Source organism: Gobius niger (assembly GCF_951799975.1).
Source record: "Gobius niger genome assembly, chromosome: 1".
Classification (NCBI taxonomy): Eukaryota; Metazoa; Chordata; class Actinopteri; order Gobiiformes; family Gobiidae; genus Gobius; species Gobius niger.
In genome coordinates this window covers 72,615,316-72,759,494 of record NC_136852.1, presented here as the reverse complement: position 1 = coordinate 72,759,494, position 144,179 = coordinate 72,615,316, and the positions used below count along the sequence as shown (strand labels likewise).

At 42.1% G+C, this 144,179-nt stretch overlaps 2 protein-coding genes across 2 annotated transcripts; both read right to left on the bottom strand.

Moving 5' to 3' along the window:
• Positions 1-32,898: 32,898 nt before the first annotated feature.
• Positions 32,899-112,734, bottom strand: LOC306960671 (intermembrane lipid transfer protein VPS13A-like). The gene is made up of 75 exons (XM_079553144.1): positions 112,564-112,734; positions 110,389-110,432; positions 110,225-110,267; positions 110,064-110,159; positions 109,873-109,974; positions 108,042-108,151; positions 107,859-107,918; positions 107,716-107,775; positions 107,486-107,566; positions 106,466-106,523; positions 106,248-106,375; positions 106,065-106,171; positions 104,731-104,902; positions 104,564-104,626; positions 102,678-102,810; positions 100,171-100,265; positions 99,902-100,044; positions 95,808-96,009; positions 93,823-93,937; positions 93,508-93,644; positions 93,295-93,427; positions 91,223-91,340; positions 90,996-91,140; positions 89,020-89,131; positions 88,779-88,948; positions 87,766-87,922; positions 87,618-87,697; positions 84,689-84,748; positions 84,398-84,614; positions 84,206-84,322; positions 80,448-80,551; positions 80,204-80,371; positions 76,453-76,760; positions 76,202-76,349; positions 73,899-74,067; positions 73,612-73,736; positions 73,334-73,503; positions 71,648-71,901; positions 70,210-70,400; positions 69,939-70,082; positions 68,035-68,244; positions 65,884-66,027; positions 65,694-65,795; positions 65,464-65,616; positions 65,135-65,393; positions 63,574-63,734; positions 63,390-63,493; positions 61,807-62,125; positions 61,584-61,720; positions 59,587-59,881; positions 58,139-58,243; positions 57,891-58,037; positions 54,489-54,617; positions 54,275-54,408; positions 51,493-51,625; positions 50,655-50,712; positions 50,408-50,579; positions 48,813-48,969; positions 47,733-47,879; positions 46,340-46,421; positions 46,201-46,270; positions 46,016-46,130; positions 45,826-45,939; positions 45,603-45,748; positions 45,439-45,520; positions 43,811-43,924; positions 43,649-43,724; positions 43,335-43,498; positions 42,156-42,201; positions 41,797-41,920; positions 41,610-41,724; positions 37,418-37,503; positions 36,807-36,930; positions 35,306-35,380; positions 32,899-33,025 (listed from the first exon to the last, which is right to left on the bottom strand). Exons 1-75 carry the CDS (start codon positions 112,661-112,663, stop codon positions 32,975-32,977), a joined length of 9,789 nt encoding a protein of 3,262 aa, XP_079409270.1. The 5' UTR covers positions 112,664-112,734; the 3' UTR covers positions 32,899-32,974.
• A 3,680-nt stretch (positions 112,735-116,414) lies between these two features.
• LOC306977404 (C2 calcium-dependent domain-containing protein 4D) lies at positions 116,415-120,233 on the bottom strand (the record flags this gene model as incomplete). The annotated part of the gene is made up of 2 exons (XM_079575706.1): positions 119,754-120,233; positions 116,415-116,888 (listed from the first exon to the last, which is right to left on the bottom strand). The coding sequence occupies exons 1-2, from the start codon at positions 120,219-120,221 to the stop codon at positions 116,415-116,417; spliced, it is 942 nt and encodes a 313-aa protein (XP_079431832.1). The 5' UTR covers positions 120,222-120,233.
• Positions 120,234-144,179: the final 23,946 nt, after the last annotated feature.

Genomic DNA, 144,179 nt, shown 5'->3' with positions numbered 1-144,179 from the left:
TTGGCAAACACCACAATATTTCAACTTAAGCATTGTAAAGTTTTACAATGTAAATGATCACCTTTATCATAAACGCTTCAAATTAACATACACCAGTATCTTCCACTGATCAAAATTTAGGACTTCTCCTTTTACCTAAAATCGAAACCAACAACAAAATCCTGCAGAGTCAACAGCAAAGTCAATTTCTGTACAAAACTCACTCAATTTACTTAAATTGAATTCACAATATCTTTTATCAATTTCAGAAAGTTCAGAAAGAACACTTACACAAACAACAAATTGTTAAGCCTTAACCCTCCTTGGGTACTAACAACAAATTAATCCCTACCAGTAACCTGTGGATATTTATTTTTCAAAGTTATGTTCAGCTGTTACAGATCAAGGGAACTGTGCCCGATTACAGGCCTTAGCTTCACCTAAAGTCACCTCGTTTATTGTATTATTTTTACTTTATGTAAACCCTAAAATCTGTGTTAATTATTTATCACGTTGTAAATGTGTTATCTCTTAAAATATTCAATTATATGTATTTATATTTTAACTTGATTATTATAGCTGTTTAAGATGCAGACTCATTGACCAATTTGAGCATTCTATAGTCAAAAATATCAAAATGAGAAGAAAATAATAATAAATCGCGGCAAAAGAGGATCCCATGGGCCCCTGGCCCATCGGCAAAAACACCAAAAATTGCTAAAGATTAAATATAAAATAAGTATATAGCAAAAAACTTAAAAATGTAAGTTCAAGTGGTACAGAGAGCAAGGCATCATGAACACTAGTCCTCCTGCAGGCTGTTTAGGGCTTTCGAGGGGCAGCAACAGCAGTGGTTTTGTTGGCATGTTTTCAAGGGCAGTTTCTCAGCGAGGCAGCGGCAGAGCAGACTCTCAGTTCGGCAGACGGTCAGTTTGGCGGACTTTCATTTCAGGGTCTTGGAGCAATGCACTTGGACCAATGCCCACGTGAAGCATAACAAGCCCTTGCCTTTTTCCCATCACCACCAAAAATGGCAAAGTAAAATCTAAAATCTAAAACTTACAAAAATCAGCATGTCCTATTACGCAAAACATCACAAAACAAGGGCAAAAATTCTAAATGCTATCAAAAAGAAAACAAGATACGAGATTGGAGGAAAAGAGACACACGTAAATAATTCAAAGAAAAATTCCTCTGTTCATTATCAAAAAGGCCCATCCTCAAAGAGTCAATGCAGCCTGCTTGAAAGTAAGCATAGTGTTATTCGTTTCTCCTTTTATCTTTAATGTGTTTTATTTTAGTTGCCTTTAGGTTCTTAAAACCACATCACTAAGATTAAAACATCAAGAATTGAGATACTGTACTACAAGTTTGATTAAAGTCTCTTTAACTCTTTACATTGTATATGCGTATATTGATTAGTGATCAGTTTATGCATATATTTTACTATATTAAATTCAATTATCTATTCTAGACTTAAATTAAATTGGTCTCTAAAGGTAAATTTACACATTTCTGGTCAGGACCCCCAAAAAACCCTTGTTGGGAACTATTCGAGATATAAAGTGTTTAGCAATTTAGACAATGTCAAGCAAAACAACACTTAAACTCTTTTATATTATTCGCATAATTTTCTTTATTTGACCTCTATATTCAAATCAGTGCTGTTTGCAATTAGGAATTATTTAAAATTCATATTATCTCAGTGCTCGCTATCTCCTGGGGGATCCTAACCCCCCACTTTGGGAACAACTGTTCCGACAAATACTGGAATTTATATTAGACACTTAGTTTGCATTCTAAACCTCTGGTTGCCTTTGTCCCAAATATGTTTCTCCTAAACACAGTTTGGATACCAGTTGACCTTGTCAAGAACCTTCTTCTCGAGGCATTATTTAGAAGAGCAAAGGAAATGTTTTGACTACTCCAATCTAACCTTGGGCACAAACTTGAAGGATGTACGAAAATTAACAAAGCAAATACTTAAACTATCTTTAAAGGAACCAGGAAAAGCCAACCTGCCGTAACCTGGGCATCTCTCAATTTTCAAATCATTAATAAAGATTACCGATGTACAACTCCTGCACAACTGAGAGCCTACACAGACATTTAGAACCTAGAAAGATAGAATTAAGTTTCACTTTACCACAAGTCTAAACAGTAAAGGCAAAACATAATATTTTCCAGGTCCTGGTACTTTTAGAACCAGACCTACAAGCTCAGGTTTCTGAAGCAAATCACAGCAGAATAACATTCATCCATCTATTCTATTAGTGAACTAATAAACCAAAAATGCAAGACATTTCAATTTCTCGATTGTACACGTTTTACTTTACGCTTGACTGTTATCAACATTATTTGTTTTGATTGCTTGCTATGCACAAACCATACCTTTTATTAACATAATTGTAGTTATACATATTTTCCTTGTAGAATTTTTTCCTTGTGTGTTTTAAAACCCAGTTGTTATACTCACTAGTTGCAGCTAAAACAGATACATTGTGACACCGGAAATCGGTCCTCCTTCACAGTTCCTGTGGCCTGTAACAGATTATAGAGCAGCATCAATTCACAAAAACAACACATTTTCTCAATTCATCATCACCATACATCAATTGATTGTGATTCAAAATCCGGACATTGTTTACCCTACGGGGACTCTTAGTTTGTATCATTGCTTTACGAATGCATTACCATTATTCAAAAACATACCCCCTATTCTATGAAATAGTTATAGTAAACAATGTTGGCATTTTGTTTTGTTAAGCTGAGTCAGCAATCTTTCCGAGGCAAAAGTTTATCAGGAACGCTCTGCTCATGGACCTTCACAGACAGAGACAAATCAATAATAGAGGACAAAACAGCAGATGTGGACAGAGGAGAGAGGACAGAGACACAGAATGTAAAGATCACTGTCGCTGAATTATCGTTAGATTTTTTACTTTGAAATAAGTGGTCTAACATTATGTCATTGCATCTTGCTGAATATCAAAGAAACCGAACAGCATCAGGTCAACCATAACAACACATTCTGTCTTTTGTATAAAACTGACAGCTCCCTTACTTTGTTCATTCAGACCCTTGTTCTTCTTTGACACTGTGTCCCTGAAACTCTCCACTCTCCTAGTTTGTTATTTGTGAACGCGGTCGGTGTTATACAGCAAGACCTTTAATTATGAGTCCAGATATAGGTGAAATCTCTGGCAAATGACTTATGTGAGAGTAACATTACTTTGAAATAATATTTTACTCGCTCAAGTGCAGTGGTGGAAAGTAACAAAGTACAAGTACAAGCAAAAAGTACAAATTATGGGTATCTTACTTTTCTTTAGTAAATTTAAGATGAATACTCTCTCTTTTACTTCACTACAATTTAGAGCCTCTATCTGTACTTTCCACTCCACTACATTTCTCAATTGGGTTAAAAGTAAAGTATTTTATTTTCAAAGTGACCTCATTACGATGAACTGGTTAGACCCAATTTAGACTTGGCTTAGTGGTTTAGTCCTTTAAACCTTGTTTTAAACCCGGTTTAAACCTAGTCCAATGGTTTACTCCTTTAAACCTTGTTTTAGACCTTGTTTAAACCGGATTCAAATGATTTTAAAAATCCTGCGCATTAAACTCTTAAGTACTTTTACTTTTTGCTCATAAAGTACATTCCACAATGCATAACTTAATACTCTTACTTTTAAGTCAAAATCTTATCAGATACTTTTACTTCTACTTAAGTAAAAACAAACTTGTTTCTGTATCTGCATTTTTAAGTAAGAGTATCGAGTAATTCTTCCACCACTGGATTTTATTCGCTCAAGTGTACTCGAATGCTGTGAGTACTGAGTAACTGTGAGGATGGTGTTGCCTCTGTTTTACTTCGTTGGTGTCAATGTAATCCGATTACCAAAGAATGTGTATTTTTATTAAAATAAGCATGTTGATATCGCAAAATAACTCACTACGCTTTACATTCTCTGTGTGTCTATTATAGCCCTAAGTGAAAATTCAAACAAACAGCAAATAAACCAAGCAAATGAAGCAAACCAAGCAAGGAAGCACAGAATATGAAATATAAAAACATGGAAATAAAGATCTACTTGCTGCATCCAGAGCTATAGCCATGTTATAATTGTAAATTATAACGTTACATTTATCTCAATGTTCATCAGTTGATTCTGGAGTTTCACAGTTAGATTAGAAATGAATACAACGAGCTTCCATAGGTTGTATATGGAGCAGAAGTGTTATCCATGTGCACATCCCAAAAAAAAAAAATATCCTAGGTTCCTCTCCTACCCATAATCCCTTAACCACCAGTACAACTACTCTATTTCTTGTAACTAATCCATAGTCAGAAGAAAAATCAGCAGATGTATATTAAACCACAAGCTTTTATGACCACTAAAACAGATAGTTCTATTCAAGTTTTCACACCAGCCTGTGGTCACAGTCCTCTGACTGTGACGTATTTCTAACTCCAACTGTCTTAGTAATTCATTACATGGCCAATGTAATTATTACCGACTTAATATTCAGCACGCAGTTCAAAATTAAAAGTAACATGAAATAACAGCTTTACACAGTAGCCCACAGCTTTTGCTTTGACCCACACTTGCTATCCGTAAACCAGACGTAGAGACCAGTGACCTGGACCCAGACTCGTTTACAGCTTTCTGGAGCATTCTAGCTTCCTGGCTACGTCGGTGTGAGGCCTTATGTTTGACTAAAATTGACATTAAACAAAGCTTTACACTCAAAATAGACTACAATATGTGTTCCTCACTTTTGCCTATAACGGCTATGTGGATAAACAGTAGAGTCAACAAGTTTGAAACCTGATCTACTATAAACTGTGTGCATGGAGCACTCCTAGTAGTCAGGACCTAAATCCCTACTCTCGACCAGAACCAAACATCCAGAATTAACCAATTACATGAGATTATGTCATTTTTACTAGTTGTACGTTTCCCATTGCATTGTTCTTTTTTCTATCAAGCATGCATCTGGTAAGGCCATTCTCCCTCCCTTTTATCAAAGGATAAAAATGCACCTACCAGATCAGCTGTAGACATGTTCATTGACGCCAAATTGTTAGAGAAAAAACAATGGTGCTCGAGAGGATAGACAAAAAACAGGCAGCAGTCTGGATGTCTTATGCAGGAGAAGTTTATTTACCATCGGTGCGGGACCCGGAGACATGAACTTGAAACATTGCGCTAGTCCAACCATTCAAGTCTGTCTATGCTTCCACAGAAAAGGGATAAATACCCTCTCACAGCGTCATACTGATACGCAAGCATTCAGTGGTTGAGAGTGGGCGCCTGAGCCCCACAGTCAAGGCTATGACAGAGATAGTATGACTGTACAGCCTGACCCAGTATGATAAATGGCGATTTAATGTTATCCTCTAACAGTAGGCTTTCTTGTAATCAATCCAGGCAGTGCTCAGGTTAGTGTGTCGGGTTCTGCAGTCTCGACCAACGGTTCTGTCTACCAGGAGCTGGTGTTTGGCACCTCTGGTATCTTTACCGATTCCCTTCTGAGCTGTGCTCATGTATTGATCCATGCCGGACATGAGCTTCCACGTTGTGGAGAGGCAGGTTATTGGGCGATATTTGGATGGGACTGTACCCTTTGAGGGATCCTTCAGGATCAGGATTGTTTATTTTTATGGATCAGTGAGTCCACTGATCCATAAAAATATATACATACATACAGACCCTTTCCATAAAAGTAGAATATCATGGAAAAGTTGATTTATTTCTACAAGTCCATTCAAAACATAGAGAGGCCAGTGAGCAGCCGTTAACCTGCTGGAGACAAATGCATGGATCAGTCTCTCTAAGTCTGGTTTTGACACTATATCTCTGATCTTAGCCATGTTTTTCAGATGGTAAAAAGCTGCTGATGTTATTGCTTTGATGTGGCTGTTTAAGTTCAGGTCTGAGTCCATGATCACTCCTAGATTTTGAAACTGATTTTTTGGTTTTAGAGAGAGAGACTTCAGGTGACTGATAACACTTTGTCTTTGTGTCTGTGGGAGAAACACAATGATCTCAGTTTTGTCTAAGTTGGAGAAAGTTGTTTTGCCTCCACAAACTGATCTGTTGGATGCAGTGACAGAGAATATCTACAGGCCCATGTTCACCAGCCGCCAGTGACACGTAGATTGACACATTGTCCAATGACAAATAAAGCACTTACTTACTTTGCTTTTGGCTTTTTTTTGTTTTGTTATTTGCAACAACCAAATGTAACAAAATCAAGGCTTCCAGAGTTTGAGAACACAGTGATCTTCCTTTTAACTCACAAAAGATACTATGTACTAGTGTGTTTTTGTGAGTATACATATTGGTTCCTTCTGTTCATCAGTTCATTCTCCTCCAGACGTAAAGAGACTCTCACAATGTTTCTGAAGGTTTCCATGTTTGCTGTGGCTCTCTGCTCCGTCAGAGCTGAAGATCACGACAGCTCTGAACATCACGACAGCTCTGAACAACACGACAGCTCTGAACAACACGACAGCTCTGAACATCGCGACTGCTCAGGGCTGGTCCAACCTCGGGAAGACCAACACCCGGTACTGTATCAATCTACACCGGCCGATTGTCTTGTATTCAACTTACAATGGTTGTTTTAACTCTAGACTCTTGGGAGATCCATAATTCATGCTTCAGGCTCCAACAACCCTGTGATCATGGACCTGATTAAAAAAAGTGCTGGCGCCTGGATTGACATATCACCTGCCAAGGATGAGGAGGATAAGTATCATGTTATCGTGTCAGACAAATTGTTAGTGTTTGTTTATTTTGCATATTGAAATATTACACATGAAACGTTACAGATTTCCCTTGTTTTTAGGGGTGATGCGTGCGTCTTCAGAAAGGGTGAGGCGACTGTGTCGAGTGAAGGCATGAAAATGAAATGTAAGTACTACCAGCTCAGGTCTCAGTATAGTTCACTTTGACATTCATCTTCTCACACTGTTCTGTCCAGTGAAGAGTCACATTTCTGACTGCAAGCATGAAGGCGTCTTCCTGCACACTCACAATGACGATGTTGAGGTGTTTCTCGACCAAATCGACTGCAGACTTGGCAACAAACATTTAAAAGGCAAAAGCATCGCACTTTTCAGTAAGTCACATTTAAACTTACTTTTTGACTTTCAACCTCTTACCACCCGCCTTAATCAAGAGCATTTTCTCCAAACTTTTTTGACTGGAGCTATGTCACTTCATTTGAAAGCTAAGGCCTACTAAACTGATCTGAACCGTCTTGTTTTTGTTGCCATTTTGATGCTTTTCTTCAAGAAGCATCACGCAGTTAAGGCGGGTGGTAAGAGGTTCAACTACTTTGTCTGTATGAGGAGAAAGAAAAACCTTGTATGTTGTTCAACAGAAAGTAGCCCGGATGTGATTGTGTCCAGTGACTCCATGGAACTCTTCAGACGCCAGGCCAAATGTGAGGGCATCAAAGTCCGTGCCTACAGTCCTCTGTGACGACGAGCCCACCGAGTGACATTCATGTTACAGTCATGCACTGCTCTTTCTTGATCACATGCAGTCGATGTTATGACACATACATTAAATAAAACGAATCTGAAGCATCATTCTGTATTTTGCTATTTATTATTAATAGTTGGACTTATAAGAATGTGGAGACAGTCCTCACATTGTATCACTGTGAAATTCAAATGTTTATTATGTGGAATGTGAGGCGCTCATAAGCTCCCTGCTTCAGCCGAGCCGACTCTTTTAGAGCATCTGTGATAGTGGCTAGCTTTTCTAGCCTAAAGTTTTGTTCCATGAAATCAGAAATACAATTTCTTTGCATATTCTGAAACTATATAAAACCAAAGGGGTCAAACAAAGCTTCCACACGCAGAAAGACTGCAGTTTTTGAGAAATTTGAGTGTGAAATGGGAACTATTTTCTTCTGGCGCGTATGATTTTAGGGTCACCTGACCTGGTTCTGACCAATCGACCAATCCGAATGACATCCCAATGTCTGCACTGTATATCCGGGTGGTCTGGATCAGTGAGTCGATGTCTCGCTCATTCTTAGCGTACAGCTTGATGTCATCCATGTAGAGGAGGTGACTGATGGTGGCCCCGTTCCTGAGTCGGTATCCATAGCCAGTCTTGTTGATTATTTGGCTGAGGGGGTTCAGACCTATGCAGAACAGCAGTGGGGACAGGGCATCTCCTTGGAATATGCCACATTTGATGGAGACTTGTGCAAGTGTTTTGCCATTGGCTTCAAGGGTGATTTTCCACAACCTCATCGAGTTTGCAATGAAGGCTCTTAGAGTCCTGTTGATGTTGTAAAGCTCCAGGCATTCAATGATCCAAGTATGTGGCATTGAGTCGTAGGTGTTAGAGAAATAACAATGGTGTTCGAGAGGATAGACGAAAAACAGGCAGCAGTCTGGATGTCTTATGCAGGAGAAGTTTATTTACCATCGGTGCGGGACCCGGAGACATGAACTTGAAACATTGTGCTAGTCCTACAATTCAAGTCTGTCTATGCTTCCACAGAAAAGGGATAAATACCCTCTCACAGCGTCAGACTGATACGCAAGCATTCAGTGGCTGAGAGTGGGCGCCTGAGCCCCACAGTCAAGGCTATGACAGAGATAGTACGATGGTACAGCCTGACCCAGTACGATAAATGGCAATTTAATGTTATCCTCTAACAGTAGGCTTTCTTGTAATCAATCCAGGCAGTGCTCAGGTTAGTGTGTCGGGTTCTGCAGTCTCGAGCAACGGTTCTGTCTACCAGGAGCTGGTGTTTGGCACCTCTGGTATCTTTACCGATTCCCTTCTGAGCTGTGCTCATGTATTGATCCATGCCGGACATGAGCTTCCATGTTGTGGAGAGGCAGGTTATTGGCCGATAGTTGGATGGGACTGTACCCTTTGAGGGATCCTTCAGGATCAGGATTGTGCGCCCTTCAGTTAACCATTCAGGGTGATTCCCATCTCTCAGCAGCTGGTTCATTTGTGCTGCCAAGCGCTCATACACTGCGTTCCAAATTATTATGCAAATTGTACTTTTGTGTCAAAAAGGTAAAATCGCCATTGCGATTGACTGCGGAAATGCAGGAAGCGAATGCAGAAATTGCATAAACTCTTCAAATTGCATAAACTGGTAAAATGCATAAAATGTCATGTTGCATACAGTTATTATTATTTTTTTTAACCTTTTTGACACAAAAGTACAATTTGCATAATAATTTGGAACGCAGTGTATGAGCGCTTGGCAGCACAAATGAACCAGCTGCTGAGAAATGGGAATCACCCTGAATGGTTAACTGAAGGGCGCACAATCCTGATCCTGAAGGATCCCTCAAAGGGTACAGTCCAATCCAAATATCGGCCAATAACCTGCCTCTCCACAACATGGAAGCTCATGTCCGGCATGGATCAATACATGAGCACAGCTCAGAAGGGAATCGGTAAAGATACCAGAGGTGCCAAACACCAGCTCCTGGTAGACAGAACCGTTGCTCGAGACTGCAGAACCCGACACACTAACCTGAGCACTGCCTGGATGGATTACAAGAAAGCCTACTGTTAGAGGATAACATTAAATTGCCATTTATCGTACTGGGTCAGGCTGTACCGTCGTACTATCTCTGTCATAGCCTTGACTGTGGGGCTCAGGCGCCCACTCTCAGCCACTGAATGCTTGCGTATCAGTCTGACGCTGTGAGAGGGTATTTATCCCTTTTCTGTGGAAGCATAGACAGACTTGAATTGTAGGACTAGCACAATGTTTCAAGTTCATGTCTCCGGGTCCCGCACCGATGGTAAATAAACTTCTCCTGCATAAGACATCCAGACTGCTGCCTGTTTTTCGTCTATCCTCTCGAGCACCATTGTTATTTCTCTAACACCTACGACTCAATGCCACATACTTGGATCATTGAATGCCTGGAGCTATACAACATCAACAGGACTCTAAGAGCCTTCATTGCAAACTCGATGAGGTTGTGGAAAACCACCCTTGAAGCCAATGGCAAGCCATATTCCAAGGAGACGCCCTGTCCCCACTGCTGTTCTGCATAGGTCTGAACCCCCTCTGCCAAATACTCAACAAGACTGGCTATGGATACCGACTCAGGAACGGGGCCACCATCAGTCACCTCCTCTACATGGATGACATCAAGCTGTACGCTAAGAATGAGCGAGACATCGACTCACTGATCCAGACCACCCGGATATACAGTGCAGACATTGGGATGTCATTCGGACTAGAGAAGTGTGGTCGGATGATGACTCAGAGAGAGACGTGACTTCATCAGGAGACATGGAGACGTATAACTGCGACGTGCCAATTGGTCAGAACCAGGTCAGGTGACCCTAAAATCATACACGCCAGAAGAAAATAGTTCCCATTTCACACTTGAATTTCTCAAAAACTGCAGTCTTTCTGCGTGTGGAAGCTTTATTTGACTCCTTTGGTTTTATATAGTTTCAGAATATGCAAAGAAATTGTATTTCTGATTTCATGGAACAAAACTTTAGGCTAGAAAAGCTAGACACTATCACAGATGCTCTAAAAGAGTCGGCTCGGCTGAAGCAGGGAGCTTATGAGCACCTCACATTCCACATAATAAACATTTGAATTTCACAGTGATACAATGTGAGGACTGAATCCACATTCTTATAAGTCCAACTATTAATAATAAATAGCAAAATACAGAATGATGCTTCAGATTCGTTTTATTTAATGTATGTGTCATAACATCGACTGCATGTGATCAAGAAAGAGCTGTGCATGACTGTAACATGAATGTCACTCGGTGGGCTCGTCACAGAGGTCTGTAGGCAGCTCACGGACTTCGATGCCCTCACATTTGGCCTGGCGTCTGTAGAGTTCCATGGAGTCACTGGACACAATCACATCCGGGCTCTTTTCTGTTGAACAAAATGCAAGGTTTTTCTTTCTCCTCATACAGACAAAGTAGTTGAACCTCTTACCACCCGCCTTAACTGCGTGATGCTTCTTGAAGAAAAGCATCAAAATGACAACAAAAACAAGACGGTTCAGATCAGTTTAGTAGGCCTTAGCTTTCAAATGAAGTGACATAGCTCCAGTCAAAAAGTTTGGAGAAAATGCTCTTGGTGAAGGCGGGTGGTAAGAGGTTGAAAGTTAAAAAGTAAATTTAAATGTGACTTACTGAGAAGTGTGATGCTTTTGCCTTCGAAATGTTTGTCGCCAAGTCTGAGGTCGATTTGGTAGAGAAACACCCCAACATCGTCATTGAGAGTGTGCAGGAAGACGCCTTTATGCTTGGTGTCAAAAAGGTCACTCTCCACTGGACAGAACAGTGTGAGAAGATGAATGTCAAAGTGAACTATACTGAGACCTGAGCTGTTAGTACTTACATTTCATGCTCATGCCTTCCATCGACCCAGTCGCCTCACCCTTTCTGTAGACGCACGCATCACCCCTAAAAACAAGGGAAATCTGTAACGTTTCATGTGTAATATTTCAATATGCAAAATAAACAAACACTAACAATTTGTCTGCCGCGATAACATGATACTTATTCTTCTCATTGGCAAGTGATATGTCAATCCAGGAGCCAGCACCTTTCATAATCATGTCCATGATCACAGGGTTGTTGGAGCCTGAAGCATGAATTATGAATCTCCCAAGAGTCTAGAGTTAAAACAACCATTGTAAGTTGAATACAAGACAATCGGCCGGTGTAGATTGATACAGTACCGGGTGTTGGCCTTGCCGAAATAGGAGCAGCTCTGAGCAGTCAAGATCTTCAGAGCTGTCGGGAAATTGAGAGCCGTCGCAATCTTCAGCATTATATTGTTGTTCAGCTCTGACGGAGCAGAGAGCCAGAGCAAACATGGAAACCTTCAGAAACATGGTGAGAGTCTCTTTACTTCTGGAGGAGAATGAACTGATGAACAGAAGGAACCAATATTTATACTCACAAAAACACAATAGTACATGGTATCTTTTGTGAGTTAAAAGGAAGATCACTGTGTTCTCAAACTCTGATAGCCTTGATTTTGTTACATTTGGTTGTTGCAAATAACAAAAAAAAGCCAAAAGCAAAGTAAGTAAGTGCTTTATGTGTCAATCTACGTGTCACTGGCGGCTGGTGAACATGGGCCTGTAGATATTCTCTGTCACTGCATCCAACAGATCAGTTTGTGGAGGCAAAATAACTTTCTCCAACTAAATTCAGACAAAACTGAGATCATTGTGTTTCTCCCACAGACACAAAGACAAAGTGTTATCAGTCACCTCAAGTCTCTCTCTCTAAAACCAAAAAATCAGGTTCAAAATCTAGGAGTGATCATGGACTCAGACCTGAACTTAAACAGCCACATCAAAGCAATAACATCAGCAGCTTTTTAACATCTGAAAAACATGGCTAAGATCAGAGGAATAGTGTCAAAACCAGATTTAGAGAGACTGATCCATGCATTTGTCTCCAGCAGGTTAACGGCTGCTCACTGGCCTCTCTGTGTTTTGAATAGAATTATGGAAATAAATCAACTTTTCCATGATATTCTACTTTTATGGAAAGGGTCTGTATGTATGTATATATTTTTATGGATCAGTGAGTCCACTGATCCATAAATATATATACTTTATATGATACATGCCTACTGGCTTAAGAAACTCACGGCACTCCATGAGCGCTTGGCAGCACAAATGAACCAGCTACTGAGGGATGGGAATCACCCTGAATGGTTAACTGAAGGGCGCACAATTCTGATCCTGAAGGATCCCTCAAAGGGTACAGTCCCATCCAACTATTGGCCAATAACCTGCCTCTCCACAACGTGGAAGCTCATGTCCAGCACCACAGCGGCTAAGATAAGCGGGCACATGGATCAATACATGAGCACAGCTCAGAAGGGAATCGGTAAAGATATCAGAGGTGCCAAACACCAGCTCCTGGTAGACAGAACAGTCGCTCGAGATTGCAGAACCCGACACACTAATCTGAGCACTGCCTGGATTGATTGCAAGAAAGCCTATGACTCAGTGCCACATACTTGGATCATTGAATGCCTGGAGCTGTACAACATCAACAGGACTCTAAGAGCCTTCATTGCAAACTCGATGAGGTTGTGGAAAACCACCCTTGAAGCCAATGGCAAGTCACTTGCACAAGTCCAATCCAACTTTATTTCTATAGCACATTTCATAAACAAGAGTTTCCAAAGTGCTGCACAAGAAAATAAAAACAATAAGAATAAAACAATTAAAAACATCAATTTTTAATTTTAATTTTAAAATTTCAAAACTTTAAAATTTTGAAATTCAAAAATTCCAAAATAGATAAAACCACACAAATAAAAGACACCACACAACTCACATGGTGTTAAAAGCCAGAGAATAAAAGTGGGTTTTAAGACGGGATTTAAAACACTCCACGGTGGGGGCCGTTCGGACGTGAAGGGGCAGAACGTTCCACAGCTTAGGGCCGACAACGGAGAACGCTCTGTCCCCTCTAGTCTAACCCCCAGATTCCACATTCTCCGTGCTCGCCCCGCTCCGCTCCGTTCCACTCCGCCCCGACCTCCGCAGCAAATGCGTTGCTATGTTGAACGTTCAGAATCATTCCACATCGTCCACTCCGCTCCGAGGGGCCTACGTCGCCTCTCCGCCGCTCCGCCTCGCCACGATAAAAATACGGATCAACCCTATTTTCAGGTCCGTCTGCGCCGCGTGAGCTCCGGCCGGATCAAGCTCCACAGTTCAGACCGCACCAAACGGGAAAGAGAACGACTACAATATCCGTATTTTCAAAGTAAATACCCTCCGAGAGGACTTTATTTTAACGAAAATGTCACTATTTCTCACAAAGTCACCTCGATAATTCCCTCTGGGGAGTTTGTTATCACAAAAACAATCACACGACCCGATTAAGCTTCTGTTGCTTTCGTTCACGTAACTTTGTTTTCTGCCTCTCTCTCCCTCGCGCATGAGGGGGCACAGGCTTCATGCTTCAACGCGGTATAGCTCGCATGCTCATAAATAGTTGTTTATTATTTTATTGGGAGTTTTATTTCTCAAAGTCGTTGCTTTGTGCGCGTGCTCCTCGTGGAGCTGGAGCACTGGCGGAGAGGACCGGGGCGGACTGAAGCGGAGACAGTGGGCGTTGATGTCGCAGCCGTTCGGAGTCGGGGCGGAGCGGAGTGGAGCTGAGCGCACAGGCGGATGATGTGGAACGGCTCGTCCTGGGCACCACAAGCTGGAGCTGGCCTCGGACCTCAGAGCGCGCAACGGTGTGTAAATGTGGATGAGGTCCTTGATGTACTGAGGGGCCAGACCATTCAAAGCTTTAAAAACAAACAATAAAATCTTACAATCAATTCTAAAATTAACAGGAAGCCAGTGCAACAACGCAAGAATGGGGGAGATGTGCTCATACTTTTTGGTTCCTGTTAAAAGCCGTGCCGCAGAATTCTGGACTAACTGCAAGCGATAAAGAGCATTCTGATTTATGCCTGTGTAAAGTGCATTGCAGTAGTGTGCACGACTTGCTCGAAGTTTTTAAAAGATAAAAAAAGGTTTAGCTTTTGTTAAAAGACGAAGGTGAAAAAAGCTGGCTTTAACAACAGCATTGATTTGCTTGTGAAGTTTAAAATCAGAGTCAACAATGACGCCAAGGCTGGTGCCTGAAGAGCGAACTTGGTCTTTAAGATGGCCCAGGTCATTTGAAGGGTCCATGGAGCCAAACACAACAATTTCAGTCTTGTTTTCATTGAGACTTAAAAAGTTTTGAGCCAACCAGACCTTGACGTCACTCAAACACTGGAGTAGAGGTGTCAGGGGGGACCTACCATTTTCTTCAACGGCATATAGATTTGGCAGTCGTCTGCGTAAAAGTGGTAAGCGACGCCATGCTTTTGGAATATTTCATTTAGTGGGAGAATATAAAGTGCAAACAGTACAGGCGCAAGTATAGAACCCTGAGGAACTCCACAGTGAAGGGGAGCGGAGGAAGATGTGGAGTCTCCCAGCCTGACTGCAAAAGATCTCTCCAAGAGGTAGGACTTGAACCATTTTAAAGCAGTCCCCCTGACACCAACACAGTTTTCCAAGCGATTTAAAAGAATTGTGTGGTCAACTGTGTCAAAAGCAGCAGTCAGATCTAAAAGCACTAAAATTGCTGAATCACCAGAATCAGTCATTAAAACAGGTCATTAAAAACCTTTAAAAGTGCAGTCTCAGTGCTGTGCAATGCTTTATAGCCTGACTGGAAAACATCGAATGTGCTATGTGCATCAAGAAATGCTTGAAGTTGTACAAAAACACTTTTCTCTATAATCTTCAACAAGAAGGGAAGTTTAGAGATTGGCCGATAATTTGAAAGAAACAGATGAGTCAAGGCTGGGTTTTTTAAGTAACGGCTCAACCACAGCATGTTTACAAAACTTTGGCACAGTCCCTGAGGTGAGGCTACTATGTGGCATATTCCAAGGAGACGCCCTGTCCCCACTGCTGTTCTGCATAGGTCTGAACCCCCTCAGCCAAATAATCAACAAGACTGGCTATGGATACCGACTCAGGATGGTACTACACTGATACCATCAGTCACCTCCTCTACATGGATGACATCAAGCTGTACGCTAAGAATGAGCGAGACATCGACTCACTGATCCAGACCACCCGGATATACAGTGCAGACATTGGGATGTTGAAATCATATTTTTAACATTGCTATGTTCAAATATATTATAAATGAATAAGCATGCCAGTGTGTTGAGTTATGAGAGTGCAAAACGTATTCTGCCTACGCAAGTGGAAAGTAAGGTAACCTATAGTACAAGGAATGTGTTTTTCCATATTAAGGCCTCACATACATAGCATTCCTGTCACCATGACAGTGACGGATACGGGGCCTCACAGACGGACGGTCTGTCTCAACTAACCTCACCAAGAATAACTCAGAATACTTAGATGTTTTAGGATACGCCCTAAACATACCTCATTTGCATACTAGGATAAAAAAACAAACATGTCTATCGTTGTCCGGTGTGAATTTGTACTATACTCTTCACCCAGTAAATATTCGATCCACTCCATTGTCTTCAGTTGTTCTTCACACCTCATGATTTCAGATGTTATTCGGACTAGAGAAGTGTGGTCGGACGGTGACTAAGAGAGGGAAGGTAGTCCACACAGAAGGTCTCACTCCCAGAAGGAACAATAGCAGACATTGAGGACAGTTACAAGTACCTCAGAATCCCACAAGCAAATGGCAACCTCGAAGAGGTGACAAGGAAAGCGGCTACAGCCAAATACCTCCAACGAGTAAGGCAGGTCCTAAGAAGCAGCTCAATGGCAAGAACAAGTCCCGGGCAATAAACAGCTACGCTCTGCCAGTAATCAGATACCCTGCAGGAATAATAAGCTGCCAAAGCATGAGATACAGACCACAGATGTTAAGACGCGAAAGCTCCTAACCATGCACGGAAGGTTCATTGAGACTATACTAAATGAAAACCGGAGAGAAGTTGTCATGAATCAAGCGTGCAGGTTTATTTGACATATGCATTTGGAGAGACATTTTGTACAGGTTGTACAAAGATGCTCTGTCAGTCCAGAGCCAGGACATGGTATTTATACAAACAGAGTGTATAAGATCATATGATCAGAGTAGACCAATGGTGTAATGGTCAAAGTAGTCTTACACAGATACAGCAGATACATAAGGCACCATGGACAAGGGCATCTCTATAGAGTAGATGACTGGTTATCCAAAGAACATATGAAGTTATATAGAAGGAACAAATTAGGTAATGCTCACTGAATATAGGTCACTGTATGTAATGGTCAAATGTCCATAAAGCATATGTGACATGATGAGAGGAATAAACAGTTAATGGTTCAGATTTCTATAACACACCTCAAATCCAGCACTCTGAGACTGTACGCGAGCCGTAAGGAAGGAGGCCGAGGACTAGTGAGTGTGAGAACCACTATTCAGGATGAAACATCCAAGATCCATAAGTACATCAAGGACAAGGCTCCGACAGATGACGTGCTCAGTGAATGTCTCAGACAATGGGGAACAGAAGATGAGGTGCTGGAGGTCCCGGCATGGGAGGACAAGCCCCTACACGGGATGTACCACCCAAACATAACTGAAGTGGCGGATATTCAGAAATCCTACCAATGGCTAGACAGAGCAGGACTAAAGGACAGCACAGAGGCTCATCATGGCTGCACAGGAGCCTTGAGCACCAGAGCAATAGAGGCCCAGATCTACCACACCAGACAAGACCCCAGGTGTAGACTGTGCAAAGAGGCCAATGAGACAATCCAGCTTTACAGAACTGCAGGGTGTAAGAACATAACTGCAGGGTGTAAGATGCTGGCAGGGAAAGCTTACATGGAGCGCCATAACCAAGTGGCTGGTATAGTGTACAGGAACATCTGTGCAGAGTATGGGCTGGAAACCCCAAGGTCAAAGTGGGAAACACCTCCAAAGGTGGTCGAGAATGACCGAGCCAAGATCCTGTGGGACTTCCAGACACAGACGGACTGAATGGTAATGAACCAACCGGACATTGTGGTGGTGACAAAGAGCAGAGGAAAGCCGTCGTGGTCGACATAGCAATACCAAGCGACTTCAACATCAGGAAAAAGGAACAGGAGAAACTAGAGAAATACCAGGGGCTCAGAGAAGAGCTGGAGAAAACCTGGAGGGTGAAGGCATCAGTGGTGCCCGTGGTCGTTGGGGCACTCGGGGCAGTGACCCCCAAACTGGAGGAGTGGCTCCAGCAGATCCCAGGAAACACATCAGACATCTCGGTCCAGAAAAGTGCAGTTGTAGGAACAGCAAAGATACTGCGCAGAACCCTCAAGCTCCCAGGCCTCTGGTAGAGGACCCGAGCAGGAGGAGAAAGAGACCGCCCTCGGAGGTTTTTTTTAAAAATTTTAAATATTTTTTATATATATATATTTTCAAAAACAGCATTCACTCTAACTTTCAGCCTCTACCAGTTTTTTTGTTTTGTTTTTTTACATATGGCTTACTGACCAAAAACAGACACTCAAAAGAAAAAAGGTCAGATTAGTATCAGTATAGTTTTATGAAGTCAAACTAAAGACACAACCCACTTTTATTTCAAAATGTTATTGTTTGAGTGAAATATTAGAGAAATAAATGTGGGTCATAAATGATGAGTGTAACTCTTCAGAAAGGACACGAGGGCTACTTCATTGTGCAAAATGTTCAAAGAGAGTTCTTGATGTTCTCAGGTTTATAAGGTAAGCTTTGATTTGTTATATTTTGTATCATTATTTGTTTGTCAGTGTTTCCACTCGGTACAAGATGAAAGTGTGACATTTGAGTTTAGACATTATTCTTGGACCGAGACCTAGTGTTTGAGCGACATGACTCAGCAGAGGTTAAGGTCACTTCAGCTTTGCCTTATTTGTCATTATAATTATTATCATATAGTAATATTATAATATAGACCACTCTCAGCCAGATTTTTTTGGTTCCATTTTGGTTCCATCAGCTGTAGGGAAACAGCCCATGGAGCCGTCCAGGGGAATTATCCCTCCAGACTCCTGCAGAACTGGCCCTCATTATCAACTTTTAACATTAAATGAAAAAGGGTTGTCCTAGCCCTCGCTAATGCCCCGCGATGTCCTAGCCCTCGCTATAGGCCGTGCGATGTCCTAGCCCTCGCTAAAGGCCGTGCGATGTCCTAGCCCTCGCTAAAGGCTGCGCGATGTCCCAGCCCTTGCTAAAGGCTGCGCGTCGTCCTAGCCCTCGCTAAAGGCTGCGCGATGTCCTAGCCCTCGCTAAAGGCCACGCGATGTCCCAGCCCTCGCTAAAGGCTGCGCAATGTCCCAGCCCTTGCTAAAGGCTGCGCGATGTCATAGCCCTCGCTAAAGGCCGTGCGATGTCCTAGCCCTCGCTAAAGGCCGTGCGATGTCCCAGCCCTTGCTAAAGGCTGCGCGATGTCATAGCCCTCGCTAAAGGCTGCGTGATGACCTAGCCCTCGCTAAAGGCCGTGCGATGTCCTAGCCCTCGCTAAAGGCTGCGCGATGTCCTAGCCCTCGCTAAAGGCCGCGCGATGTCCTAGCCCTCGCTAAAGGCCGTGCGATGTCCCAGCCCTTGCTAAAGGCTGCGCGATGTCATAGCCCTCGCTAAAGGCTGCGTGATGTCCTAGCCCTCGCTAAAGGCCGTGCGATGTCCTAGCCCTCGCTAAAGGCCGTGCGATGTCCCAGCCCTTGCTAAAGGCTGCGTGATGTCCCAGCCCTCGCTAAAGGCCGTGCGATGTCCTAGCCCTCGCTAAAGGCTGCGCGATGTCATAGCCCTCGCTAAAGGCTGCGTGATGTCCTAGCCCTCGCTAAAGGCCGTGCGATGTCATAGCCCTCGCTAAAGGCTGCGCGATGTCCCAGCCCTTGCTAAAGGCTGCGTGATGTCCCAGCCCTCGCTAAAGGCCGTGCGATGTCCTAGCCCTCGCTAAAGGCTGCGCGATGTCATAGCCCATGCTAAAGGCTGCGCGATGTCCTAGCCCTCGCTAAAGGCCGCGCGATGTCCTAGCCCTCGCTAAAGGCCGTGCGATGTCCCAGCCCTTGCTAAAGGCTGCGCGATGTCATAGCCCTCGCTAAAGGCTGCGTGATGTCCTAGCCCTCGCTAAAGGCCGTGCGATGTCCTAGCCCTCGCTAAAGGCTGCGCGATGTCATAGCCCTCGCTAAAGGCTGCGCGATGTCCTAGCCCTCGCTAAAGGCCGCGCGATGTCCTAGCCCTCGCTAAAGGCCGTGCGATGTCCCAGCCCTTGCTAAAGGCTGCGCGATGTCATAGCCCTCGCTAAAGGCTGCGTGATGTCCTAGCCCTCGCTAAAGGCCGTGCGATGTCCTAGCCCTCGCTAAAGGCTGCGCAATGTCATAGCCCTCGCTAAAGGCTGCGCGATGTCCTAGCCCTCGCTAAAGGCCGCGCGATGTCCTAGCCCTCGCTAAAGGCCGTGCGATGTCCCAGCCCTTGCTAAAGGCTGCGCGATGTCATAGCCCTCGCTAAAGGCTGCGTGATGTCCTAGCCCTCGCTAAAGGCTGTGCGATGTCCTAGCCCTCGTTAAAGGCCGTGCGATGTCATAGCCCTCGCTAAAGGCTGCGCGATGTCCCAGCCCTTGCTAAAGGCTGCGTGATGTCCCAGCCCTCGCTAAAGGCCGTGCGATGTCCTAGCCCTCGCTAAAGGCCGTGCGATGTCCCAGCCCTTGCTAAAGGCTGCGCGATGTCATAGCCCTCGCTAAAGGCTGCGTGATGTCCTAGCCCTCGCTAAAGGCCGTGCCATGTCATAGCCCTCGCTAAAGGCCGTGCGATGTCCTAGCCCTCGCTAAAGGCTGCGCGATGTCATAGCCCTCGCTAAAGGCCGTGCGATGTCCTAGCCCTCGCTAAAGGCTGCGCGATGTCCCAGCCCTTGCTAAAGGCTGCGCGATGTCATAGCCCTCGCTAAAGGCTGCGCGATGTCATAGCCCTCGCTAAAGGCCGTGCGATGTCCTAGCCCTCGCTAAAGGCCGTGCGATGTCCTAGCCCTCGCTAAAGGCCGTGCGATCTCCTAGCCCTCGCTAAATGCGGCACGATGTCCTAGCCCTCGCTAAAGGCCGCGCCATGTCCTAGCCCTCGCTAAAGGCCGTGCGATGTCCTAGCCCTCGCTAAAGGCTGCGCGATGTCATAGCCCTCGCTAAAGGCTGCGCGATGTCCTAGCCCTCGCTAAAGGCCGCGCGATGTCCTAGCCCTCGCTAAAGGCCGTGCGATGTCCCAGCCCTTGCTAAAGGCCGCGCGATGTCATAGCCCTCGCTAAAGGCTGCGTGATGTCCTAGCCCTCGCTAAAGGCCGTGCGATGTCCTAGCCCTCGCTAAAGGCCGCGCGATGTCCTAGCCCTCGCTAAAGGCTGCGCGATGTCATAGCCCTCGCTAAAGGCTGCGCGATGTCCTAGCCCTCGCTAAAGGCCGCGCGATGTCCTAGCCCTCGCTAAAGGCCGTGCGATGTCCCAGCCCTTGCTAAAGGCTGCGCGATGTCATAGCCCTCGCTAAAGGCTGCGTGATGTCCTAGCCCTTGCTAAAGGCCGTGCGATGTCCTAGCCCTCGCTAAAGGCTGCGCGATGTCATAGCCCTCGCTAAAGGCTGCGCGATGTCCTAGCCCTCGCTAAAGGCCGCGCGATGTCCTAGCCCTCGCTAAAGGCCGTGCGATGTCCCAGCCCTTGCTAAAGGCTGCGCGATGTCATAGCCCTCGCTAAAGGCTGCGTGATGTCATAGCCCTCGCTAAAGGCCGTGCGATGTCCTAGCCCTCGCTAAAGGCTGCGCGATGTCATAGCCCTCGCTAAAGGCTGCGCGATGTCCTAGCCCTCGCTAAAGGCCGCGCAATGTCCTAGCCCTCGCTAAAGGCCGTGCGATGTCCCAGCCCTTGCTAAAGGCTGCGCGATGTCATAGCCCTCGCTAAAGGCTGCGTGATGTCCTAGCCCTCGCTAAAGGCTGTGCGATGTCCTAGCCCTCGCTAAAGGCCGTGCGATGTCATAGCCCTCGCTAAAGGCTGCGCGATGTCCCAGCCCTTGCTAAAGGCTGCGTGATGTCCCAGCCCTCGCTAAAGGCCGTGCGATGTCCTAGCCCTCGCTAAAGGCCGTGCGATGTCCCAGCCCTTGCTAAAGGCTGCGCGATGTCATAGCCCTCGCTAAAGGCTGCGTGATGTCCTAGCCCTCGCTAAAGGCCGTGCGATGTCCTAGCCCTCGCTAAAGGCCGTGCGATGTCATAGCCCTCGCTAAAGGCTGCGCGATGTCCCAGCCCTTGCTAAAGGCTGCGCGATGTCATAGCCCTCGCTAAAGGCTGCGCGATGTCCCAGCCCTTGCTAAAGGCTGCGCGATGTCATAGCCCTCGCTAAAGGCCGTGCGATGTCCTAGCCCTCGCTAAAGGCTGCGCGATGTCATAGCCCTCGCTAAAGGCTGCGCGATGTCATAGCCCTCGCTAAAGGCCGTGCGATGTCCTAGCCCTCGCTAAAGGCTGCGCGATGTCCCAGCCCTTGCTAAAGGCTGCGCGATGTCATAGCCCTCGCTAAAGGCTGCGCGATGTCATAGCCCTCGCTAAAGGCCGTGCGATGTCCTAGCCCTCGCTAAAGGCCGTGCGATGTCCTAGCCCTCGCTAAAGGCCGTGCGATCTCCTAGCCCTCGCTAAATGCGGCACGATGTCCTAGCCCTCGCTAAAGGCCGTGCGATGTCCTAGCCCTCGCTAAAGGCCGTGCGATCTCCTAGCCCTCGCTAAAGGCCCCGCGATCTCCTAGCCCTCGCTAAAGGCCGTGCGATGTCCTAGCCCTCGCTAAAGGCCGTGCGATGTCCTAGCCCTCGCTAAAGGCTGCGCGATGTCCTAGCCCTCGCTAAAGGCTGTGCGATGTCCTAGCCCTCGCTAAAGGCCGCGCGATGTCCTAGCCCTCGCTAAACGCTGCGCGATGTCCTAGCCCTCGCTAAAGGCTGCGCGATGTCCTAGCCCTCGCTAAACGCCGCGCGATGTCCTAGCCCTCGCTAAACGCCGCGCGATGTCCTAGCCCTCGCTAAAGGCTGTGCGATGTCCTAGCCCTCGCTAAAGGCCGTGCGATGTCATAGCCCTCGCTAAAGGCTGCGCGATGTCCCAGCCCTTGCTAAAGGCTGCGTGATGTCCTAGCCCTTGCTAAAGGCTGCGCAATGTCATAGCCCTCGCTAAAGGCTGCGTGATGTCCTAGCCCTCGCTAAAGGCCGTGCGATGTCCCAGCCCTCGCTAAAGGCCGTGCGATGTCCTAGCCCTCGCTAAAGGCCGTGCGATGTCCCAGCCCTTGCTAAAGGCTGCGCAATGTCATAGCCCTCGCTAAAGGCTGCGTGATGTCCTAGCCCTCGCTAAAGGCCGTGCGATGTCCTAGCCCTCGCTAAAGGCCGTGCGATGTCATAGCCCTCGCTAAAGGCCGTGCGATGTCCTAGCCCTTGCTAAAGGCTGCGCGATGTCCCAGCCCTTGCTAAAGGCTGCGCGATGTCCCAGCCCTTGCTAAAGGCCGTGCGATGTCCTAGCCCTTGCTAAAGGCTGCGCGATGTCCCAGCCCTCGCTAAAGGCTGCGCGATGTCCCAGCCCTTGCTAAAGGCTGCGCGATGTCATAGCCCTCGCTAAAGGCTGCGCGATGTCCCAGCCCTCGCTAAAGGCTGCGCGATGTCATAGCCCTCGCTAAAGGGTGCGCGATGTCCTAGCCCTCGCTAGAGGCTGCGCGATGTCATAGCCCTCGCTAAAGGCCGTGCGATGTCCTAGCCCTCGCTAAAGGCTGCGCGATGTCCTAGCCCTCGCTAAAGGCTGCGTGATGTCCCAGCCCTTGCTAAAGGCTGCGTGATGTCCCAGCCCTCGCTAAAGGCTGCGCGATGTCATAGCCCTCGCTAAAGGCTGCGCGATGTCATAGCCCTCGCTAAAGGCTGCGCGATGTCCTAGCCCTCGCTAAAGGCTGCGCGATGTCCCAGCCCTTGCTAAAGGCTGCGCGATGTCATAGCCCTCGCTAAAGGCTGCGCGATGTCATAGCCCTTGCTAAAGGCCGTGCGATGTCCTAGCCCTCGCTAAAGGCTGCGCGATGTCCCAGCCCTTGCTAAAGGCTGCGCGATGTCATAGCCCTCGCTAAAGGCTGCGCGATGTCATAGCCCTCGCTAAAGGCCGTGCGATGTCCTAGCCCTCGCTAAAGGCCGTGCGATGTCCTAGCCCTCGCTAAAGGCCGTGCGATGTCCTAGCCCTCGCTAAATGCGGCACGATGTCCTAGCCCTCGCTAAAGGCCGTGCGATGTCCTAGCCCTCGCTAAAGGCTGCGCGATGTCCCAGCCCTCGCTAAAGGCCGTGCGATGTCCTAGCCCTCGCTTAAGGCCGTGCGATGTCCTAGCCCTCGCTAAAGGCCGTGCGATGTCCTAGCCCTCGCTAAAGGCCGTGCGATCTCCTAGCCCTCGCTAAAGGCCGTGCGATGTCATAGCCCTCGCTAAAGGCTGCGCGATGTCCCAGCCCTTGCTAAAGGCTGCGCGATGTCATAGCCCTCGCTAAAGGCTGCGCGATGTCCCAGCCCTTGCTAAAGGCTGCGCGATGTCATAGCCCTCGCTAAAGGCCGTGCGATGTCCTAGCCCTCGCTAAAGGCTGCGCGATGTCCTAGCCCTCGCTAAAGGCCGTGCGATGTCATAGCCCTCGCTAAAGGCTGCGCGATGTCCCAGCCCTTGCTAAAGGCTGCGCGATGTCATAGCCCTCGCTAAAGGCCGTGCGATGTCCTAGCCCTCGCTAAAGGCTGCGCAATGTCATAGCCCTCGCTAAAGGCCGTGCGATGTCATAGCCCTCGCTAAAGGCTGCGCGATGTCCCAGCCCTTGCTAAAGGCTGCGCGATGTCATAGCCCTCGCTAAAGGCTGCGCGATGTCCTAGCCCTCGCTAAAGGCCGTGCGATGTCCTAGCCCTCGCTAAAGGCTGCGCGATGTCATAGCCCTCGCTAAAGGCTGCGCGATGTCATAGCCCTCGCTAAAGGCCGTGCGATGTCCTAGCCCTCGCTAAAGGCTGCGCGATGTCCTAGCCCTCGCTAAATGCGGCACGATGTCCTAGCCCTCGCTAAAGGCCGTGCGATGTCCTAGCCCTCGCTAAAGGCCGTGCGATGTCCTAGCCCTCGCTAAAGGCCGTGCGATGTCATAGCCCTCGCTAAAGGCCGTGCGATGTCCTAGCCCTCGCTAAAGGCTGCGCGATGTCCTAGCCCTTGCTAAAGGCTGCGCGATGTCATAGCCCTCGCTAAAGGCTGCGCGATGTCATAGCCCTCGCTAAAGGCCGTGCGATGTCCTAGCCCTCGCTAAAGGCTGCGCGATGTCCTAGCCCTCGCTAAATGCGGCACGATGTCCTAGCCCTCGCTAAAGGCCGTGCGATGTCCTAGCCCTCGCTAAAGGCCGTGCGATGTCCTAGCCCTCGCTAAAGGCCGTGCGATGTCCTAGCCCTCGCTAAAGGCGGCCCAATGTCCTAGCCCTCGCTAAAGGCTGCGCGATGTCCTAGCACATGTCCCATGTGCTACAATAAAATATTACATTAAATGCTAATAAAAATATGCATATTTTATCTAAATGATCTGGCGACCCCCCCAGGTTGAGAACCACTGGCTTATACAACCACGAAGCTGCTGCTGCTCAAATATAAGGTATTTTAAATGATTCTATGGACACAGACATTTATATGGTTAGTCTGGTGTTATAAGTGATTTGCCTCAGGTGCTCTGTGGAGCGGGTCACACTGTTTTTAATGCAGGCTAGCTGATACCATAGACATGCACTAGCCTAGCATTAGCCTAGCGCCACGAAACTCTTCAAACATAAGAACTGCATGAATTACAAAAAAAAATATCTCCAGAAATCAACAACACTCTGGATGACTAGGAAATGAGGCCCTATGTCAAACATCCTGAAACATCCCTTTAACCCTGCCCTAGCCCTAACCTTAAAGGGATATTTCAGGATTTTTGACATAGAGCCTCATTTCCTCCAGTGTTGCGGATTTCTGGAGATATATTTTTTTTGTAATTCAAACAGTTCTTTTATTTGAGTCCAGCCCTGTTACGGAGATAAAATGTCCCATTAGTTGTTTCCAAATATTAAGTAATAAATAACAAAACTCTGAAAGAATGCTGGACGCCATGTGATATCTCATAACCATAAAACACTTCAATCATGACACAAAACGTACATCATTTGGGTTTGTTGATTAGCTAATAACTATTGGCTAATAATGGCTAAATCAGCAGAAAACCCTCTTCACAAACTGTCCAGGTTTTACTGATAGTATTGCTGTCTGACGCGGGACAGTCGAGCTCCATAAGACTGAATACGCAGCTTCTTACATCAACATGAAAACATCTCAGCTGTGACCGTAAAGGGCAATTTTGCAGCATTTCCTTAGACACAAACAGTAACTATTTCTTTTCAAAGTGATAAAAGGGAAGGAACATCAGCGCCTGGACTTCACACAGCACTCGTTAGATGTGTCAGACTTTCTTTGACAGTTGTTAATGGACGGATCGAGTCTCTCCTTTATCAGGCTCTTGCTCTCTGTATTGCTGTGGAAAAGCTCATGTACCGTTAGAGAAGTCCTGACTGATTTGTTCTTTCGTTGCCACGAGAAGGTCAAGCTTTAGCCCTGAGTGATCGTGGCGTGTGACTCTGTGCGACTGCTATAAGAGGGCTGTACACTGCATTTAAAACAGAAGAAAATAACAAAACGCTACCAGGGCTGAGCACCGGTACTTTTGTTTGATACCGGTTCTTTAACGATACTTGGTTTTTAATGCCTGTGCTAGATTATTTGTCATGTAGAAATCAGAAAACAGAACAATAATGTTACAAAAGGGCAGAAGAACACTTATATATATATATATATATATATACTTTTTTCCCTCAATTTTTCCCCCAATAATTTTTTCAACCCAAAAATCTTTCCACTCATTTTTTCCTCAATTTTTCGATATTTTTTCCCAAATCTTTCAACATTTTTTGTTTAAATTTTTTTCTCAATTTCTCCCCAAATTTCCCATTTTTTCCACTTCTTTAACCAAAATTTAGTTTTGAAAAATTCCCAAGTTCTTTTGAAATTTCCCTCATTTTTTTTTCTGTCCCCCCCCCAACAAAAAAAAAACAATCCCAATTTTTCCCCCCAATTTTGCCTCAAATTTTCCCACTTTTAAAATTGTTTTTTGTCCAAATCTTTCCACTTATTTTTCCAATTTTTTTTCTGAATTTTTCAATATTTTTCCCCCAAATCTTTCAACATTAAAAAAACAAAAACTTTCCACTTTCCAAAAATGTTCCACTTTTTTTTTTTAACCAAAATTTTATTTTGAAAAATTCATTTTTTTTTTTTTTTACCATTTCCCCCCCCATTTTTTTCCATTTTATTTTCACATTTTTCCCCCAGTTTTTCCCCCCAAATTTACCCAGTTTTGTTTTCACTTTTTTCACAACATCAAAACTTGAATATGAAGCTTTCATGTTTCTTTTCGGTTCCTGCCTGGTTTAACGGTGCTCAGCCCTAAAGTCTAACATCACAGATTCCCCTGAGCAAATACGGGAGCGATTTCACAATAAAACTCATGTCTCTGCATCAAGTCAAACTTTACAAACAAGTAGAAAACTTTTTGGTTGGAAAATATCTTCTCGTAAACCATAGAAATCCACGCACGCCGTCACAAAGACACTGTGATAAAAACTTCCCTTTTCAACACGATGTGTTTAAATATCGAGGCGTTTATTCTTCTCCAACTCAGCGGAACTTTCACTCGAAACTCGAAGAGAAGTTAAATAGAAGAAGCATCAGAGCGGAAGAGCCGGCTGACAGGCTGCAGTTCAGCTGAGGATGGAGGAAGACTGGTGTACTTGTACTTGTACTTGTACTTGCACTTGCACAGGCAAAAGCACGAGCCACGGCACAAGTTTTGATGCTGTTGGACATCAATATTTAATAAGAGAAAAGAAAGTGATATAACAAGTTGAAAAAAAAATTGAAAAAAGTGGAAAAATTGGGAAAAACAAGAATAAAATGTTGTAAATTTGGAGAAAAAAATAACAAATTGGGAGAAAAATTGGATAATTTGGGGCAATAATGGGGAAAAAATGTGAAAAAAAAAATGGGAAAAAATTGTAAAAATGTGGGGGTAAATTTGGGAACATTTGGGGGATTGAAGATTTTGGGGGAAATGTGAAAAAAGGGAAAAAACAGAACATTTGGGAAAAAAATATGAAAAAAATAAGGAAAAAATAAGTGGATAAATTGGTTAGAAAAATTAAAATGTGAAAAATGGGGAAAACATGTAAAAAAAAATGGAAAAATTGGGAGAAATGTAGGGGAAAAAGTAAAAACAACACTTTTTGGGGGGAAAATGTGCAAAAACACTGAACATTTTGGGAAAAAATATGGAAAAAATTATGGAAAATGCTAACAGGCGCTAACTGCTCTGTGTGACAGAACCGCATGGAGGAGAGCAAGGCCCTGTTCAAAACCATCGTCAACTACCCCTGGTTCCAGAAGTCGTCCGTCATCCTCTTCCTCAACAAGACCGACGTCCTGGAGGAGAAGATCAAGTACTCGCACATCGCCACCTACTTCCCCGAGTTCACAGGTCAGTGACCACGGTCGGACCGGGCTCCGGAAGCCATACCAGGCTGGTACCGGAGCGAACGGTTTATCTTTAGGTCCAGGTTCTGATGCTGTTGGTTAAAGGAAGTGACTTGGTTGCTTCAGCTCAAATTAATTATTTTATTCCATTTTTTCCTCAACAATGTTTTTTTTTCTTCTAAAAACATTTTTTTTAAACCCATTTTTTCTTGATTTGACAATTTCCCCCCTTAGTTTTTTTGTGTGCTATTTTTCACTATAAATGTTTTCCCATTTCCCTCCATTTATCCTGAAGTTTTTTACCCAATTTTCCCTTATTTTTTCCACAAATCTCCCAATTATTTCCCATTTTTTACATCATTTCAGCTCATTTTTCATTACTCATGAAAATAATAATTGGAATAATTTCATTTGGGTAAAAATGGGAGAAATTGTGACCAAAAAAAGGAAAAAATATACATTTTTTACACGGGGGAGAAATAGGGAACAATGTGAGAAAAATAATGAAAAAAATGTGCAAAAATTATGCAAAAAAATTTGAATAATTTGAGAATAATTGGAAGAAGTTGTAGCAAAGTAATGAAAAATTGTGAAATGAAGAAACAATCTGAATCTGAAAAATGAGGTAAACATTGGGCAAAAAAAATAAATACACAAAATTATACACAATTTCTTTGTGTATAATAATTTCTTTGGGGACCAAAAATTCCTAAAAAATGTCATAATGAAGATGTAAAGTGTTTTTTTGGTCGACCCATTCCTGGATCTGTGAGACTTCTCTGGTGAAGCTCAGTGTCCTCCAGGAGAGAGAAACTAAATATAAATAACTCTGTGTTACTCACTTACTGTGAGGCCAGAGACACGAACTCTGAGACTGTAGCAAAGAAATACATGTGTCAGTCCTGAAGGTCAACCTTGAAAGGAACAAAAGCCTGATTAACCCCTTAACGCCCACCTGAACCGAGCACATTTTCTCCAGTTTGGCTTTACCCCAGTCCAAAAGCTTCTGGAAAAAAGCTGTGAAAATAGCAACAAAACTGAGACGGAAAAAGTTATGGAAATGTGACGAAAAAGTGACGAAAAACTGATGAAAAAGTGGCAAAAATGTCACAAAAATGTGACAAAAAATGACAAAAATGTGACAAAAAATGACAAAAATGTGACAAAAAATGACAAAAATGTGATAAAAAAAAGACAAAAATGTGATAAAAAAAAGACAAAAATGTGACAAAAAATGACAAAAATGTGATAAAAAAAATGACAAAAATGTGATAAAAAAAGGACAAAAATGTGATAAAAATGTGATAAAGATTTGACAAAAAATGGCAAAAATTTGATTAAAAATGACAAAAATGTGATAAAAAATATGACAAAAATTTGATAAAAATGACAAAAATGTGACAAAAATGTGATAAAGATTTGACAAAAAATGACAAAAATTTGATAAAAATGACAAAAATGTGACAAAAATGTGATGAAGATTTGACAAAAAATGACAAAAATTTGAAAAAAATGACAAAAATGTGATAAAAAAGGACAAAAATGTGATTAAAAATGACAAAAATGTGATTAAAAAATGACAAAAATGTGACAAAAAATGTCAAAAATTTGATAAAAAAATGACAAAAATGTGATAAAAAAATGACAAAAATGTGATAAAAAAGGACAAAAATGTGATAAAAAATGACAAAAATTTGATTAAAAAAATGACAAAAATGTGATAAAAAAATGACAAAAATGTGATAAAAAAGGACAAAAATGTGACAAAAAATGACAAAAATTTGATTAAAAAAATGACAAAAATGTGACAAAAAATGACAAAAATTTGATTGAAAAAATGACAAAAATGTGATAAAAAAATGACAAAAATGTGATAAAAAATGACAAAATGTGATAAAAAATGACAAAAATGTGATAAAAAAAAATGACAAAAATGTGATAAAAAAAGGACAAAAATGTGATAAAAATGTGATAAAGATTTGACAAAAAATGGCAAAAATTTAATTAAAAAATGACAAAAATGTGACAAAAATGTGATAAAAAATGACAAAAATGTGACAAAAATGTGATTAAGATTTGACAAAAAATGACAAAAATTTGATTAAAAAAATGACAAAAATTTGATAAAAAAGGACAAAAATGTGACAAAAAATGACAAAAAATGTGACAAAAAATGACAAAAATTTGATTTAAAAAATGTGATAAAAATGTGATAAAGATATGGCAAAAAATGGCAAAAATATGATTAAAAAATGACAAAAATGTGACAAAAATGTGATAAAAATATGACAAAAATGTGATAAAAATGACAAAAATGTGATAAAAAAAATGACAAAAATTTGATTAAAAAAATGACAAAAATGTGACAAAAATGTGATAAAGATTTGACAAAAAATGGCAAAAATTTGATTAAAAAATGACAAAAATGTGACAAAAATGTGATAAAGATTTGACAAAAAATGGCAAAAATTTGATTAAAAAATGACAAAAATGTGACAAAAAAATGACAAAAAATTGATTTAAAAAATTACAAAAATGTGACAAAAAATGACAAAAATGGGACAAAAAAATGACAAAGCTGAAGCTCAGAGACCCAGGACACTCAGATAAACACAGCATCATGAACATAAATGTTATTGCTTTTTTTTTTTCACCCAACAATAGTGTTACTGCTACAAAAGGGCGGAAAAAACCCTTCCCCCCAATTGTTGTTCCCAGCACCGCCGCTCTCCTGTAGTGACTGTGTCTTTCCCTGGGCAGGTCCGGATCCCAAATCAGCTCAGGAGTTCATCCTGAAGATGTACCAGGACCAGAACCCGGACAAAGAGAAGACTCTGTATCACCACTTCACCTGCGCCACCGACACCGAGAACATCCGCTTCGTGTTCGTGGCCGTCAAAGACACCATCCTCCGCCACAACCTCAAGGAGTTCAACCTGGTCTAAGCTCGGGTTCGGGGCCGCCGTCCCGCCGGGGGTCCAGGCCCAAACACAGTCTGGTTTACGGAGAGCAGAGGATTTCAGAAAAACTCAGATCCAAACCCACTCTGCACATTTATGTCTCTTAGCAACGCATGGAGTACTTGAACAAGCAGTAGATGTGCTTTTAAGAGATCAAAACAAGCCAATAAGTTTAATTTTAACAGACTCTGGTTTGATTCCATGCAGTTTCAGATGGAAAATATATATAAAAAAATAAAGGTTCCCAATACGCCCACTGAAAATGGTTCCACGACCCCCTTTTGGGTCCACTGGTAAAAAAAAATACTGCATTTATAGAGTACTTTAACAGGTATTTCATCTCTAATTTGCATAATAATATTTCTCAAAATCTTAGGGGCCAGAGGTTCTGTCCTGGGGGCCGGATTTTTGCCACACAGAGCCCGCACTGCTAAAAGTTATGAACTAGATCAGTATAAACATCTCGATTTGAGCACAATAATCCAAATTTTAGTTGTTTTGACTAGTTAAGAAGTTCTTGGGCATTTGTCCTAGATTATTTCACTTGCTCTGAGATGTTTCTGACTCGTTTCAATACATTTCGTTCTTATTTCAGGTCATTTTCTTTGCCAATGGGGAAAGAAAATTTGTCTTGTCTCATTGGCAATTTTACTTTCTTATTTCAAGCGAGATTTACCCTAGAACTGGTCTGAATTGTCCTCAAACAAGCAAAGTAAACTTGGTCCGATCAGGAAAAGTGTCTAAATGAGTGAAAACCGCTCAAAACAAGATACATTTCCTCAATTCAAGTCATTTAAGCCAATGCTTGATATTTACTTTTTGCAGTGCAGTGACAGCTTTACTTTGAGCAGGGGCGAAGCTGAGTATCCAGGGGCTTGGGCATTACAGGGGAACCACTGACAAAACAACTCTCAAAAATAATAACATTATTTTATATTTATCTTTCAGACGGCAGGAAAAGCAGCTCATGTTTAAAAGACTCTTGTTTCAGATTTTTTAGTTTAGTTTGCCTCCCGGGCCCCCCTGACTTAAAACACTGACTTGGACTTGACTCGAGAGTGACTTTAACTCCCACCTCTGGCCTCGGGATTTTCCACATGTAGTTCCTGTAGTGACCACTGCGTGTGCTGTTGTGTAGCATCTCCACCGTGTCTGTGTGTCGTTGTAAATACCTGCTGTCAGAAGATATTTAAATAATTTATACACATTTTCAATAAAATATATACAACTTTTTATCCGACTTGTCTGAGTGAAAAAGAAAACACAGCACTGCTCTTTATTTAAACAATTTATTTTTACTGAAATTGGGTCAAAGAAAAACCCGCAGCAGCTCGGTTCGGGGACAGTAATGGCAAAGTATTAAACCCAAATATTAGCATTCATTTATATATATATAACTTTATTTCACTTTTATACTTCTTTTTAAACAGTTGCGTTGCATATTCGTGGTATAAAAACAAACAATCAGTGACACAGACTACTGCATATATGATATTTACACACCTTTAACAAACAGCCTCGGTATAAAACATGCGTCTGAACCCAAACCCACAGCTTTACTTTGACACATAACTTACACGCGACGCCTTTAATGGTCGATTTGGAAAAAAAAAGGAAAGTCAAGCGGGTTCCAGTGGAGCTCAACTCTGAAGCTTCCCGTGTTGAGCTCCATTGGTTCAGATCAGCAAACTATCAATAATTTAATTCATTTTTAAAAAAAGGTGTTGTTTTTTTAGCAGCTTTCGGCAGTGAGTGTAAACCAGGACGATGACCAAAAGTAAAAGTAAAGTAGAGTAAATCCTGTTCCATAAAGCACTTGTTTGGACATGCACACACCGGCCCCCGTCTGTGTGTGTGGAGGAGCATGCAGGAGACAAAGGCACTGAACAGTAGGTGGCGCTCCTTCACTGCTTATAAAGGGAGTCAGCATTTAGGTAAATGGTCTCTGGCGTCCTCCAGTTTGGCAAGAACCCACTGCGGAGAGAGAGGAAAATAATCTGGTTACTTTCTGTCCAGAAGACCTCGAACTCAGCAGGTCTTTGCCAATGAATACAATAGAATGAGCAATAGAATGAACAATAGAATGAACAATAGAACTGGACAGGGCGACCAGATCACCATGACCAAAGATGACGAGGGAAATACTATCGTTTTTCAAAAGTTTGACAAAAATGTGACAAAAAAGTGAGGAAAAAGTGACGAAAAAAGTGACGAAAAAATGTAACAAAAAAGTGATAAAAAAGTGACAAAAATGTGAGAAAAAAATGACAAAAATGTACCAAAAAAGTGACGAAAAAGTGACTAAAAGGTGATGAAAAAATGACAAAAATAAAACAAAAAAGTGATTAAAAAGTGACAAAAATGTGAGAAAAAAGTGAGAAAAAAGTGACGAAAAAGTGACAAAAAAGTGAGAAAAAAGTGACGGAAAAGTGACAAAAAAGTGACGAAAAAATGACGAAAAAGTGAGAAAAAATGACAAAAATGTGAGAAAAAAGTGAGAAAAAAGTGATGAAAAAGTGACAAAAATGTGACAAAAATGTACCAAAAAAGTGACGAAAAAGTGACTAAAAGGTGATGAAAAAGTGAGAAAAATGTACCAAAAAAGTGACTAAAAGGTGATGAAAAAGTACGGAAAAAGTAGCAAAAAAGTGACGAAAAAGTGAGAAAAATGTACCAAAAAAGTGACTAAAAGGTGATGAAAAAGTACGGAAAAAGTAACAAAAATGTAACAAAAATGTGACAAAAAATTGACAAAAATGTACCAAAAAAGTGACGAAAAAGTGACTAAAAGGTGAGAAAGAAATGACAAAAATGTAACAAAAAAGTGATAAAAAACTGAGAAAAATGTGAGAAAAAGTGACAAAAAAGTGACAAAAAAGTGAGAAAAAAGTGACGAAAAAGAGACGAAAAAATGACAAAAAAGTGAGAAAAAATGACAAAAATGTAACAAAAAAGTGATAAAAAAGTGACAAAAATGTACCAAAAAAGTGACGAAAAAGTGACTAAAAGGTGATGAAAAAATGACAAAAACAAAACAAAAAAGTGATTAAAAAGTGACAAAAATGTGAGAAAAAAGTGAGAAAAAAGTGACGAAAAAGTGACAAAAAAGTGAGAAAAAAGTGACGAAAAAGTGACAAAAAAGTGAGAAAAAAGTGACGGAAAAGTGACAAAAAAGTGACGAAAAAATGACGAAAAAGTGAGAAAAAATGACAAAAATGTGAGAAAAAAGTGAGAAAAAAGTGATGAAAAAGTGACAAAAATGTGACAAAAATGTACCAAAAAAGTGACGAAAAAGTGACTAAAAGGTGATGAAAAAGTACGGAAAAAGTAACAAAAAAGTAACGAAAAAGTGACGAAAAAGTGAGAAAAAATGACAAAAATGTAACAAAAATGTGACAAAAAATTGACAAAAATGTACCAAAAAAGTGACGAAAAAGTGACTAAAAGGTGAGAAAAAAATGACAAAAATGTAACAAAAAAGTGATAAAAAAGTGACAAAAATGTGAGAAAAAAGTGACAAAAAAGTGACAAAAAAGTGAGAAAAAAGTGACGAAAAAGAGACGAAAAAATGACAAAAAAGTGAGAAAAAATGACAAAAATGTAACAAAAAAGTGATAAAAAAGTGACAAAAATGTGAGAAAAAAGTGAGAAAAAAGTGGCGAAAAAGTGACTAAAAGGTGATGAAAAAGTGAGAAAAAATGACAAAAATGTAACAAAAAAGTGAGAAAAAAGTGACAAAAATGTAACAAAAAAGTGAGAAAAAAGTGACAAAAATGTGGCAAAAAAGTGACGAAAAAGTGACGAAAAAGTGACAAAGAAAGTGAGAAAAATGTGACGAAAAAGTGATAAGAATGTGACTATAAGTGACACATTTTTTTAAAAGTGACGAAAATTGAGAAAAGGCGCTCGGTTAAGGCGGGGGTTAAGAGGTTAATAAGTGTTATAACATGTGATGATTTACATGTGTTTTGGAGCTGCTCATCTACAAGGGGAACAGAAGGTGGAGGGGAGGGGGATGGACAGTTATGAGGAGGCGAGACACAACTATCACCAAAACTAAGAAAAGCTGCCTGCACAAGGACGCGGGCTGGTAAATTTAAAACTCCAGACTTTTTGGAGGGACTTAGACATTTCTTCTGGATGTTTTTTTTGGGCCTATAATGAGATCATGTCAGGGAAAACCCGGTCGCCTGGTCACCCTGAGGTGGGATAGTAAAACAAGCCATCACGCCCCCTATAGGCTCTGTTTCTCACCTTGGCGATCTCAGGAGTTTTGAAGTTGATAATCTTCCCAAACTCCTTTGCGTGGAACACGGACTTGACTCTCTCCTGGAGGAAGAGACAAAACAAACAGTTACAAACAGTTCTGCAAGTATTTCTTCCTTTGACACACTGAATACAGTATATTATATTTGAGACTGCACCCTGAATGAATTAATGAATGGAAATTTAGCATAGACCTAAATTTTAATGTTGAAAATGGCACCATGAGCAATGGATCTACTGCTGTCGTCAGGTATGCTGCTTTAATATATGGGCCTCAGGAGGAGCTTGTATAGTTTAGTTTATTCATTCTGCTCAAAAGGAGTGGGCTGGAGCAATAAGCTTATGAGCACCCGCCCCCAAACTCAATGCAATAAAAAAGTACATTTAACAATGACACAAAAGGAACATATACAAAAGGAAGAAAAAACAACAAGGAAACAACAGCAAAAACATGGATTCTATACTATACTATCTGATCATAAGAATAGAATGGCCATTGCAAGATTAAGTAAGATTAAGTAAGTTACATTAAGTAAGATGACATGCCTGAAACTCATGTACTTCAAACTTTCCCAAAAAGGAGTAATGCTGGTTACGAAACAACAATGATAAAGCTACGTAAAGAAATGATCAGTCACAAGCAAGATTACTCAAACATGTGCGAGTGACTTGAAACACAGCTCAAGGTAGGGCTGCTCGATTATTGAAAAAATAATAATCACGATTATTTTTCTCATAATTGAAATCACGATTATTCAAACGATTATTTGTTCCCTATAAAAAAAGGTCTTTATTTTATTTATATATTTAATAATAAAAAAAACTATGCTGAATGTTTTCTGTTTTCTGAACAGTCATAAAAGTACAAATGATTTAAAGTTTGCCTCGATTAAGGAGAGGTTTCTGTTTCACACCTGCCCCCTGCTGGCCAGCCCTCACACCTGCACAAGCAAACTGAGCAGCGCTGTTTGTTTTTATGTCAGGCAAAAGCATGAGCCACGGCACGTGAAATGCGAAGGGGAAATAATCCCAGCGCCATTTTTTTAGATTATGCTGAAATTGTAATCGAACTTCGATTAATTACACAGCCCTAGCTCAAGGTATGTTTTTATGTGGGAACAGCAATGTATTGTCATTTAAAACCAGGCATATTTTCTCCAGTTTGGCTTTACCCAAATCTAAAAGCTTAAAAAAAAGCATCAAAATATTGACAAAAACGTGGATGAAAACGCCACAAAAAGGCAATGAAAAAAAATCAATGAAAAAAAGCCACAAAAGCCAAAAACACAAATAAAAACATGAAAAAAAGACGCCACAAAAACATGAGGAAAACACGATAAAAAAGGGACAAAAACGAGACGAAAACGCTTTAAAAATGTGGCAAAAAAAAACGCTATGACGCACACTGTGAAGCTTTTACATTTGGGTAAAGCTGAACCCGGTTCAGGCGGGGGGTCAGAGGTTAGGTTGTGTTGTGTAGGTGAAGGACCTTGGCCTCGATGCGCAGCCTGCGACTCTCCACGATCATGGGCTCCTTCGTAAACTCCTCGAACAGATACTGCCACTCACACGTCAGCTGCCCGAATGTCCCTTTGGTGACGAAGAAAATGCCCCTGGAAAAAAACAGGACAAACCGACTCTTAACTCACTGACTGCCAATGACACCTATAGACGTCAATTGGGTTTTTCAATGGGAACAGCTGCAGGAACGCCTTGAGCATGTCTGGTGTTAAAATCTTGCCTAATGCTGCCACATAGTGACTCAATAAAAGAACTACAAGTTATTTGATTGAGTCACTAGGTGGCAGCATTGCTCTTTTGTTTTCACAGCATTTTGGGTGATTTCACCTATTTTCTACGGACGATTACTAAAGAATGGAAAGAGGTACTAACAAACTGTTTTTTTTAGATGAAAGAAGAGAGTCTAATCTTTCTCTTGGTGGGTTTTGTGTTGACATAGACCTAGACCTACATATTCTGTGGGTCTTGAAAAAGCAGTCAAAATCGTGAAAACCCTCTGGCAGTGGGAACTCTGATTTGAAAATGTCAATGAGTTAAAAGCGCTCTGCAGCTTTAAGCCTCATCCAGCTGAACTCTCACCTCTTTGTGATCATGAGGAAGTCCGAGTCGTTCACCTTGGCGTGGGCGAAATACCTGTACTTGGCAAAGCGCCCGTTCTCGATTTTCTGAAAGAGAGTGGAGTTGATGCTTAACTACAATGACAGACGTTAGAGCCTTTTCCCCCAGAACTCGACATCGCTTCATTCATCCGTCAGTCAACGTTTTGGCAGAAACGTCTCGCTACATCTGCCTCTGACACTTACTCTGCGACGGTGGATCTCCAAAACAAACGTGGATGAGAAACAAACAAAAAGGAGAGCGGGAAAACAGACTCAGAAACACTTTATTTCAGAAAAAAACACACAGACAAATGAGAACAGAAATGATGTAGAAAAGGAGAAAATGACGGATGGACTAGCTCTTCTCCTCCTGCTCCTGCTCCTCCTCTCCTCTACAGCGCCCCCTGTAGGCCAGGCTCCTCTGTGGACAACACAAGAGCCGGGTCACGTCTCCGTCGCTCTGACCTCTGACCTCCGTGTACAGAGCAGCTCCGGGGTTTGACAAGCGCTACTGTTACGATTAGTCACAGTTTTAGGACAAAGGGTCAGCAGTTTGTTTGACCTCAGGCGGTAAAAAAAAGTTAGATCGAGCAGAGAAATACTGACTTGTGATCAGAATATGTGCAATACTGAGCAATTAACCCCCAAGTTTGTCTTTACCCAAATCTAAAAGCTCCTTGACCTGAGAGTTTACAGCCTATAGGCCAGAGTAACGCCTCATTTGAAAGCTAAGGCTAAGGCTAAGGCTTTTTAAAAACAGATGATGTTGTGATTAACTCCGCCCCTTTCCCCTCGAGTCTCCACGGAGACGGTCGTCAATCACAGCTGCGCTCGAGGATGATAAAACTAAAGGCTTATTAAGAAGCTTTACTTTTGAGAGCAAAGAATATTTAAAACAGAAATAACATTTTTAATGGGCCTTAGTGTCGGCTATATTATGAATATTAATATTAATGAGCAGAACTCTGAGCAGTTTTCCTCTTATGACAGAACTTTTTAAGTTTATCTTTCCTGGTTTTAGTCACGTTTTCATCACATTTGTGTCTTATTTTTGTCACATTATTATTGTGTTTTCGTTTTTCTCTGTTTTGTTGCATTTTCTGCACTTTTTTGTTGCATTTGTCAAATTTTCGTCAAATTTTTTGTCCTGTTTTTGTCACATTTTCTTTTTTTTCCGTTGCATTTTCATCACGTTTTTGTCACGTTTTCTCACATATTTTTAACTTTTTTGTTTAGTTTGTCACGTTTTCGTCAGGTTTCTGTTTTGGCCACATTGTTGCAGCTTAATCACAGTTACATTACATTAACAAACGGCCAAAACGCTACAAAAAGCAAAAAAAATGATTAAACGTTGAGAAGAAAAACCAGACAGAAGCTCAGATGGGGTTTGAAGCCTTAGCTTTCAAATGAAGCTTTAAGATTTGGGTAATGCTGAACTTAAGGCTCACACAGACATGTCTCATGTAGATTTGGATCTGTCAGAAAAAGTCCCTCAGAGCTGCTCTGTACACTCTGTATCTACAGGTCTACAGGTCTACAAGTCTACAAGTCTACAGGTCTACAAGTCTACAGGTCTACAGGTCTACAGGTCTACAGGTCTACAGGTCTACAGGTCTACAGGTCTACAGGTCTAGAGGTCTAGAGGTCTAGAGGTCTAGAGGTCTAGAGGTCTAGAGGTCTAGAGGTCTAGAGGTCTGCAGGTCTGCAGGTCTGCAGGTCTAGAGGTCTAGAGGTCTAGAGGTCTAGAGGTCTAGAGGTCTAGAGGTCTAGAGGTCTAGAGGTCTAGAGGTCTAGAGGTCTAGAGGTCTGCAGGTCTGCAGGTCTACAGGTCTACAGGTCTACAGGTCTACAGGTCTAGAGGTCTAGAGGTCTAGAGGTCTAGAGGTCTAGAGGTCTAGAGGTCTAGAGGTCTAGAGGTCTGCAGGTCTGCAGGTCTGCAGGTCTGCAGGTCTGCAGGTCTGCAGGTCTAGAGGTCTAGAGGTCTAGAGGTCTAGAGGTCTAGAGGTCTGCAGGTCTGCAGGTCTACAGGTCTACAGGTCTACAGGTCTACAGGTCTAGAGGTCTACAGGTCTACAGGCCTGCAGGTCTAGAGGTCTACAGGTCTACAGGTCTGCAGGTCTACAGGTCTGCAGGTCTACAGGTCTACAGGTCTACAGGTCTAGAGGTCTACAGGTCTACAGGTCTAGAGGTCTACAGGTCTACAGGCCTGCAGGTCTAGAGGTCTACAGGTCTACAGGTCTGCAGGTCTGCAGGTCTACAGGTCTAGAGGTCTACAGGTCTAGAGGTCTACAGGTCTAGAGGTCTACAGGTCTACAGGCCTGCAGGTCTAGAGGTCTACAGGTCTACAGGTCTACAGGTCTACAGGCCTGCAGGTCTAGAGGTCTACAGGTCTACAGGCCTGCAGGTCTAGAGGTCTACAGGTCTACAGGTCTGCAGGTCTACAGGTCTGCAGGTCTACAGGTCTACAGGTCTACAGGTCTAGAGGTCTACAGGTCTACAGGTCTAGAGGTCTAGAGGTCTACAGGTCTACAGGCCTGCAGGTCTAGAGGTCTACAGGTCTACAGGTCTGCAGGTCTGCAGGTCTACAGGTCTGCAGGTCTACAGGTCTACAGGTCTACAGGTCTACAGGTCTGCAGGTCTGCAGGCCTGCAGGTCTAGAGGTCTACAGGTCTACAGGTCTACAGGTCTACAGGTCTACAGGTCTGCAGGCCTGCAGGTCTAGAGGTCTACAGGTCTACAGGTCTGCAGGTCTGCAGGTCTACAGGTCTGCAGGTCTACAGGTCTACAGGTCTACAGGTCTACAGGTCTAGAGGTCTAGAGGTCTACAGGTCTACAGGTCTACAGGTCTACAGGTCTAGAGGTCTACAGGTCTACAGGTCTACAGGTCTAGAGGTCTACAGGTCTACAGGTCTACAGGTCTACAGGTCTACAGGTCTGCAGGTCTACAGGTCTGCAGGTCTACAGGTCTAGAGGTCTACAGGTCTAGAGGTCTACAGGTCTACAGGCCTGCAGGTCTAGAGGTCTACAGGTCTACAGGTCTGCAGGTCTACAGGTCTGCAGGTCTGCAGGTCTACAGGTCTGCAGGTCTACAGGTCTACAGGTCTACAGGTCTACAGGTCTAGAGGTCTACAGGTCTACAGGTCTGCAGGTCTGCAGGCCTGCAGGCCTGTAGGTCTACAGGTCTACAGGTCTACAGGTCTACAGGTCTACAGGTCACACACAAACTACAACAAAGGTCTAACCTGGACCTGAAAAACCAACAGCTGCAGCCACTCCATCCAGACCGACTGCTCCACAGGCCAAGCAAAAGCAGAGTAATTCAGAGGAGAGAACTCAGACGTGAGGACATGAGCAGAAGCAGAAGCAGCAGGAGTGGAGATCACAGTCAGGGGAAATTATTAAGTTGTAAATCTTCACACATTGTATCAGCATCAGAGTTTAGAAAGGCAGCGAAAGATTAATACACAAACATTTTTAATGCCACACACAAAACAAATCCATAGTCATTGCTTCTACAAACATTACACTGAAATGTCTGTGCAGAGTCGGTCATAAACGTACTAGGCTACTCCAATAAAAGTAAAAGTTGCTCCGTGGAAAGATTAAAATGAAAGTACTGAAATATTTGCTGGTCTACACAGCACGTGTGCATTATATATTAGGCTTTTAAAATAAACTAAACACATGGACAAATTGACTTTGACCTAATTATAATAATAATCACTATTCACTGAGTGACTTGTACTTTTTGAAGCCTGCAGAAACACTTCCATTAGAGTGATTCTCCACCAGCCAATTGGGTTGATCACATGGATCAATTAAAGTATAAATTATCACAAGTCCTGTCCTCCTCAAACCCAGCTCCAGCTCCAGAAGTAACAGCACCATTCATGCATTAGATCTCTTAGACTTCTGGAGTTTAAAAGAATGACCGAAGACATCCATAAAAAACTACTTTAATCATGATATTTGAAACTGAATTAACCCCAAAGCTCTTAAACCGTCTCACTGGATTTCCTTTCATTCTAAATACTCAGTGGTGTCTCTTTAACTTATTTTACTGTAAAAGTCAGAGGGAGAAATGACCGGTATTTCCTGAAGCAGAGTGGGTTTGGAGGCTCAGCTGTCGTCAGTGTAGAATAAACTAAAGGATGGTGTTGATGTGCCGTTACCTGGAGCATCTGGCTGCCCAGGCCCTCCCTCTCCTTATACGGGCGTATGACCCCGTCCTCATGGATGAAGCGCGGGGGCCGGAGAGACTGGATGTCCTGGGACGTCTCCGCTGCCCTGGACACAAAAGCCGTCGTCATTCCCACATGTTACTCAGGAGAACTGTACGTGTTGATGATATGATCCCACCGCTTGATGCCTTGGAAGGTGCTGCTGGCCATGTCGATGATGCCTCCGGTGGGACGGGCCACGGCCCCCACCAGGCCTTTGCCCACGCCTTTGAAGAACCCGGCCGCCCCCTCCTCCTGAGCGCCTGCCGATATCAAAGACATGAGCCGTTCAGACATCGTTCAATATCACAGGGTCTTCACACGCACAAGAAACACAAGAAACGTGAAATATCGCAATATTGTTAGCAAAATACTCAGTACAGTTATCCAATATCACACTTTTAATGTACAGCACAAATGTGTGTTTTCTCTATATAATACACCGTCGTCTCCTGCCTGTGACGTGTACGAGTTGTACTTGATGTAAACTGGACTTGCCTTTGATGGGTTTGGTGACGATGCCTGTGATCCCACTCACAAAGCCCTGAAAGTAGAGCACACTCGTCACATCATCACAGCGACACACTCGTCACGTCATCACAGCTACACACTCGTCACATCATCACATCACACTTCCATGGGAGTAAATACAACAGAGAAATATATAGGCCTTTCCCATAAGCACCAAAAGAGAAGTGAATGAAGTCATCAGTTTATGAAGTTCTTTGGCCAATTCAAAGATGCTAAAAGATTAAATATGGATATTAGCCAATATTATAAGCAATTATATATATGTGCTGGACACATCCAAGTGGCCTGGGTCGCATTTAAAAATTTGAAAAATTGGATCGGTGTCATTCAGACTAGCATTAAAGATCAGATACAGGTCGCATCGGGGCAAAAAAACATCAGAATTGGGTCGCTTCAGCCTGCAGTCTGAACGTAGCCATTGATGAAGACGGCAATCCGGGTATTTAGTTACGATGTCCAGGTTACACCAAAGAAAATCACATAAACTGTTCACATTTACGTTGTGAACGGCTTCACGGACCTTCTCACCGCATGGTCTGGAATGGTGAAGCATTTGCCGACTATGGCGAGGTAAGAATCCATTTCATGGCATTTATATAATTTCTGATGTTTCTTCATAATAAACTAATTATTAGGTGATGTTTAGTGGCCGCTAGAGGACACAATTAGCTGAAAAAATGATTATGTTTCAACATTTGGATCAGAAGCCACTTTTATTTGTTCATTTTATTTTTAACCCTTTCATTAATGACTTCTAACCAGGCTTTGACTTAATCTAAATGAGGTCGAAACATCTAATTTGCAATGTTTGAGGCTAAATGCTAATGGTACGTAAGAAAAATAAACTGATCAAAATACAGAGTTCTCAACGCTTCCCAGAGTAGCTGCTTAACAACTCTTTCCGGAGGTTGTTACACCATCTGTCCTTTCTATGTTTAGTTTATAAAGCGTAAAATGTAAAAGCTACAAAGCCTCAAAGCTGCATTATAGTCAACAGTCACGTGGTTCATGACGTGGTGCCGTCTTCATCAATTGTGTCTCTTTCTATTTTGTCTTTTGAAAAAATCTCGGGACCCCCCTAATTACTTTGACAGATGTTTACAGTAACAGAGTCAGAGCTTGTGAGTGAGTGGCAGTGATACGCACAGACACCAGCCCCTTCCCCCCGCGGGTCAGCCCCTCCCTCAGGCCGCTGGGCTGCTTGTTCATGGCCTCTCGTCTCTTCTGCTGGTACTCCTCGTCCATGGTGATGGCAGCCACGCCTTTGGCCATGGCTCCGGTGATCCTGGACGCTGCTCCGGCGATTCCCCCTGGACAATTTCACATACACAAGAGGCTATAAGGACTGAGGACTTTACTGACATTTATATCGTTTAGTTTCCGCAAGAGATTTAAAGATTACTTGACTGGGTTTAGGCTGGACAAACCTGGGATACAGCAGATTATAAGAATGCACTAACCTACAGCTCCTCCGACTAAAGCTTTGACCCCCAGAGCCATGCCTTCCACAAACTCCTCCGGCCCCTGGATCGCTCCCTGAGGAACACCACACCGCAGTTAGGCTACAGTACAGAAGTAAACGGAGGCTGAGGACGGGTATGTGTGTAGCACGTGCGCAGTACCTGCCAGGGCTCATAAAAGAAGGCCTCCACTCCCTCGGACAGACCTCGGATCAGGCCAAAGGGGTTCCCCAGGACGTCCAGGCCGAGCACCAGCACGTACATCTGCTTGATCGCCTGCAGTGGGGCAACAATGGTGTCAGATTCGGCCACAATAATGATCAACGAAACAGTCTTTGTAGGTTTGGGGTAAAAATAGTGATCAAGTAATAAGCGAAGTGCCAATCTCGAGCTGCTTGTTGCATTATGGGTAAGGTAAATGTTTTGGCTACAAGAAAACGCTATTCACAGATAGAGAAAAGCAATAAGGAGAGCTAGGATTGGGGCAATTTCAAATCACTGGAAAGTTGTTTACCGTAAATGCTCTAATATTAGGCCGGGCCTTTATTTACTCAAGGACATCTCGGACCAGGCTTTTATTGGAACCAGGCCACAATTAGAGACAGGCCTTTATTTCTATTTCAGCAAAACGGACGACCAGGAAAACGAGATTTGTGTCCATTTGCACCTAAAATATTAGGTTCATTTATTAATTAACATTTCAAACCCTCTCCCAGCGGATGGAACATTGACGCCCTTTATTTTGTTGGGACAACAGGAAGTGTTTTGTTGCTGTTAGCGGAGCTTTGACATCAATGTCTCTGCAGGTTTCTGTTTCGTTTTTACCGCGGACCGGATTATTTGTTATCTTGTGTAAAAGGCGAGTTTAGACGGAGCGTTTGTGTTTGTGATCGATCATGAGACTGACCCGAGAGAAGACGAGACGCTCGCGCTGATGGGAGGAGTTATTTTGAGGCGTGGGACTGACGTGCACACGGAGCAGCTGGACGTGCTTTGAAGACGCGATGGCGACTTTATTAAAACCCTGGAGGGTCACACAACATTTGTTGTTTGCCCTGTTTCCAAATATAGTCTGTGGAGGTTTGAAAAGTGGCTAAATCTGTGTCAAAGTTACACTTGGATCAGCTCCTCCTCAGCGTCCCCCATCGGCCCGGGTTCCCATTTGTTTACTTCCTGCACGTGAGTTTTCATTTACAAGAGAATGAGACAAATTCCTAACGTGAAGAATAGAATAGAATAACTGCCTTGTATAAAATGTCTCTCTCAAAATGGCTGTAGTGAATGTCTTGAAATAGGCCTCTGTCTCTTTAAGAATCTGACCCTTTCAGACACGCCCCCTCCACACGCTGTCTGTGGCATCAGTGGGGAGGGGGTTCTGCTGAGGAGCAGTGGTTGGTTACTCGGCTGGTGACGAAAGCTCGGAGGCGTCTCCAGGAGGTGGGGGCGTTCCTAGGAGGACTCAGGCAAACCTATCCCTAAAATGGCCGCCATCAGAGTTTTTACAGATTACTCAAAAATACGTGAATGTGCCAAGGCAACACTTCAGGCATGTTTTTAATGAGGGAATGACATAATAACATGATGTAAAGCTTGAAAAAGTCAATTTTGCATAATACCCCCCCTTTAAGACATAAAGGCTAAACCGAAGCCTGTAAGCCTCACGGGTTCACGGCTATGGCTCAATATACTTCAGTGTTCATGGTCCATTTCAATGGTGGCGTGGGTTCTTTGGCAGCCCAAATTTAAACTGGCACTTCGCTTACTGCATTTTATTGTTGCAAGTGCGTTACCTGCTTAGAGTAGTGCCTGATGACCTCCCACTGCAGCTGCTGTGTGGTGCAGAACATGAACTTCAGCTCGAAAAAGGCCAGCCTGAAACACATGAAAACATCTCGTTGTTGCGTCTGAAATGAGCGTATGCGGCGGCGAATATTGTGCGCGAATGTGGACGCACTTGAAGACCACGTCCTGCACGTCGGTCAGCGTGGCCCCGATGCTCTTCAGCAGCAGGTTCAGCGACTGCACTGGGATCAACTCCCGCTCTCTCTTCTCCTTCAGACCGTCCTCTCCGGCGGTGCTGAGGGAGAAGCTCAGGTGCATCTGCGAACACAGGCCATGGAATGATTTACTCCTCTGCATGACATTATCCAAGCTTTTTCACAAGTGAGGAATGGCACCTTGATAGGAGAGATGTGGAAGAACTCGAAGAGACTGACGGGAGAGTTATCAGCAGCTGAGCCGTTGTTTAGCTCTGCTTTAATATACTCTATGTCCTTCTCAAATAGCTCCACCTGCAGGCAAAGGCATGGAAATCACGACTTTACATAAGGATCAACGGGGGATGGATAAACAGGAAATAGAGGTTACCTCCTGCTCCGAGCTCTCGATGCTGGCATTCTCTGGTGAGAGCAGGTCTAAGATGGCGTAGACGAAACCCAAGTCCAGTTTTAAGTCCATCTCCTGGATTAAGACCACGAAGTACCTGCGGAAGAAATAAACAATGAGATGATGCTCCATGAAATCATACAAAGATCTAGGGTGTTTATAACTACTTGATTCTGGAGATGTCCGAGTGTCCTGCTGCTCTGGTCACGATGCTGATGTCGGTCAGAGGTTTGGGTTCTGGACATTAGATCAAATATCAGAACAAAAAGTCTTGCACTTACAATACTTTTCTCATTATGTACTCACCAGCTTCCATGACGATCGACTTGGGCAGTTTGACTGGGTAGAACACGTACGGGAAGATGGCTCCAGGCAGCTGGTTCTGGATCTGAGAACAGCACAATGTAATGAGAGTCATGATTGTGCAGGTTTTGTTTAGTGCTATAACTGTAGGTCTGTGGTATATTCCATTTACAGCCTGTGTACAAGTCTGAGAGCATCAGACTTCTACATAACCCAACAGGGGCGTGCTGGGAACTAATTTCAGCCCGGGATTTTGGAGAAGACTGGCCCGGAATTGTAGCTCTGTGATAGTGCGCTGGTCTCACATACAAGAGGGTGGTGGATCAAATACCACTTTGACAATTTCTAACAATTTCTATTTCTATGTGGGCCACTGCACACACAGTCTGAGCCTGATACAACCCCACAATCAACACCAAGTTATGTAGATAAAAATTGTCCACTTTTCTACCTTTCACAGCCTTTTTCTCTCTTTACTTGCGCACTTATGCTTGTCTCCACTGGATTGGGCTGCACCAACTTGATCTTAAGCAGAGGGCTGTTTCACTGCCAAAATCGGGAAAACTCGTTTTTGCGGGGTTTTTTAAATTACGAAAACCAAACACTCTAATAAACCTTGTGTGTGATTTTGGTAGCTCTGTGATGAACAGAAGTGAAATAAATCACAATCAAAAACTTGTGAAAAGTCAAGATCTGGACATTTTATGTATATTATTGTGTTTCTTTTCTTTTTTTTTTAGTCTGAGGGGGCGTGGTATTGTGTAGTGAACAGCTGTAAAGCCGACACTTCTATGTTTGACAAAGCAGAAAATTGACTTGAAGCGGAAATATTTAGGTATTTGCCTCTTCACATAACGTTAGTGTCCGTACAGAGAGGAGAGAGGAGTTAATCAGAAAGGAGAGTGTTGCATAAAACCCCCGTTATCTCAGAATCTAGAAAAAAATCTGTGATTTTGATCAAAGTAGCCTGTGTTAAGCTTTGGATTTCTCAGAGAGCTTCTACGAGCTTAGATTCCCGTCTTTCAAATGAGCCATAGCACGAGCCATGTGTCCATAGCTATAACATAGAATATGCTGTGGTGCTACAAATCAACAGTGAAATCCCCAAAACAGCGCGGCACTAAATGTGTTAAATATCCTTAAACACCTGACAATTCCGCTTGTGTTACTTCATTTATATCTGAAACAGCAGGCCAGATAAAGCCTTTAGGCCTGGAATAGCACAACTGTGAGTATGTTATTAATTAATTCATTAATTAATAGAATATTCTGACGGCCCGGCCCAAAAGCTCCGCAACAGAGTCGCCAACCGGGAACTGTCCCGACTCTCCTGATTACCCAGCATGCCTCTGTACGCAAGGCTAAATAGAGAGATGTGAATCATGGCTTGTATGACCTGTATACGGTGGATCTGGACGCGGTAGGAACTCTGGCGCGGCGACACACTGTACTCGATCTTCACACCGGGGAGGAAGTGTCTCCTCAGAGGAGCGTCTGTGGGCTGGTGCATCCTCATGTCCACACCGTTAGGAGTGAACATGACCTGAGGACAACACCAAACATTAGGATTCTGTGGACTGAGTTCTACTGATGGTGCACACGGAAAGCTAACAGGCACTTTCTCATTGTGCAGAAAAAGACTGAGTTACAAATCTGCTTTATAGTAAATAAAGTCAATTATCTTTCATTGTGTTGAAATGATAATATGTTAACCAGAAGAACTGAGTCCAATCGTTACTCAAGCATCCTTCAAGTATGAGATGGCATTAACCTCTTAACTCCCACCTGAACCGAGAGGATCTTTTTCCTCACGTCATCAGATTTTTTTTCCATCATTTTTTTGTTGGGTATTCAACTCATTTTTGTAACTTTTTTGTCATTTTTTTGTCACATTTTTGTCATTTTTTTGTCCATTTTTTAATCACATTTTTGTCAATTTTTTGTCATTTTTTGGTCAAATTTTTATCACATCTTTGTTATTTTTTTGTCACATTTTGTCAATTTTTTGTCATTTTTTAGTAAATTTTTTTATCATATTTTTGTAATTTTTTTTGTCACATTTTGTCAATTTTTTTGTCATTTTTTCGTCAAATTTTTATCACTTTTTTGGTAATTTTTTTGTCACATTTTGTCACATTTTTGTAATTTTTTTGTCACATTTTGTCAAGTTTTTCGTCAATTTCTTGTGACATTTTTGTGACATTTTTTGCCACTTTTTCATCAATTTTTCCATCACTTTTTTGTCAATGTTTTCTCACTTTTTTGTCACATTTCCATCATTGTTTTCATCTCAGTTTTGTCGCTATTTTCCCACCTTTTTTCCAGAAGCTTTTGGATTGGGGTGAAGCCAAACTGGAGAAAATGTGCTCGGTTCAGGTGGGAGTTAAGGGGTTAAAGTAACTCCTGGCAGAAAAAGGTTGGACTTACAGCTAAGTCAAATGGAAGCCTTAATGGTCGCTGAAAAAAGGGCTCAAACCTGATAGCTGTTCTCCAGGTCCTTGATGGCGTTGTCCACCGGCTCAGTGGCGAGGTAGCTCTGGTAACTGGTCTCCAACATCTCCGCCTCTTTGATGCTCAGAGTCTTCCAGCGATCTTTCTTCTTCCTCGGCTTGTGTTCCCAAACCACGTCCGAGCTACGTCACAGGAAACAAAGGGTTAAATACTCACCTTACTTTTTATGGATGAGGATGTAACAAAGGGGAAGGCAACGTCAGGCCCGGGGGCCAAATCCTACCCTCCAGCACAGAACCTCTGGCCCCCAAGATGATTTTGACAAATAATATTATACAAGTAAGATCTTTTCACATCTAACATACTGTGTAACTGTCTGGTCACATGCCAATGTCACAACCCTCAAACCCATCCAGTCCCTGCGCAAACGCGCCATAAAAACTCTGGACCGCAAACCACTCTCATGTCATCACTGTCCACTATTACAAAAGCATCATTTACTCAGTTGGGAAAACATGGTAAAATACGCTCATCTCTGCCTCATCTATAAAATAATACATGGTTTATTATCACCTCCACTCAGACAGTTCATTCACACCGGATCAACAGAACTCAGGAGAACCAGAGCAGCAGCGAGAGGCGACTGCCTCATCCCCCTGAGAAAAAGCCTCTTTGGTCAAACCACCTTTTCTGTCCAAGCTGCCCATGAATGGAACCTCACCCCCACAACAATTAGAAATATCAATACATATAACTCATTTAAAACACAGTTAAAAAAAATGGCTCATTGAGAATCAGAGCTGTCAGCACTGACAGGATCATCTCTCGCCGCTCCCTGCTGGCCTCTTGTCCTCGTCTGCTGTCTCTGTAATTGTTGAGTTTGTAATAGTCTTGTTGTAATGTCTGTCATTATTGGTTTGCGATATTGAGAGTGCTGTCCTCTGTTTTCTTTTTAAATATTTTATTGTATTGCATTTTAATGTGTATAATTGTACTTTTACTCTCTTCAGGAGGACACACAACAACTGTCCTGGGACTACAGATGAAAAATAGCCCTTAGGCTAATTCTGGCATATTTACATGTATAATGTATATTAAATGCACTGTCCCTATAATAAATAAATAAATAAAATAAATAGAATAAATAAAGAGATAAAATACCTAAAAATGTGGGAAACAATGAACTATGGTGAGGTTTTGGCAATGAAAATTGTCCCTCCACGACGCAACCTTGCCTACCCCTGATGTGACCTATTTATCTTATATGTGGCTGCCTTATTGGGTGAAAAGTTAAGCGGAGTGGCTTTAAGATTTGCAAACCTTCCATTGAACAGAGCTGAGGGGAAACTTTCATAATAAAAATCTAATTGGATTCAACTTTTGAGCAACAGATGTTGCACAATTTCAGCCAAATCTGCATTTTTAACGATCTATTGCCGTAAAATCAAGCAATCACTTTCCATAAAAATGATATTTAATGTATTAGACAATTGTAAAGTATAGAACAGTTCTTCTGACAAGGAGGAAAAACCAAGTTGAAAGACAAACTGAATCCTCTCCTCCAGACTCAGATGATTAGATATACTGTAATAACTGCAGTTCTCGTGCAGTGCGCAGTACCTGGTGATGCCGATGAAGGACACCTCCTGTCCCGTGGAGTTGTTGACCAGGGACACGCCCACGCTCTGCAGGGACAGGACGATCTCCTGCTCAGCCAGCTGGGCCTTCTCGCTCTCGGACAGCAGCTGGAAGATGGACAGCTCTTCGGTGAACAGGACCACACGCTGCAGGCCTGAGGGAGAGGAACAGTGTGGGATCATCAGAACACTGGGAGAAAACTGGGGGAAACATCAGACATGACACGTACCTTCATAAAACGACACCACATACAGCTTCCCTTCTTTGTTCATGTCCTCTTTGTGGTCCTGAAGAGGGACAAATATTTAGATCAATACACAAATTTGTTCAAGCCAAGGCACGTTTATTTATACTGCACATTTCGTACACAAGGCAACTGAATGCGTATTAGTACTGTTGAACACTCTTTCAAAGCCTTTTTATTGCATCTGTGGAATTGTGTCTATCAAATTTAGATTCATGGTTCCGACATGTTAAAATGTCCCTAAACAACAAGCCTTATGTTCTGTCATCAATTAACCTCTTAACTCCCAACTGAACAGAGAGGATCTTTTTCCTCACGTCATCAGATTTTTTTTCCATCATTTTTTTGTTGGGTATTCAACTCATTTTTGTAACTTTTTTGTCATTTTATTGTCATTTTTTGTCACATTTTTGTCATTTTTTCGTAATTTTTTTTAATCGCATTTTTGTCACATTTTTGTCATTTTTTGACACATTTTTGAAATGTTTTTGTCAAATTTTTATCACATTTTTGTACTTTTTTGTCACATTTTGTCACATTTTTTTGGTCATTTTTTGTCACATTTCTGTCATTCTTTGTTACATTTTTTAACTCGCCCTGGCTTGGACTGGATTAATTCCAGTTATAGACCTGGTATAGGCGTCGTAATTGGCCGTATTTGGATGGAAAATGTTACATCCCACTCTAGAGAAAACAGGAAACATATGACATAATCTGATATTGTAAGTGCACGACAGTAATTCCTGTATCTGAATCCAAGCCTCATGTGAAACAGATCCAAACATTCTTGTAAAGCTGAACACAGCATGGGGAGCAGCCGCACCTTGACACTCTGGAGCTTGCCGCTGTAGGGGCCGCACTTCCAGCACAGCTCCCTGGATCCCGTGGGCTGGGTCCAGGTGTAGTACACGGCCTTCCCGGGCTCCAGCTCCTCCTGCTCAGCCTCCTCCTGGGAACTGCACACGCACAGACACACGTTAACCCGGCGTCTAACCTCCCACAGGACCAGAGGTACAGCGTTAGAGGCCAACCACCAAGAGGGCTACAGCGCATCCAGGAAACAGCATTCCAGAACCCACACAGAGGAACCGAGAGAAACCGGGAGAAGGGCTGCACAACATTTCTTTTGAATAAACCTAAAAACCCTACGTCGGATACACTTTGGTGCCTAAGGAGGTTCTGAGCTTTCAAAACTTTCTAAATACATCGTTTTTTCATATTGTGCAGCCTTATCTTAGATACCAACGACCGCATACATAAAATGAAGAAAAGCAAGTTGTTAGAATAAGCGACGATGGGAAGAAGAGACTTTCCACTGCAGCCGTTCACAGGTTTGTCTACAGAGAGGACTAAACGCTGGAAAAGAAAAGATGGAATTAGGTCTGGGAAGAAAGGCACATCCAGCCTGCTTCTGGAGCTGCTCCAATCGAGAACTTCATTTCATTTTGTTGGCTGTTATTAAAGTTCCATATAAATACAACTAAAAGCATTCTCATTGGTCAGATCAGAGGCAGGTGGGAGGAGCTGAACCGTGTTACCTGCAGTACCATCTGAACACTCTGCGCTCACTGCTAATATTAAAGAGGATGCACGTTCTCCACAGACTTGGTGAACATGTACTGAGTGCAGAGTGTGTCAGTGGAGAGCGGGCCGTGGTTGTACCTGTCCCCGTCTGTGAAGGGCAGGTCGAGCAGCTCGTCAGGAACCCACTGAGGCGAGTTCTCAGTGCTGCGTCGCCACGGCAAACATAAACAAACCATTAGAAACACGTATCGTGATGTATCGGAAAGTGCAAGTTAGGGATGTCACGGCTCGAGTCACAATTATTATATTATTATTATGTTACGATCATTCACAGATACCTCGCGATTTAAGCAAGAAAACACTGAGAATCTGACATTATATGCACATTTTTATATTTATTTAAGGGTTGTTTTAATTGAAAAACCTATTGAACTTTTATCTTTATGCTTTTACATATGGCTTTAAGTGGGGAACAGTTCCATTGTCCCGCCAGAGGGTGACCAACCTTTGCGCCGCTTATGTTAATACTAACTCTCTCACTTTTGCTATTCATTCTCAAAGGTAAGTCCTTACAGTATGGATGCAGTACACGATTTTTTTTTTTTTACAAAAAACTCGATTTACGATTCGAATCGATTTTTTCCCCCCCATTTCAAACAAAATAACTGAACTGTAAAAAATATTTTAAATATATATATTTATTATAATTAATGAATGTGCATCAACATAAATTGCAATGGCAAACACTTTCTCTACCTGAAAAGTCACTGTGCAACAAAGATTGTTAAACATCCAAATTATTTATACTGTATTTGGATTGAGTTAATAAAACAGTTAACTGAGGATACAGTTGTACATTTGTACAGCAGGACCTTCTTCCTCTAAGCAGAGGGCAGAGAGAGTTTTTGAAAATATGAATCGATTTGACCAACTCGATTTTAAATCAAATTGATTTTTTCCCAGCCCCAGTCGTAGCAACTTTCCCAGTTTTCCAACTTTTATTGCAAAGGTTGTTGACAACAACAAAGGTACGTGTTAAAAACGGACTTATAAAATAATTTATGCTGAACTGACGCTTTTAAAATGATCGAATGTTGCATTTTCTTTGAGTTAACAAATGAATAATGTAAAGTAGGTACAGGCGCCGCCATGACACTGATGAGCCTCGTTTTGCTGTAGTGAGAAGTAACGAAGAAAAACAAACAAACAACAGTCCAAGTAAAACTACAAGGTTTGGTAGTACTTAATCTGTGAGCAGACTTTTAGTGTCATGACCCTCAACAAGTCCAGACTCAGAGGTCACTGACACAGCTTGAGGACATACCAGACACATGAACAGGCTAATAATGTGTCTCTCACTGGTATAAGCAGTTTGTACTGTTAAAGATGCAAGGATTCTTGTTGTTTACATTTTGCACCATATTGCTGCAATTGTCTGGTCGCAGTTCATTGTCATCAATTTTGTTCAACTAAAACTGGGCGTTTGCCAGAGTGAACATATGTTTTAATGCAGCATGTTATTAGCACGGATAAAATACAATGCAAATGTAGACCTAAAAAGACACACATTTTTAGACAAACACTTTGGGCGCCCTGTCATAGAATATCATTAATATTAATACAATTAGGACTTACTTAAAGGAAGCAAATTGGTGCGAATGTTTTCTAAAGATACTTTCTCTTCCTTTCATCTGATTTCCAGGCGCTCGCAAAGTTTCACTTTAGTTATTACTGTGACATAACAAACACAGCAGCACATGGTTCTTTTGGGACTCTTCCCTTGGCAACATAATGCAGTCATCATGTGAAAACTGATACGATTAGTTCTCTGCACAGACGGAGTTTCTTCTGCCGTCACCGGTGAGTGTGCACCTTTTGGCAAACACACTGAGCTTCATGTGACGGCGGTTTACCGTGGATTAACCGACCGTGAGGTTAATCTTGACATCCCTACTTCAAGCACAGATACAGAAAAAAACTGGGACATTCAGACAATCGAAATAAAACGTCTGCATTTGTACATATTCCGTTTCATTTATGGCCTGTTGAGTAAGATCATATTCCAGTCACTTCCCTCTCACCTCTGATGGAAGAGCAGAGTTTGCTCTTTGGTGTGGTTGATGATGAGGAACGGAGCCGCCCCTTCGTGGTACTCGGAGAAGCGGATGGTGGCCGAGTGGTCCGACAGGTTCACGTCTACGATGATCCCGCCCACCTGCAAAACACAAACAAACCAGCGTGTGATGAATGTGCATTTAGACGCAGAAAAGACGATGGAAATGAGGGGTTTCTCACCGAGTTGTCGAGGTGCAGCAGGAGGCAGTTCTCCGGCCGAGTAAAGTCAATGATCTGAGGAGGAGACAGTCCCTCCACCTTGATCTTCAGCTTCTTGGTGTCGTTCTCGGGCCAAAAGGGAACTGACGACTACAGGCAAAAGGGGAATTTAACCTCAAAAACAAGTCAAAATAATAACATCTTCAATCTAAAAGCAGCTCTATTTCAACAGGACCTCCTCAGCAGAACCTATGTATATGTCTGCTGCCTCCTGGTGGTGCTGTGTCCTCTCTGCCTCACCAGAAGCACTGGCGGGGCCCTTAAAGCAGACACAGCCTTGGGCCTAACAGGAAACAGCATAAAACAGCAATGAATTAGATGGCGTAATATTATAACTTATTTATTTGACAGGGACCATGTACACAAGCATTAATCAGCAAGATGCTTTGTACCAGACTTTAGCTCTTGGAGCTCATTTCCATCTGCAGTCCCTGAGACAGACAAACTTCTAGAGCAGAGCTTCAGCCAAGAGCAGAGCCATGCTGACGGAGCAGACGGCACCAAGCTGCTGTTTAAGCTCACTCTGACCGTTAGAGCTGGGACAATCGCAGTATCACTGTGGGATACAGCAGTGGTTCCCAACCTTTTTTGTCCCCCTTGAGGCATTAATTTATACTCCGAGTACCCCCCAACTCAAAGATCCTGCCAAAATCATAACAAATTAAGCAACTAAACATGGATTATTCAGTATTTAGTAGAGTGTAATATTCAAAATACAGAAAAAAAACTCTCAAAGTCAAGCCTTTTACTCAAAATCATAATAAAAACTAACTTTTCTTTGAAAGCAATATTGAAACTATCTCTGTCCCCCTTTTTAAATCTGAGGTAAGTCCAAGTACCCCCTGCCAAGTGCTCAAGTACCCCAAGGGGTCCCCGTACCCCTGGTTGGGAAACACTGGGATACAGTATACTGAAATATTTTAACTTTTTACTTGCGTTTATTTTTTTTACACTTCTTCTCACGGGCTTTCAGTATTGGCTAGTTGAATGTATTGTGGTCAGTTATCTTTTTATTTTATTTGTATGTGACGAGGTGTTATTGTGAAGTGCACATGGTGTTTCTCAGACTAATTCACTTTTGTAACTTTATAATAACTTTATAATTCATTTAGAGTAAACCAGGGTGGCCTGTTTGAAAAGACCACCTTGGGTTAGTTACCGGTGTTTGCGCAGACGCCTCGGGTTAGTTACCGGTGTCTGCGCAGACGCCTCGGGTTAGTTACCGGTGTTGGAGCCGCTCTTGAGTACGGCAGAGCTGGGTGCGTGGTGAATTGCTCCAGACTGACTTTGATGACTTTAGCACTGTGGATTTGTCCCTCTGAACATTTCAGTGATGAGAGACTTAATCGCTAATTTTACACCAGAAGCCACATTAAAGCTCGGAAGGGCGTCTGCAGCCCAAACTTCACTTTGCAGCTGATGCGTCAGAGCTGGATGAGGACAACGTTTGGGTCATAGATACTGTACCTTCTGTCTGCAGGACAGGCCAGGATGAATGATGTGAGTGAGTGTATGGTGGCGTCAGAGGGGACGTTGGTGCAGACGTGTGCAGTCGCAACAGCGCTTCTGTCAGTCTCCCCCAGGGGAAACTGAAGCTACAAAGGGCAGCTCACCACCACTGAGTGTGGAGTGAATGAACAACTGTCTCATGTAAAGCGCTTTGTGACTATGGGCCAGATCTTGTGACTGGCGCAGTCCGTGCGCAACTCTAAACGCAACGTGGTACACGCGCGATCTTGCATGTGGTGCAGGTTTTGCGCTAATGGCTGCGCCACTAGGGAGAGGGCGTTATTAAGAAAAAGAGGCCGACTGAGGCTGGTTCATTACAAGCAGCACAATTGCCTTGAAAAGTCTGTTTGAGCGTAGGTTACGCACGGTTTACTTTGATAGATCAACGTGCACACCCCTAACACCAAAACAACAACAGTTTTCCATAAATAAACCACACACGCCTCAAGCGCCACAACACCAGGTCTAATCTGCGTTTTAAGGAGACATTTCCATCATGTGTCAGTCTTTACCTCCTGATGATGCTCCTTGTGTAGCCACAGCTCAGTCCAAAAGAAAGAAGCACATTTTACAGGGAGCAGAGCAACTTTTTTTTCTTTTTTCCAATTCAGCCACTACAAGAATCCTGCAGCTGTAGCGCAAATGTTCCAATACACTACAGTTTTCTTGAAACTGCTGCATAACTCTGCAACTCCTCCGCAGCCAATATGACAGTTTCTGATCAATTAAATCCTGTATATTTCGTAACTTTGCGCATTCGAACAGTGTCCAACGCGAGGCTGCCTCTCTGTCCCGCCCGCTCATCTTGGATCTGCAGCAGCGGAGGGACACTTTTATTCTTTAATCTTTATCAAACATTGCGCGCTGCATCATGCATGTTATGTGTGTACAGGACACCACAACATCACAATGCGAGTCTGTCCCCCCTCCTGTCCTGCCCACTTTTTGCGCCAGATATGACACTGAAGATTGCAAGGAGCGCCACCCGTATGCGAACTCGTCTTCTCGACAGCCTGCGCTATGAACCACAAGATCTGGCCCTGTGTCTGTGAAAGGTGCTATATGAATAAAGATCTTCGTCTTCCTCTTCGGAGTTAAAGTGCAGAACGTCCACGTGACACCTGCCGCTCTCCATCGTCGCCAACAACTTTATGTTTGTATTTGAGCTGTTGTTGCGTTTTTCTCGCGTCATTCTTTCATTAGAAATAGCCATGTTTTTGGATCCACTAAAGCACTTGTGTAGCTCTGTCTAAATGAGGTGCATTGTTATTGATAATAAGCCACATTCATTATATATATATTTCTTTTATGGCCAGTAATTCTTGTGAAAGTCTAGCGGATCCTCTGGGGTAAATCAATATTTCCTAATATATTTTACTACTAACTAAAAAGGACTTTTTCATTATGAACAGAAAATAAATACATAAGTCCCTGTTTCCTTTTCTTAATTATTTTGTTTTTTATAGATGGATAGACTAAAAACGGTCCTGTCTGTGCGATAGTGATTTCTGTAGAATAGATGATTCATGAGATTTCACACACATCTATCTGAGGATTCATTCCAACACAGATTTCTTTCATGTTCTCAGGCTGCTCCAGCTGATTCAGCCACTTGTAGCCCATGCATGTGATTAGTCAAACTTTACTGGCCATTGCTTGCAACATAGGTGCAAACAATATCAGAGATGGTGACACATCACGCTTACAGCCCAGTGAATACTCTTTGTAATCAGCAGCACTCGTGAGGCTCAAGGTGCAGATGCAAAATGCTGCCTCAACCATATTCTCTGAAGCGTTTGTGTCAGATCTGCTGCTCTGGCCTCCACACGGTGCCTGTGCAGTGAGCGCTCTGACCTGTCCGGGCTCGGCCTCAGTCCAGTTCTCCAGGCCCTCCTCACAGATGAACACGCTGTGCTTGGTTCTGTTCATCAGCGTGTAGAACGGCACGAAGGTCACGATGCGGGTCAGGCTGAAACTGCTGGCATCGATCTTCACACCCACCTGTGAGCACACACAGAAGAACACCAGGTCATACTTCTTTACTGCAGGTTCTGAATGCTTTTCTACTTTCTCACTGACTCATATTTACAGTAACGTCATACCAGGTAGTCCTTGTATCTGCCTTTGCACTTGACCTCTCCGTGGCTGCCAACGGTGTCCAAAGAGAAGTCATCGGAGAGATCACTGTCGGAGATCATGAGGCGCACCTGGAAAAGTTCATTGTACATGTTATCAAATGATCTCAAAATGTCAAGTCTTAAAGGGATATTTCAGGATTTTTGACATAGGGACTCATTTCCTAGTTATCCAGAGTGTTGCTGATTTCTGCAGCTATTTTTTTTGTAATTCATGCAGTTCTTACATTTGAAGATTTACGTGGCGCTAGGCTAGTGCAAGGCTAGCGCATTTCTATGGTATCAGCTACACTGCATTAAAAACAGTCTGACCCGCTCCACAGAGCACCTGAGGCAAATCACTTCTAACACCAGACTAACCATATAAATGTCTGTGTCGATAGAATAATTTTTGGAATATAACTGACCTGCATCACATTTTGAGGGACTATTTTCTAGCAGATCACTCCGCCGCTGCGCAGCTTATACAACCGCAAAGCTGATGCTGCTCAAAAATAAGATATTTTAAATGCAAAATGGTTAAAATTACTCTATTGGCACAGACATTTATATGGTTAGTCTGGTGTTATAAGTGATTTGCCTCAGGTGCTCTGTGGAGCGGTCAAACTGTTTTTAATGCAGGCTAGCTGATACCATAGACATGCGCTAGCCTTGCACTAGCCTAGCGCCACGAAACTCTCCAAACAGAAGAACTGCATAAATTACAAAAAAAATATCTACAGAAATCTGCAACACTCACTGGATAACTAGAAAATTAGGCCCTATGTCAAAAATCCTGAAATATTAGTATTTCAGTGTCATAAACGTTTTTCAATGAAACTCATGGATGGTATTGTGTCTCAGACTCTTTGAATCACTGATATCAATCTCAGAGACCTGTGATTAGTTTTCAGGTTAAGCCCAGTTAAGGGAAAAACTACTGAAAAAGGATGTTCCACATTAAGCAGACCAGCATTTTCAAGCAATATGGGAAAGAAAAAGGATTTCTCTGCTGATGAAAAATGTGAAATAGTTGAATGCCTTGGTCTAGGTATGAAAACCTTTGATATTTCATGAAAGATAATCATCATACAGATAAGAGATTTGTGGATGATTCAGACACACACGGGTTTGTGCAGATTAAGGCACAATGAGGACGGTTTCTGCCAGACAAAATCAGATGAAGAGAACAGCTGCTACAAAAACAGCTATCTGAAGCTGCTGGTGCCTCTGGAGTCTCCCGAACATCAAGGTGTAGGACCCTCCAGAGGCTGCAGTTGTGCATAAACCTTCTATCCGGCCTCCCTTAAACTGTTAACTGAAGCTCATGAACAGAAACGTTATGTTGACTGTCATTTGAGCTGGCAATTTAGAAAATCTGAGAAAAATGCATAATAATTTGGAACGCAGTGTATGATTGAGGGTTTTGGCAGCACCTTGTTGTTCTTGAAGAAGTATCGGGGCTTGAAGGAGAAGAGCAGGGGCATGTCGTAGTCCATGGGGTGCTTGCGGTGGATGTCGTCGGCCTTGTACTGCAGCAGGCGCCCCGTCTTGTTGATCATCCAGTACGGAGAGTGGATGGCCACCACCGTCTGGCCCTGATCGCAGTGCATGTGAACGGCTATATCCAGCTCCGCTCTCTTCATCTCCACGCCGTCGCTCACGTCGTCCTCCACCTCCCGCAGAGACTTGAACACGGTGAAGGTGATCTCCTCCTGCTCGCTTCGGAGGCTGCGACAGAGCAACAGGACGCAGTTAGAGTTTCTTTTCTCATGCCGGTGGAGCAAACCCGACCTAAACGGGCTTAGGCTTAGATGTTTCCGTTATGGACTTGGGCATTAAAGTGCGGTGTGAGGGAAGAAAGTAAATGAAAGACGAGTGATGTAAACTCTTTCCCAAGGGCAGCGTTTTCTCCAAAGCACTTCGGGACTAGAGAAAGCTGTGGGTAGGACAATGAAGAAAGCTAAATTTATCATAACATTTCCCTTATTCACTAAAATTATGTTAACAATGAGGTTCTTTCATGTGCTTCTAAAATTGTCACTTTCTTTGATTTTTTTCAGCAGGTTCTTTTTCGACACATAACTGTAACTAGAAAAGGCACGACACAGTTCTGAAATTATTCTATATTGTGCTACTAAAACAATTAAATGCTTTATTTTTTACTCCTGGCATCGCTGCTTCAACACAACTCGTCCCCGCCCACTGGAGCTCCATGAAAAGAGAAAATGACTCTAATTTATCGGCTTGTGATTGATCTGATCATTCAAACATCAATATCAAGCTGCAAACGCTACACGCCTGTTTTAAATGTCTTTTCCTTGAGTTATGTTTATGATATGGATGCCAGTATCGGGTATCGGGCCGAAACCACATGCTTGTACTCATACTCGTACTCATTCATGAGGTCCCGATACCAGAAACCGATACCATTTGACGTACGGCCAGCGCACCTACGAGGCGCAGCTCTCAGCTGAGGAGAGAAGAAGCAACAAACTGGAGAATTCTTTAGTGGAAATACAATATTCCACATGGAGCTGACTTTATTACAGACTGCGCTCTCTAAACCAGAGTCTGTGCTGGATTTAACCAGAGCTTAATGTTGTTAGCGCTGCAGCGTCTGCAGTCTTTACAACAGACAGGCTAACGTTGCTAACTCGCGGCTAGCAGTTTTGGCCATTCTGACGACGTTTTATGCCCAGGGGTTTATTCATCTGAAAAACTAACCCAGCGACTAAAAGGTCCTCAGATAATCCAACTTAAAGACATACAGCATGTTTATATTGAGCCAAAATGAGCTGCAGCAGAACAATGAAAACGCTGTAGCTACTCGCTAAGTTACTACAAACACTAAAATATACAAAATACATAAATGAATAAAGCACAGGCATTGGGAGCTTTTGGACATGGGCTTTTCTGTCTATGATGGATATTGAATGAAAATAAAATAAATAAATAAATAGCCTAAATGGCATCAGCACAATTCTAATATAGCTGCTCTTAAATGTGTCGCCCACTTTACTTAAGGAAATGTACATGAGTAAATTAGCTAATTACAAACCAATCTGCCGTGAAATAAAAAAAAAAGTAACAATGTTGAAAATGCCTTGTACTCGTATCGGTATTCGGTATCAGCGAGTACTTAAATCAAAGTACTCGTACTCGTATCGGTTTTAGAAAAAGTGGTATCGGTGCATCCCTAGTTTATGAGAAGTGCAATAATGAAGCTTGTCGATAAGAGGTATTCGAACCTTACGAGACTTTTTTGCCAGGAAAGTGTTACAAGGCTTCACTCAACTATACCATATCATTCCACTTTTACATGGACTTTTATGGCAAAAAAAATGAATAAATCTAAATTGCAGTTCACTGTTTAGCCTGTTTTTACCGTGATGTAAATGCTAGGCCGTACCGCCCTGCCCGGTCTCCTCACCTGTACTCTGAGGTCCAGTCCTGAGCCAGGTAGCTGATGAGGCGCAGGTCTAGACTGGACTGGTCTATGACTGCGGTGTGGAGCTGTGCTGAGTGACCGGGCTCCAGAGTGGCCTCAGGGGGGGACTCTCCACTGTCCTGTCAATCACACAGAGAAGGTGATAAAAAACAAGCTACGAAACACTTTTCTTTAAACAAACGACATGCCAGCAAGTCGATGGCACCTTGAGCGTGTACGTGATGGGGTAGGGCAGCAGGTTGCGCAGCACTACGGAAGGCCACAGGTGCAGGACAAACGGCACGTCGAAGTTCTCGCCTGCTCCTGCCGTGTGTTTGAAGGTCACCGTGTCCTTCAGCGGCACCATGTTGACGGTCAGGACCTGGTTGTGGTTGGAGCGGCAGTGGCAGATCTGCTGGATCCTCTGCTCCGGCTGCTGGTTACTCAGGTCCTCGTAACAGAAGCCCTCTGAGCAGTCGAACACGGACTCGTCGTTCTCCACGTCCATGTCCTCTCCGGTCACCGGCTGGAGGCTCAGCTCAGACCTGAGGAGCGCAGAGAGGTAAGAGTAGTAATAAGAACACAATGCCAGAAAATAACAAATAAAAAAACATCACCATACGTTTACATAACATTGGAAGAAGTAAGTGTTGGCTGCATGACATTTATGAACTTTTCACACATTTTCCATCAACAATGAAGTTTAGAATGATAAGCGATGGCTGCTGAGAACCATATTGTGTTCTTTGAAAGAATTGGTCAGCCTGCGAGCATCACTGCATAAGAATATTTTAAGGGGGAGTGCAAAATCAACTTTTTAGAGCTTTATCCCATGTTACTATGTTGTTCTCCCATCAAAACATACAAGTTGTGTGCCACTAGCACATCTTTGAGATATCTTTGGATCTCCCAAAAAGCTCCTCCTGTGTCCTACGTATCCAGGAAATGTTTTCCTCACCTCTCCATATCTTGCTAAGCTTAATCCTCGAAAACACTCGCCATAGCTTCACTAAAGCCACAGACTTTTTTTTTCTTACCGTCTTATTTTTACTCTTTAGTGAAACAGCTGTGCAGCTGTTTCGCAGCAAAGTAAGTGAGTAAGTTTTATCATTTCAAGTCAATGAAATTCAGGTGTTGGGTTAGTCCTGAGCCGCTGCGTCTGAGCCACCGTGGGCCAACCAGACCAGCATGTTTTTAAAGGTAGTGGAAACCAGAGCACGGTTGTCACTGCCTCTGAAATGGTAGAGCGTCTCCTGGGTCTCCTCCACCTTCTCCTTCCTCTCCCTCCGGAGCTCCCTCCGCTTCACAACAGGTTTTCACCATCTAGATACCTCCTCATTTGTCCATTTTTTAGTTTCCTGTAGCGCCTCCACTGTGCTTCAGGTGTGGAGGGCTCTTGGTGCCTCTTCAGTATGTTTCAGAAGAAATGTATAGGTCTCAAATGTCTAGCTTCGCTGCTTTTTTTTTTACTTTTAAAAACATGGCATGAAAAAAAAAACAACAACACTGAACCACACAGCAAAAATGTATAAATGTATCCAGTAATGTGGAACACAGAAACCACAAAAAGGGAGGGGGGTATAAGGGTCGGTAAAAATGTCATGTCCACACCACCTTGAGAAATATTTCACCCACTGTATATAGTTTTCAAAGGGAGTGCTTAAAAAACAAAAGGTATTTTGTTCCCACACATTTAAGTGACCTTTTCTCTGTGAAAGCCTCCTCCTTACGAGCTCAACGGCCTTCATTACAAAGCATCCGGCTGGTAAATAACCTTTCTGCTAAACTATTTCAACATGCATTACGTACCTGTATGAGTCCAAGGGCACACAGAACTCCTCAGTGGGGAGCGCAGTGCCAAGACACGTGGACCCTTCAAATACTTTGAACGGAATGGTGAAGTGATTTATGATCTGCAAAGGACAGACATCGTTACAAAATGATGGGGCATTTCCTGCACCAGGTCAGGGTGTGACTGTGGAATGAAACGCACCTGGAAAGGAGAGCGGATCTTGATGTACTTGCTGCCCTCCACAGAGGAGATCTGACAGACTAAGAAGCGGGTAACTCCTGAGTCTCTGTGCACCACGCTGTACAGCCCCCTGCCCACTTTAATCAGGGGGATCACACAGGTGGAGGTGTGGCCGACTGGAGCTGGGGACACAATTAAACATTAAACCATTAATTCTTTATTTCTTAATGATACGATTGTTAGATTGCAGTTTACAGGACTGTAATAGAGGATTAATGTAGCAAGTTTAAGGAACCACTTATTATATTTCAAGTCTTACCGAATACCTTATGTCCACGGCCTGTTTTACATACGTAGTTTGTTTATTCTGCATAATGAGCCATGTGCCCATCAAAAGGGGAAAACACGGGATAATTGCCTAGTTTTTACATAAACAAGGCGGAACTGCTTTTCCAAATATCGGTGGGACAATAAACAATAAACAACCTCTTCAAAACAACGGTTGGAACTCGCTACGATCTGAAACTCCGAGACTGAGAGCACGTTTGCTTCAGACGTTGGATATGAGGATGGTGATGATCGGAGAAGAGAGGACACAGGCCACCGGCTGGCAGATCACGGCTCCATGTGATGATTCCTGAGGCGCAGGGACATTAACACTGAGCATTGCCTAAAAAAGTAAGCTCTTATATTCCATTTTTAACCCCTTAACTCCCACCTGAACCGAGCACATTTTCTCCAGTTTGGCTTTACCCCAGTCCAAAAGCTTCTGGAAAAAAGCTGTGAAAATAGCAACAAAACTGAGAAGAAAAAAATGGACAAAAAAGTGACAAAAATGTCACAAAAATGTCACAAGAAATTGACGAAAAAAAGACAAAAATGTGACCAAAAAAAAGACAAAAAAGTGAGAAAACATTGACAAAAAATTGACGAAAAATTGATGAAAAAATGACAAAAATGTGACCAAAATGAAAAAAAAATGAAAAAAAAATGAAAAAAAATGACAAAAATTTAACAAAAAATGACAAAAATTTAACAAAAAAATGACAAAAAATGGATGAAAAAATGACAAAAATGTGACAAAAAAATTACAAAAATGTGAGAAAAAAATGACGAAAAAATGTGACAAAAAATGACAAAAATGTGACACAAAAATGACGAAAATGTAACAAAAAAATGACAAAAATGTAACAAAAAAATGACAAAAAAGTGACAAAAAAATGACAAAAATGTAACAAAAAAATGACAAAAAAGTGAGAAAACATTGACAAAAAAGTGACGAAAAATTGATGAAACAATGACAAAAATGTGACCAAAAAATGACCAATAAAAAATGACAAAAAAGTTACAAAAATAAGTTGAATACCCAACAAAAAATCTGATGACGTAGGGAAAAAGATCCTCTCGGTTCAGGCGGGAGTTAAGAGGTTAACTAAAAAAACAAGCATTACTGTATTATGTGATTAAAAGCCTACATTATTACAAAAGGGGACCGTGAACATAACGTACTCAGTGTAAATGAGGTGTTATATAGAAACATGAAGGCAGCCTGATCATTCTACACGTGTACATAATAACTAACTGGGCTGGATGAAGAAGTCCTTCCCGCTCAGTGAGATCATGGCGGAGAACTGGTCTGAGTATGTGGTGGCCGAATAGTCCATGCCCACGGTCCCTCCGTCCTGCAGCTCCACTGTCCCGTTGACGCTCTCCTGTCCGATGAGGTTGAACATCTCGCTGTGGCGCACGGACACGGGCAGGCCCAGCCGGTTCTTCACCACAAACGGAGCCTCGTCTTTCTGGAAGCCCTCGGCCGTCTGCTTGGCTGCCTCGGCAAAGGCCTGCGAGACACAAATACGTATCACCATCCTGACTCGTAAGCAGGAGGAGAGCTGTGTGTTCTTCTCTCACCGTGCCCAGATTGCTCAGCATGGCCAGGCCACATTTGGACAGAGTGATGTTCAGCTGGTCTTTGCTGCTGATCACTATGACGGTCTTGTAATCAGGGACGATGTAGTCCACCTCATCAGACATACCGGGGTACTTCACCGCCTTCTTCTTCATCTGAAAACGAAGAATAATAGACGTAAGCCAAACAGAAAGATAAATAGACCAGGAGTAAAAGTGATCTTCGTGCACACCATAAACTCTAGGGTCCAGGGTTTGAAACCATCCCTCGTCTGATCTTCCAGCGGCTCCACCAGTGGCTCCCACACTCCCAACATCTCGTTATAGTAGTGAACCTAAAGGCGGCATCAACATCACACAGTTCTGAATATCGGTTTCCTCTTTTCCCCCCGTTTCAAATGGAATACAAGTGCAGTAACAGACCTCCAGATTCAGAGCGCTGTGGAGGTTGATGAGAGTGGACCAGTTGGTGACGTCTCCGTGGAAGGAGGACTTTGCCAGGAGCATGGGGACAGTCCTGTGGCCCACACCAGCCTCCAGAGTCACACAGATGGACTTGATGGTCATCTGCAGAGAGGGAGAAGGACCTTACTGCTGTGCTCTACTGTAGTAACATTTTATATTCAAAGGAGACAAATCATGCTTTTTTGGTGCTTTTAACCATGTTTTAACATTGTTCCGTCCATATAAACATAACCGAGTCGTATTTCACTTCACTCACACAGCAAAGCCCAACGCACACGGCAAAAGAGCCTCCTTTATTTATAAGTATAACTATAAGTCTTACTCTACACAAATCTGGCCTTCATGGACGAGTGGAAGAAGAAAGCCATTATTGAAAGGAGGCCATAAGAAATCCCGTTTGAAGTTTGTAGAAGTCATGTGGAGGACACAGCTCCATGTGGAAGAAGGAGCTTTGGTCAGATGAGACAAAAATTGAACTTTTTGGCCCAAATGCAAAACGTTATGTATGGAGCAAACCTGACACTGCTCATGGTCCTGAGTGCACCATCCCCAGTGTCAAATATACGGGGGGGAGCATCATGCTGTGGGGCTGCTTTTCCTCAGCGGGGACTGGGGAGATTATAAGAATAGTTGTGAAGATGGATGGAGCCAAATACAGAGACATTTTGGAGGAAAACCTGCTGGAGTCAGAAAGAGAACTGAGGCTGGGGCGGAGATTCACCTCCAGCAGGACAATGACCCTAAACACAAAGATCTACAATGGAATGGTTTAATAAAAACATATTAATGTGTTAGAATGGCCCAGTCAAAGTCCTGACCTAAATCCTATTGAAAATCTGTGGAATAATCTGAAAACTGCTGTTCACAAACGCTCTCCTTCTAATGTGACAGAGCTAAAATGTCAGTCTCTACATGTGCAAATCTTGTAGAGTCAGACCCCAAAAGACTTGTGCTGTTATTATAGCAAAAGGGGGTTCCACAAAGTATTCATGCATGCTGTATGAATACTTATGCACGCCCCACTTTTCACTTTTCTATTTTTTGAAAAATAGCAGAATCATGTATCATTTTGCTTTCACTTCACAGTTGTCTGTTACTTGTGTGTGAACGTTCAGTAAAAAAATCAAAATAAAATCTTTATGTTTAGGGTTGTAAACATGACACGGCAAAAGAGCCGCCTCCTTTATTTTCTATGCGCGAACGCACACTGAGGTTGCAGCGATGCACTGCGATGCTGGACCCCGCGGCACGATTCAGTTCTGCTGAATCCAGACCCAGTTCCGCAACGGTAAACACAGGCTTTAAAACCTCCTGCGGAGACACAGGTGCGGGTCTGGCCTGTGACAGACCGGGAGACCACCGTAAACTTTGTTGGAAGGGACGAGAGAAGCCGTGGAGACAAAGAAATGATCGTCAGGGCTCAGGCATCAGGGGAAGCCTGTTAAACTCGTGTCTGTCGCCAACTCACTATTAACCTGTGGAAAAGAGCCACGTTTACTCTCTTTCTTACAGACATATGTGTCTTCTTTTATTTATGATAAGTGTATAAATCACGTGTTTAAAGCCCCGCACGGTTTTAGAAGCCTCTGAAGTGCCGTGATGCAGCGCATATTTTCTAACCTCCATTAATGTGAAGTGAGCAAATTCACTCATGGGACGGCCATTCATTCTCATCCAAATCTCTCTCAGCTGTTGTAGCTCATTTTATCATATTTAGCTCAATCTGTTATCAAAGGTTTCCAGCTAATTTGCAATTGAGTATGAAGGGCTGCACTTTTCCCTTAACCTCTTAACTCCCGCCTGAACCGAGAGAATCTTTTTCCTCACGTCATCAGATCAAATTTTTCATAAATTTTTCATCACTTTTTTGTCACATTTCCATCATTGTTTTCGTCTCAGTTTTGTTGCTATTTTCACAGCTTTTTTCCAGACGCTTTTGGACTGGGGTAAAGCCAAACTGGAGAAAATGTGCTCGGTTCAGGTGGGAGTTAAGGGGTTAAAGGGAACATTAACAGATGTGTGAAAGTCACTAAAAACATGCATAATAAGTGAATCCTCCAGCCAGGTGATTCTGACCATCAGCCTGGCTCCACACCTCCACAAACAAACCTTTAAGGACTCCCCCTGTGGGATGAGGAGCGCCTGCTGCTGCTGGTCCTCGCTCCTGTCCTCGTCCAGGAACCAGAGTTTGAGGTGCCTCCAGCTCCTCCTCTCCCACAGGTCCACGGGCACCGGGCTGTCCAGCTGCTCGGGCGTCTCGGCTGTGGGCGTCAGCGCTGACTGGATGGTGATCACCGTGTTGATTATGATGGGAGAGACCTGGAGAATAAATACCATCTCAATGTAAAACATGTTGGACAAACACAGAGACGTCCTCAATGCTAATGTTAGCGTTAGCCTCAAACACAGAGACGTCCTCAATGCTAATGTTAGCATTAGCCTCAAACACAGAGACGTCCTCGATGCTAATGTTAGCGTTAGCCTCAAACACAGAGACGTCCTCCATGCTAATGTTAGCGTTAGCCTCAAACACAGAGACGTCCTCCATGCTAATGTTAGCGTTGGCCTCAAACACAGAGACGTCCTCGATGCTAATGTTAGCGTTAGCCTCAAACACAGAGACGTCCTCGATGCTAATGTTAGCGTTAGCCTCAAACACAGAGACGTCCTCAATGCTAATGTTAGCGTTAGCCTCAAACACAGAGACGTCCTCAATGCTAAAGTTAGCGTTAGCCTCAAACACAGAGACGTCCTCAATGCTAAAGTTAGCGCTAGCCTCAAACACAGAGACGTCCTCAATGCTAATGTTAGCGTTGGCCTCAAACACAGAGACGTCCTCGATGCTAATGTTAGCGTTAGCCTCAAACACAGAGACGTCCTCAATGCTAAAGTTAGCGCTAGCCTCAAACACAGAGACGTCCTCAATGCTAATGTTAGCGTTAGCCTCAAACACAGAGACGTCTTCAATGCTAAAGTTAGCGTTAGCCTCAAACACAGAGACGTCCTCAATGCTAAAGTTAGCGCTAGCCTCAAACACAGAGACGTCCTCAATGCTAATGTTAGCGTTAGCCTCAAACACAGAGACGTCTTCAATGCTAAAGCTAGCGTTAGCCTCAAACACAGTGACGTCCTCAATGCTAATGTTAGCGTTAGCCTCAAACACAGAGACGTCCTCCATGCTAATGTTAGCGTTAGCCTCAAACACAGAGACGTCCTCCATGCTAATGTTAGCGTTGGCCTCAAACACAGAGACGTCCTCGATGCTAATGTTAGCGTTAGCCTCAAACACAGAGACGTCCTCCATGCTAATGTTAGCGTTGGCCTCAAACACAGAGACGTCCTCAATGCTAAAGTTAGCGCTAGCCTCAAACACAGAGACGTCCTCGATGCTAATGTTAGCGTTAGCCTCAAACACAGAGACGTCCTCAATGCTAATGTTAGCGTTAGCCTCAAACACAGAGACGTCCTCGATGCTAATGTTAGCGTTAGCCTCAAACACAGAGACGTCCTCAATGCTAATGTTAGCGTTAGCCTCAAACACAGAGACGTCCTCGCTGCTAATGTTAGCGTTAGCCTCAAACACAGAGACGTCCTCAATGCTAAAGTTAGCGCTAGCCTCAAACACAGAGACGTCCTCAATGCTAATGTTAGCGTTAGCCTCAAACACAGAGACGTCCTCCATGCTAATGTTAGCGTTAGCCTCAAATCCAGAGACGTCCTCGATGCTAATGTTAGCCTCAAACACAGAGACGTCCTCAATGCTAAAGTTAGCGCTAGCCTCAAACACAGAGACGTCCTCGATGCTAATGTTAGCGCTAGCCTCAAACACAGAGACGTCCTCGATGCTAATGTTAGCGTTAGCCTCAAACACAGAGACGTCCTCGATGCTAATGTTAGCGTTAGCCTCAAACACAGAGACGTCCTCGATGCTAATGTTAGCGTTAGCCTCAAACACAGAGAGAGATGTCTTTAATCTCTTAGAAAAGGGACAGTTCAGAAAGGTAAATCCAGACCTTTAGAGTGAGGGCGTTGATGGAGATCTCCATGACCTGCGGTGTGTTTGGAGTCTGGGAGCTCTGGAAGAACACCTGCGTGGGCTGCAACACTGTGGTCACATTATTCACCCTCTTCTCCTCCAGGAACGGACACGCCACGACCTGAAACACAGACCACCCTTTAAGAGCCTCCACTAACACACTCATTGTATTTTTGAGACATTTTTCCCATAAGGTTTGTTATTGATGGGAAATATAAACGATCTTGTACAAATAAGCGGCGCCTGACCTTGAGGTCGTTGATGCCCGCCGTCATCTTCGACCCCTCGGCCCCGCTCTTCATCATGAGCTCGCACTGCGTGGTCATGACCAGGGCCGGAGCGTCAGCCCGGGTCAGGTCCGCCACAAACACGATCTCTGGGTTCTTCACCACCACATTCATCTCAGACTTGGACACGGCTGCTGGAGCTGGAGCTGGAGCTGACATAAGGGAAACATGTTCACTGTTAAAATCACAGTAAGCAAAGTAATAAACGTGTTTGGATGAGACACGTCCAAATCAAAAGGCAAAGGTACGAGGCTGTGACATAATTCACTTCCTGACTATAGAAACTCCGTATCCCAAGAACCTTTGCGACATCGCGCCCGCTGGTCAAGGCAACCAGGTTTTCAGCAAACACGGCCAGTTTCTTTTACTTTGCAGACAAAAGTTCTATATTATTTCACTATTAAACAATCTGAATCCTGCTGATTGGAATAAAAATGATCGGTGGTTCGATTAATTGGATCGTTGGGAACATTTTTTTGACGTTTTTCTTACTCTCAGTGTTAGATTTGGATAAAACGTCAACTATCTGCCTGCATTATGTTTTAATAAATTGTTTATATGTCGTCTACATTACAATAAATAAATACGTGCGGGAACGTGAAGCTCCACCAATCAAAAGCCTCATAGTAAATCATGGGACTCCCGAGCATCCTGGGTAATGTAGTTCTAGGACGAAAGGCTCGCAGTTAAACTGTATTTTTTCGTAAACTAGATGGATCTCATACGTGCTTTTTTCACCTGCGTCTGACTTTGCGGTCGCTTTATAACCACAGAGCTGGATTCAGCCCAAGCTGACGGAGTTACGGAGTTAAAGACTTTATTCCAAATCAATACGGTCTCAAAGCAAGGGGAATTTTACTTCCGGACCGGAGAGGAGGGGGGACTGTGGAGCTCTATAGAGGAGACACGGTGAATGTAATTTATCAAGTAGAAAGAACATGAATGACACACAAAAAGTTTGTGTGAAGCCATTTATGGTGAAACAACTGAGTTTGCTGAGAATGGCCCCCTTTAACATAATTTGTGGTCATTGTGGAGAAGGTTCTGTATATAATCTAATGGCAAAGCGGCCCATTCCTCTTCATCATAAACTTTGTATCAGGGTCATCATGGTACTTTCTTTTTTCATTATGATTTAAAAATATCAAACTCAATTGTTTCACCGTAAATGGCTTCACACGACCACTAACTGAGTGAAAAAAAATGCTGTGTTATCTTTTATATTCTTTAAACAACTGCATCGCCATTAGATTTTGTCCATTTATCTGTGAGTTGATTACGTTGTATGATAAAATAGAAATATTGAGAAAGGAAAGATTAGTTATGACCAAGAAGTAATTCAGTGTATCCTTTAGAGATGTCTCAAGTCTTGGTGAATTTGCCAACTCCTCAGACTCACTGGACTCTTTGGAAGCCACGGAGTTGTTGGGGTTCTTCTTGTCCGCTCCGGCGCTGCTCTTGTTGGGCGCCGCCTGTCCGAAGCCCTGCTGTGAGGCGGTCAGGAAGATGTTGGCCACGGTGAGCAGGAACTCCATGCTGGCACACAGGTAGATGTCCTGCACCAGCGTGTCCAAAACGGTCCCATCGCGGCCCTGGCGGTACTTCACCTCCACCATCATGTTCTGCTCTGCTCCGGGGCGCAGCGCCATCATCCTGCGGTTACAAGAGGGTCAAGTATTTGGACAATGACCTAAATGTGTTTTTACCAAATGTTATTAAAGCTACAATTATAAACTCCTTAAAAAAGAGAAAAAGGTCTCACAATTGTAATATTTAGCTTGGCACATCTTCTGAGGTGTCACAAGATTTAGTTCTATTTAAATCCCTCCTGACCGCGGGAACGAGATGCCACTTTAGCTTTATGTGATTAAAAATAAATGAAAAAATAAAATTTTCATACACCATTCACAGCCAAGCGATTAATCGATTAATCGTAAAAATAATCGGTAGATAAATCGATTACCAAAATAATGGTTAGTTGCAGCCCTACCAAGAACCAAGGGAGTGTAACCACTGTGCAAAGCCTTCTCCAGCACATCTCAAAGATTCTCAGTGATGTTAAGGTCTGGCCATCAGGAAAGGGAAAAACCTTACGATAACCAGGACTTGACCAACTGCAGCAATCCTAGATTCAGGTATGACCAATAAATACAAACCATCTCCTTTAACCTCATACCCCCTGCTTTAACCAAGTGCATTTTCTCCACTTAGGCTTTATGCAAATCTAAAAGCTTCTGGACTGGAGAGCAACACTGTGGCTTTTTTGTCACATTTTTGTTGCTTTTATTGTCACGTTACTGTGATGTGATTTAAATTGATTATTACAGTAAGCTCCACTAGGAGGCGCTGCTGGACACCGTATTGATTAGCTCTGGACCTGCTTTACGTCAGTCATAACATGTTTTTGCTGTTCTGCTCTTGGCAAGTTAATAAAACAGTTGTTAGCGAATGATTTACATCACTATATGGACGAGCCTACAGCGCCTCGCCGCTAAAGGCAGCTCAGTGAGACGCTCTGAGCAGATGACCCGCTTTAAGATACGCAGCTCACAGAATGAAGCAGTTTTCGAGGGAGACACGTGACCAGATGTCACTGAAGAGGCTCCGGCGCAGTATTTTGAAGCATCTTCATCGTTGTGTTTTTGCCACATTTTTGTTGTGTTTACGGGATGTTTTTTGACGCTTTTTTGTTTTGCGTTTTTGTAGCTTTTGGCTGCACTTTCGTTGCTATCTTGATGGGGGGTTTTTTGGTTTGTTTTTTAAGCTTTTAGATTCGGGTAATGCTAAACTGGGGAAAATGTGCTCAGTTCAGGCGGGGGTTAACAGGTTAATAGGGTATTGTTTTCAGCACTTGATAGTAGAGAGGGTCGTCTTGTGACACCTCCTCTCGCCTTCAGTGTCTGTGTACACTGGTGGATGAATGAGAAAGTGAATGGGTGACTAGTTCCTTGATGTAAAGCGCTTTAAGTGCCTAAAGCAGGTAGAGAGGCGCTATATAGATGTGACCATTACCATTCAAAAGGTATTATTAACATTTCTCTCAATGAAGTGTCTTGCAAAAAGACCAAGAACTAAATCTAAGTACCTTGACGTGACCATCTCGATCTTGGGTCTTTTGTCGTCCAGAAAACAAGCTGCCAGTCGAACCAAGGCCTTCATGGAGCTGTCGGAGAACATCTGCACAGAGGTGGAGATGGTGCCCAGAGTGAACTCCGCCAACTTCAGCAGCTCATCGTGGGAGTCCAGGAGCTGGGCCTGGGCAAGAACGTCACAACGAGGCTGAACGATCTTTTATCGCGCGGTTACACATTCTAGAGCAGAAGAATGTCTAACTTTCTTCATTCTGTGTTAAGTGTGCGTTACCTCATTCCCATTTGGACTAAACAGGATGAGCGTCATGGAGTCAAACTTGAAGTCTAGTTTCAGGGTGGTCTTCAGCTTTGTGCTCTTGTGTGCCTCGACCACAGCCGCAGTCACCACCGTGTTATCTGCAACAAAAACATTCACCTTTAGTATTGCAGAAGGATTTACATATTTCACTATCAAGATTCAGGGATGAGAGTTGTACGCCCAGAACAAGAGCGGGTTTGGGGGTTTGGAGACGAGCCCCTTGACTGTAATAAAGAAGAGCAGAAGCGCAGAGGACTCACTGGTGTTGGGTAAAGAGGTGGAGTCCTTGTTGGAAGACACGGACGAGGGCTCGGACGAGGGCTCGGACACGGGCGGAGGTCCAGGGGGCGCCGTGGCCCCCGAATTCTCCGACAAGTTTTCACTCAGTGTCCTCAACACCACAATCAAGTCGTCCTGGCTCAAGATCAGCTATAAGGAAGACAAGTAAAAACAGCGTAATGCAACTGTTCAGAATAACTTAAATCCGACTGGCATCGGTCATCGGAGCTGATACTGAAAAAAAATACGATGTTGGGATTCGGCTACCTACAAATATCCGATACTGAACTGACACAAGTTTTGGCTCTCACAGCTTTAAAAACACAACGTTCACCATGGGCCTGCTGTGTGTCATTTTGAAGCTTAGAATCTGGAGAATTCTGTCGCTGAGTTATTTTTACCTCCGGAAAAATCTTTTTGATCAATGAAAAGTGACAAAAAAGCATGCTAAAGCTAACATGAGCATGCTAATGCTAATGGCATCTAATCAAGGCTTTGTCAGAAACTGATGATTGAAAATGATTTAAATATCTAAAGGAATAAAATGACATTGTCCGCTGCTGAGCTCAGACCTGTTCACCACAACTGCCTCTAAAATCCTGCACTGTCACTCAGAAAAGTGTCACTTCGGGTCCGAATTGCCGCCATGCATGAGCTTAATATAGAAGGTGCAGTTACACATATGGCCTGAGGTGGCAGTAGTGAGTATAAAATGGCCAACTTGCATCCAGCCGCTTTAATGTAAAATAGCCTGTCCAAAGAATAGTGTTGAAGGGGCCGGTGATCCTTCCATCCATCCATTTTCTTCCACTTGTCCGCTGCCGGGTCGTGGGGGCAGCTCTTAGATCTGCCCAAATCACATTGCACCAGCCCCTTATGGCGCCCCCTGCAGGTGGTGGGTCCACAGAAGGCCGGAATCACGATTAACCGGGCCTCTTGGTCTCTCATAAGGGGCTTCTAAACCGATCTTTGCCTGACCCGGCACCCAGGACCTGTTTGCCCTGTGAGACCCTACCAGGGGCACGAAGCCCCCGACAACAGAGCTCCAGGATCATTCGGGCTCAAACCCTCCACCATGTTAAAGTGGCAGCTCCAGGAGGGGCTTCCAGTGATCCTTGTTAAATGTTTTTCCATTAGTTTATTAATTGATATAATTGATAATTGATCTGTAACCTCATGACAAGAAAACGCTTTATTGATCTGACACTGCAGATAAGAGGGACATTCACTTTACTTAGTCTCTTGGTATCGGTTAATATCGGCAGATCCTCAAACCCCCAGTATCAGTATCGGAAGTGCTCGCCGTTTAACCTCTTACCATCCACCAAAACCAAATGCATTCTCTCCTCTTTGCCATTGTCGTCACTTTTTATTTCCCTTATGTGTTTTTGTCACTTTTTAATGGCACTTTTGTTACTTTTTTGATGCATTTTTGTCATTTTTTTGCTGGATTTTTATCATTTTTTGCTGGATTTTTGTCATTTTTTATGCTGGATTTTTGTCATTTTTCATGCTGGATTTTTGTCATTTTTTGCTGGATTTTTGTCATTTTTCATGCTGGATTTTTGTCATTTATTGCTGGATTTTTTTTTTCATTTTTTGCTGAATTTTTGTCATTTTTTATGCTGGATTTTTGTCATTTTTTGCTGAATTTTAGTCATTTTTCATGCTGGATTTTGTCACCTTTTTGCTGGATTTTTTTCATTTTTTGCTGGATTTTTTTTCATTTTTTTTGCTGGATTTTTTTTTTCATTTTTTATTCTGGATTTTTGTCACCTTTTTGCTGGATTTTCGTCATTTTTTGCTGGATTTTTTTTCATTTCTTTGCTGGATTTTTTTTATCTTTTTTGCTGGATTTTTTTCATTTTTTTGCTGGATTTTTGTCATTTTTCATGCTGGATTTTTTTCATTTCTTTGCTGGATTTTTTTTTTCATTTTTTGCTGGATTTTTGTAATTTTTTGCTGGATTTTTGTCATTTATTGCTGGATTTTTGTCATTTTTTTGCTGGATTTTTTTCATTTTTTGCTGAATTTTTGTCTTTTTTTGCTGGATTTTTTTCATTTTTTGCTGGATTTGTTTCATTTTTTGCTCAATTTTTTTCACTTATTTTGCTGGATTTTTGTCATTTTTGTCAATTCACATCCTCATTTTCTTCTCGTTTTTTTGTTGCCATTTTGAAGAAGCTTTTAGATTTGGAGAATTTGGAGAACAGGAGAAAACATGTTCAGGTGGGAGTTAAGAGGTTAATAACTCTATTTCATGACCATTTAGAAGTCCACGTACGCTCATAGGCTTGAGGTGGGCTGTAATCTCGATGTCGGGGATGCTGTGGTACCAGTTCGAGGACAAGTTTCTCTGGATCTCTAAATCCAGGCTGACCGGCATCAACAGCTGCGTCTCTCCTTGGAACTTGTCGTTTTTATACGTAGTTCTGGAAAATATAAGAGAAGTCCATTGTAAAGAGTCGTCTTACACTTCTGTAGGTCAGAAGATGCTACAATGATCTAAAACAGGTCCCCAAAGCGCTGACCCACCTGTACATCCTGAGGTCCGTCAGCTTCACCTTCATGATGTCCACCACGGGCGGGATTTTGGCGTCGGATTTGAAGGGCTGCGTGGCGAAGCTGTTTTTGACGGAGAGCCGGCCCAGGTCGGCCACGATGACGTTGGTGGAGGTCGACGACTGCGGGAGGAAAATGACCGGGGCGTTGAAGTGCACGCTCAGGGAGATCCGCATGCTCCTCTCCGCCAGCTCCTTCACCCCGAACGCCGCCTTCTCCGCCGCCTGCACGGTCGCCTCCGTCAGGGCCGCCTTCGCCTCCTGGAAGTTGTTGATGAAGGCCTGGTGACGAGAATAAAAGAGAATGGACAAAGATGGTATAAAAACATGGGCCGATATTGTCTCCCAAAGAAACATCGGCCAAAACACCTCCCATGTGATCAATATTAATTTGCCGATGACTTTAGCGCATTATCTCTGGAGCAAAAAGTGATAGAGACTTGCAGTTTTTTGCAATAGAAAGACGAGGGTGAGAGCTTTTATAGAGCAGCTCTGCATGTTACACAGTCACCCAAGCATTCCAACAACTAGGGATTTTGTTTAGTTCTATGCAAAAGAAGCCACAAACAAGACTTTTTAATCTTTTTAAACTGTGTCCACTGGTCAGCTGACATCTTTTTTTATTTATTTATTTAGTTTCATTTGAGCAATTCCGAGTTCCAAGTTGTTAGAAAACAAAAAAACACAATAATGCGCAGAGGGAGTAGGCTTAAGCAAACAATGCTTATTTATGCCTACCCCTTTCAACGTATTTACAAACTTTACAACTGCCGTTCTTTTACATTCCGGTTTGTTCTCTGAGACCAGCTCATTATGGTACAACTAAGATATACATAACCATAATCAACACATGGTTTAGGACATAGATAGAACCATAATCAAACATAGGAAATAAGCTTACATAGTCTTCTGATGTATAGAATCTGGTTTAGAATACTTTATATTAGAGGTGGGCATAGATTAATTTTTTTAATCTAGATTAATTCTGAAATTAATCTAGATTAAAATGGCTCGCTTGAATTCTGCCAAAACCATTCAGAATATGTGTGCTACCCAAAAAAATGACTAAAAGTAAGTCTTTGATAACGAGTTTCTCAAGTCAGGTGGTGCATTAGACCAGGACCTTTATCGATACTACTTATCGATCCGGGATTTTAATGGTGCTCTTATCGGTACTTTAAAAGAAAAAAGAAAAACGATAGATAGAGGCTACTGTATACAGGCAATGTAGCCTAGGCCAATATTTTTTATTAAACTTTTTTATTACACATTTACTCTGCACTTGGACCTAATGTATTCCCAATTTGTGCAAACACTTAATATATGGGAGGTAAAATACAAGTATAGACCAAAATGTAAAGTGTAATATTTTTTAAAATAATCTAGTAAGTAAAGGATTAAGTGTCATAGTTTGTTAATCAGGCTGTTGGTCAGATTTGGCTGGAGCTATTGGGACTGAGCCTAAAGGAAAACTGCTGTAAAATAATGACTTGAAGCCACTTTCAGCTTGTGTCCAGTGGGTCAACACCGACCCGCACTGACACGTGTGCGCGTTCACGCCACTGTGTGCGCCGACAAATAGACTGGAATCGGGTATTTGTGACAGTGCGAGGCTCTGTTCAGTATGTAGGCGTTACGTTTCCCTTTTTACAGCGGGTCAGCGGCAGCAGCTCGGGGGGGTTTAAGCAGCGTGTCGTTCCCGTGCACACCTGTCTCACCGTGCGCACCTGTCTCACCGCGCGCACACCGCGCGCACCTGTCTCACCGCGCGCACCTGTCTCACCGCGCGCACCTGTCTCACCGCGCGCACCTGTCTCACCGCGCGCACCTGTCTCACCGCGCACACCTGTCTCACCGCGCGCACCTGTCTCACCGCGCACACCTGTCTCACCGCGCACACCTGTCTCACCGCGCACACGGCTGCAGAAGGAGGCGGAGCGGGGCAGGTCCGACACCGCGCTCTCGTGCGGGGCTTTTAGTGCTTATTTTATTATTTTTAGCGCGGGTGATGCGACCCCGTTAGCCCGACTGTTCTCACAGAAGAAGTAAATAAACTCACTGTGGATCAGTCGTAGAACCTGCAGCTCTTCGCCTCTTTACCCGATTCTCACTCGTCTGGTCATAGCGTCCATTTGGCAAAACTTAATCCATAACAAAAGTAGCTACAGCCTCCGCGTGGCAGTTGTTTTGGTTTCAGAGGAATCACGTAACAGCGAGGCTGCGTGTGAGATGCATTCATGGACCGTAAGAAGTGCGGGAAACGCCAGTTTTTCACAAATGCGCAGAAAAACCGGACAAATAATTTGCAGTCTGATACACTTTGCTTGCACCAGAGGCCCCCGGCCGGAATACTTTAAGCCCTGCATAAAATATCACGGTGAAAGTCATCATAGCTTGCAGAGTATAGACCCAGCTCCCAACCCAGCTTTGAGAAGAGATTAACGGCGATATTTTTTTTATCGCGCGATAAGAGTCTCGCGTTAACGCAGCACGTTAACGCCGTTAACGGCCCACCACTACTTTCTATTAACTGATTATTGCTACCATCTGATACTGCCCCATATAGTCCCATCATTGCCATATTTATATATACCTGTACATGGACAGTACGTGTATATATAAACATATAGTTTCCTTTTTATATGTCTTAAAGAGGGGGTATTATGCTTATTTCAATCACATAGCACCAGTCTATATCACACTACAATGATGACCAAACCTTCTGTTGGTCTGTAAATGCAGTAAATTAGAATAACTGCCTTGTATAAAATTGCTCTCTCCTAGGAGGACTCAGGCAAACCTATCCCTAAAATGGCTGCCACTTCAGGCATGTTTTTAATGAGGGAATGACATAATAACATGATGTAAAGCTTGAAAAAGTTGATTTTGCATGATAACCCCTCTGTAAATGTTTTGTCATCTGTGAGTACATTTCAATGTGTCCTGGTTTATGCGTTAAAAGAAGCAAGATTTGTAAGCTGTTGCCAAAAGGGCATCTGTATTTACATAGAGCATGGACTGAGGAGAGTCCATGTGACAAATCAAGACCCTGTAAGAAGCTAAATTTGTGCCAAACTAATGAAAAAGTAATGGAGATGGCGCATGGGTCAGGTTTATAAACGGTTATGTAGAAGCATACTGTATATTTATCACAGTAAAGACAATGTTCTATTTTCTTATAGCACCACATGCTAATCAAATCAAATCAAACTTTATGTAAACAACTGCTCAATCTTCTCTCAAAGAGCTACTGGCAGTATTCATGTTTACAGGCTCCACTTTGTTGCATGAAAGAGGTTTGAAAAAGTAGCTTTTAGATTTAAATGAGCTAACAATAAGCTAACCGATAATACCTTGGCCCTTGAATTAAGCTTCTTAGAGAAAAGGCCCAGCAATGTTTAGAAATTGAACTCCAAAATTATCAAATTGCCCCAAGTTATTACAAAGTGACAAATGACTATGAGAAATGATGTCAGCTGATTGAAACCGTTTTTGGCATGGTCTTCCTGCTTGTAGTAGCAGGCTGTTTTAATCCCTAGTTAGAATAATACAGCTCACCATTTCTCCCAAGATACTTTATAAATAAACCTTCATTGTGAATGAAAAAAAAAATCTATAATTAATGAGTAAATGTAATATTTCCGTGTGATCACATGTTAAGCTAAATCCTATTAAAGTGAAAATGGCTAAAGTTCTGTTGGGCCTGGAAGTGGAGCGTCACTCACCAGGACAGAGGAGAGGAACTTGTTGAGGAAGACCACTTGAATACAGCCCACATTGAGCGTGACAGACGTGTCCACCTTAGACATGTCCAGGTAGGCGTCTCCGTCTGTGGCACACGTGTAGTTCACCATGTGGAAGTCAAACACCTCCTTATCGGCGATGGACACGGCCTGCGAATCAAAAACACCACAAACAATGACACCGTTTCATGGTTTACAGCACCGGGTCGTTGGGAGACTGGCCGACCTTTTTGTACAGCGCGTCTTTGTCACAGTCGAGGATGATGATGTTCTTTAAGTGAGCCAGGACCTCCATCTCCTTCTTTCTCATCAGGACCTCAGAGACCAGACCTGCAGACGACAGGGACGGCATGAGAGCTTCTGCAGACGCAGCCTGGGCCAGTGCATTGAGACGAGACAGATGAGGCGTCCAGGCTGAGAATGAAAGTGTGTGGGTATGGGAATGCGGGTGGAAAGTGTGTGGGTATGGGAAGGCGGGTGGGTATGGGAATGTGGGTGGAAAGTGTGTGGGTATGGGAAGGCGGGTGGAAAGTGTGTGGGTATGGGAAGGCGGGTGGGTATGGGAAGGCGGGTGGGTATGGGAATGTGGGTGGAAAGTGTGTGGGTATGGGAAGGCGGGTGGAAAGCGTGTGGGTATGGGAAGGCGGGTGGGTATGGGAAGGCGGGTGGGTATGGGAATGTGGGTGGAAAGTGTGTGGGTATGGGAAGGCGGGTGGGTATGGGAAGGTGGGTGGGTATGGGAAGGCGGGTGGAAAGTGTGTGGGTATGGGAAGGCGGGTGGGTATGGGAAGGTGGGTGGGTATGGGAATGTGGGTGGAAAGTGTGTGGGTATGGGAAGGCGGGTGGAAAGCGTGTGGGTATGGGAAGGCGGGTGGGTATGGGAAGGCGGGTGGAAAGTGTGTGAGTATAGGAAGGCGGGTGGAAAGTGTGTGGGTATGGGAAGGCGGGTGGGTATGGGAATGTGGGTGGGTATGGGAATGCGGGTGGGTATGGGAATTTGGGTGGGTGCTGGTGGAAAATGTGTGGGTATGGGAAGGCGGGTGGGTATGGGAAGGCGGGTGGAAAGTGTGTGAGTATTGGAAGGCGGGTGGAAAGTGTGTGGGTATGGGAATGTGTGTGGGTATGGGAATGCGGGTGGGTATGGGAATGTGGGTGGGTATGGGAATGCGGGTGGGTATGGGAATTTGGGTGGGTGCTGGTGGAAAATGTGTGGGTATGGGAAGGCGGGTGGAAAGTGTGTGAGTATTGGAAGGCGGGTGGAAAGTGTGTGGGTATGGGAATGTGGGTGGGTATGGGAATGTGTGTGGATATGGGAATGTGGGTGGGTGCTGGTGGAAAATGTGTGGGTTGGGGAATGCAGGTGGAAAGTGTGTGGGTATGGGAAGGCGGGTGGAAAGTGTGTGGGTATGGGAAGGCGGGTGGAAAGTGTGTGGGTATGGGAAGGCGGGTGGAAAGTGTGTGGGTATGGGAAGGCGGGTGGAAAGTGTGTGGGTATGGGAAGGCGGGTGGGTATGGGAATGTGGGTGGGTGCTGGTGGAAAATGTGTGGGTATGGGAATGCGGGTTGGAAGTGGCCAGGGGCGTAGCACCAAATTCTGGGCCCTGGGTACAAACTATCTTGGTGGACCCCCCCCCCCCCATTTGAAATTCACATTTCATATTCTATGTTCTTTGACCACATGACAGTGGTTTAGTGGTTTGACAGCGCAGTTCATTCATATTCTATTATAACTTTATCATATATACCTTAACTAAGTGAAAAAATGGGTTGGCCAAAAAAGTGCTTCATATACAAACACATATCCAATCCAATGGGTACTTTGGTTATGGTTTGTTTGTTTGTTTATTTGTTTGTTTGTTTGTTTCAAGTCCATGTTTGACTTGAAATTTCATCTGATTTGGATTCAATTACAGAAATTGAATAACCTTTAACCCTGTGGTGACATAGATATTTAGATTAGGGTGGAATATTCTACTTTAATTGGGCCAATTGAAATGGCTAGTTTTAGGTAGAGCATAATGATTATTATCATCACATTAAACAGGAGGGCTGCACCAGGACATGGGATATTTGTGCTGAGAATAAAACATTTGTGACTTTAAAATAGGCATTAAAATGCTATTTTACATAAAATGATGAAACTATGATGTCTCTGTGGCCCCAGGCCTGAACAAAAAACTCAAGGGCTTCAGTCTGATTTAGTCTCACCATATTTGAAGCCTTTACCTTTAAGTGTATAGTCAGTAAATTGTTGTTGTAAAAAGTTACGCTGGAATTGACAAAATGGCACGAGCTCCACCTTTCACTAGAACCAGGTTGACTCGTCCCCAAAGCTGCGCATTTACAATGCGTGAATCCAAACGCGCGCGGCTAATTTGCATAATTAATTCGATGGCAACAGCGTGCGCGACCTGTGGCTTTTGTCACTGTATTGGCCTGAGGCTCAATTACAATAAATATGAGGAAAGAGAAACTTTAGAGGTTAAAACGAGGAGAGAAGGAGCTCTGTCTCTGACTCAGCGCAGGCAGAGGCAGGACTCGCCTCATGTTTAACTGTCATTTATGACAGAAAGTTTCCTCTCAGCTCCGCTAGAACAGACTAGTGTTAAATAAAAGCACATTAGAGCGAGACCAGACTAAGATCTGTCTTTCCTCATAGCTCTGTGTCATTACATTACAGAATCCACCTCATCAAAGTCAGTGCTGAGCTAAAGTGCACGGTGCTGAACACCGGTGTGGGCTGAACCATTTGGCACATTTTTAAAGGGGTGTCAGGGCCTGAGATATTATCAATCATTATTGTTTGTGCAAAATTCTGGGTAGCAACCATTGTATTTTAGCCCCGTTGTTTAGTTCTTATAGTATCAATTATGAAGAAACTTAGAAAGTACAGTACATAACGCTTTTTGCAGCATTATTGAGGGCCCCTACCCTGCTCTGGGCCCTGGGTACACAGTACCCTTTACCCTCCCAGTCCGACGCCCCTGGAAGTGGCTGATGGGTGCGAGTTTTAGAGGGGTATAGGACTGTGTGAGTTAGTGGTGTGTGGTGTAGCTGGGCCTGGTCCGGTTTTGGACAGAGGATGGAAATTAGCTTTAGCTGTAATCCTGCATTTTAAGTATTTGATTTGATTTGATTTATTTGAGCAATTATTTACATTATTTACATTAATATATTTACATTCATGTCACATGAAGCCAAAGAAAAAAATAATAACTCAAAGGGAGTAGCAAGAAAGCTTATATGTGCCGACCCCATGTTCAAGATACTATTATGCGCTTAAGGATTTTTGTAAGAGAATACGAACAGTGGAAATATAAGATCAATGTTTTTGAAGCGCATGAGTCCAGCAGCAGGCAAAATTTCACATTGCATTTGTTTTTCTTTTCTCTCATATATGGGTAAACTCACACTACTCTCGGAGTTTACCCATCAATGATTTACAGATATGTTGTTGCAGATTTCAATAGTACAATTGTTGATTAGCAGTACTGATAATTCGAAGCATTTAGACGTCACAGGTTGAAAATCTGATGGGACTTACAATAACACTTACAAGTGTGGAAATTATTATTATTATTTTTATCATTACCTAAATAAAAAACAGTCACCATTCTATTTATTTACATATTGATTAAGTATTACATTTGTCTTAGTGTTTTTGATATACATATATAAATCTATACATATGTACACACACATACAGATATATGTATACATATATATAAATATATATATAGAAGTTTAAGTCTTCATCTAAATTATTCCACAGATTTACACCCCTCCGATTGAAAAAGTATATTGCACTCTTTGTAAATGCATTGTCCCTTTTAAATAAACAAATACAAATACAAAAAAGTGATGAAAAATGCAGCAAAAAGTGAAAAAAAGGTCTTAGCTTTCAAATGAATTACACTGGCCTATAGGCTGTGAGCTCCAGTACTGTTCCATCAACTACCCTGATAAAAGTAGATAGAGAAATACCTTCAATACTGATTTCTGCAATCCTGGCTTTCTCTCCGCGGATGAACACTTTGAGGCAGCGCAGGTCGGCTCGGATGTGCAGGTTAACCACGTTGGCAAACTTGGAATTCTTCACACCTACAAAAAAAAACAATATTAGAGACAATGTTTTAACCGTGATTATAAAATGTGCTCCAAAGGGTTTGGCCGTACTTGCTCGCTTGACCACAGCCGCCTTCTCTTTCTTCCCCTCCTCCTTCTCCTCCTTCTCCCCGTCGCTCTCGTCCTCCTCTGGGATGGTGGGCAGCTCCTCGGGGCCAGGATCCTTGTTCTTGCTGGAGGTGTTTGTGGGGAGCAGGTTGTCCAGGAAGTTCATGGTGTTGAGGAGCGCCTCGGTGTGGAGATGCACGTCCAGGGAAGAGAACTCCACCTGACGGCACGACCACGTTATACGACATGAAGCTACACTGCCCACCTCTGGCAGATGTGTGAAGTGCAGCTCACCTTGATGAGCTGCTCCGTGTTGTTGTGCTGCGTCTTGAACTCAGGCCCGTTTTTATCAGCCTAAAACACAAGAAGGAACATCATTATATTGTATTGGCTGAATCAGTACAAGCCTTTATTTCATTTCAGTTTTTATCATGTTGTCATTGCTTTGTTGCATGTTTTTGCCACATTTGTCATGTTTTAATTTAATTTTGCGCTGTTTTTCATCTATCATAACAAGGAAAAAGCTTAGATCAGATCTGTAGGTCTTAGCTTCGGTTAAGGTGGGGGTTAACACATTGAGGCCGCGCTGTTTTGGGGATTTAGCTTTAGAGTGCTTACAATCCAGACCATTTTTCATGATACCACAGCATATTCAGTGTTATACCTATCGACACATGCTGTGGCTCGTTTGAAAGGGACTCTAAAGGAGACTCTAAGCTCTCCATGGGTAAAAACAGTTTAATTCTACGTGCCTGGGTTCCTGAGAAATCTAAGCTAAACAGAGGCTAGTTTTGATCAAAATCACTGATTTGTTTCTAGAAACTGAGATATTGCATGTTTTATGAAACTCTCTCCTTTCTTTTTAACTCCTCTCTGGATGAACACTAAAGTTATGGGAAGAGGCAGATGCTAAAATATCTCTGTTTCAAGTCCATTTTCAACAGCATTATCTCGCATGTGAACTAAACTACAGCTCAAGTCGATACAACACGAGGTCACATGACTGTTTAGTTCTGAAAAATTGACTCGTAAAGAGTGACACAGGAAAAAGAGGCTTTTCTTATTATGCTGGCCACAAATGGAACAAACTACAAAGACTTTTACAATTGAAGTCTGTCACATCTAAAATTCTTAGTACTAGATTTGTATAAAGAAAATTGTACCTGCTTTAAAGAGGGGGTATTATGCTTTTTTCAATCACATAGCACCAGTCTATATCACACTACAATGATGACCAAACCTTCTGTTGGTCTGTAAATGCAGTAAATTAGAATAACTGCCTTGTATAAAATTGCTCTCTCAAAATGGCTGTAGTGAATGTCTTGAAATAGGCCTCTGTCTCTTTAAGAACCTCTAACCCTTTCCGACACGCCCCCTCCACACGCTGTCTGTGGCATCAGTGGGGAGGGGGTTCTGCTGAGGAGCAGTGGTTGGTTACTCGGCTGGTGACGAAAGCTCGGAGGCGTCTCCAGGAGGTGGGGGCGTTCCTAGGAGGACTCAGGCAAACCTATCCCTAAAATGGCCGCCATCAGAGTTTTTACAGATCCCTCAAAAATACGTGAATGTGCCAAGGCAACACTTCAGGCATGTTTTTAATGAGAGAGTGACATAATAACATGATGTAAAGCTTGAAAAAGTCGATTTTGCATAACACCCCCCCTTTAATTGATATTTATAACATTTAAACAGACTGGTTCTCGGATTGAAGACCTTAACAGGATGCTTCTCAGTCGGCCTTGGACTGATTTTAACCATTTAAAAACTCAGAGAAATGTTATAATCTCAACTGTTTTGATCTTTCCATGGGAAGCCACTTTACAGCTGTTTGCTACGCAACACCACGCCCCCTCGGACAAAAAAAAGAAAGAAAAAGAAACGCAATATATACACTGCTCACAAAAACTTAGGACACACTCAAAAAACACAATGTAACTCCAAGTCAGTCAAATTTCTGGGATATCAGACTGTCCAGTTAGGAAGCCACGCTTATTGTGAACTTTTGCATTGGCCAGTATTCTCACCACTAGAGGTATCATGAGGAGCATCTACAACCCACAGAGGCTGCTCAGGGAGTGATGCTCATCCAAAATGGCACGTCCATTCGTGCTGTGGCAAAAAGGTTTGCTGTGTCTCCCAGCGCAGTGTCCAGAGCATGGAGGAGATACCAGGAGACAGGCCAGTACACCAGGAGACCTGGGGGGGGGGGGGGGGGGGGGGGGCGACCGGGTCACCAGGTTCAACAGGTTCACCCTGAGCACATGTGACAGACGTGACAGAGTCTGGAGACGCCCTGGAGAACGTTCTGCTGCTGCAACATCATCCAGCATGGCCGGTTTGGTGGTGGGTCAGTGATGGTCTGGGGAGGCATTTCATTGGAGGGCCGCACAGCCCTCCATGTGCGAGCCAGAGGTTCCCTGACTGGCATTGGGGACCGGGATGAGATCCTCAGACCTATTGTAAGACCACATGCTGGTGCTGTGGGCCCTGGGTTCCTTCTGATGCCTGATAATGCCAGGCCACATGTGGCAAGAGTGTGTCAGCAGTTCCTGCATGATGAAGGTATTGATGTTATGGACTGGCCTGCCCGTTCCCCAGACTTAAATCCAATAGAGCACATCTGGGACATCATGTCTCGGTCCATCCATCAACGCCACGTCGCACCACAGACTGTCCAGGAGCTGACTGATGCTCTAATCCAGGTCTGGGAGGAGATCCCACATCCGTGGTCTCATCAGGAGCATGCCCAGGCGTTGTAGGGAGTGCATTCAGGCACGTGGAGGCCACACACACGACTGAGGATGATACAGACTCGTTTGGAGGAATTTCTACAGAATTTGGATCAACCAGTGACCTGAGTTGTCACTTTGATTTTGACTATAATTTTGGATCCAGACCTCCAGGGACTGAGAATTTGATTTCCATTTCTCATTCTTATGTTATTTTGTTCTCAACACATTGCCCTACACTATGAATAAAGATTTTCATCCGAAAAATCGAATTGATTGACATCTAGGATTTTTAAGTTTTTGTGAGCAGTGTATATATATGTAATGTACGCCTGCACCCAATGTACTTTTCACTTCTGTTCATCATGAGCTATCAAAACCACAAATAAGGTGTAATAGAGTGTCTAGTTTCGTAAGTTTTAATAATGTGTCTTTATGTGTTAAGAGGTTAAAGAAATTGAAAGCCTTCATTTTGGCACAAAGTAATAAAGTCGTACTTTGACATATTCCAAGGTGAGCAGGTCCACTTCTGCGTTGTCCAGCGTCGTTATGAGCTGAACCTGCTTGTCTTCAGAATCTAGAATATAACATTTGTTTATTCATACATTCCTTTACAGATCAGAGAACCACTGTTGCTCGGCTGACCCATGTACTCGGGGCACTTGAGGCAGATCTCCCGCAGGTAAGTGGACGACTTCATATCAAAGGTGCAGATGGTCAGCTCAGTGCCCAGTCCCTCGATGTCCAGATGGAGCACGGGGATCTCCTCGCCCTCGCAGAGACGACACAACTGCACGGAAAACTGGAAAAGCAACAGGACACAGGTGTAAAGTGTTTCATTTAGAGAATGTACAGTTTAAGAGTAGGGCTGGGAACAGTAGATCTTTTTTCGATACCAGTACTTTAACAATACCTGAACGATACAATACAATATCAGGCTCAGCAAAAATGTAAAAGAAATGTGTGAAGAATGGGGAATAATTAGGAAAAAAGGGAATAAATTGGGAAATATTGGAAAAAATGGGGGGAAATAGGGAAAATATTAAGCAATATTAAGCAAAAATGAGGATACAATTGGGAAAACAAGAAAAAACTGGGGCAAAAATAAAAAGTGTAGAAAAAAAAAGGTAAGGAAATTGGTAATGAATTCAGAAAAAAAAAGAATTGGGGGAAAAAATGGGAGGAAATAGGGAAAATATTAGTAATAAAAAATAAGCAAAAATAAGGGGGGAAAATTAGCAGAAAAAATTGGAAAAATGGAGCAAACTTTGGGCAAAAAAATCTGAAACATTTTGAAAAAATAGGGGGAAAAAATGGGAAAAATTGAGAAAGGAATGGGGGAAAAAATAATTTAGGTGAGCTGAAACAACAGTCACTTCCTTTAAAGGGGCTAGATGCAAGTTGGCCATTTAACACTCACTACTGCCACCTCAGGTCATACGTGTAACTGCACCTTCTATATGATATGATATGAAGTTATGCACAGAGTCAATTCGGACCCGAAGTAACAACTTTTTGAGATGCAGTGCAGGATTTTAGAGGCAGTTATAGAAGATTTTATTTTACGGTTCCAATACTTTCTTACAGATACCAGACAGATATCCTTTAACGGTGCCCAGCCCTACCTAAGGCATCCGTTACTGCGAGTGTTTACGAACCTCGCTGATTTCAAACTTCAAGAAGAAGTCGGTCATGTTCTTCTGGGCCTCGTCTTTGAGCAAATGTCTCTTTTTGTCGATGGAGCGCAGAGGCAGGGGGTTATCAGGGAAGAAGGCCTTGTCGTCGATGGGAGAGCTGGGAGCGTCGTAGAACAGATCCTCCTGAGAGCCTGGGAGAGAGAGACAGTTCCACATGATTCCTACAGTCCGGGCTGTAAAGAAAAGTAACTCTGTAACTCACCCAGTGAAGAGAGGCTGGTGATGGTCTCACACGACTCGAATATGAGCGAGTTGCGCTGGTTGGCCAGGCTCAGCGGTCTCTTCTGAGAGAGACGAGGGGTGAAGGACTTTGGCTGAACAGAGGAGAGAGAGAGAGGATGTGAGACAAAGGAGCAAAATGGTGGAGACAGGAAAGCATGTGGGACAATATTTTTATTCTCTTCTTAAATGCGATGCCTGTGTTGTGCACTTGTTCAGGTTAAGTGTCACCCGACTATTTCTTCCAACAAACGTGTCAGAAGTAAATTGGCAGAGAGACAGGAACATTTAACTTTAAAAGGCCTATATCAGGGGTCGACAAGTTTGCGTCGTGGAGGCCGATTTTCATCATTCCCAAAACACCCAAGGGCCGAACCTCAACATTGTAGCCTAAAGTAAAGAACTATTTTCAGCAAATGCCAATGTTTTACATCAGTTCTCAGGTGGCAGGGCCATATATTGTATAAAATATTGTATTTTCCACACAAGTTCTTGTTGGACAAGCAGTAGATTTCCCATTAAGACTGAAACTGAAGGCACAGTTAGTGTTTCCATGCAATTTCAGATGGAAAATATTGAATTTAAGTTCCCTATAGACTTGAGACCCACTGAAAATGGTTCCGTGACCCACTTTTGGGTCCCAACCCGCCAGTAGAGAATCACTGTTTAACATTATATATGACCAAGCGGGATGTTCTGACAGGACATTAAAATACGGACACTATTTCTCGCATTTCTAGACAACTTTAACAGGTATTTGATCTCTTATTTGCACAATAATATTTCTCAAAATCATCTGGGGGGCCAGAGGTTCTGTGCTGGAGGGCCAGGTTTGGCCCCCGGGCCTGACGTTGCCGACCCCTGGCCTATATCATGCTATACCCTGCAAGGAAAAAAAACGCAACCCCTGAGCGTCTGAACAGATGTCATGTTTGCACCGAAAGCTGTAAAGAAGGAGCTCTTTCTAACCTACTCTGGACACGCCTGTTCTTTTTTCTTACCTAGCGATAATGTCACAGAGAAATGCGCATTTTTGGCTACGAGGACTTTATTCAACCTTCCTAAAGAAGAGGGCACTCGCCAGAAGTTGGAATTTCTCCCCAGGATTCAGTGGCTTTCACCAAAATAGTGTTTTTCTGTGACTGTCTCTGATGGATGTTTGGTGAACCTTCGCCTGAATCAAACAGGATTAACTTTTTTAACCAACGCCAGTCCCATAAAGTAAACACCTGATGGAGCGGCCAGGACAGAGCGGTGAGTCAATCAAAACGAGTGTTAGTGTGCGTGTTAACTGCACTGTGCAGTAACTTCACTTTTTGCTGTGGTATTTATATTTCTACTACTGCTAAAGGTACATAAGCGGAGCGAGGTTGCGGAGTTCACTGAATCCAAGCATCATGTCTTCTGGGTTGTAGAAATACCTCCAGAAAATACTTATATTTATCACAAACATTAGTGCTCCATAGTGGTACAGGTACAATATATCATATAGATGTCTATACTTTACTTTGGAATGGCTAAAATAGCAGGATAAAGATCTTTTAACCTCTTAACCCCCACCTGAACTGAGCACCTTTAACTCCAGATTGGCAATAACCAAATGTAAAAGCTTTAAAAAAGAGCAACAAAGTGTGACAAAAACACGACATAAAAGCCCCCAAAAAAGCAATGAAAAAACAAAAAGAAAATGCCACAAAAAGGCCGGCGACAACATGACAAATAAAGTTGCTTTTGTAGGACTTAGCTTTCAAATGAGGTGTTACTCTGTTGCTCTGCAGTCGATAAGCTTTTAGATTTGAGTAAAAACCGAACTAGAGCTGGACAATTTTCCTTCCCCCAAAAATGTGATCGATTTAAGAGTCGATTTGATTTCAAACCTCGCAAACATTTGATTTAATACCAATTTTAGTCCAATTTCATGCTTTTTAATGTCATGAAGGTGTCTGTGTCTGTCTGTACCCTGATGGAGCCCTGGTGAGGGTTGGTTGGGGCAGGAGGGCGACTCTCGGGCAGAGGGATACTGTCCACCAGCTCCAGGACGCTGCGCAGTTTGTCGTCGGAGATCCGCAGAGACAGCAGCGGCAGCGTTCCCGACATCTTATACCTGGGCAGGTGGAAACAGACGTGGTGAGAGCAGTCAGAAGGTTTCGCTATTTTAAGTAGGATCACGTTTTTTGGAGACGTACTTGGCCATGTGGCAGTCTTTGACCACCATGGCGCGGCTGAACACCACCTGCAGGTCCACGGGCTCCAGAATGTGGAAGGGCGACTCCTTCTGCTTACGAGCCTTTTTCCAGTCTTCCTCTGTCAACGAAAAGCACTGGATTTGACATCATTCACTGAAAAGTATAGAACTACACCAACACACAGCAGCTGACTAGGAACATGTCTGGGATATTGATGAGAGGGTGAGCTGATGATGTGAGGAGCAGATCCGGGCATTCTGAGAGTCCTTGGTTCCTTTTGCAGTGCTGTCATTCGCTTTTACAGAAGAGCCAGAAAGAATCGAGTCTTAACAGCGGAGATGAGAGCGTTCTCATAGGTGCGCGCTCTTTATAATTCTGCATAATAATTAGCCGCCTCGTGGAGTCGCCACCTTAACGTGGTGGAGGGGATTGAGCGCCCGAATGATCCTGGAGCTCTGTTGTCCCATGGCAAACAGGTCCTGGGTGACGTGTCAGACAAAGCCCTTATGAGAGACCAACAGGCCCTGTTAGAACCATGAGGCCGTCCTTCTGTGGACCCATCACTTGCAGGAGGAGCCATAGGGGCTGGTGCAATGTGAAGAAAATTTATGGATGGATGATAAATCCCCATTTTAGCCTTTGTATTACCCAACCTTCTAATTAAACATTCAAAGCTAAATCCAAAACTTATTGAATATTTATAGAAAAGACTGTACTAATATATAGCCTAAAATATATAATATATAATGATATGTATTATATGATTTGCCTGTTTTGTTATAGAAAAACACTGTATCGGATCGGATCGGCCAGCATGAAGTGTCAAAATATCGGATCGGGAGATCAAAAAAGCGTTTGTTCATAGGTCATGAATTTGTAGTGGACGTCTCGCCAACGCACTGCCCCTTGAAGTTCGTGAATTCCCGCGTGCTTTAAACATTTTATTAAGGAATTCTATGTCCTAACTTAGAGTAACTCTAACTCTAAGGACTAAGTCTAAAACTTTTTTTTTTTTTTAATTCTAATTTTTAATTTTTGGATTTTTTTTACTTTTTTGATGGATTTTGTCATTTTTTTGATGGATTTTTGTCACTTTTTTGATGGATTTTTGTCACTTTTTTGATGGATTTTTGTCATTTTTTTGATGGATTTTTGTCATTTTTTTGATGGATTTTTGTCATTTTTTTGATGAATTTTTGTCATTTTTTTGATGGATTTTTTTCATTTTTTTGATGGATTTTTGTCACTTTTTTGATGGATTTTTGTCACTTTTTTTATGGATTTTTGTCACTTTTTTGCTGGGTTTTTGTCTTTTTTTGATGGATTTTTGTCTTTTTTTCTGCTGGATTTTTGTCATTTTTTTGCTGGATTTTTGTCATTTTTTTGATGGATTTTTGTCACTTTTTTGTCATTTTTTGATGGATTTTTGTCACTTTTTTGCTGGATTTTTGTAATTTTTTTGCTGGATTTTTGTCTTTTTTTGCTGGATTTTTGTCTTTTTTTGCTGGATTTTTGTCATTTTTTTGATGGATTTTTGTCATTTTTTTGATGGATTTTTGTCATTTTTTTGATGGATTTTTGCAATTTTTTTATGGATTTTTGTCCCTTTTTTGAAGGATTTTTGTCACTTTTTTGCTGGATTTTTGTCTTTTTTGCTGGATTTTTGTCATTTTTTTGCTGGATTTTTGTCATTTTTTTTATGGATTTTTGTCATTTTTTTTTATGGATTTTTGTCACTTTTTTTATGGATTTTTGTCATTTTTTTGATGGATTTTTGTCACTTTTTTGATGGATTTTTGTCACTTTTTTGATGGATTTTTTTAAAGGCAACAAATAATCGTTTGAATAATCGTGATTTCAATTATGACAAAAATAATCGTGATTATTATTTTTTCAATAATCGAGCAGCCCTATCTAAAACCCCAATAAAGTTATTATATCAAACCCACAAAAACACATTTTGATAATTATCCATATTTGTTGAAGTGCCTTGGGTGAATGTGTCATGTGGAACACACTGTATATTGAAAATGTCTGGCAGAAGTCTGACAGTCTCTCCTGTAGAGCGGTACCTGGTCTGCTGTAGAGGAACTGCAGGTTACTGAGCTGGATGTCGAAGCTGTCGTAGGCTCTGGAGATGATGTCTCTGATGTCGCTGCAGGTGACGGACAGCTGGGGCAGGTCCTTTCTGCTCTGACTGGACATCTAGCACAACATCAAACACGTTTCATCCACACGTCCCTCAGACAGGTGAATAAACAGGTAATTAAAGAGCACCGCCACACCTGGAAGTGACCCAGGTCCAGCAGCAGGATGTTCTGAGTGCTGTCGTAGTAACCCGTCTGTGGGATGATGACGTAGGAGGCCATCAGGTTGACCTTCAGGTCCAGGGTCTTCTGGGTCTCGATTACATACATCAGACCTGCAGGACGTACGACAGCGTTAAAGTCACATGTTTTACAGGATATTAGATACACCAAAAACAGACATTAGAAAAACAGGTCAGTGATACAAATAAAATCATTGTTCGGACTTTGAAACACAGATACGTAAAGACATAGTCGTGTGCACAGGACAATGACAGAGTAATCCAGACTGACCGGTGGCTGTGCGGTCTCTGAACTGCTCCAGCTTCATGAGCGTTGCGTTTGTGAGCTCGTCTAACGGCAGGTCGTCTGGAGGTCGGAAGAACGCGGCCATGCCGTTCACCGTGGTCTGCCACAAGACGGGAAACAAACTTTAGACACGCGTCAGTCATGAACCACTTTAATGAGGATTGTGATTTTAAAAAATAAGTCAATTTAGAGGCATATGTGTATGTGGATCAGGTCACAATAATAAAAAAAAAAAGATTTTGTTTACTGTCCACCTCCTTAAAGAGTAACTAAACACCAAATCCACTTTTTTTGCTGATAAACGGTCTAAATGGTTGTTGAATAGAGTTAGCTACATGTCCCAGTCAATATGTTGACATTTAGTGCAAACTTGTTCAAAATCTCACTTTTGTGTCTAAAACCGCAGGGTTAGCGCCCCTACTGGTTTCACGCAGCAACTACATTTGATATTTTGCGATTGGAGGAGAGTGTGTCCACGGCGTCCACAAAACGTCATCAGTTCTGCCCGTGGTTCTGCCTCTGTGCCTCTGTGGCCCCGCCCACACACGCCTCCGTCACGTAGCAACCAGGACACGCGTCGCGCACACACCGCCCGAGCTCATGAGTCAAAGCAGTAGATGGCGCCCCTGCGATGCTCACACTTCAGCTGAGGTGGTGTAGAGGAATAAATCCCTTAGAAAAGCTCCTGTGCGATGCTCTCTCTCTGTTCGCAGTCACTGACAGCGAGCGAGTCGTCTACCAGCGGCCATCTTTTTTTTTTTTCGTAGGATAGTTGCTACTAGTGATGCGCGGGTTGCGGGTTCCACCGTCTTTACAGCAGGTTTTTGGCGTAAATATACGTCGGATTTTCATAAAACAAGCAGCGTTTTGCAGCTTGTGATCCAGAGAACGCTTTTGTGGAGCTCATGTCTCATGTCTCCTATTTTCCACCGTATGTGCGACTGTGTGTGACTTCGCGTTAGGCCGACCTCTGCTCTCTTCCTCTCTCCCTCTTGCCCAGCGCTCTTCGGAGGGAGAGAGAGAGAGATGACACGCCGGTACTGGATCATATTTGTAAGGCGTAATATTTAATGGTTGCAGGGCGGGCTGGGTCGGGTTAGAACCTGCTCCAAATGCGGGACCCGCGGGTTGAAAAAAACCCTGACCCGCATCACTAGTTGCTACATCAAGCAATCACAAGTCATGAGAATGTACCAACTCTCCTACGAAAAAATAAACCTTGCGCACAGTGGTGACAGCGGTAACAGCCGTCTGTGTCCTGTCAGATCTAGGGGCGTGGTCTGAGACTGTCAACAGAGCAGACCCCGCCCACACACTCACCCCCCCTCGTCTCCCCCAAAGCCTCCGAGACCACCCCTTTCTCAGCACTTTTTGACTTTAGTTTGTGGGTGGGGAAAGGCTCTGCCACGCCCGTTTAGTTGCACTTTAATGACAAAAAAAAAAATCATTCTATGTTTTTATTTCTCATTCCAGTTTAAATGTCCTGAATATCGGCAACATGAGGCCACAGCTTCAGACCCTGGACAGTCGCCTTCACATTGAGCATTGAGTTGCCTTGTGTACGAAATGCGCGGTATAAATAAAGTTGCCTTGCCTTGCCTTCAAGGGTCGGCCATTCAGTTCTTTCAGTTTCTGTTTATCTTTGTACGAAGCAGAGGTTGTAAAAATAGACTTTAAGCTAATATTGTAATGCTTTAAAAAAAAAAAAAAAAAACGCTTTAAATCAACTTTCCAGCGGTTAAAACGGTCCAAATCAGAGCTTTCTTCGCCACTTTACGCTAACTATCAATATTGTTTGGTAACCAAAAGAAATTCCATTACCCATAATGCAACAGGCATTCAGCTTATTAGTACAACATTGTAACATAGTACAAAGCTCTAAAAAGTCATTTTGCATGATACCCTCCTTTAAAGGAGGTTTTTAGCCCATAATCGTATATAGAAATGATGTAAACGCCGCCGCCGCTCACCGCGTCATAGATGATCTCCAGGGGCTGGGAGTGGACGTGGAGGCGCTGGTTGGCCGACTCGTCGATGGGGTTGGTCTCGAACAGGAGGCTCAGCAGAGGAGTGCCCGTCGCCGTGGCCGCCTTCCTGGAGGACAGCAGGGTGGGGGCCGGGTGCCCTTTGGCCAGGCCCGTCACCTCGAACAGAGTCAGCTCCGCCGCCACTCTGGAGAAACAAACCAGGCGGGGGGCGTTTGAGAAGAGACGGGTTCTACTTTGGCATACATTAAGCCTTTTAAGGTATTTCCAACAAGCAAGAGGTAGGTTGTTGTTTTTTTGTCCAATAAAATAATGTCTATTTTAAATTAACATAAATTATGCAAAACTGTTTCAAATGTACTGTTAAAATGGATACAAATGTAATGCACATCAGGATTTTTCAGCAATCATTTCACTCAAATTTTTCTTCTTAATCTTTCTTGACAAGTGTTCGTCTTTCAAAAATGCAATATCACCTGCAGTATATTCTCTTGGAAAACTATGTTTAAGTCTGCAATATACTTTATTTAATAGTACCTTGATACATTGTACCTAGCTAAATGTAGTACAATATAATGTGCTCTGTTACAATATGTAATAACTTGTACCTATCGGTTAGATACACAATGGAATAACTTGTATTAGTGTAATACATTAAGTACTAATGCAGTACCGTATTTCGACCACAACGATACCTGCTTTTCGGTGCTGGTGCCTTAACAGTACTTTTTTCGGTACCTATGTTATTTAAATTCAATAAAAAAAAACAGGTATAAAAAAAGTAGGAAAAAGACGAAGTTTACAGAAGCTACCCAGGCCGCAGCAGCGTCGCCTGTAACTTTGTGTTTTGAGCACATTTTCCACTTAAGCAGCGATAAAAAGACAGAAAGGACGTTATTACCGCCTGAGCTGCAGAGTCAGATCCACATCAGGACACGGTTTCTTTCAGATAAACTTTTCTAAACACACTGCACTTTGACGAAGCGAAAGCAACTCCACACGTCAAAGATCCTTACATGGTGTGAGCGCTCACTCTGCCACTAATAATTGACCAAAACTGTACCAAAAATGTCTAATACAGAGTGAATGCTCACAACAGAAACAATCTTTGATCCGCATCTCCTGTTGCTAAAGGTAAAGAGTCTTTCTTACTGTCGCTGCTCTGTTTTGCTTTTCAATTTGCCTAAAAACTATGGTTTCTTATTCAGTCCTGACTCCTGGTTTAGTACTGGTTTATAACTAGTTTAGTTTAGCTCTGGGTTTTACAACCGGTATAAGTCCTGGTTTAATCCTGGCTCAGTCAGGACCGTGGCTTTGCCATCTCTTTTACAAAAGTTTAGTAAGTTACAGCTTTTCTTCGCTCCACTTGTGCTGAAGCAGCTCATTATCTGCGCACACGTTCATGTTGCTTTTTAGACTTCTGAAGAGAAAAAGAACCGAAAGTTGGCACCAAAAGAATTTTTGTTTCTCGATACTACCCCCGACCAGAGCTTTTCGGTCGGTACCAAGTAGGTACCGTTTAACGATGCCCATCCCTACTCTGTAGACTGTACCCCTCCAAACTAACGTTATTTCCAGTATGAAGTAGCTACATTTGAATGGCTAACGTTGGTCTGCATCATTGTAGACCTAAACGTTCACCTGCACTTAAAGTGAGCAGGGCTATTATGTTAGCGTTATGTACACTGCGTTCCAAATTATTATGCAAATGACATTTTTCTAAGATTTTCTAAATTGTCAACTCAAATGAGAGTCAGCATAATTTTTAAGTCTTTAACTGGTAGAGGATCATTTAAATGTGGTGGAAAAAAATTCCTAGTTATAACAGTATTTTTTTCAAAAATAAATATAGTAAAAACCTCAAAATCCACTGTTCCAAGTTATTATGCAACTCATCGTTTCAATACATTTTAAAGCTTGTAATTAACTGAAAATGGTCATTTGTTGTATTTGTAGCATTAGGAGGTCATATTTACTGAAATCAAAAGCTATTTCAATCAAAAAAATATTAACAGGTCAAGTTATACTTTAACATAGGAGCCCTTGTGTGATAGCAGCTTCAAAATTCTTAAATCCATTAAACTTTTTGGACAGTTTCTGCTTGGATTTGTTTGCAGGATGTCAGAATTGGCTTGTTGCACAATGTGGCTACGCTAGTTCCTCTGAGCTGAAGCTGTGGGCGCTAGTACTTCCTGTCCGCATTAATTTCCATTAAGATTAGCTTAGACTCGTTCGAATCATCGGGTTTCCTACAGATTCTGTGGTGGACAGTGAGTTCCTGGTAGACGATCACTTCCTGCAGGTGAACGAGTTGCTGCCCAGAGTAAATATTTCCATGGAGGAGATGTTTCAGTGAGTTTGTCTTGAAGCTAAAGGCTAACATTAATTTCATGCATTATGCAATTTGAAATAGTGCCTCAAATATAAATTATTACTTTTATTTTTTTAGCGCTATATATTTTTATTCCATTTTTTTATAGCATGTTAGCCTTTAGCTTCAAGACAAGCTATCAATCCTTTATGATCACAGGTGTCTCCTCGGAACTCGTTACATCCTACATTAAGATTTGAACACACAGTAAATGATCATCTACCAGAAACTCACCAACTCGCCCACCATGTCATCTGTAGAAAATATGATTATTATCCGAGGTCCGAGCGCATCTCTCTAGGAAAAGAATACAGACAGGAAGTACTAGCGCTCACAACTTCAGGTCAGAGGAACTAGCATAGCCATACCGTGCAACAAGCCAATGGCCTCCCAGAGCTGCCGTTTGGATGAAAACTGCCTCCCACCCTCACAGAAGTTTTTTTTGTTGATGCTCCAAATGTTCTCAACAGGGTTTAGGTCAGGAAAGGATGGGGTCCACATCATGAGCTTCTCTCCTTTTCTGCCCATAGCAGCCAGTGATGCAGAGGTTTTCTTTACAGTATGACATGGTGCGTTGTCATGCATGAAGATGATCTTGTTTGGGAAAGCACGGCTCTTCTTTTTGTAGCATAGAAGACAGTGGTCAGTCAGAAACTCCACATATTTTTCAAAGGTCATTTTCACACCTTCAGGGAGCCTAAAAGGGCCTAAGGGGCCGACCAGCTCTCTCCCCATGACTCTGGCCCAAAACATGACTCCGCCACCTCCTTACTGATGTCACAGCCTTGTTGGGACATTGTGGCCATTCACCAACCATTCACTACTCCATTGATTTGACCATCCAGGGTTACACGGCAGTCATCAGTGAACAAGACTGTTTGAAAATGAGTCCTCATGTATTTCTGAGCCACTGCAGCCGTTTCTGTTCTTGAACATTCAATTACCAGTTTAGGGGAGGCCCGGATAGAAGGTTTATGCACAACTGCAGCCTCTGGAGGGTCCTACACCTTGATGTTCGGGAGACTCCAGAGGCACCAGCAGCTTCAAATACCTGTATGCTGCTTTGTAGCATTTGTTCTCTTAATCTGATGTGTTTGTCTGGCAGAAACCGTCCACATTGTGCCTTTATCGGCACAAAACGAAGTGTGCTCTGAATCATCCACAAATCTCTTATCAGTACGATGATTACACTTAATCTTTCATGAAATATCGAAGGTTTTCAAACCTAGACCAAGGCATTCAACTATTTCGCGCTTTTCATCAGCAGAAAGACCCTTATTCTTTCACATATTGCTTGAAAATGATGATCTGCATAATAAAGTGGAACACCCTTTTTCAGTAGTTTTTCCCTTAACTGGGCTTAACCCGACAACTAATCATCCCAGGTCTCTGAGATTTATGTCAGTGATTCATAGAGCCCCAAGACACGATACCATCCATGAGTTTCATTATTATTGTTTTTTTTAGTACCTTTTTGACACAAAAATCCAATTTGCATAATAATTTGGAACGCAGTGTAATCTCATCTACAGACAGACTTCTTTCTGACTAAGCCATTGTTCAAAAATGGAAATCGAAATCACTTCACAAACTACAGACCTATTTCACTCCTAGAAAATCATTTCAATACTTTTAATATTTATTAGGGTTCTTAATGAGGCGACTTTAGAAGACCCTGCGGATAACCTGTTCCACAAGGAGCACCCACTTGAGCGCCTGTGCCCCCGACCGCTGCGTGAGCGTGGACATGAGCTCCCCCACGGTCAGGCGGAGGATCTCGTTCTTGTCGCTGTCGTCTTGGATGGACACGGACAGCTTCTCCATGTGGAAATCCACCTTCATGTCTTCAAACTGAGAGACAAGACCGAAAACACAAGAGCCTTTCACACGCCGGTGGATCACATTGCATAATCTTACATAAACGCGCTGTTGTATCACAAAAGGAGGAAGTGCCCTCCGGTTGGTTTGGTGACTCACCTCCTTGGGCAGGTTGGGGTTGGCCGCGGTCTCGCTGTAGCCGATGGCGGTGTAGAGCTTGGACTTTTCAGCGGAGGTCAGCAGCTCGTCAAAACCTCACACACACAAGAAGACACCACTAAACAATCATCCAAGTCTGAATGGTTTCTTTTTGAAGTCACAAAAAAGCAATGAAAACACGACAAAGTGTTTGGTATTTTGGTCTTATTAGCTTGGCCCGTAGGCTGTCAGCTCCGATCATGAAGCTTCTAGATTTGGGTAAAACCGAACTGGAGAAAATGCGCTTGGTTAAGGTGGGAACTTAATGTTTGGGTTCAATTTCAAAAACAACCAAGGCTGAAAGGTTTGTTTAGACACAAACTTTAGAAACTGCTGGATCTTTATAATATGCATATATAATATATTATATATTCCTCAAATGTTTGTGACTTAAGTAGAACCACATAACTTCTCCAGTTTGGCATTACCCAAATCTAAAGGTTTCTTCAAAAACGCAAAAAAAAAAAAAAAAGCGACAAAAACAACAATAGAGAGACAAAAATGTACCAAAAACACAACAAAAGAACAAAGAAAAAGCAACAAAAAAACCTGAGCAAAACCAGGGTATCTGCAGCAACCCCAGAGTCAAATGTAAAACCTTTTGAAGACCTCCTTTAACCTCTTAACTCCCACCTGAACGGATCCCATTTTCTCCAGTCAATCATAAGCTTCTAAGAGGTAAGAGGTTAAAAACGTACTAAAACCTTAGTAAAAAAGTCTCGCCAACGCCTGAACCATCTCAGACTGAGAGACTTTAGACTCTCAGATACTAAAAAACGTTTACAGCTGCACCACTGAGAGCATCAAAAAGGCAACGAAGAAAAGTGAAGAGCAAGAAACAAAAAAACAACAGAAACACGACAAAAATAACTACGAAAAAGTGACAAAAATAAGACTAAAAAAGAGACAAAACTTCACCAAAGCGACGAAGAAGAGTGATGAAAAAGCAACAAAAACGAGTGACTTTCAGTTATGTTATGTTATGTCAGTTATATCGTTTGGCATTGAGAACCATCTGAAAGAAAGTTGTTAATGCCTTTTGTTATTTGCTTTGTACTAAAACGAGACAGCTGTTGTAGTTGTGCTTCATTTCTGTTTCTGCTAATTAATTATGCGAATATTTAAAATAATAGTTGTCAGTTTGGTCTGTGTTAAAATAGCTGCTTTGAAGTGAAAGGTTCTCTTTTGCTAATGAGGAAAATTAAAATGCCAATTGTATAATTATATTACTGATAATGTAACTTCAACAGGATAGATACAGACGGCATCTCGTCATAGAAGGGGGCGTGGCCTCGCCGAGGGGGAAAATAGAATCTTTTGGGTAACGCAATTTTTCACTCTTTTTAGCCATTTCTATTTATTATTATTATTTATTATTTCTATTTGAGCAAAACGGACGTCCGGAAAAAGGAAGAAAAACAAGATTTTTGTCCATTTGCACCTAAAATATTAGGTTCATTTATTAATTAACATTTCAAACCCTCTCCCAGCGGCTGGAACATTGACGCCTTTTATTTTGTCGGGACAGCAGGAAGTGTTTCGTTGCTGTTAGCGGAGCTTTGACATCAATGTCACTGCAGGTTTCTGTTTCGTTTTTACCGCGGACCGGATTATTTGTTGTTATCTTGTGTAAAAGGCGAGTTTAGACGGAGCGTTTGTGTTTGTGATCGATCATGAGACTGACCTGAGAGAAGACGAGACGCTCGCGCTGATGGGAGGAGTTATTTTGAGGCGTGGGACTGACCTGCACACGGAGCAGCTGGACGTGCTTTGAAGACGCGATGGAGACTTTATTAAAACCCTGGAGGGTCACACAACATTTGTTGCCCTGTTTCCAAATATCGTCAGAGGAGGTTTGAAAAGTGGCTAAATCTGTGTCAAAGTTACGCTCGGATCAGCTCCTCCGCAGCGTTCACATCGGCCCGGGTTCCTGTTTGTTACTTCCTGCACGTGAGTTTCCATTTACACCAGTATGAGACAAATTCCTAACATGGGGAATATTTCTACCGCTATAGTTTCTAATAAAAGCCCCGGCCTGAGACCGGCTTTAATTTGCCTCCGCCAGCCGCGAACCCGGCCTCTGTTTGAGACCCGGCCGCTAATGGAATACAGGCCAGTATTAGAGCCTTTACAGTATGTTCCTTTTGCCCTATGTTCCTTTGTATTATTTTATTGCATGGATTTTGGGGGTGGGGGCTTAAAAGCTTAAAAGCTCTTGCTTCGGCCCACTCCTTTTGAGTAGAGTGTTAACTGCTCAAATAAACAAATAAACTAAACTAAACTAAACTAAACAAGTGACAAAATTAGCTTTCAAATGAGGCGTTACACTGGCCTAGAGGCTGTAAACTAAGGCAGGGCGTAAGAGGTTAAACACGAGGATTCCTGTTTTGTTGACACATGATCCTTAAGTAAAGCATGAGCGCAGCAGCAGAACAAGTGTAAAAGTGCTTTTGTTTGTGTTCTCCTACCTCCGCTCTTGGCCTCCCTGACCTCCGACTCCTCCTGTCCGCCCCAGCTCCATAACCAGTCGACCCAGCCCTGAGACTCCTCCTCCTCCATCTTCAGCCCGGGACGGTAGATCTTCAGGCCCGCCTTACTCGCCTGGGCAGGGAACACACAAACAAACACGATCAAACACACACGGCTTAACCTCTTCCCCCCCACCTGAACCGAGCGCATCGTCTCCATCTTAAAGCTTCTTGAAAAAAGCGGCAAAACTGCGACAAAAGCAAGGCGTAAATGAGAATGAAAACTCAGCCAAAAAAGCAGCTGAAAACATCTGACTCGTTCAAAATTTGAGATGATTGGTGGCTAATGCTAACGGCTATAGGGAAAACACACTGAGGAGGCTAATGGAATCTGAAAAGTATACCGGAGAAGCTTCTTTGCTAACTGTCCACATGTGTAAGGATCGAATGACGCTTCTCCTTTTTATTTCTATGATGTAAGCGGCGAAAGGGTCAATCAACAAGTCGTGAGGCCGTGTGTTTCCCTCCAGAGGATGGACACTACATGTTGTCCTACGGTGTAAGAACGTTCTGTAAGAATTAGCGACTGGGGATCGATTCTGTGCTGTGAGAAAATACTATTTGGAGCAAAACCAAGACAACCCCAGAGCTCGGTTGAAGCCCCGCCCGGCCGTATGAACCTGCTGCTCTGTCCTGCAGTCGCCGGAGCAGCTTCAGACGCTCCTTTCTAGATATTTTTGGTCCGATCAATATCCCTGTCCAAGGCAGACGGCGTCCCATTTAAGAAAAGGGCAATGAGACGGCACAACAGGAAGACAGTGAAGCCCTTTGTGATGTGCGCTGCTCTCGTGTGCAGAAAACACAATGTGGCACAGGAAAAAGAACCTTCAAGACAAGGTTAGGGATTCTTTTGTTCTAATAACTGATTGTTGTTGATTTATTAGCAACCAACAAACTCAGACATGTCACTTCGAATTTATTATTGCAGTGCTACTTTTAACCTCTTAACTCCCGCCTGAACCGAGAGGATCTTTTTCCTATCAGATTTTATTTCCATCATTTTTTTTGTTGGGTATTCAACTCATTTTTGTAACTTTCTCGTCATATTTTTGGCATTTTTTGTCACATTTTTGTTATTTTTTCATTAATTTTTTATCACATTTTAGTCATTTTTTTTGTTAATTATTTGTCATTTTTTGTCAATTTTTTATCAAATTTTGGTAATTTTTTTGTCACATTTTTATCATTTGTTCGTCCATTTTCTGTCAATTTCTTGTGACATTTTTGCCACTTTTTCATAATTTTTTCGTCACTTTTTTGGTCACATTTCCATCATTGTTTTCGTCTCAGTTTTGTTGCTATTTTCACAGCTTTTTTCCAGAAGCTTTTGGACTGGGGTAAAGCCAAACTGGGGAAAATGTGCTCGGTTCAGGTGGGAGTTAAGGGGTTAAGCTTCTAATCCTTCAGGAAAAATCTCTCTCTTAACCCCCGCCTTAACCGAGTGCATTTTTCCAGTTCAGCTTTACCCAAAATCCATAAGGTTACCGATACACTGCATTTGAAAGCTAAGACCAACAAAACTCATCTAAATGGAGCTTTTTTTCTTGCGCAGTAAATTTTTTGCCAGATTTTCATCGCTTTTTGTCACTTTTTTGTTGCTCTTTTTTTGGCATTCTCTCAAAAAACAGTGCTCCATAGTGGTAGAGGTACAATATATCATATAAATGCCTATACTTTACTTTGGGATGGCTAACGTAGCAGGAAACAGATCCTTTAAGATTTGGGTAAAGCCAAACTGGAGAAAATGTGCTCGGTAAGGTAGTTCAGGCAGTAAAAGCCAAGTTCTTCCCTAAGGCTTGTGGGTAAATGTGTGAACTGAACCTCACCTCCACCTCGGCCTGTTGTCTGGCTATCGTGATGTTAAAAATATCCAGCGTCTTCTCCGGCTCCTGGAACAAAACATTGATCAGTGTTTGCAGCTTTTCATACACTCAAAATATACTGTAATGTATAATGTTTGATAAATGAACGACATGCTCTCTGAGGGACTCACCTGAAGCATCCTGAGCAGCTCCTCGCTGGGCTTCTTGCTGGTGATCTTGGTTTTGTAGAGTTCTCTGTAGGTCTTGACCATCTGCCGGTGTTTGCGGATGTGAGACCAGGACCACATGTGGAGGCGGGGCTTCACGTCCACCTCCAGGACGCTCGTCATCACGTACTCCCACCTGACACGCCACAGGTTATTATGGTTCATCCGACAGCCAAACGTGAGACTAACTATCTCAGACATAAGAGTCTCAAAGCGGCATCTGGGCCCAAAACTATGGATTTAACCTCTTAAACCCCCGCCTTAACCGAATGAATGTTCTTTAGTTCAGCTTTACCCAAATCTACAAGATTACAGCCTATAGGCCAGTGTAACGCCTCATTTGAAAGCCAAGACCTACAAAATCCGTTCAAAGTTGTTCCTTGCATTGTTTCCGTGTTATAGTCACTTTTTCGACATTTCTTTTTTTGCAACTTTTTTGTAAATTTTTTGTCATTTTTCATCATATTTTTAACCACATTTTTTGTCACATTGTTGTAATTTTTTCATAATTTTTTTTGTAATTTTTCGTCATATTTTTGTCATTTTTTACCACATTTTTTGTAAAATTTGTCACATTTTTTGTGATTTTTTTGTAATTTTTCGTCACATTTTTGTCACTTTTTTGTCTTTTTTTTTCATTTTTTGTCATATTTTGGTCACTTTTTGTCACATTTTTTGTAACATTTTTGTCATTTTTTCGTCTTTTTTGGGTCATTTTTCATCAAATTTTTGACCACATTTTTTGTAATTTTTTGTCACATTTTTGTAATTTTTCTGTTATTATTCATCACATTTTCGTCATATTTTACTCCCTTTTTTGTCACATTTTTGTCACATTTTTGTCACATTTTTTGTCACATTTTTGTCAATTTTTTTGTCATTTTTTGTCATATTTTGGTCACTTTTTTGTCATTTTTTCATCAAATTTTATCAGACCATCTCACGTTTTCATCCTCGTTTTCGTCTCTTTTTTGTCACTTTTCGCGCTTTTTTCAAGAAGCTTTTAGATTTGGGTAAAGCCAAACTGGAGAAAATGTGCTCGGTTGGGGCGAGGGTTAAGGGGTTCATTCATGAGATAATTAAACAGTTACACGAACTGAGCACATTTTCTCCAGTTTGGTTTTACCCAAATCTAAAAGCAAAACAAAAGTGGCAAAAGAGTGACAAAAACACGGAGGAAAAAGCAACAAAAAAATCAACAAGAAAGCCACAAAAGAGCGATAAAATTGAGCATTGAGTTGCCTGGGGTATAAATAAAGTTGCCTTTGCCTAAGAGGTCAAAAGCCCTGACGACGTACCATACTCTGGCATTGCGGTGGACCTGGACCTCCGGCCTGTACTTCCTGTAGGGCAGATTCCTGGACATCATGTCGACTGAGCCCAGCAGCTCCAGGATACTGATGTACTGTCACAGCAGACGAGCACAGAAATGAGCAAACCGCACGTTTCTCCTGGACCTGCAGAAGATGGACACGCCTTACCTGCGGTCTGTTCAGCTCGATGGCCACCTCCCGGAGATTCACCATGAGGTCCACTTTGGGGGAGGAGAAATCCACGTCTGACCTGGGGTTCATTTTGAGCTTCGCGTCCGCCGAGATTGGACGGAAAACTGCGGAATAGAAAAAGATGAAAGTCACTTCTGTCCACGAAACACAGCGCTATCCTGAAACGCTTGTGCAGATTTCGTTTTAAGACTTACTGAAATCATGGCCGACGGAAGAATCGTTGTTACTTTTCATGCTGCTCTTCAGACATTGCTGAAAAGTAACATTAACAGTTAGCAAGTTCAGTGGAAAGACTGTACAGAAGATTAGTTTGTGTTTTTATTATCAAAGTGCTTTTTATACACTGAATTTTTTTGCATCTGTATTTCACCAACTTTATTGAAAAAAAATTCTGTCTAATTTTTTTTTTTTCGCTGCTAAAGAAAAAATCAGTGTCAAACTAGAATTAAAGGAACAGGCGTTTTCATAGAGTGTTAGCTTAGCACTCACTCATTTCTATGGGTTAGCCTAGCCTAGCGGCGTCCATTGGTTTACATGGGACAGTTAGCATTGGACATTAAGTTGTGTTTTTTCAAAAAATTCTAAACAAAATTGAATGAGATAGATAGCGAGATAGCGAGATAGCGAGATAGCGAGACAGACAGAGAGACAGAGAGATAGAAAAAGAGATAGACAGATAGACAGAGATAGACAGAGATAGATAGATAGATAGATAGATAGATAGATAGAGAGATAGAGAGATAGAGAGATAGATAGAGAGCTAGAGAGATAGATAGAGAGATAGAGAGAGAGATAGATAGATAGATAGATAGATAGATAGATAGATAGAGAGCTAGAGAGCTAGAGAGAGAGAGAGAGAGAGAGAGAGATAGATAGAGAGATAGATAGATAGAGAGATAGATAGAGAGATAGATAGATAGAGAGATAGATAGAGAGATAGATAGATAGATAGATAGAGAGACAGAGAGACAGAAAGACAGAAAGACAGAAAGACAGACAGACAGAGAGATAGAGAGATAGAGAGATAGAGAGAGATAGAGAGACAGAGAGACAGAGAGACAGAGAGACAGAGAGACAGATAGACAGATAGACAGATAGACAGATAGACAGATAGATAGATGCAAAAAATTCAGTTACATAAATTCACTGTATAAAACAGACGATAACAAAAACACAAATAAACCTTCAATCAAATCAGTTTCGTAGGACTTTACCAAGGCCTCTTCTGATTGTTCATTGGAGAAAAGTACAGAGTTGATATTCCAGTAGGCAAATAGGTTATCAAGTTTAACCAGCTGCGGACACAAAACAAAGCACTTAGCTTCAATTCTACATTCTCACATTAAATATATCCATTTATTAGACCGAAGTTCATGTTCCAAGTCTGTCTAAGAACCTATTAACTCACTGGTTGAGCTTAAAAGTAACAGAAAGTCGGGTTTACCTTGAAAAACAGCTTGGCCTTCTCGTCCAGCAGAGTCGGGCGCCAGTTTTCATCTGCAGTCTGTTTGGAAAAAGGAATTACCGGATTTGTTCAAAGAGGATCATTGATTATAGAATGTTTGTAACACAGTCTGACATGTTTACCTGTAGGCTGAGGTTTTCTAAAGACACTCCCACTGACAAAGGGCTGTTCGGATTTGTGATCTGACAAAAACAAAATCAACCAACGTGTTTAATAATGCACGGGGGTCAAATGCATTTTCATTTTTGATCGGTTTGATCTGACTACATTGAGTGCAAGAGGAAATACTTTGTGGTTGTACTTACATTATCTTCATACCGAATGTGTATGTTGGAGATCTTCACCTGCAGGTTTTTAATAACCTGAGTAACAAGCTTCTCCACAAAGGTGTCTTGTTTCTCTAGCCCGGGGTTCTCTGTCGGCAAGAACATTTCATTGTGATTTAATGCTGGCTTCTGTTTATGATTTTTCAGGCTACAGATACCAGTATCACCCTGTGCGAAAAGATAAAAGATTACTACTGCTGGGATAGCACAGCACTTCTACAACACAATACTACTGCAGTAGAGCTGTAGTGGAACTGAGGCACTGTAATACATGACCTTAACAGATCAAAACAGAAAGTCCGATCAAATGTCACAGCGTCTCTGCGTGTGCACGTATTGATTCTATTTTCAAAGTTGCTCAGTAACCTCTGAGTCAGTGACTGTCTGCCATTCAGCGCAAGTATTTTAGTGATATAAGAAGTCACATAGCAATGTTTTAGCTCATATTGATCAGAACTTAAGTGCACACTTCTGTTTAAAGGGTATGAGGGCTTTTTGCAAATATTACCTGCTGAATCTAATTATTGGTTCTACTTATAACAATAAAAATGTGGATATATTCACAGAAAAAAAACATTAGTTTTTGCATAGTCATCAAAGTTGTATAAGGTTACACTATTAGAGCCTGGAAGTAAACCAGAACTAGATGGTATCCTCTGGCTTAAACTACATATCACACATTACAAACAATTATATTACATATTATATTATAAGATTTTGCTAAAAAGCTTTCTGGGCCATTTTTGTGATGTTTAAAGAGGGGGTATTATGCTTTTTTCAATCACATAGCACCAGTCTATATCACACTACAATGATGACCAAACCTTCTGTTGGTCTGTAAATGCAGTAAATTAGAATAACTGCCTTGTCTAAAATGTCTCTCTCAAAATGGCTGCAGTGAATGTCTTGAAATAGGCCTCTGTCTCTTTAAGAACCTCTGACCCTTTCAGACACGCCCCCTCCACACGCTGTCTGTGGCATCAGTGGGGAGGGGGTTCTGCTGAGGAGCAGTGGTTGGTTACTCGGCTGGTGACGAAAGCTCGGAGGCGTCTCCAGGAGGTGGGGGCGTTCCTAGGAGGACTCAGGCAAACCTATCCCTAAAATGGCCGCCATCAGAGTTTTTACAGATTACTCAAAAATACATGAATGTGCCAAGGCAACACTTCAGGCATGTTTTTAATGAGGGAATGACATAATAACATGAGGTAAAGCTAGAAAAAGTCGATTTTGCATAATACCCCCCCTTTTAAACGGCTGCCGTGACAACCATGTTTAGTTAATGGGAAATGAGTCAAACTGCTGTAACACACGGTGCGTTCATGTGGACGGGGGAGCTCGTCATCCCGAGATGTGACGTCATTGTCCCTCATTAATGAACTTTAAACCAGTTTCATAAACGTAAATCGACTCCCTCTTGCAACCTTTCCCGATAAAGTCCAAACTAAATCAATTGGCTACTACAAACATTTGCACAAGTGATAAACCAATCAGTTCCATTTCCATCTGATCTACTTTCTCTTAGATAGCGGAAGACAGAGGCTGAACCCTTGCCCTTTGCGTTTAACAGTGCGACACCATGAAGCGCAGCGGTGTGAAATCAGATCACACACAGGAAGTCACAGAGCGCCGACCACGTGGCCCCGACTCAGCGCTACAATCACCAGCTCTACACCACAAACCCGTGTCTGCCTCTATCTGCCCATGCTCACAACACGACGCGGGAGTGCTTCGGCTGCTGTGAAGCAACGGGAGCACTCAGCGCAGGGGAAATGTAATTTGCCATGAAACATAACCATAACTGGCCTCTAACCTTGCTCAGCAGCTTTGAGCTTGGTCTCTTCGATCCTCTGCAGCTCTCTCTGGCGACCTTCTTGATGCTGTTTTTCTTCCTTCTCCGGGTCATATTTTATGCCTGAGGAAAACGCACAGAAAGTGGAAATATACAAACATGTACAAACATCTGCAGACGTTTCAGACAATGTGAAACGTCTGATCACTTACTGGCTGTGGGGACGATGAGGAGGAAGAATCCATCGAGCGTGGCCTCCACTGATTGAGTGTATAGATTCTTCCACGGTATTTTCAGCTCCAAACGCCCTGTGGAAAAACAAATACAAATTATGACATGATAATATTTACTGTATTTATGTACAACTTCTTACCTATGTGGCCAGCTTTAACTTTGAATGGGAAACCGAGCTGACTCTGCAAAAGAACGACAAATGGAGTTAACACCAATTCATCTACAATAAATAATAGAGATCAGGATTGTTGAATCACACATAACCATAACATTTAGAATAAAATGTCTAATACGTTTACCCACCACGGCATTTTCTTTGATTTCTAGGTTTGTAAAGATGGCATCACCTGCGAATTTGAAGAAGAAACTATTTATAAAGCACCTTTCGCAGATAAAATCACAACGTTTTTCACAGAGACACAAACACAAGTATAACAGAAACATTAATACAGAAACAAACACAGACTTGTCAACTAAAAGCTGGTCTGAACAGCCATGTCTTCAGCTGCTTTTTAAAAGAATCAACAGAGTCGGCCACACGTAGCGTTTTGGCTCTGGAGCAATTATCAAAGTCTTTGGCTCCTTCCGAAACGAGCAGATTGGTAAGAGGTCTAACGCCAAACCGCCATGACATGAAGCTTCCGAATTGGGCTGTCAGTTAAGAAGGAGTTAGGGAAAGGAGCCTCAATGCTAACTATCATAGCCACTTTAGCACAGGGACCTCTGGTGCTAACTAACCGGTGATTAGGAGCTATGTGCCATCCCATAAGCCACTGCGCCAAACCCCCCACCCTCCAGTGGTTCATGCACAACCACTGTTGATTGACAGGAGCACATTTAATAATAAAAATAAGATTCTGCACAAGCCAAACTTTATAAAAGTGACAAAATCCATGTTGTCGTCTCCACAGCTCAGTCACATGTCAGTGTTAAAGAGTAAACTCAGTATATAGTTTAAATGAAGACAGTTTGTGCTTTTGCTTTCATTTAGAAGAACCATAACCCACATGGATCATTTGCTGCTGTAGCTTTATGAACCAGCTGTTGAGATAAAATAACACTAAAGGGAAACATAAAGGATCATTTGGATTTTTCTTTTTTTTTTTCTCCTTAAATGTCTTTGTTTGGACACTATATTGTTGTTGGACACTGTACAGTGGGGGCGACATGCGCTTATGTTTGGCCTGCTCCACCAACAACTTTAGAGAAGAAGAAAAACAGCTGTTGGTGATGTCACTTCCCTTTCCCCCGGGTAAGGACGGTCAAATTGGGTAAATGCTGCTGAAGCTCTAGCTCAGTGGTTCTCCACCTTTTGGAGCCGCGACCCCCATTATAACAACAGGTAAAAGGGGTTTGTGATCCCCCGCCCGGGTTTTACCGTGAAAAATAGGAACATTAGCCTACATAATTCTTAAAAAACAAATGTCTGAAATAAAATTCTTCAAACTATGATCAAATAATGGTATTCTGGTAAAGTAGCAAACACGTGCTACAATAAAACATTTGATTATATGCTAATGAAAATATGTATATTATATCTAAATGATCTGGCGACCCCCCAAATTTGTCTCACGACCCCCAGGTTGAGAACCACTGCTCTAGCTCACTGACTGCATAGATCTAACAGCTGACCCCATGAAAGGTTCAGGATGACTTGCTAGTCTTAGTGCTTAGAGGATATAATTTGATGGTCAAGATTTCTGATGCTCGACTGAACCAAGGAGCCCAGAGAACCAAGTCTGTGCGTCTCTGACTCCTTAAACGAAAAGCACAGTTAAACATCATCAGCACAGAGATGATAAGAAACATTTTTAACCTGGTGAATAAAGTTATACCACAGCTAAACAAGAGTCACGTGACTTGTAGCAACAGCTGCAAGTCATGCCTTCCTCATATGACCTGAAATGATCCCGAGTGAAAAGCAACAGTGGCTCATGTAGACAGCCAATAACATAGGTAGAAAATGGCATGGCAAGCATAAATCTAATGGAAGAGTAGCTCAATGCGTTGTTATCCAGATGGGATCAAGCATGGGCAAGTATCTGCATGTTCACTTCACTACAATGACATTCCAGGAGGCTGTAAAGGCGCTGACTTCTGTGCAGGTGACTTCCTAGAGGAGTGAAAATGTGATCCCGGGTCAGTGTAGCTGAGCTGAGCTGCTGAGTGAAAAGGGTGTGACTCAGAATTGCTCGTCTGTATTCGCCAAACCCACTTTGAAGCTTAAAGCAGCAGCCCTCAAAGTGAACATATGGTGGCTGTAACTGCACATAAAGAAACGCTGCTTTAAGTTCGGACACGTCGGTGGTCAGTGCTGTCAAAAGGCACGAGGACAGGGGATTTTTAGCAACGGACAAACTGGCAGTGACAGCTGAGGGAGCCAGTGGTCTGTCAGTTAGCGAGGGTTGATAGTAGAGTTAGCATCTTAGCTTAGCATGTGCTCCACAACATAACATTAGGAGTTTGTGTGACGTTTACCTCCCCATATGCCGAGCTGGAGCTGGGACGAGTCTAGGTTGACCACGTAGTTTCCCAGGTACCTGTTGAGGACGTCGACCACCAGGCTCTCGAAGACCATTTTGCCGTTTCTGTCATGAATACGTCTTGTTTACATCGGATGAAGCTTCGTCTCGCTCCGAGCACCGCGGACTGTCTTGACTGAGCGACGCACGGCGGGGCGGGCTCTGACGTCATGACGCAGGCGCTGAGCCGCTCGGGTTTGGAAATAAATGTAAAAAAAAAATCGTGCCACATGTTATATGATATTGTTTTAAATATTATTAATAATAAAAAAAAAAGGGTTGATATATTTTAATATTTTTTAGCCTCTTAACTCCCGCCTGAACCGAGAGCATTTTCTCCAATTCAGCTTTACCCAAATCCTGTAGGCCAGTGTAACGCCTCATTTGAAAGCTAAGACCTACAAAATTAAATTGATCTTTTTCCTCACATCATCAGATTTTTTTTCATCACTTTTTTTGTTGGGCAGTCATCTCATTTTTGTCAAATTTTCGTGACTTTTTTGTCACTTTTTCGTCAAATTATTCGCATTTTTTTGTCAAATTCTTATCACTTTTTCGTCCATTGTTTCTCAATTTTTCGTCAATTTTTTCTCACTTTTTTGTCAAATTTTTGTCAATTTTTGTAATTTTTTTGGTCACTTTTTGGTCAATGTTTTCTCACTTTTTTCACATTTTCATCCTTGTTTTCGTCTCAGTTTTGTTGCTATTTTCACACCTTTTTTCCAGAAGCTTTTGGATTGGGGTAAAGCTGGAGAAAATGTGCTCGGTTCAGGTGGGAGTTAATTGGGTTAATATATATTTATTGTGTCCCACCAGGGGCAGACTGGGACTGAAAAACGGCCCTGGGCTCTGACCAGCCTGGCCCAAATTACCGTAAATGCGCAGACAAATTTTAACCTCTTACCAATCCCCACCTGCCTTAAAGGGATATTTCAGGATTTTTGACATAGGGCCTCATTTCCTCGTTATCCAGAGTGTTGTTGATTTCTGGAGATATTTTTTTCATAACCTCTTAACCCCCACCTGAACCAAGCATATTTTCTCCAGTTTGGCTTTACCCAAATCTAAAAGCTTCTTGGAAAAAGCGTCAATATCATGACAAAAACGGAAGGAAATGAGGATGAAAACGCAATAAAAAAGTGGCAAAAATTCGACAAAAATGCGACAAAAAAGCCACAAAAACACATCAAAAAGGTGACAAAAAATTATGAAAAAGTGGCAAAAATGCAATAAAAATATTACAAAATGTGACACAAATGCAATAAAAAATGCAAAAAAAGTGACAAAGAACTATGAAAGGTTAGGAAAAATGTGTTGAAAATGCCAAAAAAAAAAAGAGCCCCCAAAGAGTGACAAAAAAGCGATGAAAAAGTGGCAAAAATCCAATGACAACACGGCAACAGTGCAAGGAAAAAGATCCATTTAGATCAGTTTTGAAGGTCTTAGCTTTCAAATGAGGCGCTAGATTTGGGTAAAACTGAACTGGAGAAAATGCATTTGGTTAAGGCGGGGGTTAAGAGGTTTAATTCATGCAGTTCTTATATTTGAAGAGCTTAGTGGCGCTAGGCTAGTGCATGTCTATGGTATCAGCTAGCCGGCATTAAAAACAGTGTGACCCGCTCCACAGAGCACCTGAGGCAAATCACTTATAACACCAGACTAACCATATAAATGTCTGTGTCACTAGAATAATGTTTGGAATATAATTGACCTTGCATGAATGATCGCATTTTGAGGGACTATTTTCTAGCAGATCACTCCGCCGCTGCGTAGCTTCTACAACCATGAAACTGATGTTGCTCAAATAGAAGTTATTTTAAATGTAAAATGGTTAAAATTACTCTATCAACACAGACATGTATATGGTTAGTCTGGTGTTATAAGTGATTTGCCTCAGGTGCACTGTGGAGCGGGTCACACTGTTTTTAATGCAGGCTAGCTGATACCATAGACATGCACTAGCCTAGCACTAGCCTAGCTAACTGCATGAATTTAAGAAAAAAATAACTCCAGAAATCAGCAACATTCTGGATAACTAGGAAATGAGGCCCTATGTCAAAAATTTGTTTAAGTGGCGCTAGCCCGCAGTTAACTTTGCCCGTTAGCCCGTTAGCTCAGCCTTGTTATTAGTTATCTGGTTTTTCGGACCATGTAGACATAGCCACTCATAATACTGTAATACTGATAAAGCTATAATACAATAGAGCAACAAGTGAGTGCTGGAATCTTGTGCTTTGAGTGCTTGTATAAATGTAATTCACACTGCTTTAAAAAAAATATAAACTATAGACCCTTTAATTGTTTGTAAACATTCCGGGCTTAGCTGGACGCAGGAAGTTAGATTCCTATCCTATCCTAAACTGCTTTTGGAAATGTCAAATAAACCTTATTTTGTCGCACCTTAAGCCACAACGAGACCACATTTTTCAGTTGTAGTTTAATACTTATAATCGCTAGTTTTAGCTTAATCTTATTTCTCTTGATCACTTCCTGCCTCCTGATGATGTCACTGATGATGTCAACAGTTAAAGGGTCTATTAGCAATCAAAAGCCCTTAGACATTTTCAGAGTTAATATGTTTATTATGTTTTCTAAGCAGGCTAACACTAACTATTACATTCTCTTTAATAATAATGTTATAATGATGTCAGGACAGAGACTGCTTGGACTCATTATACCACCTTGCATTATACAGTTCAGTGTTGTATCGTTGCAGAGTTTTTATTTATTTATTTATGAACAAAAGTAGACAAATGAGACAAATGGAAACAATATCTGAGGCCCATCACGCAACAATTGAATAGAATTTTCTACTTTTCAAATGAACAAATGCAACATGTCTGGTCCTTTGTTGGTTTAACCTCTTAAGCCCCACCTGAACCAAGCACATTTTCTCAAATTTGGCTTCACCCAAATCTAAATGTGATCCAAATATGTTTTTTTTTTTTTTTTTTTTAAAGCAACAAAAGAGCAACAAAAAAATGACAACCCCCCCCCCCCCCCAAAAAAAAAAAAACAGCAACAGAAAAGAAACAAAGATTTGATGGAAAAGTGAGGAGTGAGTGAAAAGAGCGACGCAAATCTGACAAAAAATGTGACAAAAAATGCAAGTGACGACAATGCGGCAACAACATGAGGAACAAGATCAGTTTTGATGAGTTTTTTTATTTTTTTATATATCTTTATTTGAATTGGGACAGTGCACATTAATCAACATGTGTTTCTTCAACATGTAAATGTGCCGGAGTTAGCCATATAGGCTAATTTTCATCTGTCGTCCCATGGCAGGTTGATGTCATGACAGGACAAACATACAGCAGAAACACCATCACAAAGACAGTGAATGATGAATGAGTCTGACAACATTAAATATGTAAAAAGTAGGTAAATTCACAGATAAAAGATCAGAAAGGGACAATACACAAAACACCACAATCTTCCACACGGCGAGACATGTATCAGTGGTGACTCTAGACCATGCTGTGTTCACATGTCTGATTGTCCAAAAGCCACTTCTTCACAGAGTTTCTAAAAGCGTGGACTGAGGTCAGGTTCCTCAGTTCTGTTGGGATCACATTCCAGGAGTGAGCTGCTCGTACTGAGAAGGCAGATTGTCCAAAAGAAGTCTTTCTAAATGGGTAGGTTAGGCTAAATTGTTGGTCTTAAGCTCTGGCCTATAGGCTGGAGAAAATGCACTCGGTAAAGGCAGGGGTTAAAAAGGTTTTATTGTTCTTTATTTGATTTCTAAGTGAATTTTAACTCCAGTTTATACAAATTGTGCTCTCTATTTAAACTTGGAAGCTAAAACTACCCCAGCAGCAGACTGAGTGACTTGCAGACCACGCCCACCAGGGAGCGTCCTCGCCTCAGGCCGCCGCCCCCAGCCTGATCCACCACTTTGATCCTCACCTGCAGCTCCTCCACCTCCCCCTCCCCCAGCTCCGTGAAGAAGAAGTCCTCATTGAACCTGTATGTGGCCCTGCTCTGCCTGATGGTGGCGCTCTTCTGCCTCTGCCTCCGCCCGGGCATCAGGCACACGCGGAGGGCGCAGCTGAGGGCCCCTCCACCCATGCCCTCCACAGACACCACCCGCAGGCGGAGGGTGCCCATGAGGTGGGGGGACGAGGGGGAGGTTTTGTAGTGTTCTATAGCGACACGGACGGAGCCCCGCCCCTCCAGCGGAAGCACGTGTTCGTGGGGAAGTCTGCCCTGGCACTGCAGCTCGTTCAGGGGGAAGAGCAGCGGGGGCGGCAACAGGCCTTGGGGGCTCCTCTTCACTATCTGGAAAAAGGAAAAGGAGAGAAATCTTTCCTTAATTAAACATCCAACAACATTTTTCATTTCCAATTTCAACCTGAAGTGGGTACAGTATTTCATCAAGAGTAGTGTGACTGAAATAGTAGCTAACTGAAATAAAGCTAACGTCAAATAAGTACTTGGTGAAACCTCTGATTTATGTTTTAATGCTGATGTAATTCCATAGTCAAAACATAAAATAAAATGATAATGTTTCCAAAGGATGTAAAAGCAGATAAAATAATTGATGCTCAAGAAAAGGTACAAGAAGAAAAACACATTTTATGCAACTTCTATGTCAAAACAATGTCTTTGGTGTTACTCAGTTAAAAGTATTTGAGACATCAATACAATATTATATTACTCTACCCAGTGGCGTAGCAAGGGTACCAAGGGGCCCCAAGCAAGAATGTTGGTATGGAGGACATAACTTGGGCAGGAGCTGGTCACCTGACAACTCCCATAATGCAGTTCTCAGCATAAACTGGTTTCACTATAAGAAATATAATCTGGTGGAGCCATGAGTAAAAAAGTCTGTCCACTGTTCATTATAATTTTTTTTTTTATTATTTTTTATTGCTTTTTGTGCTCATGTCAGGAAGAAATTTTTATGTTGCAAGTCATATGGTCTACACACAACATGTTCCCCCCCCCCCTTTTTCCTCCGTTCCCTCCACCCTGTTCGGCCCCCACCCCCATGCCACACGTCTCGAAACCCAGACAAAACACAGAAAACTGAAATTAAAATAGATATATCACAGCTATGGCAACAACACTATATAGACAGATTAAAAAAAAAAACAATGACAATAACATCTGAAAGGCCTAGTTTTCAAACATGTATATGTAGATAAGTAAATTTACTGGGTAATTTTGGGAAACATTGGAAAAATCGAGGAAATAATGTGAAAATTTGAGGCAAATTATAAGTTATAAGTGAACATTACGGAACCATGACTCACTAAAGCAGCAGCAGGATGAGGTTGAACAGCGCCACGTGGCATTGGTGGAGAGATGTTGTAACTGCATCACCAAAATCATTAGGACTGCGAATATTAAGTGTTTACTGCAGGCTTCTGAATAACGGGTTGATTCATGGGGGCCCATTTGGGGGTCATTTTATACTCACTACTGCCACCTCAGGTCTGACGTGTAACTGCAGGTTCTATATTAAGCTCATGTATGACGGCACTATGGAACATTTTGAGGATTTTAGAGGCAGTTGTGGTGTCTGGGCTCTTTCTACACATTAGGACATGGCTGGAACATGTAGGGGGAGGAAAATACTTACTTTTAACATTTTAAAACTCTTTATAGTCCCTTTAAAGGAATAGACCACCGTTTTTACATACTGAGATATGCTCTTACCTCACTTTAGCCGAGTTAATATATCCCCGTCTGGTCTTTGTCCGTGCGCTCTGTCACGTGCACATACGCAGCCTCTCCCACATGTCACATAGCTCCAAAAAAGCTCACGATAGAAGCTACCAAGCTCTTCCACGTGTTCCCTATTTAAATAAAGTTACGTGAAGTGTTTTCATGCGAAGTATATTTACACAGAAATGTAACATGTCGATTTTATAAGCAGATAAAAAGGGGAACTATATTGTGAGGCGTAATGATACGAGGAGCACAGCGTCCGCGCAGTAACTCCTAAAGACTTCCCCCGCTCACTTCCGTCAATAGCCTTTAGGAGTTACTGTGCGGACGTTTTACTCCTCGTATCATTACGCCTCACAATATAGTCCCCCTTTTTATCTGCTTATAAAATCGACATGCTACATTTCTGTGTAAATATACTTCGCATGAAAACACTTCACGTAACTTTATTTAAATAGGGAACACGTGGAAGAGCTTGGTAGCTTCTATCGTGAGCTTTTTTTATGTGACATGTGGGAGAGGCTGTGTATGTGCTCCGTTTGCCTGGCAGAGCGCACGGACAAAGACCAGACGGGGATATATTAACTCGACTAAAGTGAGTTAAGAGCATATCTCAGTATGTAAAAACGGTGGCCTATTCCTTTAAGTTAATGTGTAAGAGAAGGCCAAATACATGCCTCTGCAAAGCAAACACCACTCAGAAAGGTCATAACAGGAGAGACACTGCCAGCCATTTATTTTCTAAGTTTGTGCTAGTTTGTTTTCCTATGAACCTCTACACAATCATCTGATTTATTCACCAAATCAACATTGACAAAAATGTGATGAAAAAGAACGTCACCAACAAAAGTGACGACAACACAACGCTTTTAGATTTGGGTAAAGCCGAACTGGAGAAAATGTGCTCGGTTCAGTGTAAATTTCATCAACTAAAACATTTAGTCTTAATTTTAGTCAAAGTGATGTTTTTGACGACTAAAATAGGACTAAACTAAATTAAAACTTTCTCATGAGACTAAAACTAAGACTAAAATGTCCAGATATTTTAATCGACTAAAATAAGACTAAATAAAAATGAAAAGGAGAGACTAAAATCATCCAAACTTCTATTGACCGTTTGAAAGAGCCTCAGATCATTTAAATTCCCTGCCAAATGATCAGCTCTGAGCTTTATTCATGTGGAGCAGCTCCATGAAGTCGAGGACCACGATTAAATATGATTATAGTGAATATTATAAATATAAGTCGACTAAATTAGTCTTAATTTTAGTCGACAAAAACTAGGCTAAAATTGAAAAGTTTTTTTGACTAAATCTTGACTAAAATTAAATTAAATTTTAGTCAAAAGACAAAAACTAAAACTAAAATAAAATATGTTGTCAAAATTAACACTGGCTCGGTTAATATTTTAAGTAAATATTTTGGCTACTCCACCCCTTTCCCAGACGCTGCTAAACACAGCCCGCTCACCTGCACCAGGGCGGGGCATGAGGCCGCGCCCCTCAGCCCCGCAGACCTGGCGGAGGAACAGGGGGAGCTGAGGGGGGAGGAGTCGCTGGAGGACGGGCTCTCGGACAGGGACGAGATGGAGCCGCACTGAGGGCCGCTCTTCCTGGGGCGCGGAGGGGGGGGCGTGCCCGGGTACCTCTCACACAGGTACACGGGGCGCCGCGAGTGGAACAGCGACTCCTTCCGCCTGGTGTTGGGACGCTCGTAAAGCCCGCCCACACCGGACGCTCTGCCCTCCCTCTGACACGGGTCCGGGCGGTCGGGGCGGAGGAGGAGGAACGTCGGGATGGTTTTATCGCAGAGTCGCGGAGGTAAGCAGAACTCGGGGATTTTCTCTGGAGTGAGGACGTTGTGATGGAGACGCTGAGCAGGATGGACGTCGGAGAAGTCCAAAGACACGGTGTCCCTCAGCTTCTCCAGGATCCACATGTTGATGTTGTAAAGACGGCAGGAAGCTCTGGAACAAAACAGGACAGTGAGATAAGCACAGCAGGGTCTAAGGCTGGATACCGTAACATCGTTTTTCAATACTAGTACTTTAACCTCTTAACTCCCGCCTGAACCAAATGCATTCTGACCTCTTTGGCTATTATATCGGTCTGTGGAACACCTCATTTGAAAGCTAAGACCCACAAAACTGATCTTTTTCCTTGCGTTGTTGCTGTGTTGTGTCACCTTTTTCATGTTTGTTTTTTTAATTTAGAGCTTAGAGTTTTTGTCACATTTTTGTTGAATTTTTGTCACTTTTTGGTTGAATTTTTGTCACATTTTTGTAGAATTTTTGTCACTTTTTGGTCGAATTTTTGTCACATTTTTGGTTGATTTTTTGTCACATTTTTGTTGAATTTTTGTCACATTTTTGTTGAATTTTTGTCACATTTTTGTTGAATTTTTGTCACATTTTTGTTGAATTTTTGTCACATTTTTGTTGAATTTTTGTCACATTTTTGGTTGAATTTTTGTCACTTTTTGGTCGAATTTTTGTCACATTTTTTTTTAGTTTTTGTCACTTTTTTGTAGAATTTTTGTCACTTTTTGTTGAATTTTTGTCACTTTTTGTTGAACTTTTGTCACATTTTTGTTGATTTTTGTCACATTTTTGTTGAATTTTTGTCACTTTTTGTTGAACTTTTGTCACATTTTTGTTGATTTTTTGTCATTTTTTGTTGAATTTTTGTCGCTTTTTGTTGAATTTTTGTCACTTTTTTGTTGAATTTTTGTCACTTTTTGTTGAATTTTTGTCACTTTTTGGTTGAATTTTTGTCACTTTTTGGTTGAATTTTTGTTACATTTTTGTTGAATTTTTGTCACATTTTTGTTGAATTTTTGTCACTTTTTGTTTGAATTTTTGTCACTTTTTGGTAGAATTTTTGTCACTTTTTGTTGATTTTTTGTCATTTTTTGATGAATTATTGTCACTTTTTGTTGAATTTTTGTCACTTTTTGTTGAATTTTTGTCACTTTTTGGTTGAATTTTTGTCACTTTTTGGTTGAATTTTTGTCACATTTTTGTTGAATTTTTGTCACTTTTTGGTTGAATTTTTGTCACTTTTTGTTGATTTTTTGTCATTTTTTGATGAATTATTGTCACTTTTTGTTGAATTTTTGTCACTTTTTTGTTGATTTTTTGTCACATTTTTGTTGATTTTTTGTCCCTTTTTGGTTGAACTTTTGTCACATTTTGGTTGAATTTGTGTCACTTTTTTTTTAGTCTTTGTCACTTTTTTGTTGAATTTTTGTCACTTTTTTGTTGAATTTTTGTCACATTTTTGTTGAATTTTTGTCACTTTTCGGTTGAATTTTTGTCACATTTTTGTTGAATTTTGGTCACTTTTTGTTTGAATTTTTGTCACTTTTCGGTTGAATTTTTGTCACATTTTTGTTGAATTTTGGTCACTTTTTGTTTGAATTTTTGTCACTTTTTGTTTGAATTTTTGTCACATTTTTGGTTGATTTTTTGTCACATTTTTGTTGAATTTTTGTCACATTTTTGTTGAATTTTTGTCACATTTTTGTTGAATTTTTGTCACATTTTTGTTGAATTTTTGTCACATTTTTGTTGAATTTTTGTCACATTTTTGGTTGAATTTTTGTCACTTTTTGGTCGAATTTTTGTCACATTTTTTTTTAGTTTTTGTCACTTTTTTGTAGAATTTTTGTCACTTTTTGTTGAATTTTTGTCACTTTTTGTTGAACTTTTGTCACATTTTTGTTGATTTTTGTCACATTTTTGTTGAATTTTTGTCACTTTTTGTTGAACTTTTGTCACATTTTTGTTGATTTTTTGTCATTTTTTGTTGAATTTTTGTCGCTTTTTGTTGAATTTTTGTCACTTTTTTGTTGAATTTTTGTCACTTTTTGTTGAATTTTTGTCACTTTTTGGTTGAATTTTTGTCACTTTTTGGTTGAATTTTTGTTACATTTTTGTTGAATTTTTGTCACATTTTTGTTGAATTTTTGTCACTTTTTGTTTGAATTTTTGTCACTTTTTGGTTGAATTTTTGTCACTTTTTGGTAGAATTTTTGTCACTTTTTGTTGATTTTTTGTCATTTTTTGATGAATTATTGTCACTTTTTGTTGAATTTTTGTCACTTTTTGTTGAATTTTTGTCACTTTTTGGTTGAATTTTTGTCACTTTTTGGTTGAATTTTTGTCACATTTTTGTTGAATTTTTGTCACTTTTTGGTTGAATTTTTGTCACTTTTTGTTGATTTTTTGTCATTTTTTGATGAATTATTGTCACTTTTTGTTGAATTTTTGTCACTTTTTTGTTGATTTTTTGTCACATTTTTGTTGATTTTTTGTCCCTTTTTGGTTGAACTTTTGTCACATTTTGGTTGAATTTGTGTCACTTTTTTTTTAGTCTTTGTCACTTTTTTGTTGAATTTTTGTCACTTTTTTGTTGAATTTTTGTCACATTTTTGTTGAATTTTTGTCACTTTTCGGTTGAATTTTTGTCACATTTTTGTTGAATTTTGGTCACTTTTTGTTTGAATTTTTGTCACTTTTCGGTTGAATTTTTGTCACATTTTTGTTGAATTTTGGTCACTTTTTGTTTGAATTTTTGTCACTTTTTGTTTGAATTTTTGTCCCTTTTTGGTTGAATTTTTGTCACATTTTTGTTGATTTTTTGTCATTTTTTGTTGATTTTTTGTCATTTTTTGTTGAATTTTTGTCACTTTTTGTTTGAATTTTTGTCACTTTTTGGTTGAATTTTTGTCCCTTTTTGGTTGATTTTTTGTCACATTTTTGTTGATTTTTTGTCCCTTTTTGGTTGATTTTTTGTCACATTTTTGGTTGAACTTTTGTCACATTTTGGTAAAATTTTTGTCACATTTTTGTTGAATTTTTGTCACATTTTTGTTGAATTTTTGTCACATTTTTGTTGAATTTTTGTCACTTTTTTTAGTTTTTGTCACTTTTTTTTTTAGTTTTTGTCACTTTTTTGTTGCGTTTACATCCTTGTTTTCTTCTCATTTTTTTATGGCTGTTTTGGTGCTTTTTTCCCAAGAAGCTTTTTGATTAGGGTAAAGCCAAACTGGAGAGAATGGGATCCGTTCAGGTGGGAGTTAAGAGGTTAACGACACTTGGTTTTCGATACCGATACCTGAACGATACCTTTTCCGATGCCTGTAGTAAAATCAGCAAATTTACTGCATTGGGTTCATCTCCAATGTCAATATAGGGAATCATTTGGGGGAAAGATAACGAAAACTTTTGTAAAAAAAAAAAAAAAAAACACCCTAAAAGTGTATAAATGGTGGGAAATAGGGGAAATAGTAAAATAGAAAATGAGGAAAAATTTAGACAAACATATGAAAAAATAGGGGGAACCAAGTCACTTCCTTAACCTCTTAACTCCCGACTGAACTGAGAGGATCTTTTTCCTCACGTCATCAGATTTTTTTTACATCATTTTTTTGTTGGGTATTCAACTCATTTTTGTAACTTTTTTGTCAATTTCTTGTGACATTTTTGTGACATTTTTGCCACTTTTTCATCCATTTTTCGTCACTTTTTTGTCAATGTTTTCTCACTTTTTGTCACATTTCCATCATTGTTTTCGTCTTTCCAGAAGCTTTTGGACTGGGGTAAAGCCAAACTGGAGAAAATGTGCTCAGTTCAGGTGGGAGTTAAGGGGTTAAAGAGACTAAATACAAGTTGGTCATTTATATACTCACTAAAAATGTGTTGAGTTTTTGTCACATTTTTGTTGAGTTTTTGTCACATTTTTGTTGAATTTTTGTTGAATTTTTGTCACATTTGTTTGTTGAATTTTTGTCATTTTTTTTGTTTAATTTTTGTCACTTTTTGGTTGATTTTTTGTCACATTTTTGTCTTTTTTTTTCATTTTTTTTTCAATTTTTTGTCAATTTCTTGTGACATTTTTGTGACATTTTTGCCACTTTTTCATCCATTTTTCGTCACTTTTTTGTCAATGTTTTCTCACTTTTTGTCACATTTCCATCATTGTTTTCGTCTTTCCTGAAGCTTTTGGACTGGGGTAAAGCCAAACTGGAGAAAATGTGCTCGGTTCAGGTGGGAGTTAAGGGGTTAAAGAGACTAAATACAAGTTGGTCATTTATATACTCACTAAAAATGTGTTGAGTTTTTGTCACATTTTTTTGATACATTTTTGTCATTTTTTTGTTGAATTTTTGTCACATTTTTGTGGAATTTTTGTCATTTTTTTTTTTTCAATTTTTGTCACTTTTTGGTTGATTTGTTGTCACATTTTTGTCTTTTTTTTCAATTTTTTTTTATTTTTTATCTCTATCACATTTTTGTCATTTTTTGTCACATTTTTGTCATTTTTTTGTCATTTTTTCTTAAATTTTTTGTCAATTTCTTGTGACATTTTTGTGACATTTTTGCCACTTTTTCATAAATTTTTCGTCACTTTTTCGTCAATGTTTTCTCACTTTTTTGTCACATTTCCATCATTGTTTTCGTCTCAGTTTTGTTGCTATTTTCACTTCGCTTTTATCCAGAAGCTTTTGGACTGGGGTAAAGCCAAACTGGAGAAAATGTGCTCGGTTCAGGTGGGAGTTAAGGGGTTAAAGAGACTAAATACAAGTTGGTCATTTATATACTCACTAAAAATTTGTTGAGTTTTTGTCACATTTTGTTGAATTTTTGTTGAATTTTTGTCATTTTTTTGTTGAATTTTTGTCACATTTTTGTGGAATTTTTGTCATTTTTTTGTTGAATTTTTGTCACATTTTAGTTGATTTTTTGTCACATTTTTGTCATTTTTTGTCACATTTTTGTCATTTTTTGGGTCATTTTTTTTTCAATTTTTTGTCAATTTCTTGTGACATTTTTGTGACATTTTTGCCACTTTTTAATCCATTTTTCGTCACTTTTTCGTCAATGTTTTCTCACTTTTTTGTCACATTTCCATCATTGTTTTCGTCTTTCCAGAAGCTTTTGGACTGGGGTAAAGCCAAACTGGAGAAAATGTGCTCAGTTCAGGTGGGAGTTAAGGGTTTAAACAGACTAAATACAAGTTGGTCATTCATATACTCACTAAAAATTTGTTGAGTTTTTGTCACATTTTTGTTGAATTTTTGTTGAGTTTTTGTCACATTTTTGTTGAGTTTTTGTCACATTTTTTGTTGAATTAATGTCACTTTTTTTGTTAATTTTTGTCACTTTTTGGTTGATTTTTTGTCACATTTTTGTCTTTTTTTTTTCAATGTTTTTTGTTTTTTTCAAATTTCTATCACATTTTTGTCATTTTTTTGTCACATTTATGTCACATTTTTGTCATTTTTTCTTCAATTTTTTGTCAATTTCTTGTGACATTTTTGTGACATTTTTGCCACTTTTTCATCCATTTTTTGTCACATTTTTGGTTGAACTTTTCTCACTTTTTGTCACATTTCCATCATTGTTTTCGTCTCAGTTTTGTCGCTATTTTCACAGCTTTTCTCCAGAAGCTTTTGGAACTGGGCTAAAGCCAAACTGTAGAAAATGTGCTCGGTTCAGTTGGGAGGTAAGGGGTTAAAGAGACTAAATACAAGTTGGTCATGTATATACTCACTACTGCCACCTCAGGTTATACACGTAACTGCACCATATATATTAAGCTCGTGAATTAACACCTTTTTGAGTGCAGGATTTTAGAGGCAGTTGTGGTGAACAGGTCTGGGCTCATTCTACACATTAGGACATGGAGGAACATTTTTAAACTCAGTATAGTCCCTTTAAAACTGTCCCTGGACCAACAGCGCCATAACTTGGATCTAAAGGTTTACGAATGTATTTCAAATTCAACCAACATAAGTACAGCTGGTGTTGTATATGGTCCAAACGTGGCAGAGAGGTCAATATAATAGAGTAGAAAAACTTTATTGTCGACCATGCACAATGACGGCAGAGATTTACGTTTGGCTCACACATTCAATACATAAAAGTCCATCCCCTCCTGGAACCGCCAACGTGGTGGAGGGGTTTGAGCCCGAATCATACCAGTTAAATGATACCTGTCAAAATGATCCAACCAAGAGACTATGTTAAACATCAGAACACTCTCAATTACTGAAAAAAGAAACAATAACTGAACAAAGACTGAGCTTCTACAGGTATAAAGACAGTATTCCATCATTCAAACGTCAGCATAATCAATGGGCTGCTGGTCTTACCTGCAGGGGCCGCGTCCTGTCTGTCTCCTCTGGGATCTGAGAGGGTCTGGGGGGGTTTGTGGGTTTTTTATAGAGCGCCTGGTCCACCGCCCACGCCTGTGCACCCCCAAACATCATCCGCTCCAGCTGCGCTTCAGTCCATGTGACGAGAGCGGAAGCACCCACGGCTCAGTGATGTAAGGATGAGACACAGTTGTGCAAATCAAGTTTGTGAGCTCAGCGTGAAAGTCAGTGAATGTTTAAGTGATTTAACCTCTTACCTCCCGCCTGAACCAAATGCATTCTGTCCTCTTTGGCCATTATATATGTCTGTGTGACACCTCATTTGAAAGCTAAGACCCATAAAATTGATCTTTTTCCTCACGTTGTTGCTGTGTTGTGTAACCATTTTTATGTACCTTTTTGGTGAGTTTTTGTAAAAAAAAAAAAAAGTTTTTGTCACATTTTTGTTAAATTTTTGTCACATTTTTGTAGAATTTTTGTCACTTTTTGTCATTTTTTCGTCCATTTTTTGTCAATTCCTTGTGACATTTTTGCAACATTTTTGCCACTTTTTCATCCATTTTTCGTCACTTTTTTTGAGAGAGAGAGACTTGAGGTGACTGATAACACTTTGTCTTTGTGTCTGTGGGAGAAACACAATGATCTCAGTTTTGTCTGAGTTTAGTCGGAGAAAGTTGTTTTGCCTCCACAAACTGATCTGTTGGATGCAGTGGCAGAGAATATCTACAGCCCCATGTTCACCTTAGATTTGAGTGTCGTCTGCATAGTTGTGGTACGCCACGTTGTTGCTTTTAGTATGAGCAGTTACAGTACCTCTCGTAAGTATTCATACACCTTGAACTTTTGCACATTTTGTCATGTTTACAACCCTAAACATAAAGATTTTATTTTTATTTTTTTACTTGACGTTCACACACAAGTAACAGACAACTGTGAAGTGAAAGCGAAATGATACATGATTCTGTTATTTTTCAAAAAATAGAAAAGTGAAAAGTGGGGCTTGCATAAGTATTCATACAGCATGAATGAATACTTTGTGGAGCCCCTTTTACTGCAATGACAGCAGAAAGTCTTTTGGGGTTTGACTCTACAAGATTAGCACATGTAGAGACTGACATTTTAGCCCATTCCTCTTTACAAAACAACTCAAGCTCTGTCACATTAGAAGGAGAGCGAACAGCCGTTTTCAGACCTTTCCACAGATTTTCAATAGGATTTAGGTCAGGACTTTGACTGGGCCATTCTAACACATTAATATGTTTTTATTGAACCATTCCATTGTAGATCTTTGTGTTTAGGGTCATTGTCCTGCTGGAAGGTGAATCTCCGCCCCAGCCTCAGTTCTCTTTCTGAATCCAGCAGGTTTTCCTCCAAAATGTCTCTGTATTTGGCTCCATCCATCTTCCCAACTATTCTTACAGTATCCCCAGTCCCCGCTGAGGAAAAGCAGCCCCACAGCATGATGCTCCCCCCGTATATTTGACATTGGGGATGGTGCACTCAGGACCATGAGCAGTGTTAGATTTGCTTCATACATAACGTTTTGCATTTGGGACAAAAAGTTACATTTTTGTCTCATCTGACCAAAGCTCCTTCTTCCACATGGAGCTGTGTCCTCCATATGACTTCTAGCAAACTTCAAACGGGATTTCTTATGGCCTCCTTTCAATAATGGCTTTCTTCTTCCACTCGTCCATGAAGGCCAGATTTGTGTAGATACGACTTATAGTTGTCCCATGTACAGATTCCCCCAGCTCAGCAGCAGCACTTCGCAGCTCCTCCAGAGTTATCATGGGGCACTTGGTTATATTTCTTACCAGTGTTCTCCTTGTTCAGTTTGTTAGTTTAGGTGAACAGCCGTGTCTTGGTAAGTTTGCAGTGGTGCTTTACTCTTTCCATTTCTGAATGATGGATTGAACAGTTGCTCCGGGAGATGTTTAAATCTTGGGAAATCTTTGTATAACTTAACGCTGCTTTAAACTTCTCCACAACTTTATCCCTGACCTCTCTGGTGCTCCTTGACCTTCATGATGCTGTTCAGTGACCAATACACTCCAACCACAGCTCTGAGGGCCTAAAGGAACAGCTGAAATTATTATTATGAATACTTATGCAAGCCCCACTTTTCACTTTTCTATTTTTTGAAAAATAACAGAATCATGTATCATTTTGCTTTCACTTCACAGTTGTCGGTTACTTGTGTGTGAACGTTCAGTAAAAAAATCTAAATAAAATCTTTATGTTTAGGGTTGTAAACATGACAAAATGTGCAAAAGTTCAAGGTGTATGAATACTTACGAGAGGCACTGTATGTACAATACATTTTCATGTACAATTTAAGGACACAAAAATACAATAAGACAACACCACACATAGATACTACACACTCATACAGTCGCTGCTTTTTATGTAACAGATTTGACCATCTCTCTCTTTTATTTTGAGGGTAAAAAAAATCCAATCCACCTTTTGGGTCGACAGAACAGAATAGAATGTAGAAATGCAAAAAAGGAAAAAAGTTGAAAAATACTTTTTTGGGTGATTTTTTTTCCATTCTAGCTCATCCGTCGCTCCAACATTGTTTTTGTTTTTCCAACAAATGTGCTACAACTGCACAACGTTACCTTGAGGCAAGAAACTGAAAAAGGACAGTTTTAGTAAAAAAAAAAAAAAAAACAGTCTAATATGCTTCTTGACATGTTCATGCACATGCACATATTTGTTTTATCAGCTGCTAAAACAAAAAATTATAAAAATGTGACAAAAAATGTGACAAAAAATGACAAAAAATGTGACAAAAAATGTGACAAAAAAGACAAAAAAAAAGACAAAAAAAAGACAAAAAAAATGACAAAAAATGTGACAAAAAAATGACAAAAAAATGACAAAAAATGACAAAAAATGTGACAAAAATGTGACAAAAAATGACAAAAAATGTGACACAAAAATGACAAAAAAATGACAAAAAAAGACAAAAAAGACAAAAAAAAGACAAAAAAGACAAAAAAAAGACAAAAAATGACAAAAAAATGACAAAAAATGTCACAAAAAATGACAAAAAATGTGACAAAAAAGACAAAAAAGACAAAAAAGACAAAAAAAAGACAAAAAAAATGACAAAAAATGTGACAAAAAATGTGACAAAAAATGACAAAAAAATGACAAAAAATGTGACAAAAAATGTGACAAAAAAGACAAAAAAAATGACAAAAAAAGACAAAAAAAGACAAAAAATGTGACATAAAATGTGACAAAAAAATGACAAAAAAATGACAAAAAATGACAAAAAATGTGACAAAAATGTGACAAAAAATGACAAAAAATGTGACACAAAAAGACAAAAAAGACAAAAAAAGGACAAAAAATGACAAAAAAATGACAAAAAATGTGACAAAAAATGTGACAAAAATGACAAAAAAAATCACAAAAAATGTGACAAAAAAAGGCAAAAACATTACAAAAAAAATCACAAAAAATGTGACAAAAAATGACAAAAATGTGACCTAGGTTGTTTCGATTCAAACCTGTGGTAAAGTGATAATTCTGTTGCTTTTTCATCCAAATCTGACGAGGAGGGGAAAAGTCAAGGCCTGTTTGCAAACACGGCGCGCCGGATTGTAGCCATGGACACATTTCATTCATCCTGGCCTATTGTACATGTTTTTATTGGAAGTCAAAAACAGAACATCTATACAGGGGTCTGAGCTAACATCACACTGTGAAACCGTAACGCTGACCGCTCCAGAGTCCAAACTGCTGTTGGTCTTTATCTCCACATGAGATGGTGGTGACGTCCATCCGCTCCCTGTTATCAGACTGTGACCTCTGCAGTTCAAAGTCTGACCACAGGGGGGCCTCACTTCTCAGGGGCCTCACCTTTACAGTCCGGACAGGACGGACACGGACAGGATTTCTTCTTATGGGTTTTCACATTGCACTTTTTTCTCAATGTTTCGGCACATTTCATTTCACATTTCACAACTGATATGTTAAAACTATATCAATCAATCAATCAAGCTTTATTTATATAGCTCTTCATACGTTCACCATGCAAAGTGCTTCACAACAAAACAACAATCCCCCCGATGTCCAAAAACATATTAAAATTAAGATGAGAAGCTTTTACAGGCAATCCGGAAAAATGCCGTCTATTAAGAATAAATAAGTAAAAACCAATGTTAAAACTATATGGACATCCTTTAACCCCTTAACTCCCACCTGAACCGAGCACATTTTCTCCAGTTTGGCTTTACCCCAGTACAAAAGCTTCTGGAAAAAAGGTAAAAAGAGAATAGCAACGAAACTGAGACGAAAACAATGATGGAAATGTGACCAAAAAGTGAGAAAACATTGACATAAAAGTGACAAGAAATTAATGAAAAAGTGTAAAAAAAAATATGACAAAAAATGTGACAAAAAATGACAAAGAAGTGAGAAAAATTTGATACAAAATGGACAAAAAAATGACAAAAAATTAACAAAAAATGACAAAGAAATTACAAAAATTTGGTTAAAAAAAATGGACGAAAAAATGACAAAAATGTGACAAAAAATTACAAAAAAATTACAAAAGAAATGACAAAAATGAGTTGAATACCCAACAAAAAAATGATGGAACAAAAATCTGATTTCGTCAGGAAAAAGATCCTCTTGGTTCAGGCGGGAGTTAAGAGGTTAAATCCCTTAGTAATTTTTGCAAATGAAAACATCAAAGTCCTTTTTTATAAAAACTAAAGTAACATTGCTGTAAAATAGTTTTACTCAAAGAGTCGTGGCCTGAATATCTAATACTCTCTCCATCATAAAACATATACAAATAAATCGTTATGAAGAATTAAGTAAGGAAGCACAAAATGCATCTAAGCTTTAAATGAAGATTTACCCATAGTGTCGCAGTTACTTTTTGTTTTGTTTTACTTTAGTAAGAGTACTAACGTTTAAAGCAGGCAGCGTCAGGCCCGGGGGCCAAATCCGGCCCTCCTGCACAGAACCTCTGGCCCTCAAGATGACTTTGAGAAACATTATTACAGAAATCAGAGAGCACTTTTACATTATTAGAGTAAAACAGGAGAAAAAAAGGTAGAAATACTGTCAATACACCCAATGAGGTCGTATGTTATGTACAACACTGGCATTTGAAAGAAATGCACTGGAAAAAGAATCATCGTTTTAAGGAAGAAATGACATAAATCTACTTGAATTAAGAGATTAAAGTAGATTTGGTCTGGTCTTAGACGAGATTAAACCAATAGTTATTCTCTTAATTCAGATAATTTTGTGTCATTTCACGTGAAAAACAATTATTTGTCTGATTTCAAGTGGGTTTTATTCTTGTTCCGTTGGTGCATTTGTATCTTGGATTAGTTCCAAATTTAAAACGGTCATAAGATGGTCATTTTTCCAGTGTTGTGCTTTACTTTGGGCCAATAATCAGCGGCTTCGGCCCTCGGTCTGTTTACAACAAAGAAAATCGCCAAGAAAACTGGTTTAACCCCTTAACTCCCACCTGAACGGAGCACATTTTCTCCAGTTTGGCTTTACCCCAGTCCAACAGCTTCTGGGAAAAAGGTGTGAAAATAGCGACAAAACTGAGACGAAAACAAGGATGAAAATGTGACAAAAAAGTGAGAAAACTTTGACAAAAAAGCGCTAGAATATTACCAAATAAAAGCCAAAAGAATGACAAAAAATGTAACAAAAAATGACCAAAAAAATGACAAAAAAATGACAAAAAATGTGACAAAAAAAAGACAAAAAAATGACAAAAAATGTGACAAAAAAAGACAAAAAATGACAAAAAAATGACAAAAAAAAGACAAAAAAATGACAAAAAAATGACAAAAAATGTGACAAAAAATGTGACAAAAAAAAGACCAAAAATGACAAAAAATGTGACAAAAAAAGACAAAAAAATGACAAAAAAATGACAAAAAAAAATGTGACAAAAAATGTGACAAAAAATGTGACAAAAAATGACAAAAAATGTGACAAAAAAGACAAAAAAATGACAAAAAAATGACAAAAAAATGACAAAAAATGTGACAAAAAATGTGACAAAAAAAGACAAAAAATGTGACAAAAAAAGACAAAAAATGTGACAAAAAATGACAAAAAATGTGACAAAAAATGTGACAAAAAAGACAAAAAAATGACAAAAAATGTGACAAAAAATGTGACAAAAAATGTGACAAAAAAAGACAAAAATGACAAAAAAAAATGACAAAAAAATCACAAAAAATCACTAAAAATCACACAAAATGTGACAAAAAAATGACAAAAAAAGACAAAAAAAGACAAAAAAAGACCAAAAAAAAGACAAAAAAATCACAAAAAAATCACAAAAAAATCACAAAAAAATCACAAAAATGTGACCTAGGTTGTTCCGATTCAAACCTGTGGTAAAGTGATAATTCTGTTGCTTTTTCATCCAAATCTGACGAGAAGGGGAAAAGTCAAGGCCTGTTTGCAAACACGGCACGCCGGATTGTAGCCACGGACACATTTCATTCATCCTGGCCTATTGTACATGTTTTTATTGGAAGTCAAACACAGAACATCTATACAGGGGTCTGAGCTAACATCACACTGTGAAACCGTAACGCTGACCGCTCCAGAGTCCAAACTGCTGTTGGTCTTTATCTCCACATGAGGCTGTGGTGACGTCCATCCGCTCCCTGTTATCAGACTGTGACCACTGCAGTTCAAAGTCTGACCACAGGGGGGCTCTCACTTCTCAGGGGCCTCACCTTTACAGTCCCAGGGCCCCACACGGAGACAGGACTTCTCTCTGACTCACTCTAACTGGGTCAAACTCTCCGATGATAATACAGTATAATGGTTACACCGTCATGTCGCCGCTCCGCCACTAGAGGGCGCACACGGACAGGATTTCTTCTTATGGGTTTTCATATTGCACTTTTTCCTCAATGTTTCGGCACATTTCATTTCACATTTCACAACTGACATGTTAAAACTATATCAATCAATCAATCAAGCTTTATTTATATAGCTCTTCATACATTCACCATGCAAAGTGCTTCACAACAAAACAACAATCCCCCGATGTCCAAAAACATATTAAAATTAAGATGAGAAGCTTTTACAGGCAATCCGGAAAAATGCCGTCTATTTAGAATAAATAAGTAAAAACCAATGTTAAAACTATATGGACATCCTTTAACCCCTTAACTCCCACCTGAACCGAGCACATTTTCTCCAGTTTGGCTTTACCCCAATCCAAAAGCTACTGGAAAAAAGGTGAGAGAATAGCAACGAAACTGAGACGAAAACAATGATGGAAATGTGACAAAAAAGTGAGAAAACATTGACATAAAAGTGACAAGAAATTAATGAAAAAGTGTAAAAAAAATATGACAAAAAATGTGACGAAAAAAGTGACAAAAAAAGTGAGAAAAATTTGATACAAAATGGACAAAAAATGACAAAAAATTAACAAAAAATGACAAAGAAATTACAAAAATGTGACAAAAAATTACAAAAAAATTACAAAAGAAGTTACAAAACTGAGTTGAATACCCAACAAAAAAAAATGATGGAACAAAAATCTGATTTCGTGAGGAAAAAGATCCTCTCGGTTCAGGCGGGAGTTAAGAGGTTCAATCCTTTAGTAATTTTTGCAAATGAAAACATCAAAGTCCTTTTTACAAAAAGTAAAGTAACATTGCTGTAAAATAGTTTTACTCAAAGTGTCGTGGCCTGAATATCTACTACTCTCTCCATTATAAAACATATAAAAATAAATCATTATGAAGAATGAAGTAAGGAAGCACAAAATGCATCTATTTTAGGCTTTTAAATGAAGATTTACCCATAGTGTCGCCAGTTACTTTTTTTTTTTTTTTTTTTACTTTAGTAAGAGCACTAACGTTTAAAGCAGGGGTAGGCAACGTCGTTATTGCCTGCCCCGCCCGAATGTGCCTCACCTGTGCCTCACCCGTGCCTCACCTGTGCCTCACCTGTGCCCCACCTGTGCCTCACCCGTGCCTCACCTGTGCCCCACCTGTGCCCCACCCGTGCCTCACCCGTGCCTCACCTGTGCCTCACCCGTGCCTCACCCGTGCCCCACCCGTGCCTCACCTGTGCCCCACCCGTGCCTCACCCGTGCCTCACCCGTGCCCCACCCGTGCCCCACCCGCGCCTCACCCGCGCCCCACCCGCGCCTCACCTGCGCCTCACCTGCGCCTCACCTGCGCCTCACCTGCGCCTCACCTGCGCCTCACCTGCGCCTCACCTGCGCCTCACCTGCGCCCCACCTGCGCCTCACCTGCGCCTCACCTGCGCCTACCCTGCGCCTCACCTGCGCCTCACCTGCGCCCCACCTGCGCCCCACCTGCGCCCCACCTGCGCCTCACCTGCGCCTCACCTGCGCCTCACCTGCGCCCCACCTGCGCCCCACCTGCGCCTCACCTGCGCCTCACCTGCGCCCCACCTGCGCCCCACCTGCGCCTCACCTGCGCCTCACCTGCGCCTCACCTGCGCCTCACCTGCGCCTCACCTGCGCCCCACCTGCGCCTCACCTGCGCCTCACCTGCGCCTCACCTGCGCCCCACCTGCGCCTCACCTGCGCCTCACCTGCGCCCCACCTGCGCCTCACCCGCGCCTCACCCGCGCCTCACCCGCGCCTCACCCGCGCCTCACCCGCGCCTCACCCGCGCCTCACCCGCGCCTCACCTGCGCCCCACCTGCGCCTCACCTGCGCCTCACCTGCGCCTCACCTGCGCCTCACCTGCGCCTCACCTGCGCCTCACCCGCGCCTCACCCGCGCCTCACCTGCGCCTCACCTGCGCCTCACCTGCGCCCCACCTGCGCCTCACCTGCGCCTCACCTGCGCCTCACCTGCGCCCCACCTGCGCCTCACCTGCGCCTCACCCGCGCCTCACCCGCGCCTCACCCGCGCCTCACCCGCGCCTCACCCGCGCCTCACCTGCGCCTCACCTGCGCCCCACCTGCGCCTCACCTGCGCCTCACCTGCGCCTCACCTGCGCCCCACCTGCGCCCCACCTGCGCCTCACCTGTGCCCTCACCTGCGCCTCACCTGCGCCTCACCCGCGCCTCACCCGCGCCTCACCCGCGCCTCACCCGCGCCTCACCCGCGCCTCACCTGCGCCTCACCTGCGCCTCACCTGCGCCCCACCTGCGCCCCACCTGCGCCTCACCTGCGCCTCACCTGCGCCCCACCTGCGCCTCACCTGCGCCTCACCTGCGCCTCACCTGCGCCTCACCTGCGCCTCACCTGCGCCCCACCTGCGCCTCACCTGCGCCTCACCTGCGCCTCACCTGCGCCTCACCTGCGCCTCACCTGCGCCCCACCTGCGCCTCACCTGCGCCTCACCTGCGCCTCACCTGCGCCTCACCTGCGCCTCACCCGCGCCTCACCTGCGCCTCACCTGCGCCTCACCTGCGCCTCACCCGCGCCTCACCCGCGCCTCACCCGCGCCTCACCCGCGCCTCACCCGCGCCTCACCTGCGCCCCACCTGCGCCCCACCTGCGCCTCACCTGCGCCTCACCTGCGCCCCACCTGCGCCTCACCTGCGCCTCACCTGCGCCTCACCTGCGCCTCACCTGCGCCTCACCTGCGCCCCACCTGCGCCCCACCTGCGCCCCACCTGCGCCTCACCCGCGCCTCACCCGCGCCTCACCCGCGCCTCACCCGCGCCTCACCCGCGCCTCACCCGCGCCTCACCCGCGCCTCACCCGCGCCCCACCTGCGCCCCACCTGCGCCCCACCTGCGCCTCACCTGCGCCTCACCTGCGCCTCACCTGCGCCCCACCTGCGCCTCACCTGCGCCTCACCTGCGCCTCACCTGCGCCTCACCTGCGCCTCACCTGCGCCTCACCTGCGCCTCACCTGCGCCTCACCTGCGCCTCACCTGCGCCCCACCTGCGCCCCACCTGCGCCTCACCCGCGCCTCACCCGCGCCTCACCCGCGCCTCACCCGCGCCTCACCCGCGCCTCACCCGCGCCTCACCCGCGCCCCACCTGCGCCCCACCTGCGCCCCACCTGTGCCTCACCTGTGCCCTCACCTGCGCCTCACCTGCGCCTCACCCGCGCCTCACCCGCGCCTCACCCGCGCCTCACCCGTGCCTCACCTGCGCCTCACCTGTGCCCTGTTGCCTCATGTATTTCTACCCCTGTGTTTCCATTGTTCTCGCTCAGTTCATTGTCTTCATGTCCGAGTCTGTGAGTTTGTTCTTGTGTTGCTCCTGCTTTACTTTTGGTTTTTTGTCAGTTTCTTGTTTGGATTTTTAGCACGCATTAAATCTGTTTCCGTTGCGGTCTGCATTTTGGGCCGTTTCATTTTTATTTTTACTTTAAAACCGTTACAGAAATACTGTCAATGCACCCAAATGAGGTCATATGTTATGTACAACACTGGCATTTGAAAGAAGTCCACTGGAAAAAGAACAATCGTTTTAAGGAAGAAATGACATAAATCTACTTGAATTAAGATTAAAGTAGATTTGGTCTGGTCTTAGACGAGATTAAACCAATAGTTATTCTCTTAATTCAGATAGTTTTGTGTTATTTCACATGAAAAACAATTTGTCTGATTTCAAGTGGGTTTCATTCTTGTTCCGTTGGTGCATTTGTATCTTGGATTAGTTCCAAATTTAAAACGGTCATAAGATGGTCATTTTTCCAGTGTTGTGCTTTACTTTGGGCCAATAATCAGCGGCTTCAGCCCTCGGTCTGTTTACAACAAAGAAAATCGCCAAAAAACTGGTTTAACCCCTTAACTCCCACCTGAACGGAGCACATTTTCTCCAGTTTGGCTTTACCCCAGTCCAAAAGCTTCTGGGAAAAAGGTGTGAAAATAGCGACAAAACTGAGACGAAAACAATGATGGAAATGTGACAAAAAAGTGAGAAAACTTTGACAAAAAAGCGCTAGAATATTACCAAATAAAAGCCAAAAAAATGACAAAAAAATGTAATAAAAAATGACAAAAAAAAAGGACAAAAAAAGGACAAAAAAATGACAAAAAAATGACAAAAAATGACAAAAAATGACAAAAAAATGACAAAAAAATGACAAAAAAATGACAAAAAATGACAAAAAAATGACAAAAAATGTGACAAAAAATGTGACAAAAAAAAGACAAAAAATGACAAAAAATGTGACAAAAAATGACAAAAAAATGTAACAAAAAATGACAAAAAAAAGACAAAAAATGACAAAAAATGTGACCAAAAAAATGACAAAAAATGACAAAAAAATGACAAAAAATGACAAAAAATGACAAAAAATGACAAAAAAATGACAAAAAAATGACAAAAAAATGACAAAAAATGACAAAAAAATGACAAAAAATGTGACAAAAAATGTGACAAAAAAATGACAAAAAATGACAAAAAATGTGACAAAAAATGACAAAAAATGACAAAAAATGTGACAAAAAATGTGACAAAAAAAGACAAAAAATGACAAAAAATGTGACAAAAAAATGACAAAAAATGTGACAAAAAATGAAAACAAAAAAAATGAAAAAAAATGCTGGAAAAAAAATCTGATGACGTGAGGTGTTGCACCTACAGGATTTGGGTAAAGCTGAACTGGAGAAAATGCTCTCGGTTCAGGCGGGAGTTAAGAGGTTAAAGGGACTATATGGAGTTTAAAATATTAAAAATTCTGTATTTTCCTCCCCCTACATGTTCCTCCATGTCTTACAGTGTAGAATGAGCTCAGACCTGTTCCCTCCTCTAAAATCCTGCCCTGTCACTCAGAAAGCTGTTACTTCAGGTCCGAATCGCTGTCATGCACGAGCTTAATATAGAACCTGCAGTTACGTGCATGACCTGAGGTGGCAGTAGTGAGTATCAGTCCAGCTTGAGTAAACGTGACTGAGAACCACTGTTGTTTATGCATTCTGACTTTTCCTCTGCCATCTGTGTGAGTGAAGACGGCGAGAGTGATGAAGGAGAGGAGAGGGGGGGGGTGTCACTGAGGGGGGGTGTCCCGGGTCAGGAGCGGCGTGTCCCCCTCAGAACAGCTTTATTACTCCAATAAAAGGCCTGAGTGCGGCGAGAGCGGAGGTAATGTGCAGATAAACGATCTCAGCCTCTTCAATTAGTGCTAATGAGAACGAGAGCTCACCAGGCCAGCGCTCCAGACTCTACACGCTGTATTTCATATACTCGCTGGTACTACTGCTATACTGCTACAGCCTACTAATACTATGACTTCTAAGAGACGGAGTGTCCGGGATGCTACAGATGTTACTTTGTATTAAAAATGTGACTAAAACAGTGTGTGGTGGAAGCGCTGGTCCCAGACACTGTTATTGTCAACATGACTCTAATAGATAAAGTTTGTAGTGGAGGAAATTTGTGCACTGAAGTGACTTAAAGGGATATTTTCAGGATGTTTGACATAGGGCCTCATTTCCTAGTTATCCAGAGTGTTGCTGATTTCTGGAGATATTTCTTTTTGTAATTCATGCAGTTCTTATATTAGAAGAGTTTCGTGGCGCTAGGCTAGTGCTAGGCTAGTGCATGTCTATGGTATCAGCTAGCCTGCATTAAAAACAGTCTGACCCACAGAGCACCTGAGGCAAATCACTTATAACACCAGACTAACCATGTAAATGTCTGTGTCCATAGAATCATGTTTGGAATATAACTGACCTGCATCACATGAATGATCGCATTCTGAGGGACTATTTTCTGGCAGATCACTCCGCCGCCGCGTAGCTTATACAACCACGAAGCTGATGCTGCTCAAAAACTGAAATGTTAATCATCGGCCCTGAGAGAGAGACTTTTACCCAAACTACAGTCACTGTCTATTAATCCTTCCTCACAGGTGAAGAACCTGGGTGTGATCTTTGACTCTGAGCGGGCGTTTATTCCACACATTAAGAACATCACAAAGAATGACAAAAAAATGACGGAAAATTGATGAAAAAGTGGCAAAAATGTCACAAGAAATTGACAAAAAATTTACGAAAAAATGATAAAAAATTGGCGAAAAAATGTGACAAAATGTTACCAAAAAAACACAAAAAAAAACAAACGAAAATTTGACAAAAAATGACAAAAAAAGTGACAAAAATGAGTTGACTACCCAACAAAAAAATGATGGAAAAAAAAATCTGATGACGTGTGAAAAAAGATCCTCTCGGTTCAGGCGGGAGTTAAGAGGTTAAATAACAGTAACTTGCTCACTTTTCTACCAATTTTAAAATTGTTGGGTTTGTTATAAACGTCAGAGATGTAGTTATGACACTGCAAACATATGACCATGAACATAATCAACATGTTCCAGCATTCAGAATTATCGCCACATTAATAACGTTTGTAAGAAACCAAACCGTTTGTAAATCCGTGAAGATTTCAGCGAGATCAGAGTGTTTGTGTTGGTGCCTTACCTCAGACACCACAGAGCTCGCCAGAAAGCTTCACTGTGGCAAGATGGCCGCCGGTAATGCCGGAAGTGAGTCAACCTTAAAGGGGGGGTATTATGCAAAATGGACTTTTTCAAGCTTTACATCATGTTATTCTGTCATTCCCTCATTAAAAACATGCCTGAAGTGTTACCTTGGCACATTCACGTATTTTTGAGTCATCTGTAAAAACTCTGATGGCGGCCATTTTAGGGATAGGTTTGCCTGAGTCCTCCTAGGAACGCCCCCACCTCCTGGAGACGCCTCCGAGCTTTCGTCACCAGCCGAGTAACCAACCACTGCTCCTCAGCAGAACCCCCTCCCCACTGATGCCACAGACAGCGTGTGGAGGGGGCGTGTCTAAAGGCTCAGAGGTTCTTAAAGAGACAGAGGCCTATTTCAAGACATTCACTACAGCCATTTTGAGAGAGCAATTTTATACAAGGCAGTTATTCTAAGTTACTGCATTTACAGACCAACAGAAGGTTTGCTCATCATTGTAGTGTGATATAGACTGGTGCTATGTGACTGAAAAAAAGCACAATACCCCTCTTTAAGACATCTATGTATGTATTTATATTTTTATACATTTATTTATATATGGCTCTTGCTGCCTCTTCAGTGTTTCAGAAGAAGAAATGTGTAGGTTTCAAATGTTTTAAGCTCATACTGTTTTTTGTTTGTTTTTTAAAGCTGTTTTTGTCAGGACCCTTATGGACTCTGCAGAAAACACAGCTGTACCGAGAAAGACGGAGGTGGCTGCTTGCCTACACATTGCCATACAGTTTTGGTGGCTTTCTCTTTCATTGTTTGTAAAACCAGGAATGGGGCCTTTAAGAGTTTATGCTCGCCTGGCACTGCTGCTTTAAGACAGTATTTATTGCATAGATTTACCACTATGTCCATCTTATTTCACAGGCTTGTGGCTATTCTGTGAGGGTTATTGTTCAGCATTTCGTTAATTCATAAAAACCCTATTGCAAAGCCCAGTGTGTGACTGTGTAACCTGCCCACAGCAAACTCCACGGCTCCAACACAAAGACCACTGTTTCTACACTGTTCCCAACACTAAACTGACTTATCAATGGCTTTCACTTTATAATGACTTCCAAACTTCAGGCATAAAAACCCGCGGACGCGCACTTTAACAGTGAACTTTTTTGTTGGCCGGAGCGGGACTCCTTGGCGTGCACTTTGCAGATGAGGACAGGCGGCGCCGTGACCTGCGGTGAATGAAAGTGCGGCGTAATAAGGCCTAATCGAGATGATGAGTTTAATGTGGGCTCGTAAAGCAGGCTGACAGGCTGAAGATGGTAACACCGCCCTCGGCAGATAAAAGCTGACCCGCGGCAGTACATCACACGCGGGGGGCCGGGCGGGGGCCGCGGAGGCTTTTACCTCTTCACTCCCGCCTGAACCGAGAGCATTTTCTTCAGCTTTATCCAAATCCTGTAGGTGCAACACTTCATTTGAAAGCTAAGATCTACAAAACTCATCTAAATGGATCTTTTTCCTCACGTCATCACATTTTTTCCCATCTTTTTTTTTGCGGGTATTCAACTCATTTTTGTAACTTTTTTGTCATTTTTATTGTCACATTTTTTGTCATTTTTTTGGGTCATTTTTTGTCTATTTTTGTCACATTTTTTGTCATTTTTTTTGTCGGTTTTTTTTGTCGTTTTTTGTCGTTTTTTTGTCACATTTTTGTCACATTTTTTGTCATTTTTTTGTCGTTTTTTTGTCGGTTTTTTGTCATTTTTTTGTTGTTTTTTGTTGTTTTTTTGACGTTTTTTTGTCGTTTTTTTGTCGTTTTTGTCACATTTTTTGTCACATTTTTTGTCATAATTTTTGTCATTTTTTGTCTTTTTTTGTTTTTTTTTTGACGTTTTTTTGTCTTTTCTTGTCACATTTTTTGTCACATTTTTTGTCACATTTTTTGTCATTTTTTGTCATTTTTTGACGTTTTTTGTCTTTGTCACATTTTTTGTCACATTTTTTGTCATAATTTTTGTCATTTTTTGTCTTTTTTTGTCATTTTTTGACGTTTTTTTTGTCTTTTTTTGTCATATTTTTTGTCATATTTTTTGTCATTTCTGTCATTTTTTGTCTTTTTTTGACGGGTTTTTTTTGTCACATTTTTTTGTTATTTTTTGTCATTTTTGTCACATTTTTTTTGTCACATTTTTTGTAATTGTCATTTTTTGTCATTTTTTGACTTTTTTTTGACGGGTTTTTTTTGTCACATTTTTTTTGTCATTTTTTGTCATTTTTGTCTTTTTTTGTCACATTTTTGTGAAAGTTTTCTCACTTTTTTGTCACATCTTCATCATTGTTTTCGTCTCAGTTCTGTCGCTATTTTCACACCTTTTTTCCAGAGGCTTTTGGATTGGAGTAAAGCCAAACTGGAGAAAATGTGCTCGGTTCAGGTGGGAGTTAAGGGGTTAAGGCCGCCCTGTGCAATAACAACCTTAAGGGCCTCCACTTACACACTCAACAGTCAGACAGTCTGGATACGTTTCCTTTCTCTGTCTAAATTCATGCACCCACATCTCGACATTTCCCCGTTTCTCTCCTTCCTTTCGCCCATTCTCGCTGCTCTTGATGAGAAGGCGTGGTCTTGTGGGTCGGTGCGAGCGGTTCCCGTCACCTTGGCCTTGATGAGAGGGAGATAATTACTGCTAATGCCTCATCAATGATTCCTTCAGGACCGACGCTGACCCCGCGCTCGCCCACTTAGCACAATCACTCCCAGCTCAGGCTCCCGTCTATTAACACCGGGGCCTGTCCATATTCATATGCACATTCAATGTTAGCCCACTGTTTTCATAATATCACTAATTAAAAGGAGGACAAAGTGATATAGGACTGGCATGGTAAACACCAGTGGCGGCTGGTCCATTATGGGCGGTGGGGCGCCGCCCCTCCTATCAATTATGCAAATAATATAACAAGTTTTAAGCTTAGCAAAATCCTAACTTTCTTATATACAGGTCTTTTATACAGTGGAGGGAGGGGGGTGGAGGTGAAGGAGCGTGTCATTTTGTCTGCCTGGTTCATTGTGTGCTGTAACCGCTGTAACACAGTCTCATAAATGTGTAGTTTTGTGCTCGGGGCGGCAGGAACAGCGCCCCAAGCATCTAACCAATGACGCTCTACTATGGTATGAAAACGTCACTGTATATCATTAATTCAACCAATCAGAGACGCGCAATGTTAAATCTCCGATGGGCGCTGAGGCCAAGCGCCCATCGGAGATTTAACAGGTGAAAGACGAGGAAGCGTCTCCTGTAAACAAACACGAGGAGCTCGTTGTGAGAGCAGCTTTGAGCTCACGGACGATCGGAGGAAAAACTTCTCATTTGAAACTGGAGAAGCTTCGTGTTGTTTCCTGAGAGGAGGTGAAAGGATTTAGTCAAACTAATGGACTTGAGACAACTTTCTTCCGTCAGAAGTCACGTCTAAACGGACTTTCCTGGAGGTAGCATGACGATGCTAACTAGCTCGTCTGCTTTAGCTACTGCTTGTTTATCTCACACTTTGTGACAACCCTCGCTGACTTGGACAGACAGTTCTGTCCCAGGACTTGGACATTTGATGGAGAGAAGATTCAGGACCGTGAGGAGGAGCTACGACAGGAGAGGGGAACGTCATTCATTCACTGAGGGAAACAGAGGAGGAGCTCCAGGTGCTACAGGAGGAGCTCCAGGTGCTACAGGAGGAGCTCCAGGTGCTACAGGAGGAGCTCCAGGTGCTACAGGAGGAGCTCCAGGTGCTACAGGAGGAGGAGGACTCTTTTCTAAACGTGAGCTGCACATTATTTCTGAGCGGATCATTTGTCTGACGGTTTATACGGGTTTAAACCTGTGGTTCTGAGGCTCTTAATGAAATTACAGCAGGTCTGGGACTAAAACTGTACATGAAATCAAAGAGGAAACACCTCCTGCCTTTGTTCTGGTTCTGTTGGTACAAAACACATATCAGTGGTGCACAACACAAATATGTATAGTGACTATCGTTACACTTTAGTCAGAAATGATTTATTTTTTAGTTGAATAAAACTAAACAATAAGTTTTGAATATATTCTACATAAAATAATAATATTAAATGCCCCAAAGATAACTTTCTTTTTTAAGTTAAAAACAATGTTTATAAGTATCTTCTAAAATATAATTGAAGTTAGGTCGAGGCAACAGCCCCCCCTGGTTTTCACATCACCAGCCGCCACTGGTAAACACGAGGAGGACTGGACGAAGGGCAAAGGTCATGGACTAGAGCTTTAGAGCTGAGCCATGTGATAATGTTCCCCGATCAAAACAGGTCCGCAGTTTGG

Bases quoted from the DNA above. Each gene is read 5' to 3' on its own strand.
- LOC306960671 (XM_079553144.1), bottom strand. From the start codon at position 112,663: ATGGTCTTCGAGAGCCTGGTGGTCGACGTCCTCAACAGGTACCTGGGA. The intron at 106,524-107,485 runs GTAAAGTCCTAC...GTTACTTTTCAG, and splicing joins AACAATCAGAAGAGGCCTTG to CAATGTCTGAAGAGCAGCAT. The intron at 43,725-43,810 runs GTACTGCGCACG...GGTGTTCCTCAG, and splicing joins TCTTTTATGAGCCCTGGCAG to GGAGCGATCCAGGGGCCGGA.